Here is a 102,500-nt window from a genome sequence, read left to right on the forward strand (position 1 = left end):
GTGTGTGTGAGTGTACACAGATATAACTTTTGATATTGTATTAATAACTTCTACCTGTATGTATGTATGTATGTATGTATGTATATGTATGTATGTATGTATGTATGTATGTATGTATGTATGTATGTGTGTGTGTGTGTGTGTGTGTGTGTATGTATGTATGTATGCGTGTATATATGTAGGACTGTATGTATGCATACATGCATGCATACGCATGCAGACGGTTGTCTGTCGGTCAGGCACGGTAGAAAAACAACTCACCCGAAGGAGAGCTATAGAAAAGAAGGAAGATACTACCATTTCATATAATGAGGAATGAGAACGAAAATTGAAGAACATCTGTCTTCCTCGAAAATTTGAATAGAAAGGACAAACTGGAAGAATTATGGGCTTGACCTGTAGTGGTGGTAGTAGTGAGTAGAGGAATTGTCAGAGGGGGAAAAGAAAGAGAAGAGTAAGTGTGAAAGCGAGTAAGTAAAGAACCAAGAGAGAGATAGAAAGGAACGTAGAGAGAGGGAAAAAAATTATAAGCCGCATGAAGTAAAAGATAGAAGTATTACATGCTAGTGAAAACAAGGGAGAAAGAAAGAGGGGAGGAGAAACAGATAGACTGGTCACAATTAGAGAGAGTGACATCGATAGTTGGGAGAAAATTTTAGGAGGCTGTGTGCGCTACAAATATTTTTGCTGATAGCCTCTAGAGTCAAAGAAATACGATTCTGCAATTTCTTGCTGAATAACTTCTACAGACGATTTGTTCATAGCGCCCAACCGTTTGTGTTGTACATAAGCTCATTCTCACCATCAAATCGACATTGCTTGTACAGATGCACGGTGTGCCATACGTCAGATAATGAAGTGATCGCAGAACAACGTAAAATGAAGTGTTTTACCCAAGAACATAACGCACTGCCCGGTCCGGGAATGAAAACCACGATATGACAATCAAGAGTGCTACGCTCTAACCTCTAAGTCATGCGTCCTATGAATATTAGTGAAAAATCAAAATGGATCATGGAAACGATTAACAGACAAGAATAATACATGTATGCTTCTTAGAGTAGGTCAACGTGTAGGTAAAACACTGAACGAAGTGCATTGCATTGCTTAACTTCGTCAAAGCGGCAAGCCGGCAGAATTGTTAGCACACCGGGCAAAATGCTTAGCGGCATTTCATCCATATTTACGTTCTAAGTTCAAATTCCGTCGAGGTCGATTTTACCTTCCATCCTTTCAGGGTCGATAAATTAAGTAATTGTGAAACACTGGGGTCGATGTAATCAATAATTCCCCTCCCCCAAAGTTTTAGGCAATGTACCTATAGTAAAAGGGATTATATAACTTCGTATCTTAATGCTTTAAGTTCAAATCTTATTTCGAATTATATTTCAGAATATATAAAACAGTTAACAGGTAGCAGTGATATATTGAGATCGACTTAACTTACCTACCGCCACCCCTCCATCTTCCCTATACAAAACGGTTACCTTCTACCTACTCGAATGAAATCTGCAAATTTCTTGGAATGGTTCTATTCTTTAAAGCTAGGATACTTTAATTTGGCTGTAGTATTGTGTTGAGTCAAGAGTTTTGCAATATTTTGTTAACTTAATTTCTTTTATTTGTCGAGTTACAACAAAAGCAGGCAAGCCTTCAAAGTAGAAGCACTGTTTTACACTATCTGAAGCCAAAGTTCTGCCAGTTCTTTGCTCCCATGTTGATACCAGTTCTTATCCTTCGAGGAGAAGAACTCCTTTACTGAAGCTTCTACTGCTTCTTACTTGATGAAGAGTCGCGAGCGCAGGAAGTGAACCACAGAACGGAAGAAGTAATAATCCGAGGGATCTAGATCCAGACTATATGCTGAGTGTGGCATCAGTTAGATTCCCTCAATTTCCTAGAGTTTATTCTAGGTCGATCGAGGGGTATGAGGTATTCTGTGATCTTGCTGCAGAAGATCTCGCTTTCTGTTAATCAATACCATATATTTTTTCCGCACGGTGACACTCCGCTCCAGCCGTTTGGTGTACAGACTAGTATCGATGGTTCGGCCGTCTGGACCGAACTCGTAGTGAATCATCCCCTCATAATTCCACCAGACACAGAGCGTCACCTTGTCTTCGAAACGCTCATGTTTGGCGATAGGTTCTGGGTGTTGGCCCTTGCTGAACCACTGCTTATGCACGTTAGGATGGCAAAAGAATATCTCCCTCAGATTACTTGTTCCGATCCATAGCTCACTTCCTGAGCTCGCAACGGTTCATCAACCAAGAGGAGGTAGACGCTTCAGTGAAGTTCTTCGCCTCGAAGGACAAAAGCTATTATCAGCGTGGGATCAAAGAACTGGCAGAAAGGTGGCTTCAAACGGAGCGACACGACGGCCTCTTTGAATGATTGGCTGCTTTTGTTGTAACTTTACAAGTAAAATAAATAAGCTACCAAAATATTGCAAGAAAACAATATTTTAGACCGCAATAATTTTTTTAATATAAAACTGATTTTCAGAGGTGTACCTGCCAGGTAAGTGATTTGATTTGAAACTGTGTGTTGAAAGTAAAACAATTGCAGCGTGGAAAACACATTATCTATTCAAAAACACACAAAGACTGCTAACTTCGCTTAAACGTTTTTTATTTGTTACAACGTATCAAGCGTTTCGTCGCGCGAACTGCTACATGGTTATTGACAAGAGTACAGATTTGCTAATGTTACATGTAGTGTCACAAGTTAGACTGGACATAATTTGCTAGACATAAACTGAAGTTATCGTTTCTCTCTCTCTCACTCCCACTCTCTTTCTAGCTATGCTAACAGGGTAGTGAAACGAAACATTTTCATTTTGCCATATATATTTATTTTGCTTACCTGGCTCTATAAGCTTAGTCAAATCATATTGAAACCTCAATTAAATATTGAACTATGCGTGAGTGAGAGAGAGGAGAGAGAAAGCGACACACAGACATTCAGACAGAACAAAAGAAAGAGGTGGAGACAGCGATGCTTTAATTCAGAAGTTTAATGAAAGAACTTGAAAGCAGTCGTAATATATCACAATGTTAACATTTTGTGACTTGTAGAAATGTATAAAGCTTACATCATTAATGATGTAACCGTTTGCTTATGAATACATAAGTAGGCGCAGGTTGTCTAGAATGCTTATTATATTCAAGAATTCACGCAGTCACTTTACTGCTTGTTGAATCAGAGCGTTGGTTTACAACAGCATTTTACTCATGGGTTTGATGACATAATCAACATTGGCATTCTTTCAGTAATTCAAAATCTTTTAAACGTGCCTGTTACCTGCAGACATTACCAGACTGCCTTCTCAATATCTCTTGCTACCTACCCATCCCAAAACTCAAATTTTATCTAGTTACATTCTAAGACTTCGATGTTTATCATGCCCGAGTGACATCACGTACCAAATATCCACACCTTTCTTTTCTCCAATCCCACCTCGTACACTTCCAGCATTCCACATTTGTTTGGGTCAATTTATTACTATTTTTGTCCCTTAAACTCTTCTTAAGTCACTGGGTATTCGCCGTAGCTTAGCAAAATTTATCACTCACCCACCTTATTTTTAGTTTATTGCATAGCGATAAAGGTAGCAAATACGTCTCGGTTGTAACTGTAACATTTGTAGAGCAGAATATTCAAACTCGGTGATTGTCTTATCGTATAACCGCTCAAAGCATTGCATATTTCAGTTCCAGGTCTCGGTCTTTTGTCAGCATAAACACTGAAATTTACCGTTTACAACGAACATTCAACTAACCACCCAAAGGGTTGCTGAAAAAAATTCAAACACCCGCCTGAAATCAGATACCATGCACCTATTGTGACCTGTCAATACATCGAATGAAGTTTTGTTGCCTGTCGCACTTCTTACATCTAGGTGCATCAAACAGTTTTCTCTCCCGCATTTCTACAAGCATGCACCTTAACTCAAACAATGACACAATGCGGCCCTCGTGTTAAACTTAAATAAACCGATCTTTTTCTTTATTTTTTTTTTTTTTTTTTTTTTTTGCTTTTAGTCTGGTGCTACTTTTCTTAAGCAGGCTTATCCTCCAATATGCTGCTTTCCATTGTTGCATCCTTGCAGAACCGTATCTACTCTTCTTTAAACGTTCTCTTTAAAGAGATATACTACCAGATGCTGACGACTGACGACTGCAATTCTTGCCTAACTCGCTTGTAAGTTTCCGTGCCAGGAACAACGAGTTCAGTTTTCACTAACCGGGCTCCTTTCTATCTCTTATCTAAATTTATCGTGCAAATCATAAATTTGATGCATGTATAACCAACTACTGGAAACTATGAACAACCTACACTATCCGTATTTGCGGTAACAAAACACTATACACACACGTTCTGGACGACTCGCTGCAGTTTGTCCAAGAACACGTGAACATATTTGGAAAACCTTGATGGAACTGTCAAATAGAATTATCTAAGCATATATACAAGATTTTTGTACCCTTCAATAAGATGCCATTGCCATTTAGCTATTAACACTAGTTAGTAGAATGTTCAAGATGTTTCTAGATGCCTGTAGAAGTCTGTGCATCCGGCCCCAGTTGGAGTATCACTGGTCACTAATCTGAAAGGACTACCTTCACTTCTGCTCACTTCCATGAAAATCAATCTATAATTCTGGATTCAGAAATAGTCCTAATCTCAGTACCCAAGCATTTCTGAAAACCCCGCTCATTTTGGAGTAAATCTTGTAGATGATGATGACCAGATAGCGTGTGAGTGCGTATAAACCTTAAAAACTTGTTTCACTGATAGATCCTATGAGGTGTAACACACAGCAATGTTCAAAATCGTGCGTGTGTACAAACTGATCACATTTTAAAGATCTTGACAACCGATTTCATTTGGTGAATAAATTGTGTGTATTGAACATGTTCTGAAGTAATTATAGCGATTTAAAACCATTTTATTTTTTCAGAATTCTACAAAACCTGCAATGAAATGGCATTTTAATTTTTTTTTTCTTCTTTTTGTTGATAAGGGAAAGATTTCAAATCCCTGAATTTTAAAAGCTTGGTACTTAAATTGATTTAAAAACATATCAGGTATCACACATATCACAAGATTTTTCTTGGGCTTTTTTTTTTTTAATCCAGGTTATAAAATAAATCAAATGTGTAATCTGTATTGTACCACAAAATCTTGAAAATGCAGTTTTCAGCAAAAATTTCATCTGCAAATGTAGAGATAGTCGAAAAATTATTAAGTTCAGCGAATTAATAAGCGTAAATGAAACATCTCAAGTTCAGTGAATAGCAGCTGATTAAACTTGGCATGTTAGTTACTTGTTCTAAGTCATAATTCAATATCTAATTACATATGCAAATTAGTTAGCTATGTTTTCAAAATTTAAATATGCAAATTAGTTTCAATAATTTTTCAAATTCTCCACTGAATTACATTCACCACATTTGAGAAGAACTGTATTGTTCTATCTGTCGATAGTAAACCTAAGTAAAATATACACCCAGGTACTGCAACTAAAATTTCTCATTCCAGAAAATCTGATTATACTAGTAGAAATCCCGATACAATAAACAAGCTTAAAACAAGACACCTGAAGACGGCTGCAACGTACAACAGCCGAAACGTAGTGAAAGTAACAATCAAGATAAGGACACCAGTCCGACTAATATTTTGCCTTTGCTTCAATTTGTACAGGTTGCACCCAAGTCTCAAAATAAGAGACGTCAAGGGACAAGGCTTTGCATCTACAGATACAAACAAGTGAAGCGCTATGCAATTCAAGAAACAAAAAAAAACTCATCTCAGCAATATAGAATTGCATACTAGTAGAAGAAAGCCTAGATTTTGTAAATTTAAACATTTTTTTCACCTTTTCATTGCGAAATTAAATTTCATAGCTATTCCAGTAACGTTAAATATCTATCAAAAAGTAGAATTATTTCCTGCAAGTCACGTTGTTCTCAATAAACTTGACGTACCTGGAAAGAAAAAAAAATCATTTCAAACATTGACTTTCCTCAATGAAAGTTAGATTGGAGTAATAAATTTTTAAAAATTCATTTGCATTGTTCACTACTTTCTAACTCCCATTTGTCCCATTTGACCAAATTCCCTATCAGTTTTTCTAGCGGAGCTTCATATTCAATATATCTTCTTCCACTACCACTCCTAACTACAGCTATCGGATGTTTACTTCGGATAGTACATTTCTCAATGTCTCCTGATCACACAGCGAACTACGTAGATGAGCATGCGAATCAATTCTACATTTCTGCTCGGGAGCAGTGGAATGTCTCCTTGCGTTTCTATGTGGAATTTTAGCGCCACTGACCAGTAGTGTCTGGTGCAAGTAACGTAGTCTATGCCTTCCCATGTATGCCATTTTATGCAGTTTTCTGTCTTGCATCATATACATCACCCAAAAGTAGACAGAGATCGAATGTACTTTCCCAAAAAAGGAGGCAGTCGGAGTTTAATACAATCTTGATTCTCATTGAAAACTGCAACAAACAAATGACTGGATGTTGAAGATGATTCTACAACACGAAGATACCAAAAAGTTGCACGGATTATGCAATAGAATACCTTCGGGAAATGCAGCTAAATGAACCAGTACTCGAAGAAAATGGGTCCCCAACTAAAAAAGCAAAACAAATAATACATATATATAGCCAAACAAACCAGCCTCCACTATACTAGGAGAAATGGAAACAAAAACTACTGTATGGCAAATACCTAATTAGAGCCAAGAATCCTGATGGAGACCAAATCATAACCATCAGGGGCTGGCATGCTCTCATTTCAAACCAGAAACTAAGGGATATATCAATACTGCTGAGGATCAGTCCATTCCAACTAGGAATTACTAGAGTAATGTTCTGAAACCTGAAAGAAGCCCATCGTTCTGCATTTGTGGAGAACATCCAGAGACAATCGACCACATAATCTCTGGATGCAGCCAACTGGCACCAAGAGTAGTTGCTAAGACGTGGCAGGGCAACTCAGTACGTACACTGGTCAATATGTCACACATGCAACCTCCCTCACAAAGAGAATTGTTGGGAACATAAACCACCACAAATTGTCCAGAACGCTGAAGTTACCAACCTTTGGAATTTAAGGGTTCAAACTGATTGGGAAATTCAGTACAACCGACCAGATATCAATACGAAAAAAATCATATTAAAAAGACATGATTTTTTTTTTAAGGAAGGGCATCTTTGGTGTTAGGAAGGGCATTCTTGGTGTTAGAAAAGGCATCCAGTTATAAAAACCATACTAAAACAAACACAATAGCCTGGTGTATTCTTCTACCTGGCCGGCTCCTCTCAAACCGGCCAACGCATGCCAGCATGGAAAGCGGACGTTAAACGATGATGATGTCGCAATCCCACTTGTCAAAGAAACACGTCTCTGGAGAACGTTGAGAAATTGAATTAATATAAGGACGTGAAGACAGAAATTAGAAGAATGTGGCATTTTGAAGTACAAAACTACCTATTGTTATTAGATAGCAAACGAAAACACCGCATATCCAAACCAAATACCTGGCAACTCCAAAATAAATGAATGGCAAAAAATCATACTTATTAAGTACCTCACGTATTGTAGTTTCCTCTCCATGTAAACGCAATCTTATTCATTCAGGGTATAAAGAGGTTCTTTTTTTTTTCTTTTTACACAGCAGACATCGGTTTTTGTTTTGCCTTTTTTTTTTTTCAATAGCATAACACCTCTCATGCTTGCAGCGTCAAATCCCTTGGTGTCTCTGAGATTAGGTTGCAGCTTGTACAAACTAAAGCAAAGACAAAACAGCAACAACAATAATAATCCTTTCTACTAAAAGCACAAAGCCTGGAATTTGGGGGAAAGGGGATAGTCGATTACATCGACCCGAGTCCACAACTGGTACTTATTTTATCGAATCCCAAAAGATGAAAAGCAAAGTAAAGTCGATCCCGGTGGAATTTGAACTCAGAACGTAAAGGCGGACGAAATGCTGCTTGATGGGGTTACGATTCTGCCAGCTTACCGTCTTCTAAATAATAATAACCCAATAATAATAATATTGGGTTGTCCGGAAAGTTCGTGCCGATTTATAGTAGCTTACCTTTCAACTTATTTTAGAACATGTTTGAGTCTATAAAATAGGATTTGACTACACCTCTATTTAGAGCACAATTTAAGCTATCTTTTCGTGGAAGAAAGTTTATGTTCCTATAACCTGTGTTAATTCTGTAATCCATTAAAATGGAAGATAAGAAAGTTCATTTTTGCCACTTAATGCTTTGGGAACCAGACAAAAATTGCTGCAGCACGGCTGGGATGTGTTACCCTACCCTCTATATTCACCAGATATTGCTCCTTCGGATTTCCACTTATTCAGGTCTCTGCAGAATAGTCTTAATCGTAAAAATTTCAATTCCTTGGATGATGTAAAAAGATACCTTGATAAATTCTTTGCCATGAAACCACCTCAATTCTGGGAAGAGGGTATTTTCAAGTTAAATGAAAGATGGAGACGCATTGTGCAACAAAATAGTTCATATTTGGTTGATTAAAAATGTAATGGCAAGTATTTATTGACCTTTTTCTTTCCATTAAAAATCAGCACGAACTTTCCGGACAACCCAATAGTTTCAAATTTTTCCACAAAGGCAGCCATTTTGGAGAGAGGATAAGTGAATTACATCAAGCCCAGTGTTCAGCTTGCACTTATTTTATCGACCCCGAAAGGATGATAGGCAAAGTCGACCTTGTGGAATTTGAGCTCAGAACGTAAAAACGGGCGAAAGATTTTGCCCGGCGTGCTAATGGTTCTGCCAGCTCACCACCTAACAATAATAACATTCTTCCTACTAAAGGTACAAGCCTGAAATTTTGTGGGAGGGGGCTAGTCGAGTACATCGACGCCATTGTTTCACTTGTACTTAATTTATCGACCCCGAAAGTATGAGAAGCAAAATCGACCTCAGAGGAATTTGAACTCAGAATGTACGAACGAGCGAAATGACGCTAAGCATTTTGCCCAGCGTGCTAACGATTCTGCCACCGCCTTTTCTAATAATAATAATAAACTTCAAAGACAGGAAATTTTTGTGAAATAATTTCTTTATTGAACAAAATTTTTTGGCATTTATACAAAATGTAATATTTAACTTTTAATAAATGAAATAAACACACTAACTCACATAATATATATACATATATATATATATATACAGAGAGAGAGAGAGAGAGAGGAGAGAGTGAAAGGGGGATTACTGAGAAAAAGTAGAAAATGCGTCCAAATTTTTATATATACATATAGGAATAAATGTGTGGTAAGTAGCTTGCTTCCCAACCACATGGTTCCGGGTTCAGCCCCACAGGGTGACACCTTGGGCAAGAGTCTTCTACTACAGCCTCGGGCTGACCAAAGCCATGAGTGAGTTCGGTAGACGGAAACTGAAAGAAGCTCGTCGTATAGATGTGTGTGTGTGTGTGTGTGACTGTTCCCCCACCATCGCTTGACAACCGATGTTGGTGTGTTTACGTCCCTGGAGCCAAGCGGTTCGGCGAAAGAGACCAATAGAATACGTACAACGCTTACAAAGAATAAGTCCTGGGGACGATTTGTTCAACTAAAGGCGGTGCTCCAGCATGCCTGCAGTCAAATGACAAGTAAAATAATTATATATATATATATTATTGATGTACCTATGGGAGCGCCAGATTCAGCACAGGTAACCGACCTAGTTGGGATCTACCTACTTTCCGAATCAAAATTAGAAAATTTAAATATAGAAGGGGGCTTATATAGGGATGATTTGCTATTGATAACAAAAAACTGTACAAATAGAACTCTAGAAAATTATAAAAAGAAATTATACAGGCTTTTTTTTTTTGTAATTACGGGTTAGAAACTACTATCTATAATGAACATTATAATGTAAATTTTGTAGATGCAAATTTGAATATTGCTACAGAGTTGATACAACCTTTCCATAAACTTAATGAAAACTTAAAATACATAAATGCATATAGTAACCACCCCACCTCGATAAAAAAAAACGTTAATAGATAACATTGGGAAAAGATTATCAATGCTCTCTTCTAATTATAAGAGCTTCCTAAAACGCTGACTACAACAATGAAGCATTAAGGAAGGCTGAATATAAGGAAGAAATTAAATTCTATAATAAGAATATAAATAGTAATCGACCTATATACAACAGGAAAAAAACTTGCACACTTTGGCATTGGTAAGGATTCAATGGCACTAGACGTGCTAGGATCGAGCTGAAAATTGGCAAGGATACTAAATGCGTGGTGAGGATGCGACCCGCGATGGTTAAAATTTGCAAGCTATAAAGATGTGGTTGCTATGGCAAAAAGAGTAATTTTATTAATATTTCAGTATTCAGAAATAGATACGTTGTAAGGTGAACAACTCAGTAGTTTCAATGATTACATTTACAAGTAACGACTGTACATAAATATCAAGATCACTTATTTGTTGCGAAATAATGTGTGTGCGTGTGTGTGTGTGTGTGTGTGTGTGTGTGTGTGTGTGTGTGTGTGTGTGTGTGCGTGCGTGCGCGCGCATACGAGCGCGAGAGTTGGCTGTTAATTCAATCGAACATAAAGAAATCAATAAAGTAGTTAAAAAAGCAATTAATAATTTTAAGAATAATTTCACCAAACCTGATAGTATAAAAGGTAGCAAAGCATGATAAAAGATAATCTATATATATATATATATATATATAAAGCTGAAGGTAGGTAGGTAGGGGTGTGGGGGGGCAGGTTTGGTAGCCTTCAACTAACACTATCTCCTCCGAGACCCTGCAGTGCAAGTTGACCAAAATTGAGAGTATGATAGAAGCCTTGCTCTTCCTTCAGTAAAAGAAAAAACTTCAAATCGGACCATGTTAACACCAAAAATTATTTTACATCACAAAGGTGCTTTTTTTTTCCATGAAAATCCCTATTTTTAACGATTTTTTTTACTGCTGTATCGCCATTTTTCGGTGTATTTCAGCCAGAAAAATGTTCACTTAAAGAGAATAACAAGCTACATAATGCAAAATTTTAACTTTTAAAAAATTCCTATTCTAAAGGGTCGAAAAGAAAACAAACCCGAGCAACGCCGGACTATACTGCTAGTCTACCTATATAAAAGAGGAAAAAACTTGACACTTTGGCTTTGGTAAAGGTTCAATGGCACTAGACGTAACTGGACTGTACTTTCAATATGATACATTACCAAATGTTGTCGAGTTTGATGACTTGACAGATTACATGCGGGATATGTCTGGACATGTATAAAAGACTGAGGAAATTATGGTTAATTAGAACAGTAAAATGGAACTGCTGCTTTGGGGGACAGTAAGCCATTTAATTTTTTCACTATTATTCATTATATTCACATTTCATACGTTACGTTCTATGTACCCCACGGTTTGTGTTGTCAGTCCGTGTGGGGTCCCTTCTTTTTTCAGGCTTTATGCCTATAATAAAGAAATAGAAGGTATGCCGTCCGAACATGAGATATAACAGTCTGGCATATATAATTTACATAAACACGTGTAACAAAAGTTATAAGGAGAGAACAAGGTAAAATAAGACGTCACGTGTTGCTTCAAGTCATTTGCATAGAAAAAGGTTTTAGAATATATAGTTTTCAGTTTTGCAGCTAAAGGTTTTTTTGTTTTGTTTTTTTTTTTTTCTGGTAGTAAAGGAAAAAAACTTGTGTGTGTCGCCGAAATGCTCTGAAAATGTGAGCCCAAACCAACAGAAATAGACATCTGCTGGTTGGTGGCAGCTGTCCTCCAGGACAGAGGACAAAAAAAAATCCTACAAATGAGGAAACTGCATAAAGAAAACTAGTTAGGGCAAGGTTTAGAGCTGGAGGTGCAAATGGATAAAATTTAATGTATTTTTTTTTCACATGGTTATACCAAGGAGCTAAGTTGACAATAGAAGACAGAGTAGAGCTACTGTTCATGCCCGCAAGACATGTGGCAAGGAGTTCACTTGAATCATTACAAAACAAAAAAAGTTTCACTGGAAGTAAGTGTATCAAGGAGTTCTATTTGTTGTATTAACTCCACTAACAAATTTCACACTACATATTGATGCTATTTTAGTTAAGGTGATTTTCTGCCTCAACTGCTATATATAAAAACATGCTTTTAATGTTGACAAAGAACAAAGAAGGAATATTTAAACAAATATTTAAACAAATAATCCAACTTAAAATTTGTAGGAAACTTTTATATGTCATAGTGAACTCTCTAAATATATTAAACAAGGGCCATACATACATACACCACAAATGTGTGTGTATATGCCTTAGATGAGGGATGAGGGTTCGTCCCTGGTCGGCACAGAATAGGGAAACATCGGAGGAGTGGGATCGGCGGCCGGTATTTTCTATCTTTCTCGCGTACGGCGTCACTCACCGCCATGTCCTGCTCATATCGGACGATAACGTCAACGATGACGACCTCGCTAGAACTGCGAAACACTAAATCGGGGATGTATCTGGACCCCGATATTCAATAAACCGGCTCCCAGCCGGTCATCCAACCATACCGCTCGGCCTCCCTAGCCAACATTCGAGTGTGCCTGGCCAGTCTCTTCGCTTTGAGGCGTGAGCACTGGCCACTGATGTGGGAGATCGTTTCAGACGCACTTCCACACCTTTTGCAGGTGCTATCGCCACGACCTCCATGGGTGAGGCATTCACGTGTGGGAAACGTGTTGGTCCGCATCTTGAGTATCCCCAAGTAGCATCCCTCCGAGATCCCACCCGGTCGCGTCAGCCAACTGTTTCCGATCAGGTCCGATTTGAAGGCGGCAGTGCACACCCCCTGGACTGGTTGCGAAGCCCATCTCTTGGCATGGACGAGGCGGAGGTCAGGGGCGTATGGATTGCCATCATTTCAGGCAGATGGTAGATCGAACAGGGCGGATAGCTCCTCGTTTTGATGGGCGAGATCGGCAGCCTGAGCTATCATGCGAACAGCGTCGTATTCGGAGCCCAGTAAACGCAGATTCCTACGAATCACGTTCTTCAGTATAGCGCGCGCCAACTGACAGAGGCTCAACCCTTCGTCCCTTCTTACACTGTACAGGAAGCTTTTCGAGGTCGAGTCCGGGAGATGGAGCATTCTTCGCGCCCCACCTCGTACAATCATATTGTACGGTGCTTGGAGTTCTACCAAGCGGTGTGGCTCTCCATTAACGTTTCCAAGTGTGCGTGGTTCTCCATTCGAAATTGGGGAAAGTCTTTTCTAGTCAATGTCATCGTCGCCGACGCTCTATGGTTGTCCGGTACCACAAGTCGAGCCGGATGAAAGCGTGCCGTACTTAGGGATGAGGGTTCGTCCCTAGTCGGCACAGAATAGGGAAACATCAGATGAGAACGTAACGCGATGCATAAACGAACTATGCCGGGCACTGCTAAAGCCCCGTCAGAAGTTTTTGATGCTACAACAGTATTACCCGCCTAGTCTGTTTTACAGGCTGACACAGGCGATACCCGCTAAGGTGGCCACACCAGAGCACCACCTTAAAGAGTTTTAGTTGAAGAAATCAGCCCCAGAACTTATTCTTTGAAAGCCTAATACTGATTTTATCAGTATCTTTTACTGAACCGCTAAGTTACAGGTACATAAACACACCAGCATCGGTTATCAAGTGACGGTAGGGAGACAGACACTCACGCACACACACACACACTTATATGAGTGGTCTAGTACACAGGAAGTAATCAGCTGGTTCAATAGAATCAATAATAATGATAGACACATTTATCCAGGTTGATATAAATGATTACTACTCCTCAATATGTGGCATAATACAGTGCTACTCAAAGCGGTGGTCTGTGAACCATCAGCTGCCAGTATGCAGCAAGTTTCCAGAAAAGAAAGTAACATTATAAAATGCTTATGTAATATTGTATTATTTGTTTACCACAGCTACAAGACAATATATATGGAACTGTATTAATGGCTGTTCTGAACTTGAATAAAAAGTTAAAACTTAACAATTTTTCATTCTAAGTAAATTACCAGTCATTAACAGTCATGTACTGGGACAAATAATAATGAGTAGCATCAAACAAAATTTCCTGCTCTTGACATTCCAAATTCAAATTCTTCTGTGGCCACCTTTGCATTACAATTATTTTTGGAATCAACAGGATAAATTACCAGTCATCACTATTCTACTTACAAACACTAACTACAAATACTGTTTATTAATAATTCTTTATCTTTTACTGGTTTGCACTCAATGGACTGCGACCATGAAGGGTTTTAGTCAAACAAATCTAAGTCTTATCCTATATTTTATCAGTCTTTTTTTGCCAGATTGCTAAGTTAGAGGACATACGTAAACAAACCCCAACACCTGTTGTGAAGTGGAGAGAGACAAAAACAAAAAAAATACACACTTAACAAGCTTCCACATAGTTTTCATCTACCAAATTCACACACAGTGAATTGGCCACCCAGAGCTATAGCAGAAGACACACTAGCCCAAGATGTCACACAGTGGGACTGAACCCAAAATCACGTAGTTGCAAATAATTTTTTTTAAATGACAAGACTTCTTTTAGAAAGTAGACCTCAGAAACTGAAGTTAAATACAAGTGATATTTTTGGCAATACTTTCTCTCAAAGTGGTAGTTTATCTTCCAACAGACGTACTTACACAAGAGACACCATACCATTTTGGTAAAATTTTCTCACAAAAAGTTAGTTTATCTTCCCACAAACATATTCAAACAGGATTTCTCTCCAAGTGGCCATTTATGTGCTGATAGACATATACTCCCAAAGCAACAATATCACTATTCTTTTATTCATTTAATTATTTGACTGCAGTCACACCAGAGCACCACCTTAAAGAGTTTTAGTTGAAGAAATCAGCCCCAGAACTTATTCTTTGAAAGATTAATACTGATTTTATCGGTATCTTTTACTGAACCGCTAAGTTACAGGTACATAAACACACCAGCATCGGTTGTCAAGTGATGGTGGGGAAACAGACACCCACGCACACACACACTTATATGAGTGGTCTAGTACACAGGAAGTAATCAGCTGGTTCAATAGAATCAATAATAATGATAGACACATTTATCCAGGTTGATATAAATGATTACTACTCCTCAATATGTGGTATAATACAGTGCTACTCAAAGTGGTGGTCTGTGGACTGGCACCGGTCTGTGAACCATCAGCTGCCAGTATGCAGCAAGCTTCCAGAAAAGAAAGTAACATTATAAAATGCTTATGTAATATTGTATTATTTGTTTACAAAATAAATATAAGATTAAAAAATCACCAACTTTTATTATATTCATTTTATAGTTTCCAGTATAAATCAATATTACTAAGAAATATTACTGGTCCCTGGAAAAAAAACAAATGCCAGTACGCCACATCAGATAGTTTGACAAGCACTGGTCTAATACACAGGAAGTAATCAGCTGGTTAAATAGAATCAATAATAAGGATAGACATAGTTTTATCCAGGTTGATATAAATGATTACTACTCTTCAATAAACCCCATAGCACTATATAGTGTCCTTATATTTGCTAAGCGTCATACTAACTTGTCTCGCCAGGAAATTAATAATATACTTACAGCTCGTAAATCATTAATCAAATTTGACAATAAATACTGGGCTAGGAAGGACACATCTGATTGCTTCGACATTGCTATGGGCTCAACTGATTCAGCACAAGTCACCGATATAGTAGGAACATATATACTGCATAAGTTTAATAGTAAATTCCCAGAAATAGGTGGCAGCCTATATCAGTGATGCATTATTTATTACTAAAACTAATAATAATACTTGTGTCTGGGGGGAGTCGTTCTCTTTTAATGCCTTATTACTCACTAGTAAAGTTTCCACTCATTTATTTATTTTTCCTAAAATTTCCGTTGTGTCTTGCAACCTTTTCAATAGTTGTTACAACAAAATATGCTTCAACACACGAACTCACATAAAGAATTTTGAAAACCCAATCCAAAAACGAAATAATAGAAAATTAGAAAATAATTTTTAAAATTTCATAGGTTGTCTTAAAATTTCTGTTGAAAATGAGCATAGCTTAGTAAACTTCCTAGATGTTAATCTTAATCCATTATGTCCTCCTGTCCTATATATATATATAGGTCAGTAAATAATATTAAGTGTATCAGATATATTTGTAATGCATTGAGAAAATGAGAAACCTGAGAAAATTTACAGGAAAAATGGCAGAAATAATGTATGGTCGGTGACCTACAAATAATAACTCAAAGCGTTAAGTTGAATCGTTATGTTCATTTGACACAGAAACTCAGTTTATAAAGAGTTATTTTACAATACTTAGGATATAGTTTGTTCACAAATACCATTTTATGCATATAACTGAATGTTACTGTCCTATATATATGACGCTGGGTCAATGTGTACATAACTGAACTGGTCTGTGCATCTGTTTCATGTCTGAGACGTGTATCAACATGTACATTGCTTTGACGCATTCCGATGTGATTGGAAAATATTGATGGCACAGACAAAAGTGACTAATACTTTCAGTAGTGTTTCAGGGTGAAGACTGAAGGCAGTGCAGATAAATATCTTATCAAGGTAATTAGTCTCGTTTTATAGGAGTGTTGTGCATTTTATATTTACTGACACAGTCCATGAAGTATGTTAGGTGTACTCATCAAATGTATTATTCTTTACCAATTAAATCTTCTGAGTCATTTTAAATACTGTAATGATTCTTATAATTATTGAACACTTAATTTTTTTTATCCCCATGTTGAAAAAGCTTTGACCATGGATGAAGTTAGGAATTTGCTAGATGAACTGTCAGACAAAGAAACTGTATTTGAATCAACAGATTTAGTTGTTATTCCCCCTGATGTGCATTAGATCACAGATGAAGATGAAGCTAATGATGATGAAACTGGTGAGGTTTTGATCAATGATGCTCTACAACCACTTGAATTGCATCTTACAAAAAAAACAAATTGAAAATGAAAAGTTTTGGGAGTTTAGTTTTTCTCAAGAAAAGGCTTATAAGACGATAAAAAAAAAGGAAATCATGTAGTTCAGAACTGGTCTGGAGAAAAAAGCAGCCTGAGTATATAAATTATTCTAACAGAACTGATAATTATGATATGAGCTTCAGAAAAATGAGACGCTTTGCAATATTATGGTCCACTTGAAATATTTGAAACAATAATCACTCCAGAAACATATGCCCACATCATAAAGGAAAGTGTGCGGTATTCTACAACAAGTAAAATTAATACTGACACGCAATCAGTAGACAAACACAAGGCATTTATTGGCATTCTCATGTTGTCCAGTTACCACAAGTTGCCATCCACTAGACAATACTGGTCAAATGAAGAGGATTTGGGTGTGTCTCTGATCAAAAAAGCTATAACAAGGAATCGTTTTCAGAAACTGAAAAGCATAATTCATTTTTGTATTGATGAGAACTGGGAGGAAAATAAAACTGATAAAGGTTTCAAAGTTCACTTTCTAATTGAAATGATCCAAAACTCTTTCAAAAAATAAGAAATTTTTGAAAAAGATCTTTCGGTTGATGACATGATAATCAAGACAATGTTCATAGACCTGGAGGGTAAACTGGTCATCCTAGATGTCAATGGCAGCAATGGATGCACTTTTCATCTCATATCAGTCTAGGCACCGCCTTTAACAAATCCACCAGATTTCTATCGTTCCTAGGAAGGTCTCATCCTTTACTTTTAGTGGAGGATTGGAATGCTACCTTGGACACACATTTAGACTACGTGGGCAGATATAGGAATATACGGGGATGCAAATGCCTAGGAGACCTACTCAGACGCTTTCGGCTGTCTCACAGGTGTACTAACTCGACCACCCGAATGCATTGACATTTCTGTGATACATGATCCCTATTGATCGTCCCCACTTTTTTTTTCCTTTTCTTCCCAAAAAGAATAGCTCTACTTTGTATTTTGTCCCTTCTGTGTTCAACCCTGCGTGGCCGATAAAGAAATCTATATATATATATATACCTACCTGCCTATCTATCTATCTATCGACTGACGTGATATCGTATTGGCTCCGCAGGTAATCCCTTTTTGCGAGCTTTTATTGCACACATTTTGTTCCAGTTTTCGCACACAAGGTACGTAAAGCATCCAGCTTTCCTTTGAGTGTTTTCAAGGGAGGAATTGACCCCCAGGGGCAGTTTCAAGCTTATTTACATTTCTCTTTTCTTCGATTTCCTTGCTCTCTACCCTGATGCAGTTGGGAGATTTCAAAAATATTTGTCCAAAAAACTGTATAAAAACCTTTTGGGAGAAGACTGTAAGTTGAAGAACAAAGAACTTTTGGACAGTAAGTGACTCTCTCTCTCTCTCTCGCTCTCTTTCTTTTTCATCTTCTTTCATGTGTAAAACACAACTTTCAATAGGAACATGCTCAAAATAGGTAGTATAAATGTACGTGGCTTGAGGTCGCCTTGGAAACAAGGCTACCTGTTAAACGACATCAAGTCACAAAATCCGCATATCATAGCTATCAGTGAGACCAGACTCCACAGCCATGAAGTCATCGGTGAAAAGGTCACTGGTCTCCTTGACAACGCTTACGATGTTGATTCCCCTATACTGCCTTCACCACAATTTCATGAAGGAGCGGAGAAGGGGAAGAGCAACACAGGCACAAGTGTGAGCATGAACGCTAACACTGCCACCGCCAAACAAAAACTTGTAAACAACCAGACGACAGCTTCACAGTCATCTACTACTACAAACAACTCTGCCACAAACATCACCACCAACACCACCACCACCACCTCCACAAAAAACAAGACAAATTTCGCGGAAGCAATAAGACCAAAAAGGAGAATTTTAAAATTCACTGCTCAACAAATACAAGACACAAAATCTTTACTCATCAAAGAAGGCGACACAATACACCTAAACATTCCACATAACATTTTGGAAGAAGCACAAAAGAAGACGATCATCTATAAAATCCTAAACACAAAAATAAAGAGACCAGAAAGCCCAGCTACAGAAAAGATTGAGAAGTGCCTTGCTTCTGTTTGGCACTTTCAAAATTATGTGAATTGGTGGTATAAATTTACTACCGTGCAAGTTCGCTTCCATACGGAAGAATTAGCAAAGAAGTTTTCGACGCTTACTCTGCACACAGACCAGGTAACAATGGTACCTAGCTATCTTGGGTGCAGAGTAACGAAAATAATTAAAAAATGTGCCTCCAGAAGTGGATACCCAGTGGTTGGTATCGGCTATCTGCTTCAATATAGAAGAAGCAGATATTTTAGAAATCGTCGACATTCCAGAGAAAAGCTGGACTGGTAAAAAGCTTGAAATATTGCTTCAAATCCAATCAAGAAGTAATAAATAATTTACCAACCAGTGTTCAACTAACAAACGACCACAAATTTTATGTAGTGGTGAAGGGCAGGAGGCCAAGATGTTATTTGCGCAACAGTGAGGCACACTTCAGATATGATTGCAAAACTGCTGCCAGAAATAGGCAACAGCAACCACGCCCAAAACCTGGAAGAAAACCCCTGCTACCCATACCACCTTCAACGCAAAAGACAAGAAAAACAGCAGACGATGCAAAAACTGTTTCCCCCTCACCAATCACATCACCAAGAAGAGAAACAACACCATCACTATTACCTTCGACATCGCAACCAACTACAGAAACAACATCACCACCAACATCAAAAGACAAACCAACACCAACAACAACAACCAAGAAAACAAATAACAATGACGCAAAGACAAATTCTGCCCCTAATACCCCAACAACACACACCACACAAAACAACAACACTTTCTACAAACACACATATAGAAGTAAATGCAAGTAAAGCAGGGAGATATTTAACTCCTGACAGCACCCTCTTAGACAATCAAAACATCAATGACCCCGCAAAACCACATACACATCTAACAGCAATAGACATGGACAATAAAAAACTAATGGAATACATTACATCCAACACAAATATCTGTGAAGATGACTTTAAAGTAAATAGTACACATCACACAAACACAGCACCACACACCCAAAACCATCTTTCCAAATGCGGTCGGGGGGTTTCAAAAGTACTTGTCTAAAAAACTTTACAAACACCTCCTCAAAGACATTTCAAAAGAGGCGGAAACTACTCAAACTTTCGAAGTGAGTAACCTTCCCTCTCATCTATTTCACTGTTGTGTGTGAAACACAAATTTTCGACCATCAATTATGCTTAAATTATGTTGTGTGAATGTGCGTGGCTTGGCGTCAGCTTGGAAGTAAGGTTATCTTCTAAATGACATCAAGTCACTGAACGTTGATATAGTAGCAATCAGTAAAATCAGACTCAGTAACCCGTGGGACTTCGCGTCCATGTTTGGCAATCAATTCGACATTTATTTTTCTCCCTGTCTGCCAAACATGGGTGGTGGTACTGCGCTGCTTTTTCAAAAGAGTCTAAACATAAAAGTAAGATCAATATTCCAAGACCCAGAAGGTAAGCTAGTTGTCTTGGACATGGATGGCAGAAATAAAATTCACCGCACAAGAAATAAACAACACAAAGGCACTTCTCACCAAAGAATGCATTTCTACATTCCACAATACATCGTAGAAAACACACAAAAAAAGACAATAATATACAAAGTTATCAACAAGAAGACAAGACAACCAGAAAGTGCACCGCAGCAAAAACTCAAAAAATGCCTTCGCCCTGTTTGGGATTCAAAGGAATACGTTAGTTGGTGGCATAAATTTGACACAGCCCAAGTACATGTTCACAATGAAAATCTAGCGAAACGATTTTCCACATTTGATCCGCATACAGATGACTTGGTGATGATACCAACTTATTTAGGCCAGAGGGTGACAAAAGTCACAATAACAAATGTACCACCTGAAGTAGAAATACAATTGTTAGTCTCTGCCATCTGCTTTGAAATGGCAGACAAACATTCTTGAAATCGCTGTTCTAGAACAGCAAAACTGGGTGAGAAAATCAATTCAATTACTCCTTCAATTCGATGAAACAACAGCAGAAAAGATACCCAACACTATAGAACTGCCAGAAGGCTACAAACTCTATGCAGTGGTAGAGGGCAGGCGACCACGTTGCTATCTGTGCGGAAGCGAAACACATTTGAAAAAGAAGTATCCAACCACAACACAACAAGAGCAACAACAACAACCACTACCACAACACTCCAAGGAAAAAGCACTACTACCCACACCACCATCAACACAGAAGACGACAAGAGAAGCACACCAACAAATCCATCAACAACCAAAAATTATACAACACCTGAGAGAATACCAACAACAGCGAGAACTAAAGGAACAGAAAAACAAAAAAATATACAAAAACTGATTCCCCATCCCCTATACCACACACCACACACAAACACTCAACAACCAACAGCAACGAAAACAAAAACACAACCACTTACACAGACATACATAGAAGCCTACAACATACCCCTACCCACTTCTGATTCCTCAGAAATTTCGTCGGAAGATGAAACCAGTGAGGAATGGCAAATAGCCAAAAAAGGAAGGGAAAAAAAAAGCAGAAAAATAACCAAACCAAATGAAAAACACAAACAAAGCAGGGAGATATACATCTCCCAAATACATTTCGAAAGCCACCACAAACAACAGCAACACCAACACTACAAAAATATATACAGCAAACATGCTCACAGCTATAGACACCAAAAAAACAAATTTGATGGAATACATCAAATCAAAACAAACATAACAGAAGATGACAAAAACAAACAATCACCTATACACAACACCACTGGATCACATCAAAATACTACATATCTCCAGAAGTCTGCACCACACACTAAAAGGCATTTTCCCCAGTGCGGTTGGTAAATGCCAAAAATACTTCATGAAGAAACTTTACTGGGATCTCGAGGACAAACCAAAGGAGGAGAAAGTAAAAACTTTTGAGCAGTAAGTAACCCTCTGTTCCTTTCGCTTGTATTTTAATTCACTAGGATTATGATCAAACTTGATTCTGTAAATGCGCGTGGCTTGGGGTCACCTTGGAAACAAGGGGACTTGTTAAATGACAAAGTCACACAAGTTAGAAATCATAGCCATAAGTGAGACCAGACTCCACAAGACCATGTTTGGCGGACAGTTTAACATTTATTTTTCTCCCTGTCTGCCAAGAATGGGCAGTAGTGGCACCACGGTACTTTTTTGCAAGAGTCTGGATCTCAAAGTAAAGACAATATTCATAGATCGGGACGGTAGACTGGGCGTCCTGGATGTCGACGGCAGCAATGGGTGCGCTTTTTGACTTGTATCAGTCTACGCACCGCCTTTAACAGGTCGGGTGGATTTCTTTCGACGTCTAGAAGTATTCCTGGGAACGTCTTGCCCTTTACTCTTAGTGGGGGATGAGCAGTATTCTGCGATTTTTTCTGAGAAGGATTTTCCTACTTTGGGAAAGACAGAAGAAAGAATTGCCATAAAAGACAACAAAGACGCTACTACAAAAAATGATAAGCCTGTTATCAACACCACCACCAACATCATCAAAACTACCACATCTAACAATACAATATCAAGTATGGCTATGCGAAACCAGGAAACCGACTTCCTGCCTCTACCAATGCCAGAGGTGAAGGAAGCTGAAAACAAAGCCGTTCCGTGTGAACGCACACAGCCCTTAGAAAGCACTTCAGCTACTACTGTTTCTGCCACTAGCACTACCTCTGCTACCACCACCACCACTGCCATCACCACCACAATCAACACAAATGCCGAAAAAAATTTTGCTGCAGCTTTAAAGCTGAAAAATTTTTAAGGCCTGTATGGGCCTTTAAAGACTACATCACGAGGGGAAACAGATTTGCCACGATCGGTTTGACTTCACAGTGAAGGACCTCTCCACAATGTCCTTCCAATTTGAAAATTTACTGATGATCCCTACATACTTTGGTCGTAGAGTCACAAAAATTAAAATAAAGAATGTGCCTCCTGAAATAGAAATAAAATGGCTCAAGTTCATCATTTGCTATGACATCGAGGACGAAATCCATAACTTGGAAATCGCTGTCGTGGACCAGCAAAACTGGATTGGCCAAGAAATCAAAATTCTTGCTCAAATTAATCCAATGATTTTCAAAAAAATTCCACATCAAATCCAATTGAGAGAGGATTCAAGTTTACATGTGGCCATCAAAGGCAGAAAGATACGTTGCTACGTTTGTGGCAGCAAAGCACACTTAAAATTACATGCCCACTAGCACAGAAACAACAACGACAATAAGATCATGAAATACAACAACCACAGGTAAACCAAAAACCTGTGCAAAAAAAAAACAGTAATGCTACCCACACTACCATAAGCACAACTAATTAAACAGCTCTACAAACAAATGAAGGAAAATCAGCAACCAAGATGTCAGCCAAACCAAACAACACCACCAAGAACAGAAACACCACCAACAATAACTTCAAAGGAGAAAGAGAAAACTAAAAAGATTCATACTCCACCCACCAACACCAACAACAAGGTCAACACATTTAGAAATAGACCCCAATACACTTCCCCTCCTATCTTCTGATTCCTCTGACATGTCATCAGATGAAGAAGACACAGAGGATTGGCAAGTAGCCACAGGGGAAAAAAAAGAATTGAGAAGCAGACAAATAAAGCAGGGAAGTTTACCACTCCGGAAACCATAACAGCTGCAGAAAACTAGCTGCATCTATCCCCTTTACAGAATATCTTCTTTTTAAAGGCTTAGAAGATGAAGTGGGAAGGTTATATATCTTTAGAGCAGAGATCTTAACCAAAGTCTAGCAGCAATGTATTAAAGGCACAGGACATAAAAACAAGCATATGTAGCTGAAACATCTGATGTATTAAACTATTTAGAACTGCCAACAGTTTTGCATTATGTTACAAAAAAGTATGTTGCTAAAGAACAATTAAACAGCTTTAACTATGTTAGTGCAGACCATTCAGCAAATGCTTTAACAGAACATGCTTTTAAATGCATTGAAACAAGAAAGTGTGAAAATAAATTCATCTGCATAAACAAACCAATAACAATGCTGATCCATGGTAGTACAATTAAGTGGGTTACAGTTAGAGATAAGACAGAAATGTGAATCTGTGGTCTTTGTTCTTTAGTTAAGCCCTACAGAATTTAGTTCTTTCACAAAGATGCTCTGCTGCTAAAACAAAAAAAAAAACCTGCAAGATACTTTTTGAGTACATTTTAACAAAATCACCCAAAAAAATGCCAATGCATTAGGAAATATTATTAAAAGAAAATTCCCAAAGCAGTAGCAGCAACTAGATGGAATTATTTGTCTCATTATCAATACAAAATAAAATTGTGATTTCCTAATCAACATCTGTGAATACATCATTGAAAATTCTGAATCACAAGAAGAGACACGTATCAATTCTGCAACTGGATTCCATCATAATCAAATAGATCCGAATTTCTCATTTTTATTTTAAGTATCAAACGATATATTTTCTTTCACTGATAGCTTATTTAATATCCTTCAGGCTAAAAGTCTTGACAGAGTCTATTGTAAAGAGCAAATAGATAAAACAAGAACTATGTTTGTAAAAAAAACTGGAGGGAAACCATGATAAAAGTGCAGATAAATCTATTGACACACAAGAAGCTTTTGTACCGACTTGACCAGTTCCTGAGAACTGCTCCTAAACCGCTACAAAGAACAATATCATTCCTTTCATACAAGAATGGGGAAAAAGATTTGTACACTACTTTATTCTTTTACATAAGAACTTTTGAACTGTATTATATCTCTAATAACTGTATTAAATACATAAGAACTTTTGAATTGTAACACTTGCATAATAACTTGCCAAATATGACTAGGAACTTTTGATTGTATTTATACACTTAACAGTAAATCATCAGCATGCAACACTATATGTTCTTTCATTACACATATCAAAGTGTTGAAGTCACCTAGCAATACTAACGTGTTCGATGTGCCAAGAAAATTCTCTAGGCTTTTGAAGTAATCTTTCTGCCCGGCTTTTCCTTCGCAGGGAGCATAGACAGTGACCAGCCTGAACACTTTACCACTGCTGTGTGTCACATTCTCGTAGCTGTTTAGAAGGGGCAAAAAAGCCTGCAGCCCACTCAGTCTGGATTCAGTAATTACAGCTACATCCAAACGATGCAACCTAAGGTCGTTAAGGAATTAGCCTTGCTTCCAATACGACCCCAGGTCGCAATATTTATACAACTGAGTTTAAACGAGAATGTGAAAAATTAGTTGAATGTTTAAAACTTACTGTTTTAACGGAAGAGAAGTTGAATTTACACCTTCCTCTTTTCTGTCTGTGAATGTTGTGTTTTGCGAGGTCATTTTTTTCGCGAATTGCCTGTACAGATGGCTTGAAAAGTTCATCTGTAATGGGCCGACATCCTCCGCAAAAGATTTTTTTAGTTCAAAATAGTCAGAGTTATCTATAGTATAAAATTCAACATTTTCAGAAATAGTATTATTTACATCTGTTGTGATATATTTTTTCGCCAATTTCATTAAAATAATTTTGTGTCTTAATAGTTTATTATTTTTATTTATCGCCATGAAGGTGTTTCTTTGTTTTATGTTAGGCGATTGTGGAGGGGTGTGTGTGTGTGTGCTTGTAGAAGCGCAGGTGTTTGTAGGTGTGTGTGCTTTTTCCAGTGTGTTTTTTTTGGCTACATGTGTGTTTCCGACTATTTGTGGGTGTGGGTAGGAGGGAGCAACTTCACATTATCACCTTTTTTTAATAAACTTTGGTACTTCTTTAAATCTTCCTTGTTTATAATGATGTTTTCACAGGGGCGAGTTGATGCACTCGCAAAATTTATTTTTGATTTTTCCTGTTGTGTAGTAGCCTCGCTAGACATCTTGTCGTCTGCTTTTGTAACGCGCGCGTGAGACGCCTCTTTACTTTTATCTTCCTCCTCCCACATATTCGCCTTCATGCCTTCAAACAAATTTTCAAAGTTTTCCTCCGACTCAGAAGAAATTGGTGGCAAATTCATGTTTTTCGTCACTTCCCCCTTGTTTCAAGGGGGAAATAACAGCAAAACTCTGCTGCAACAGCAGAAGAGAAGTGGTCTCGACGACCAAAACAGCAAATTTTCACAATTTTTAGCAAAAAAATAATCTTTCACTGCGGAGCAAAGAATAACACGACCGATCAGAGAGAGAGAGAGTGTGTGATAGCACTTTGCCCGTAGACATTGCTACTGGAAGGTTAACATCAGCAAGTAGAGTGAAAAGACCAACATTATCACTGCCATCATCAACAAAACCACCACCACAAGCAGCAACAACCAGGACAACAGCAATGGAAGCAACCACAACACTAATACCATTTTTCTGGAGAAACGGGATAAGTTTTTGACAAGGAAAATGAAACCATGTCCTCCACTATGAACAGCACCAATAAGAAATTCAATGCTTCTTTCACCCAAGTTTCTCAACAGATGGTGGAGCACTCCTTCAACAGTGATTTTGGTAAAAATTTCAGGAAATTACTGGTTAAACTTAATCTAACCCATGCTGCCACCATGCAAAAAAGATCAGATCACAGTATTATCAGGTACTTCAGGAGGCTGTCCAGGATTACAAACAACTGGAGAATGGACAAACCTTTCCAGGACCAGTATTATGAAGCAAATGCACTTTTTTTATTATGGACTTCGGGAGGCTGCCCAGGATTACAAATGACTGGAAAATGCACAACCTTTTTCAGGACCAGTAAAATTCTTCCAACAATTGCACTTTTTTGATCATGGGCTTCAGGAGGCTGCTCACAATTACAAACGACTGGAGAATAGACAAACCTTTCCGGGACCAGTATATTTCCTCCAGTATTATGAAGCAAATGCACTTTTTTTATCATGAACTTTCAGAAGGCTGCCCACGATTACAAACAACTGTTGAATGGACAAATCTTTCCAGGAGCAGTATATAAACTCCAGTATTATGAAGCAAATGCACTTTTTATCATGGACTTCAGGAGGTTGCCCAGGATTATAAACCGGAGAATAGTCAAACCCGTTTTGTAACCAGTATATTTCTTCCAGTATTACAATACAAATGCACTTTTTTGCAGTTGTCTGCACTTGCATATACAAAGCACTAACAATACCTGTTATGTGAGGGAGAAGATTATCATCCCTGATTTTAAATTAGCCCCTTCCTCAAAAATATTTCAAGCACCTATAAAACAGATAACAAATAAGGGAGATGTACAGCTCTTGATGAAGGTGTTCTTCTCAGATAGAACCCTTATCAACTTTTTCAAGTTTCACTTAGAAAAGAAAGGTGGAGATAGAGAGGGAAGTGTATACAAGTAGCAAAAGTGGTAAGAGTGGATGGCACCACTCCAACTGCAGACCTATGTGTCAGAACACATTCTAGAAAACATACTTGCCTTTGATTATCACAATGGTCTTGGACGCTGGGGTGCATTGATTGGCTCATATCTCATCATTTTTTTTTTCTTTTGATGTATACAATGTATACTTCTGTTCTTTTGTTTATAATGTATATCATAAACACTATTTAATTTCATTTTTTTTTCTATCTTATACCATTCATTGTAAATCCCCATGCTTTATGTCTTTGATTCATCCCCTTTCACCTGTTGCCCTGGTAGCAAATAAAAACAGTGTTGTCATCATTATTTTTATTATTATGGCCATCAGCCAGGTAAGCCAAATGACCCCAGAAATTAGCTGTACACTCCACTCATTCTGGACCAGTGTTGAAAATAAAAGAACCTGCTACTGCTGCTGAATTCCCTTTTTGTTTTCCTCTCTCTAAAGTTCTATTTCTTTGGAACTTAGAGAAATTTATTGCCACATGGAAAAAGTTTTAAATTCTTAATTAATGACAGCAATAATAATGTTTTGAGAGAGGGGCCATTTGTCAATGAGAGATGGGGAGGACAGAGGAGAGTCATGCAATAATGAAGAGAGAGAGACAGCGATAGCACTTTGCCTGTCGACGTTGCTACTGGAAGTAGCAAGTGGACAGAGTGAAAAGATCAACATCATCACTGCCATGAACAACAAAACCACCACGAGTAGCAACAGCAACAACAACCAGGACAACAACAACAGCAGTGGAAGCGACTGCAACATTAATACCATTTTTCTGGAGAAAAAAGTTAAAGTTTTTGACAAGAAAAATGAAACCATGTCCTCCACTATGAACAGCACCAATAAGCAATCCAATGCTTCTTTCACCAAAATTTCTCAACAGATGGAGCACTCCAACTGATTTTGGTAAAAATTTCAGGAAATGCCTGGTAAATCTTAATCTACCCATGCTGCCACCAGGAGAAAAAGATCAGATCACAAAAAGAACCATGATCTATAGGTGTCTTAAGACCAGATGGATCAAGAATCAGACAATCTTCTTGGATCCAGATATCAAGCTGTTGGTCCTGGATGTGAGCAACAACAATTGTTGTGCTTTTAGACTAGCTGCTGTGTACACCCCAACTGTGGCAGGGAGCCAGATTTCTTCATTTGTGTAGTATGTCCTACTCTTTAGTACTAGTGGAAAACTGGAGGTCTGCCAGTTAGAGACAACCTCTACAGTGCAATAAAACCATTTTGCATACACTTGTCCAGTGTCTCGACATTGTTGATTTGTGGAGCTGTCAAACTGCTGTTGACCCATGTAGAATGGATTCGATTATTGGTTAAGTCTATCATGAGGATAACCCTGCCTTCTTTTGGCTGGGAAGGATAAGCAGTTTTCCTCTGTCTGATGACTATGGCAAAAGAGGTAGTGTGGAGGACAAGGTTGAGATGACTGAAGACAGCTACTTTCCTCTTTGGCGAAGACTTCTTCAGCTTTCTCAAGTTTCAATTGAAAAGGAAAGTGAAGGTGGAGAGGGAAGTGCTTCCCAGCAATATTTTTGTTGAAGGGTGGATGAATGTGACAATGATGGACAGTGTGAAAGGGCCTACTCTGAATGTACGCCAGTAGGCCAGTGAAGATGAGGAGAGAGGTGCCTTCCTGGGGTGCCCTTGATGGTTGGGGTAACAAGATGGGTGGGGGTTCATCAGTTGGCACTGGGTGAAACTCCCCGCTTTTAGGGAATTTTAGTGTTTAAATTTTGTTGTTATTGTTTTTATTGTATACATGTTTTTGTGCTAAGCCCCACTTGTCCTTTACAAATCAGTAAAAACAATGGTTCAAACAATATATCTCAGTATAAAAATATTTCTTTTGCAAATGAAGAAGCTAAGGACCTGGCCAAAAGTAAAAGGTGAAGTGATATCAAGTGAAAAAAAGAGGTAAGTTAAAGAGACCTTCTTAGACAGATTGGGTCAACTAGAATGAACACATGGTTGATGCCTGCATATACTAGCTCCTCATTAGTAGATGGGATAGTGAAAGTCTGGATTGCATACTAAGTTCAAATTCACAATTTAGGAGTTCCCTTTAAGTCATTCCCAAGGATTATGGATTTGTCTTCTGTACTACAAAAATAAATATAAAAAATTTATATATTTGTTTTGCAAGATTTCTTTGCAAAACAAGTACATAAATGTAACAACGTGATTTGTCCTCTGGACAAAAATAAATATGTAAACGTAACAATCTGAGCCATAGCCAGGCTAACAAGAAGTTGAAGGACACTGTATTCAATTGCCTACGGAAAACCGTGACGACTCAACAGCTTCAGTTTATTAAACAATGTGTCTCCTCCAAAATATGCATTAACAGAGTCACATCTAATGTTAAACAGCTTGATCTCACCAAAGGCCAAGCTGAAATGCTAAAATAGTGCTGATGGTGAATATTAAAAACAAAATATACAAAGAACTAAGTGAGCAAGAAAAATGCAAACGAATATTATTAAGAGACATTAAAAACATCACCAAAGTCTGGATTGCATGCTAAGTTCAAATTCACAATTTAGGAGTTCCCTTTAAGTCATTTGCAAGGATTATGGATTTGTCCTCCGGACAAAAATAAATATGTAAACATAACAATGTGAGCCATAGCCAGGCTAGCAAGAAGTTGAAGGACACTGTATTCAGTTGCCTACGGAAAACCATGACGACTCAACAGCTTCAGTTTATTAAACAATGTGTCTCCTCTAAAATATGCATTAACAGAGTCACATCCCATGTTGAACAGCTTGATCTCACCAAAGGGCAAGCTGAAAAGCTAAAAAGAACGCTGATGGTGTATATTAAAAACAAAATATACATGATTATGTTAGAAATTAATTGAAACACAGAAGGGGTGTATTTTGGTCAGAAATATAGTAACGAAAGGGTTAACAGAGTCACATCCAAAGTTAAACAGCTTGATCTCACCAAAGGCCAAGCTGAAATGCTAAAATAACGCTGATGGTGAATATTAAAAACAAAATATACAAAGAACTAAGCGAGCAAGAAAAATGCAAACGAATATCATTAAGATACATTAGTAACATAACCAAAGTCTGGATTGCATGCTAAGTTCAAATTCACAATTTAGGAGTTCCCTTTAAGTCATTTCCAAGAATTATGGTTTTGTCCTCTGGACAAAAATAAATATGTAAACGTAACAATCTGAGCCATAGCCAGGCTAGCAAGAAGTTGAAGGACACTGTATTCAGTTGCCTACGGAAAACCGTGACGACTCAACAGCTTCAGTTTATTAAACAATGTGTCTCCTCCAAAATATGCATTAACAGAATCACATCCAATGTTGAACAACTTGATCTCACCAAAGGCCAAGCTGAAATGCTAAAATAACGCTGATGGTGAATATTAAAAACAAAATATACAAAGAACTAAGCGAGCAAGAAAAACGCAAACGAATATCATTAAGAGACATTAAAAACATCACCAAAGTCTGGATTGCATGCTAAGTTCAAATTCACAATTTAGGAGTTCCCTTTAAGTCATTTGCAAGGATTATGGATTTGTCCACTGGACAAAAATAAATATGTAAACCTAACAATGTGAGCCATAGCCAGGCTAGCAAGAAGTTGAAGGACACTGTATTCAGTTGCCTACGGAAAACCGTGACAACTGAACAGCTTCAGTTTATTAAACAATGTGTCTCCTCTAAAATATGCATTAACCCTTTCGTTACCAAACCGCCCAAAGCCGCCCGAAAAAAATTTTGGTTAATGTGACCAAGCCGCCCGTATTTACCTATTCATATTTAAATGAGAATATCAGAGCAAATCTTGTTAGTACATTCGTGAAAACACGTGATTATACTTCGTAAACAGTTCATCTACAGTTTTGTACAACGATCGACATGTTATTTTGATTCCGTGAATTTTTGGAGATTTTTTTTCCAAATTTGTTCCTTTTATATTTTTAAAATTTGTAATTCTGACAAAAAATGGATACAAATTTTGTTCTGTCAAGCAGCGAGTCAGAATTCGAAGGATTTTCTACAGAAGACCTTGATAAATTTCATGCTATGACTGAAAAAAAAAAAAGCACGTGGTATTTGAAAATGAATCCGATGTTTCATTTTCCGATAGTGAGACCAGTGATTCCGAGAGCTCCGACAGCGATGAAGAAAATGTATTGGCTCCTGAATGGAGTGAAAATTTAAAAACTGTTTCTTCTAGTGATTTTTCTGAAGAAACTGGACCAAGCCACAATCTTTCTCAGGAGAGTCAAGCGATAGACTATTTTTTTTACTATTTCCAATGAGTCTGTTTGAACTCATTACGGCGGAAACGAACCGTTACGCTAAATATAAACAAAGTGAAAGAAAAGATAGTTTGTGGTTTCCCACAACATTAAATGAAATGAAGGCCTATTTTGCCATTAATATTATTATGGGTATCAGGAAGTTACCCAGAATAACAAATTACTGGAGTAGCGATGAGCCCTTTGGAGACAAGTATGTCTCGAGTATAATGACGAGGACACGATTTTTAAAATTGACACAATATTTGCATGTAAGAGACACGTGTAGTACACCAGTACGTGGAGAACCAGGCTTTGATCCCTTATTTAAAATAAGACCCATTATTGACTGTGTTCTAAACACATATAAACTGTTTATAAACCGGGGAGATGCTTATCAATTGATGAGGGCATGGTGGGCTATAAAGCCCGGGTACGTTTCCGACAGTACATGCCCGGAAAGCCCACAAAATGGGGGATCAAAGTTTGGAAGATTTGCGAATCAAATACTGGGTACTGCTCAGGATTTGAATTTTATACAGGCAAAAGAGACAATCATGTAAGTCAGCATGGCCTAGGGTACGATGTGGTCTGGAATTTATCACTTCCATACCATAACCAGGGCCGTATATTATTTTTTGACCGATTTTTCAGTTCGGTCAAACTTGCGGAGAATTTAGATACCGTGGCAACACATACATGTGCTACAGTGATCGCTAGTAGAAAAGGACTGCCGTTGGATATAAAAAAAGCAAAATTAAAAAAAAAAAGGTGAAATAATTCAATGGCAGAAAGGAAATTTGCTAGCGACCGCATACAGAGATAAGAGGCAGATCAATTTTCTGTCTACCTGTGCACGGCCACATGTGGATGAAAATGGCACGCCGTTTGTGAACCTCAATTATAACAGGTACATGGGTGGTGTAGATCGGCTGAATCAGATGATGTCTTACTATCCAGTCGGCAGACCAGGGAATAAATGGTGGCGATACCTGGTTTGGTATATAGTAAACATGAGTATTACTAATGCGTTTATACTATATACCAAATTGGGACCGGCTCGGAAGCGATGCGACCATCTGCAGTTCCGAGCAGATGTAGCAACGCAACTAAGAGCTGGTTATTCCTCAAAAAAAATAACTGTAGGGAGAAAAAGCAAAGCCTGCCAGAGGGATATCCCTCTGAATTCAGCCGATCTCCATAACTTAGAAAAAATCAAGGGTCCCAAAAAGCAGTGTCGCGAATGCCTTCATCAAAAAAGAAAGCACCTAGTGGAAGGGCTGTTGAAACAACTTTCCAATGTGCATTCTGCAAGGTTGCATTATGTAGAGCAAGGTGCTTTACAAGTTTTCACGATAGGAATATTGTTTGATTTGTATATATGATTTGATTTTATAAATATTTTCAAATTTACTTCATTTTTATTTTTCTGTGTAATTTTAATTTACTTGTTATTTTAATTTACCTGTAAGGTGAGTGACAAATTTTGATTAATTTCTTTTGTAAATCATTATTTTATCTATGTATGTATCTATGCATTATTGCATCTGTGTATCTATGTATGTGAGAGAGCTTATTTAATCTAGTTGATGGTGTGTGTCTATTTTGTTTTCTAGTTTTCTTCACAGACAAATTCCAGTCTTTCGTTTTACTTATACCTTCTTGGTACACCTGTCTTTTGTGTGTTTAAATTCACCTGATGAATCCAGTAATGTGCACAACTCTTCTATAGTAAAATTTTGTTGTATACCCAATTGAATATTAGCTAATAACCCATTTTCTATAGCGATGTTTGAACAAAAATTTTAATAATTTTATATTTTGTTGAATTTACCGGTATTTACCTGTATCTACCTGCAATTAGAGTCACTTTGTGACAAAAGTTATGGTATAGAATTGGGTGAGAACCTTTCATTAACTTATCTTCCAAAAATCACATTAATATATTGATAAATAAAAAAGTTATAGTTGTTTAATGAAACTAGACTAAATTTATGATTATGTTAGAAATTAATTGAAACACAGAAGGGGTGTATTTTGGTCAGAAATATAGTAACGAAAGGGTTAACAGAGTCACATCCAAAGTTAAACAGCTTGATCTCACCAAAGGCCAAGCTGAAATGCTAAAATAACGCTGATGGTGAATATTAAAAACAAAATATACAAAGAACTAAGCGAGCAAGAAAAATGCAAACGAATATCATTAAGATACATTAGTAACATAACCAAAGTCTGGATTGCATGCTAAGTTCAAATTCACAATTTAGGAGTTCCCTTTAAGTCATTTCCAAGAATTATGGTTTTGTCCTCTGGACAAAAATAAATATGTAAACCTAACAATGTGAGCCATAGCCAGGCTAGCAAGAAGTTTAAGGACACTGTATTCAGTTGCCTACGGAAAACCATGACGACTCAACAGCTTCAGTTTATTAAACAATGTGTCTCCTCCAAAATATGCATTAACAGAGTCACATCCAATGTTGAACAGCTTGATCTCACCAAAGGGTAAGCTGAAAAGCTAAAAAGAACGCTGATGGTGTATATTAAAAACAAAATATACAAAGAACTAAGCGAGCAAGAAAAACGCAAACGAATATCATTAAGATACATTAGTAACATAACCAAAGTCTGGATTGCATGCTAAGTTCAATTCACAATTTAGGAGTTCCCTTTAAGTCATTCCCAAGGATTATGGATTTGTCTTCTGTACTACAAAAATAAATATAAAAAATTTATATATTTGTTTTGCAAGATTTCTTTGCAAAACAAGTACATAAATGTAACAACGTGATTTGTCCTCCGTACAAAAATAAATATGTAAACGTAACAATGTGAGCCATAGCCAGGCTAACAAGAAGTTGAAGGACACTGTATTCAATTGCCTACGGAAAACCGTGACGACTCAACAGCTTCAGTTTATTAAACAATGTGTCTCCTCCAAAATATGCATTAACAGAGTCACATCTAATGTTAAACAGCTTGATCTCACCAAAGGCCAAGCTGAAATGCTAAAATAACGCTGATGGTGAATATTAAAAACAAAATATACAAAGAACTAAGCGAGCAAGAAAAATGCAAACGAATATTATTAAGAGACATTAAAAACATCACCAAAGTCTGGATTGCATGCTAAGTTCAAATTCACAATTTAGGAGTTCCCTTTAAGTCATTTGCAAGGATTATGGTTTTGTCCTCCGGACAAAAATAAATATGTAAACGTAACAATGTGAGCCATAGCCAGGCTAGCAAGAAGTTGAAGGACACTGTATTCAGTTGCCTACAGAAAACCATGACGACTCAACAGCTTCAGTTTATTAAACAATGTGTCTCCTCCAAAATATGCATTAACAGAGTCACATCCAATGTTGAACAACTTGATCTCACCAAAGGGCAAGCTGAAAAGCTAAAAAGAACGCTGATGGTGTATATTAAAAACAAAATATACAAAGAACTAAGCGAGCAAGAAAAACGCAAACGAATATCATTAAGATACATTAGTAACATAACCAAAGTCTGGATTGCATGCTAAGTTCAAATTCACAATTTAGGAGTTCCCTTTAAGTCATTCCAAGGATTATGGTTTTGTCCTCCAGACAAAAATAAATATGTAAACGTAACAATGTGAGCCATAGCCAGGCTAGCAAGAAGTTGAAGGACACTGTATTCAGTTGCCTACAGAAAACCATGACGACTCAACAGCTTCAGTTTATTAAACAATGTGTCTCCTCCAAAATATGCATTAACAGAATCACATCCAATGTTGAACAGCTTGATCTCACCAAAGGCCAAGCTGAAAAGCTAAAAGAACGCTGATGGCGAATATTAAAAACAAAATATACAAAGAACTAAGCGAGCAAGAAAAATGCAAACGAATATTATTAAGAGAAATTAAAAACATCACCACACAAACAGAGAGAACCACACTTATGGATATAATATATGCAGAGAACAAACATATTATACACCAGTGCAATAGACACTTTAAAAAGAAATTGTTGTGGTTAAAACAAACAATATTATTAACTTGCAAAAGAGAAACAGAGGTAGCCAGATAAAATATTAAAAAATATTAGACTAAAGAAGCCTTAAAATTCATACGACCCTCAAGTCAATATGGATTTCAAGGTTTCTGGCTTAAAAACCCTCACAGGCAAGCCTTCACACTTGGAAAATATCTTGCTCAATACCTAGCAAAGAAGTTCCCCCAGAGAATACAAAACAAAAAATATCTTTAAGCAAGACAATAAAACAAAAAGGACTGAAATCATTAGAGCTGTGGTAACTAGAGCTACTACATGTTTAACACAAAAAACTACCAACAGAATTAGTAGCTGATTAAAAATATCTCTTTACATTAAAACCTTACTTCATGAAGAAGAGAAATAATGTTGAAGATCATGAAGGTGAGGTAACTTAATGCACAGTATATAAACAAAATGGTGTGTCCAAAGCTGAATACAGGAAGACACTAGCAATGTGGTAGCATATGGCAAGATCTTTCGCTCCAGGAATCTTAAAATGCTTATTTGATTAACATCAAGAATGGAATACAATTTCTAACATTGCATCATGGGTAAACATGTTTAAAAATGAATACAGTTCCAACAGCACATTCAAGACCTATATCATCACCACTGAAACTTAACTGCGGTAAACATTAACTGTGGTTACATTTCATAAAGAAAATATCCCAGAAGAAACATTTCTTTACTGATGCATGATGTTTTACAGGACACCCACCAACACAATCTGAATACATCAAAAAATTGTTAACAGTGAAATAGTTATACCTAAATGATTTGCTCCAGCATGGACAAAACTTTCTGCTGAGAATTAAAAACAACGAAAAATAAAAACACTTAGCCAACAGTCTGAATATAACAAAGGAGCAGCACTATACAATATTTAAACCAATTCTTCCATGATAATTGCTAATCCAACAAAGTAGCCGTTGATAATTAAATAAGTTGAAAGGAATAGAAGTATGTGCCAAAAACACTTAATTAAAATAAAGCTGTACTGTCTGAAGGAGAAGAAAAAAAGCAACAGGCACTTAACAAAAGGTTGCTCAACTTTAGACATTACCTATAACTGCAAAAACCACTAAATTAGACAAAAATGCATACAACCTTCTTTGCTGCCACTGAGAAGGCCACATAATCCTGGTTAAACATTCACACACTTGAAACTAAGAGCACAGTAATTCTGATGTTTGTAATTCATTCAAAGATGATATTTAATAGAGACAATATAACTTGGATTTTTCTGTTTCGGCATTCTATATTATTATTTTTATGATAATCAAGTACTATTTACAAACTGGGAGAAGAGGGAGTCTTCAAAAGCAAGAAATACAAATTATAAACCCATAATTTCTTTGACAGCCTGAAGATCTACACCAGATAAATGCTAAGAAATGGACTGATTTGACATTTTCAGTTAATATAGGAAAGAGATTAGGTCAAAAATGTTAATTACTAACAGAAAAACATGGAAAACAGGCTTTCAAAGCAGTAAATATATAAGTCCACATCCATTTCATTAAGGCAACGAAATACCCTAAATTCCTTGGTATTGATGAAAATACATAAATTTACTGTGAACACAAAGTTTGCCAGGATGTTATGCCAAACTTCAGAAAACACAAAAGTCAAAGCTCCTTTTACAATAAAACAATTTTTCATAATCCATTGACAGTAGAGCTACAGGCACCAATATTTGGCATACTAATCCATGTTGTTTCCTATTTTAACATAGGACAGAAGAAAAAATAAAATCTTAGGATAAAAAATGAGAACACAATGTATTTAGTTTCTGTATATGCACTGACAAAAGAAAATCAGGAACTTGTACACTTACTTTCTTTACACACCAGAAATATCAGAAATTCTTATACTTTTTGACTGTTCAGAAACCCATTATTTGGAGTTGCTTACAGACTCCTTTTGCTCTTCAGAAATATGTTCAGATTCCTGACCAATACAGAGTCACTAACTTTTACTGTACATTTGAACAGTATACTAAGTATGTTAGATGATGTATAAGATTAGATGTACCACTGCAATGTAGTATATTCCAAAACCAACACCACAGATAAGGCTATCTGTTGGATTGGAGCTCGATGCAGGGTAGTAAACTTTAACAGAACCCATATCAGCCTACTAAATCTAAAACTATTTAGTTGACATATATGTGGATGAGAGAATATCCAAAAGCTGAGACCATGTTCAAATTGGAAGTGAACAAGGTTAGTGTGGTCAATTGATGCAACTTTCTCAAGGATGTATGTTAGCAGCATCTGGAAGAACATCCTTGGCAACTAATAGATACAATGATGAAAGCTTGCTCATTACAACTGAGATTGACAAACTGAAGAATATGTATCAGGAGTATCAAAGTGGAGTCTGGCATGAGTAACCCTGGGTACTTGACAGCTGACCAGAGGATAAGGCAAATACTGCCTTATCAATGTCACATATCACTGACATGAAAGCTTGACCCATTCTTAGACAGTAGTTTCGATTCCACAGTCAAGTGATATCTGATGAATGGGTTTTGTAATTTAGATTGGAGGCCCAGAGGAATGGAATGTATATGCATGATGCATGAAGTTGTGAACAATTTACATAACTGCATTAATCCAAAAGGTTCAAATGCCATATGCAAACAAGTGAAAGACAACTGCTAACCAAGCACAGACAGAGCAGAATGGACAATATTTTATTCACTTTGTACCTGCATGAACACTGATGGAGAGCTAAATTTAGCAACAACAGATTTTCGTAAATCTTGTTTCTTGTATAAAGAATTATACATCTTCATTGGAAGAAATTCTATATACAATTTCCAATGTACCCAACTGTGTCTGTTTTTGCAGTTTAAGTAAAATTTTCTGAAAAACATTCTTGTACTAGCATATATACAGAAACAAAGTACATTTTGTTTACTTTTTAGCATTTTCAGGTTAGAATCTAAAATTTTACTTTCATTTCAATCCAATACTAAAATAGAAACAATCCTAAAGTGACCTACAGGAGATATTTTTCTACTGAGATGAAAACTACCCTGTAAGATTTTTTTAACATTAATGCAAAACTGCTTTGAATGAGATAAAGATATCACCAGACCTACACATCTTAACAATGTCTTAAGAGACCATTTCAGAAAGTTCTCAGCCGTCACTCACACACCACTTAAACAACAAAACAAAATTTTAAAAAACACATTTAACAAAGGTTCAAAAGTGAAGAAAGAGATCAACATTTTATTAGTCAGTAAAGTACTCCTCAAATATGTTTGTGCCCTTTTTGTGTATTCAAATGTCATTTGCAGAAATTATGAACTGGGTGTATGGTTTTATTCCTGTTATGGAGGTCTGCATCATGGTTTGGGTTCCTTCCTGCCTTGTTAGAGTGTAATTTGAAGGATGATGTAATGACTTTGTAGATTTAATTTTATCATTAGAATAAGAAAGTCACAATGATGATGATCTTGTTTTTCGATCCATCAAAATGGGATTTTGATGATTAGTGTTATATTCCAAGTGTTTTTTTTTGTCTTTTTTTTTGCTTTTCTTTTTATGCTGTGATTACATGAAGTATATTAGCTACCTTGATTATAACTGTAGATGCCAGAGATGCATTTGAGCACAAACCACTAGGTTAAAAAAAAGAGTTTCTTTTGTGTGATTGTTGAACAGATGAACTCTACCCTTTTTAGAACTGATTTGTATGAATATCTGGTTATTAGGTGTAACAACGGGTTTCAAAATTTGGTACGCACTACAATTATTATGCTTCATTTGTGGTACTGTAGTTACAGATGGCAGAATCAGTGGAGAGATGGACTAAATGTTGCACAGCATTTAGATTAAGCAATTGCATTCATGTCCTGAGTTGAAATCCAACAAGAATCAGTAAACCAATATGTAGAGTTAGGTCAATTGACTACAACCACCCCTACAAATTTTTGGTTGTATATGTATATGTGAGAAATTATTACGTATTATTTCTATTATACTACCATTTTATATGAATCATCATCATTATTATTGTTGCCTTAAGATGTATAAATTATTGCTGCTAAAATATTTCCAATGTAAATATAATGAAAATGAATAATTGATTTAATTTAACAAAAAATTATATGAAGCCTATTTTTACAACACTGAAACTATGGTTTTCTAGAGAAAATTAGATGACTTTGGAATGTTAGACAATCAGAAATCAATATAAACCCAAACATATTTGAACATATTCTTGAAAGCTAATTAACTTCTATCACTATAACCTTCAATTCAAAACAGAACTATTTTTTCTTGTATATACGAGGTGAAGTCAAAAATTATCCAAACTTTTGCCATAACACATCTTTATTATTGTCACACTACCTTCTGTGCATGCGTGCTTATAGTTGGTAGTATTGTGGTCACATAATCGAAGTTTGAGACTGATCACACCAATTTTTCTTTGTGGCTTTAACAGTGTAAACATGGCCACTCCATTAGCAATGTGCACCAAAGAAGAACAAAGAGCAGTGATCCGAGAGATGGTAACAATGAACTGAGCTTGCTGAATCTCTCATCTTGTCGAATCTCTTGAGCTTGCTGAATCTTCTCATCAGTGATGGAGGTTGACAGGCATCCAGCTCCCTCTTCATGCATCACCTTTGGCCACTTTTAAACTTCTCAGTCCACTCATACACACTTCTACACAGTAGAGCACTGTCCCTGTATTGTACAAGAAGCCTCCGATGAATTTCAGCAACTGACACACCTTCCAACCAGAGAAATCAAATCACTGCTCTTTGTTCTTCTTTGGTGTACATTGCTAGTGGAGCAGCCATGTAAAACCAGAAATGGCATGATCAAGCTCAAACTTCCATCACATGACCACAATAGTACCAACTATAAGCATGCATGCGCAGATGGCAGTGTGAGAATAATAAAGATATGGCGAAAATGCAGATAATTTTTGACTTCTCCTCGTATATCAAATAAACACACCAAAACAGTGAACAAGCTGCTTCTTCCATATCAAGACATATATAGACCAACTTAGCAAAAGAAAATACCACTATGAATGACTACGTTCTTGTAAGAAATGGTACAGGCCTTTAATGAAGGCGTTACACTTGAAATAAATATGTGAAACAGCAAAAATTCAACTGAAATTTTGTATAGCCATTAAAAAATAGACAAAAGAAACATTTGGCACTACAAGGTTTGAAAGAAAAAATACAATCAGCAGCTCTTTAGCTAACAGTGTAAAACTATATCAAGCACTAAAACCAAAAACACTTTTATCTGATTTACTAATGAGAAGTTAATCTATGTAAGGCTACTTGCATGGGGAGTTAACATAAAGAAACATAATACTAATTGATAGTGTCTGATTTTCTAGATGAATTGCATCTTTGTCATAGTGGTTACATTGTACCATTTAAAATATGCACTAGACAAGCACACAGCCTAACAAGTTACGTTGACCATATCCTTTTATGTAACTTGTTTCAGTCACTGAATCGTTGCTAGGCTGAGGTACAGCTCTGAATGGTTTAGTCAAACAAATCGAGCCCCATATGTATTTTTTAAGTCTGGTACTTATTTTATCACTCTCTTTTGCCTAACTGCTAAGTTAAGGGGACATCAAGTAAACAAACCAACACTGGTTCTCAAGTGGTGAGAGGAGGGTACAAAAACACACATATATATATATTTTTTTCTTTCCTTGTTTCTGTGTTCCTTTCTGTGGAAGAGCATAGGCTCAAAACGTTAAAGACTTTTTCACTTCCTGAGCGTTATACTAATACATCTGTTTGTTGTCTACACCACCTGTCTTCATCTTTTGTTTTTTTGTGAATTCTCCCTATATATATATATACATACACACATACAGGGTGGGGAAGCAAAATTTACTATGAACGTTAAGTTGTTTTTTTTTCTCACCAGGCACTAAGTCAATTGTTTTGAAACCTAACATATATGGGTGTCATAATCATACCTAACACTATTATCATTACCTTTTCAGAAACTTTTGCTCATATGAGTAATCAGGAAAGCAAAAGTCAAAGAGTGTGTGATTTTCTGAATGCACTCGTCATACCAAATGAGATTTCAAGAATAGTTGGAGTGTCCATAAAGACTGTTTATAATGTAAAGAATAGAATGACTATGAGCAAAACTATTACAAGGAAGTCTGGAAGTGGAGGAATCAACAAAAAATGTATCAAAGCTTTTATTAAAGCTCTCAAATCCAAAATCCTAAAGGATTCAACCAAATCTATGAGAAAAATGGCAATTGAACTTGAGGTAGACAACAAGACAATTAGAAATGCAATAAAATATGATTTGAGGTTATAATCTTACACAAGAACACCAAAACACTTGTTGACAACAGCTATGAAGGAAAAGAGATTGGAAAGGTGCAAGAAAATTATTACATGGTTCAAGAAAAAGTCCTCCATTGTAACGATCTTTTCAGATGAAAAGATCTTCACTGTCGATGCTGTTCTGAACTGCAGAAATGACAGGTTTATCGCAAAATCGACAGCTGAAGTTAAGGGGACATTCAAAACAAAACATCCTGCTAAGTTATGGCTTTTGGTGTTGTGGCTTCCGATGGAAAGAAAATGCTTATAAAATTCTACAAAGCCGATGAAAAAATCAATGTTAATATTTACTACAAGACTCTGAGATACCAGGTATTGCCATGGCTTAAAGCAAACTACCCAGATGGCAATTATGTATGGACACAGGATGGTGCTCCAGCCCACATAGCTTGAAAAATACAAGATTTCTGCAAATTCAACTTTAGCAATTTTTTGGAATCATGTTTATGGCTGCCTTCTAGCCCTCTGGATTTCGCTATTTGGGGCGTTTTAGAACATGCTACCAATAGAACATCACACAGCAATGTCGACTCTCTTAAAGATACTATTAAAGAAGAATAGGAGAAGTTGTCTCCCAAATATTTGAGGAACACTCGTGCAAGTTTCAGGAAGCGTGTGAAGGCAGTTATTGAGAAAGAAGGGGGACACATAGAATAAAAACATTTTCTATTATGTAAATTTTCTTGTGGCAAATAAATTCTCATGACTTTCAATAAACAAATTGGTCATACACTGTCTTTCAATCCCTGCCTCAAAATATTGTAAATTTTGCTTCCCCACCCTGTACATACATGACAGGCTTCCATTCAGTTTTCAACTATCAAGTTCACTCACAAAGCATTGGTCAGCTTGGAGCTATAGCAAAAGACACTTGCCCAAAATGTCATGCAGTAGGACTGAACCCAAAACCATATGATTGCAAAGCAAGCTTCTTAACCACACAGTTATGCCATGTGCTTAGAAAGTTATAGAAGAAACAAGTACAAAATCTGACTCTCAAATTCCAAATTTAGGCTTTCAGAAATAGGGAGAAGTAGATTAGCAGAAATAATTGAGGATGATGAGAAATGTAAGATTCATTTTCTGTTGTCAGAAAGGCTTAACAGATACAAAATAATAAACTTTTACAATACAATTTATAACAGTAACTTCATTTAAGCATTCAGGACAGGCCTCCTGTCTTAAGGACCTGAAAAGGATCATTGATGCTGTTTCTTCCTTATCTTCACTAAGCAATAACAAAAAAAAAAAAAAATAGAACAATGAGAGAGACACAGAGTGTGGGTGTGTGTGTATGTGCGCGCGCACGCATGCTTATTTGAGTGATGGTAACTTGTATTACTTTCAAATTTTGAAAATTAATTGTCTTCTATGTGTTGTCATCTGAATTAAATATCTCCACTATACTACATGTCACTGAGTATTTTACACTAAATTGTAGTTCTCCCAGTTTTTTAAATAGATAACAATTTATATTGTGTGTGTGTGTGTGTGTGCATATTAGATCTAACTCCAATGAGTTACAAAAAAAAATTCTACTTTAATGTAACTAACAACTAAGAAATACCATATATTTAGTAATTTTTTTTTTATCAAATAAGAAGTAAAATTAAAGACGGGACATCAAGAAAGAGTACTTGTTATGAGAACAATTTTGACTGAGTCATCAAATTCTATGTGTACGAGCTTCATTAAGCTGACTGACAGGAGAAAGCCTTAAAAAAAAAAAAAAATGAAAAGATGGTTGTATTAGAAAAAGAAGTAACTGGTACAGAATTCAGCAAGCTCTGTAAGACCTGCAATCAGGAAATAACTTGCAGCCTGTTCCGGGTGATGAAGTACCAACAGGATAAAGTCAGTGTTGATAAAAGCTGGAGTACAAAGAATAGAGATACAAACTGAAAGATTGGTCATTCTGCTTCTGAATGCTCTAGGACTGATGATCATTTGTCCCCCCCAGTGACTTCAATGTAACTAACAACTACTTTGTTTTCACATATTTTATAAGTAGTTAAAAACTACTGGAAGCAAATAAATCATAATATTAATTAAAATGGATATATCTGTAAGAATTATCTATTTCAATTAAATTATTGTCTAATTTTCCCCCTTTTGAATAAAAAAAAAATGTGAAAAAAAAGTATAACTTTCAGTTTCATTATCTGAGTTAATCTTTTCCTATAGAGTTGGGTTGATGCGCACACACACATCATATATTTATATATATATATGAATTTGAGTTAGAGACGTTTAGGGATTTTTACAGCAGTTTGGAAAACTAACTTTGTACATGAAAGAGCAACTCTTTAGTCTTTATCACAGCGTATTTGAGAGAATTTGATTTCTGAACTATTTACACCAGTAAAAAAATAATAATGTTTCAAAATGGACAATGGACAGGATTATAAACTTGCCATCATGGCTTCCACTATTTCATTTTTCTCTCCTTTTGACTTCCAATTCCTTCTAGGAATATCATATGCCCTGCTGCCGCCAGAGCTGATTTCCTTATCACAGTCATTAAAAAGAGAGAACTCATCAATTGAAAGAATTGTCCTATCTTCAGCATCGTTGACATCTTGTGGTAAAAAGTCGTCATCATCATCATCAATATGATTCTGAAATTAAAAAAGAAATTCAAATCTTTTTTTTAAAAAAATCAAATATTTCCTTCAAATTTCTTTTTTTGAAAAGTATCTTCATTTCACATGTTCACAGTAACTGCCAGGTTTTTACAATTACAGTTGAAAATTTTTTGAAGTGTCTCAAAACTAGGGAGCTTTTTAGGCTGAAGAACTGGGTTCTATGGCTTATAAGTAAATAAGAGTATGTGACTAGTGACTACCTCCCCTGGCTGGAATTCTCAACCCAATCTCTCATTTACACTTTTATATCATCATCATCATCATTTAACGTCCATTTTCCATGCTGGCATGGGTTGGATGGTTTGACTGAGGTCTGGAGAGCCAGAGGCTGCACCAGGCTCCAATCTGGTCCGGCAATGTTTCTACAGCTGGATGCCCTTCCTAACACCACCGCAGTGAAGATAGTTCACAACACCTTTGAGCAAACAGCCTTGGAGCAAACAAAATGGTATAAGAGACTTTGTTCCAACCAGCATTAACAGGCTTAGGGGTGCATGGCAGAGTAGAAAAGTCGTTACAAATATACTGTCTGCACTGACCCATAATCCTCATATTTGCAACGTCTGTGGGCTTCTTTGCAAATTGTTGGCAAGATTCAAATGTCACATTCAGGAAAGAGAGTGGAGGTTGTCGGATCTTCATATGCCAAAACCAATGGGAAAGTCCATTATATATATATAAAATCATCGTTTGACAACCACTTTCCATGCTGACATGGGTTGAACGGTTTGGATGAAGATTGGTGAGCAGGGGGGGGGGGGGGCTGCTGCACCAGGTTCCAGTCTGATTTGGCAAGGTTTCTACGGCTGGATACCCTGCCTAACACCAACCACTCTGAGAGTGTAGAGGGAGATTTTTATGTGCCAATGGCATGGGTGGTATTGACTTGACACCAGCATCAGCCACGACTATAGTCTCACTTGGCTTGACAGGTCAACACAAGCACGATATATCGCCAAGGGTCTTGGTCACCTGTCACTGCCTCCATGAGGTCCAATGCTTGAATGGTGCTTTTTAAGTGCCACCGACTTAGGTGCCTGTCAGATAGCACTGGCTTCGGCCATGACTACTATTTCACTCGGTTCAACAGGTCTTAACAAGTACAGTATATCACCCAATGATTGAAGGGTGATATATATATATTGTGAAGGCACGTGGCTAAGTGGTTAGAGGCATTTGGCTCATGATCGTAAGGCCGTGAGTTCAATTCCTGGCGGTATGTTGTGTCCTTGAGCAAGATACACTTTATTTCACGTTGCTCCAGTTCACTCAGCTGGCAAAAATGAGTAGTACCTGTATTTCAAAGGGCCAGACCTGTCACACTCCGTGTCATGCTGAATCTACCCGAGAACTACGTTAAGGGTACACGTGTTTGTGGAGTGCTCAGCCACTTGCACATTAATTTCACAAGCAAGCTGTTCCGTTGATCATATCAGCTAGGACCCTCGTTGTCGCAACCGACGGAGTGCTCCTCTATATATATATATATATATATATATATATATATATATATATATATATAGGAGAGTATTGTAGTTCGCTTGAAGCACTGTGTATTGTTTGTAAAGAATAAAATGTTTTGAATGGTACAACAATGCACTATAATACAGACAATGGGCTATATACCTGTTGTAATTTAGTCATCCATAGTCTGATATGATATTTCGGGATAATATTCCTTCTTCAGATATTCTTAAATGGAGTCGCTGCTGCCTCCATCTAAGAATGTCTGAAGAAGGAATATTATTCTGAAATATCATATCAGACTATGGATGACTAAATTACAACAGGTATATAGCCCATTGTCTGTATTATAGTGCATTGTTGTACCATTCAAAACTTTTATTCTTTATATATATATATATATATATATATAAGGCTTCTTTCAGTTTCTATCTACCAAATCCATTCACAAGATATTAGTCAGCCTGAGGCTATAGTAGAAGACATTTCCCCAAGGTGCCGCACAGTGAGACTGAACCCCAAACTGTATCATTGGGAAGCTAACTTCTTACCACACAGCCGGACTCTCTCACTCAAGTCAATTTCAAGTTGTTCCACCAACAAATCTTGCTCCTCATTGAGCTATATATTAAGAGTGATTGTACTCTTAATGATGGAGATATCCATTATTCACTTCCAATGTCTTTTCCAATATCTTGTTGCTAGTAATCATCTGCAGCATTTAGCAAAGTGGGTCAAAGTACTAAAACTGTTCAGAATCATAAATTAAAATATTCTGAAATGTCATATTTTTATTAGCCTCTCCAGCTACACATAAAAATATTCTTCTGACAGCAGGTAATCTGATAAAATTATTTTGATGTCTAAATATTAGGAAGAAATAAAATGAAAAAAAGAGGGAAAAAAATTCTTTTTATTATTATTTATTTTCTATAACTTGTTTTGTTTAGTTTTAAACTCTCATAAGTTCACAGATGTTGAAAATAATGCAAGTGTTTTCTATTACAACCTTAGGTCGACCAAAGCCTTGTGGATAGATTTGGTAGACAGAAACTGAAAGCTTGTATATATTTGTGTGTGTGTCCTTACCATCGCTTGACAAACGATGTTGGTGTGTTTATGTCTGTAACTTAGAGGTTCAACAAAAGAGATCAATAGAATAAGCACTAAGGATTATAAAGAACAAACCATGGGGTTGATTTCTTCAACTGAAAAACCCCTTTAAGGTGATGCTCCAGCATAGCCACAGTCAAATAACTGAAACAAGTAAAAGAATAAAAGAATTCTTCCACTTGGATTGCTTGGTACATTATTTGTCCTAGGCTTCATGACTGTTCCAACACAACCATCTATTTCTTTTGCATTGCACATTGTGTCACTGTTAAAGCCAATTTTCACTTTCATCCTTTGTTTTCCATCATTCATAGACACTAACATTGCACAACCAGTGGTGCATGCTTGCTTCAGTTCTTTCCAGCCTTGGTAAGGAATTGACATTCATTAAAGCAGCAGACAGAAGACTTGGAAATGTTTGTTATTTCTGAACCTCTCTGCACTCTCGAGTTCAAACCCTGCCTTTGTCAAATTTGCCCATCATCATTTCAGGTGTTGTTAGGAAATTAGCAATCCAAGATGGTAAATTGGCAAAACTGTAAGAACATTGGATTAGAAGCCTTGCAATATTTGTTCAAACTCCTTGTGTTTTTAGTTCAAATCCCACAGTGTCTACTTTGGTGGTAAACTTAACCTGTCATCCAGTTTAACAAAACTTCCTGACACCTTTAACAGAGTCCCAGCCAGGTTCCCAATTTGAAGATACTTTTCCTCCCTCCCACCAGTCCTGGGGGCCCTTTAACTAGTCATAGGCACTGACTTGCCTCAAGACTAAAGACAAACAGCAAAAAAAAACCCTCTACATTTAGTTGCCATGTTTCACTGTCATACAATAACACACTTCATATACAAGCATCAGACGACCTGTCCTTTACTCAGACACAGAATTTACTTATTTTCAACAGAAGTAAGAGCTTTCCCTACCCATCTCCTTATTCTGGCAGCTACACATTCAGAATGCTTACCTCTGCTGTAATGAAAGCTATCAACAATCTCTAGGAAGCTTCCCAAGTATTTGAAAGGATATATTTCACAGATGCCTTCCTCCTGCTACTGTCCATTGGCTATATTTTAGATTTTTATTCTCTGTCAATATCAAACCATTTTTTATCACTTTCGTCTTATAGTTTGTTGAATTTCTTTTTGAACTGAACATTCACCTTCAGATTTTTCAAAAGATATTGGATTTAATCTCTCTCCATGGTCACTACTAGAGTATAACTGGCCTTCCATCGGTTACAACAATGAGGGTGCCAGCCGATCTGATCAATGGAACAGCCTGCTCATGAAATTAACGTGCAAGTGGCTGAGCACTCCAGAGACATGTGTACCCTTAACATAGTTCTCAGGGAGATTGTGTGGCACAGAGTGCGACAAGGCTGGCCTTTTAAATACAAGTACTACTCATGTTTGCCAGCTGAATGAACTGGATAAGCATGAAATAAAGTGTCTTGCTCAAGGACACTTGTTGCCAGAATTGAACTCACAACCATATGATTGTAAGCCAAATACCCTAACCACAGAGCTATATGTCTTCCCTACAATATAACAGCAGTCTGAAACAGGCAGTTTAAAATTTCAAAAACAAAAAAATCTTTTTTTCAGTGAAAATCGAAATAGATTTGATTTTAAGGCAAAATTCTTCTAACAGCTGGGTTTTTTTTTCATTAACTCTTAATAAAATAAAAAAACAATGAAACTAAATTTCATGAACAAAAATAATAAAGTAGTGTACAAACCTTTAGATATGTAGTTTGATTGTTAGGAACTGTTGTGTCATATTCTCTGTATATTGGTTGGATAAAAAGACTAGACCTATATTCACAAAACAAATAGAAAAGAAAAAGATTGAGGGTGAAACAATACAATTTTCAAAGATTTAACATTCATTTTCTCTCACATATGTAAAGGTTGGCCCAGAACAGAGGTATATAAGCCCTTGAGTGTTCAGATTACTCTGTCAAATGTAATACTGCTTTATTCAAGTAGTTTTGAATTAATCTTGCATTATCTTATAGCTTTGAGGTTTCGAGGATTTGATTATTTTTAAAATATTAGCGTAGGTTAGGTGTGAGAGGTTAGATATGGCCAATTTGAGTGTAAAACGTGTAGAATATTTGAGCTGGATTTGGCCGGTTTAAAAGCTAAAGGGTTTCGGTACCAGCGGCTATGGGTAAGGCTTACAAATATAGAATCAAGAACATAAAACTTCAGGAAGCAGAGAGCATTACATATTATAAAGAGTTGATTCCGTTTTGATCCTAATATAATCTGATCACAACTGAGAAATAGCTAATGAAATGTGGAATATATTCTAGTAATCTGAAGGAGAGGGAGAATATGTAGAAGATAAGAGGTACTAAGTTCAGAGCAAGTGTTTAATGTGAGAAGCGGATGGGTGTTCAGATTCACAGCTAATGCTGCTATGGATCATACTGCTGAAATGTGTGAAGCAGTCAACAACTTCAACATTCTCGCCCACAACAGAGGCAGAGGAGATGGAAACCCCACAAGACAATATTAATACTTTTACTTGTTTCAATCATTTGACTGCACCCATGGAGCACCAGGAGTTTCCTGTTTTTTTGTTTTTAGTCAAACAAATCAACCCCAGGACTTATTGTTTGTAATCCTAGTACTTATTCTATTCATCTCTTTTGCTCAACTGCTAAGTTACAGGAACATAAACACACCAACACTGGTTGTCAAGCAGTAGTGGGAGGGACAAGCAAACACAAAGATACACATATATATATATATACATATACACACACACACATATACATACACACACACACACACATATATATATACATACACACACATATATATATACATACACACACATATATATATACATACACACACACATATATATGACAAGCTTCTTTCAGTTTCCATCTACCAAATCCACTCAAGGCTTTGGTTGGTCTGAGACTACAGTAGAAGACACTTGCCCAAATGCCATGCAGTGGGACTGAACCCAGAACCATGTGGTTGGGAAGCATGCTTCTTATCATACAGCCACTCATGTACCTATGCCACACAAAATATTTTTATATATATTCAAAGCTTAAGAGAAGTTCATGAGAAAATGAAAGGAGAGTGAGGGGAGAGGAATGCAATGAGTGGTTAACATGGCTTGAGGGAGAGAATAATCTATTGTACAAGTTCAAAGACTCCTGATTCTGTTTTGTAAAAGTTCCTTCCAAACAACAAAAACAATAAAGCTTACCTTGATAATAAATACGGATCAAAAGGAAAGAAAGAGTTTAGAATACAATCTCTGTCCACATAAGCAATCTGAAATGATTCTTCTTTGAGAATTTCACGTCGGTTTTTCTCAATAATAGTGTCACACATTGCCAACTGGTAGAGTCTGAAAAGATAAAGAAAAATACCATTCATTGATTCCTTTCCATGCTACAACTTGGACAGCATCAACATTATAGTCATAATCCTCATCATTTAACATTCACTTTTCCCTGCCTGCATGGGTTCAGCAGAGTTTTTGTCATGGCAGATTTTCTATGGCCGGTGGGCCTTCCTCTCACCAACCATAACCAGTTTCCAAGCATATGTGTATGCATGTACGTATGTATATGTACATGCAAATGTAAGTGAATATTGATATTTTCACCAAATTCATGTGAGTGGATTTGGTAAACGTTAAATACTGATGATGATAATCATATTCATTTTCATATTAGTTACACAGCTCTTACACAAGCCAAGAACAATCAATATGGCAACAAAAAACAAAAAAAAAAGGATTAATTCATTAAGCTTGTTCTCGAAATTAATCAAATATCCTCATATACTGAAAGAGTTAAAATACTTTTACTTCTTATCATCATCATCATTGTTTAATGCCCAACTTCCATGGTAGCATGGGCATCTTACCAAAGATGAAATTTTACATGTAAATATTTCATTTACAAGTCCAAAAACAATTGTTTTCTTCATATTTACAAAAACTTAAATATTTTATTTCAAAATCAACACAATGTTTTTGTTGTTCTTCAGTTGCTTTTGTTGTGAATATTTATTCTATTGACATGTAACCAAGAAACTAACAAAATAGTTTGTCAGGCATTTTTTTTAATTGTTAAAGCAAAATATATTTATTTCATACTTTCCTTGTATGACAGCATTATTTTTTTTCTTTAGCCAACTTATATTATTTATTCCAATAAAGCTTAAAAATATATTATCCACTTCTTTAAAATTTATTTAAACCATATAGTTATAGTCAAACAACAATATACTATCAAAATGTAAATAAAAACAGATGAATGAACTAAACCGAAATTGAAGATACTCTCATCATGTACTGTGTTAACATTCATCACATATCTTTTGTCTGTAACTCATTTAGGCTAATGGACTGTGGCTATGCATTGAAACCCCCTTCACAGGTTTAGCTGTCAAATTTTCCCAGTACTTATTTCTGTAGAAGTCTGGTACTTATTATATCCCTTTTTACCTAACTGCTTCATTATGGGGACATAAATAAAGCAACATTTGCTGTAGGATGGGGAAGTAACCACAAACGCACACACATATACATGAGATTTCCAGTTTCACCAAATTCACTCACAATACAAGGATATAGAAGACACTTGACCAAGGTGCCAAACAGTGGGACTGAACTGGAAACCACATAGTTGCAAAGCAAGTTTGTTAACCACACAGTCAAACCTGATAGTTTTTGATTTTTAATTCTTATGCCATGCTTTACATTATTTCATTTTGCCTAATATTTAATACAATATACCATTTTGTTTAAGTTTTTAAAAATGCCTGTATCATATTACTGAGCAACACTTTAAACCCTCTCAAGAAATTAAATTCTTAAAGTATTTGTTTTTAACATGACTTCAAATCTTCAAGACAATTTTTAATAAAAAAAAAAAAAAACCTTATCAAAACATCAAGCACATTCATTGTGACAGTTTCAAACCTACATGACTTATAAATAAATCCAAACCGTTATGAAACCCAACATTTGCTTTACTACAGATATTTATTAAGAAAAATGAAACAATGTAGTGCAAAGCCAAATGCACAAAATACACCCATTTCTTAGCATAAGACATCCAGAATTCTAATCTAAAATTTTCTCTTACTGCATAATTTTTTTACTGTGTCTTGGGAGGGTCATTATGCTAATAAAAACACACACACACACACAGGCTCTATTTCGCTTCTTTTATTATTAGTCAGTCGGTTATGGCAATGAACAGGCAGAATCATTAGCACACCAGACATATTGCTTAGCAGTATTTTGTTCCATCTTTCTAAGTTCAATTTTCCAAGGTCAACTTTCAGGGTCGATAAAATAAATACCAGCTGAGCACCAGAATCATAATCAACCAGCCCCTTAGCCCCTTGTACCTATAGCAGAAAGGATTATTATTCAGTTTGTTAATCATTGAACCAATTAATTCAACTGTTTGATTAATTGATCAGTCTGAAACAGAGCAGGAGAAGAGAAGACATAGCATTGATGAGGTTGAAACAGCAATGCAAGGAAAGGACTTCTATTTTTATCTTATATGCTATCTCATCCTTTATATACTGAGCTGACACATTTTGTGGTATACAAAAAAAAATTATTTTAGTTTTCCTTCTCTTCAAATGCACCTCCTATTATGCAATTTTGATAATTCATAAGATAAAATTGCAGTAAATTGTAATCTTGAAAGGTCTCTAACTTAAATTAAATTCTTTATATCAATGTGTATTATGTGTGTGCATACTCATGCATGCATAATATTTTTATTTCATTAACACTGCTACATCACAAAAGGCTAAGACATGGTATTCACTTGTACTACATTCCTAACAATAACATCTGTTAATCCTCCCTAAATTTTACTTTTTGTTGGTTTTTTTGGTTTTTTTTTTCATTCTGAATTCCTTCATATTGCAATCTGGCCTTCTAAGAGGATAAAAAGAATTTTTTCTTTTATCCAAGTTTTATTTTTTTCATGGTAAGAATATGAAAACATTGTGAGTGATAAGAGTTAACCAGCTTCTTCAGCCAACTGAAACTAATTGTATAAATTGAGATAAAATAAATAAACGTAATTAACAAGAAAAGAAGTAAGCTAATAATATTCCACAGACAATATCAATAGAAATAGACATATAACATGAAAAACTTACATCTATCTGAGATAATAGAGAATTAATATTTAGCAATTTTGGCACCTAGACAAGAAAATAAATAACCTTGACACCGTTCCCAAACACTGAAAACTAGCAGACACTACAGCAGAGAATTATAGCAAGAAATGCAGTCAGCTCGATAAAATTCCAACCTGTACAAAGTGTTCTTTTACGAAGAAGAATCTAGAAGTTCTTTAATGTCAGCACCATTCTACACAGATGAATAAGACTTTATTGCCAGTGGGAGGTTGTAGCCTTAAATAATATATTAAATAAAACAACTAAATGAAGAATTAAAAATTCAGCTAAAATATCTAAATTTAAACTTTTGACATCTGCTCAAGTAAACATTTAAAATGTGGAATAAAGAAATAAACTTTTATTGCTATAATTATTTAGCAAAAAAATATATATATACATATATACATAGGCACAGGAGTGGCTGTGTGGTAAGTAGCTTGTTTACCAACCACATAGTTCCGGGTTTAGTCCCACTGCGTGGCATCTTGGGCAAGTGTCTTCTGCTATAGCCCCGGGCCGACCAATGCCTTGTGAGTGGATTTGGTAGATGGAAACTGAAAGAAGCCTGTTATATATATATATATATATATATATACATGTGTGTGTGTGTGTGTGTGTGTGTGTATGTTTGTGTGTCTGTATTTGTCCCTCTAGCATTGTTTGAGTACTGATGCTGGCGTGTTTACGTCCCCGTCACTTAGCGGTTCAGCTAGAATAAGTACTGGGCTTACAAAGAATAAGTCCCGGGGTCGATTTGCTCGACTAAAGGTGGTGCTCTAGCATGGCCCCAGTCAAATGACTGAAAAGAGTAAAAGAGTATATACATATTTTACCCACCACCATAAATATTAATTTCCATATGTGTAGAGCTTTCAAAATATGCTAAAAATCTAAGTCAGACTTGAAAGGACAGTGCCTTATGACCGTTTGCAGGAGATACATGGGGGGAAAGGGAGGAAGAAAACAAAGCACAGTTGCTGCATCAGGTTGCTCACCAGGATATCACGTTTTCCACAAAGAGATTTGAATGATTTTTGCAATAGAGTGAGCTCCACTAAAAGTACGCAACAAAAATGTGTGGTTTTAAACAAGGCAACACATTAAGACTGCCCTCCATCAACAGCTACACTTCATCCATCAGGTTTCCAGCTACCTCATATCACTTAAAAGGCATGAGACAAATCATATCTATGATAGAACGATAGACACTTGTACAAAGTACCACACAGTAAGATTGAACCTGGATCTATGTGGTTATGAAGTAAACTTCTTCAACATATGGCCATGCCAGCACCTATATCTTTATATATAAAATTGAAGTTGTGTGTGTGAGACTCTGTCTCCTCCGATTTAGATTCCTAACTACTCCCACATTTTGCGGTGCAGCTTAACCAAAAGCAGGTATCTTATAGTCGTCATTCATATCGAGCCCTTCTGGGTATTAGCGCGTGTCTACGATGAGTCTACGATTTAAAAAAAATTTACCATCATTTTTCCGCATTTTTAATGATTTTTGCTCGGGTTATACAAGGGAAGTAACTCTCTAAAAATGCTTATATAGTTATTTCCCTTACAAACCCGAGCAATACTGCTAGTTAAGTATAATTACTAGCCAAATGAACAAGAATATTATTACTTTTTATATTTAGAAATAATAATTTTTAGTTTCAATCTAGTCTAGTCCTATGAATACATCCAGGACTAAGACACTTTATATACAATCCTAGATCAAACCAACTGAAATGTAGCATTGAAATAAATATCAGGAAAAGAGTCTTCTCTTAGGACAGCCACAGGTAAACTGTAGCATGTGGGACTTTCTGAAAGGTCAATGAAAAATCACCTTGAATTATTTAAGTAGTATGGCCTGCATGAGGATGAACAATGCCTTGTGCAACCCACTTGTCAAAAGGGATTGGCTATGTCTGTCTTAAAAGATTGTCTGAAAACTTGTAATCTCAGCAACTCATTTCAAACAACATTTAGATATATTTCACTCTTTAAGATATTAATTATATATTTGAATCGATATAGGATTTTTTTTTTATCAAAATGTATCTGTATATGGGCTGAGAGGTGTACAGATTGGCTAGCTGATAGAAATGCAGTCAAATAATTAGTTATATGGGTTTGGCAGTACATATATCACTGGCACCATATTGTGTCTACAGATAAGTCCATCTAGCTCAGGGTAAATTACATAGCATCATGGTAGATTTCTTGAAGAAAACAGTAGCATTACTGTAAAGTCAATAAGTGTCTTGTTAACCCTTCCGTTACTGTTTTAATTTTGAAATGCTGTTTCTTTCAATTACTTTAAATATTACAAAGAATTTAGTAAAATAACTTGGTTATCATTAAGCTAGTGTTAGGAACATAAATTGTGACTAAGGTTTGGTGGAAGGTTTTAATTTTAAACTTATGGAAACAAGACATTTGTACTCAGAGCCAGAGCCAGTTTCAGCCGGGTTGGTAACGAAGGGTTAAAGTTAGCCTGACTGTGTCTCATTCAGCAAGCACAATATTAATCTCTTCTCCCCATCCTTCTTCCCCCAAACACTAACCTTCTGAAATACTCTCCATGCAGCCCACTTTTTTTTTTTTTTTTTTTATCTCAGATGTTCATGGTAAGCATAAACCTTAGAGATTTCCTCAATCTTGGAAGCCCTGCAATAAGTCATGTGCAACTGCCCTTCCTAAACTATGCCATAAAAATAGAAAAAAAAAAGAATGGGTACTAAGTGAGCAATCCACTCCTGAACAAAACTCCTGAAATGCTCTTATGTGGCTGTTGCTTTGCTAGAAATAGCAACCAAGTTAAGCCCTACCATCTTACCCCTTTTGATATCAATCTGCTTTTACTACCCTTGTTTTATCTTAATAATACAAACATTTATCTTAAAAGTGATCAAAACTAAAACCATTCAAATCAAAATTTCATGTTAATTTATGTTTCAAACATCCAATTAATGACATCAAAGTTTTACTAAATCCTTTCATCATCATTTTAATGTCCACTTTTCCATGCTCATATGGATCAGATAGAATTTGTTGAGATAGATTTTCCATAGCCTGATGCCCTTCCTGTTACCAACCCTCACCGGTTTCAAAGTATGAGATATATTTCCCCACAATCAGACAAGTTTTCATGGAAGACTGGAAATGAAGAACACTGCTTCTATGATGGTGACACTTGCTTATAACTACCATGCAGTGTCAAGTCAAAGAGACAGTAACTAACACACACACAGATATGATGGGTTTCTTTCAAATTTACTGTCTTTTAGTTGACCCAAGGCTATATAGAAGATATTTTGCCGAAGGTGCCATATTGCAGGACTAAATTCAAAACCATGTGGTTGAGAAGCAAACTTCTTGCCACACAAAACCAAACCTGTGACTTCATGATATTCAGAATCTATTTCGAATATTACTTGTGAAGACCTGCTGAGGCAAGTGAAATCAAAATCGATCAAAATCAATGGAAATTGTAATTGTGATACCAGTGCCGGTGGCATGTAAGAGAACCATCTGAATGTGGCCGTTGCCAGCACTGCCCTGACTGGCCTCCGTGCCGGTGGCACGTAAAAAACACCATCCGATCATGGCTGTTGCCAGCCTCGCTTGGCACGTAAAAAGCACCCACTACACTTACGGAGTGGTTGGCGTTAGGAAGGGCACCCAGCTGTAGAAACACTGCTAGATCAGACTGAGCCTGGTGCAGCCTCCCGGCTTCCCAGACCCCAGTTGAACCGTCCAACCCATGCCAGCATGGAAAGCGGACGTTAAACGATGACGATTTCAACAAAGGTAGTGTTTTTCAACAGAAATATGGTAACAAAAGGTTAAATAAGGTTGAACACAATGTGGATAACAATCTCAGATACATTGAAAAAACAGAAAGAAAAAAAAAGAAAAAAAAACAGAAAAAAAAAGATATGGTAATGGTTGGAATATTTTGCTCAAATGTTTGCTGAGTCAAGGCTGACCCGGGTTAAACAACCACCAACATAATGCCATAGACATCAATAAAATAAGAATTTCTATCTCAGCTGTATGTGGCACAAAACATCTAAAAGGATGGAACGGAATCTATGAGCAACAAGTAATCATTTTCTTAAATTCTATTTTGTCTTTTCTCTTATGATTTATAGCAGAATCACAACAGATTATAAGTAATATGAAGTCAATGTTTTCTACTCAACAAACTCATGTTATCTGAATCCAAGAATAACTAGCAAAGGCTTTGGGAGTTGTTTTTTTTTTTTTTAACTGATAGTATGTACTCATGACAACAAACCAATAACAACAAAAAGCCTATGCTGCTTCATTCTTATCACTGCACCCCTTAAGCAAGATAAAAAAGTTCTAAGGAAAGAAAAATAAGTATTTGGTAGAACAGGGGAAGACATAACAACCAAAAATTTATTATAATTTTCGAAGATAAAACACACATGCACACACAGACAGAGAGATCAGAAACAGTCTACAAAACGCCATTTTATATCAGAATTTAAAAAAGAAATTTTTCTTAATAAAAAAAACAAAGAAAGAAAATAAAGTAACGAAAAAAGAAAAGAAAGATAAGCAGCCAAAATGTTCCAATAAATAATAAACTGACAAGATGTGGAGCTCTTGGTAAATAAGACTAAGTGAGTATAAAACTAGAGAGAGACAACACTAGCAAAAACCAACAGTTAAATCTCTTGTGTTTTGAATAATAAATCTTTGTCCATTCTTTATCATCTCTGAAACTGTTTTTTTTAATTTTATGTGTTCATTCATCATGTGCTATCATAGCTGTTTTTCCTCATGTTTCTTTTTTTTGCATTGGGTTCAACAGGGTTGTTCCACAAATACACATATTTCACATCAACTATTTTTACAAGAGAAAAGATTTTTACAGTCAAATACCATTTGTAATATATCAACTAACCTATCTTGAAATGGATGATGTTATGCCTGGTTTCAGTTAGGTACTAAAAGGCAGAAATTGCTAAGTTAGATCCAAGAGACAGGAAGTGCTGAGTAAGAGTAATGATGTAAGGAGTTTGGGGTGAGAGCAACTTCTTTTTACAATAATTACTTAAGGCCACTTGAACCCTATAGAATTCAGATTACACTGTCAAATGTAATTACTTATTTATTCATACTGCTGTGTTAATTATACATTATCTCATAGCTTTAAGATTTAAATGGTATGATTGTTTACTTTTAGAATATTGTATGTGGATATGACAAGTTTAAATATGAAAGGATTAAGTCAATAAGTTCCCAAACTAACAGACACCTTAAATAACCTTGGCTAAGTGCAAGCATACAATGCCAAAACATTAACATAACAATGATACCTATTTCTTTACTACCCACAAGGGGCTAAATACAGAGAGGACAAACAAGGACAGACAAACGGATTAAGTCGATTATATCGACCCCAATGTGTAACTGGTACTTATTTAATCGACCCCGAAAGGATGAAAGGCAAAGTCAACCTCGGCGGAATTTGAACTCAGAACGTAGTGGCAGACGAAATACCGCTAAGCATTTCACACAGAGTGCTAACGCTTCTGCCAGCTCGACCACAGCTAGGGTAGATAGCTATAGTGTGCAGAACTTAATAAACTACGAAACAAAACAACCAACTATCTAGAATATCATTGTCTTTTAACATCTGCTTTCCATGCTGGCATGGGTTGGACTATACATATATTATTCCAACTACGAAACAAACATCTTGCAAGTCATTATACCTTTGTGGCCTTCAAATTCCCTTTGTGAGTATGGAACTCCTATATTGACGCAAGGATTAGTAATGATTTAGTAGTGTTTGCTGTGGTGGGGTGTTGTAGGTTGAATATTAGAATAGAAGGTAGAGAATTTGATGATGATGACTTGCTAGATACATTATTGGAGATCACATTATCATTCAGTAGCTCTGCAGGAGATAAAAAAAGCTGGTGATGTTGGCCTAATGATAACATTATCGTGATTAGCAAACGTGCTTGGGGAACGATATTTAAGAGCTATTTGTTTAACTGACACTATCTGAGTCCTTTCATCTCGTTTAATCCAGGCTGTGTTTCTGCCAGCACATATCAGATAATGTGTATCTGTAAGAAATTTCATTATATTGTTCTTATAATGAACCATTTGTCCAATCTAGTGAAAACAAATTACTGCTACTCTTAACCGTCTGCCAAGTAATTTCTCATCTCGTAACTTGCATGCAATTGAGGCATTAATAAGTTGGTTGAACAAAATCTTAAGTAAATAATCATCAAACTTTCCAATTAATAACTGTAACCTTTTAATGCAGATTTGATTGTTAGCACAGCTCTATCTACTGCGCCATTAGAGTTTGAATTTTGAGTAAGACTTCCAATTATCTTACAATTATGTTTAACCAGTATTTTAATGACTTCTCATCCACTGTCTGGTACTACTCTAGTTGGGAAGTCAAATTTAGAGAAAATGGAAAACAGGTATTCCCTTGTTCTCCAAGCTCCTACTGGAAATTAATAAAAGTGACTGTGAGACTATGATCAACACATTTCCAAATATTTATTCTTTTATCCTTTTACTTGTTTGTCAATTGATTGTAGCCATGCTGGAGCACCACCTTGAAGGATTTTAGTCAAAACAAATCAACCCCAGGACTTTTTTTAAAGCCTAGTACTTATCCTGTCAGCCTCTTGCCAAACTGCTAAGTTACGGGGACATAAACACAGATTGTCAAGCAGTGATTTTTAGAGAAGGGGGGGCAAACACAGAAAGAAAGACTCACACACAGGTATATACAAAGAAACATGCTTTATACATACATATACATACATACATACATACATATATATATATAATGACATGTTTCTTTCAGTTTCCATCTACCAAATTCACTAACAAAGCCTTGGTCAGCCTGAAGCTATAGTAGAAGACACTTACCCAAGGTGCCACGTAATAGGACTGAACCCAGAACCATGTGGCTGGGAAGCAAGCTTCTTACCACACAGCCATGCATGTACCTATTTGTATGTAAACCCAAGAAAAAACAATCATTTAAACTGCAAGAAGATGCTCAACGTCCGAAAATTTTGGAATAAACTGTTGGTAACAATAGTTTGCCAGCCTTCAAATATCTAAAATTTTTCTCTTTCAAGTAATTGTTTCAATTCATCCATTAGTACTCATTCTTTCTGGCCAAAACAGGAGTTCCTCCAAAAGATCTCTGAAGTAACATTACTTGACAGGATGCACAGCTTGGAGATCAGGGAGTCTCTCCAGGTCAAATTGCTACTTCTCCGCATTGAGAGATCACAGCCCATGTACTACATATGCATGATTAGAATGTTGCAGGAAAGAAACACAAAACAGATTCTTCAAGTTGAGCCGACCAGCACAAAACTTGAGGGTAGGCCAAGAACAGGATGGTTGGATAATATCCATAGTCTCACTTTGTCCTGCTCAAAACTCCAGCCAGAAAGTCTAACAGTCGATTCTAATAGAACCCAATAAAAGAGGTGCCTGAGGCTTCTACTCCAACAAACCTCTCAGGAAGAGTGATTGGAGAAGATGGCTGGACAGATCTTGTCTATTAGACTATATGGTGGCTTGATCCCATCATTTGAAATAGTCATTCCTAGAAAATCTTTGGAAGATGCCTGATTAATGCATTCATTTGGAGTAATCAATATATTGGATACTTTTAAGGCAAGCAGTGACTACACTTTCTTTCATTTTTCTTTTGTTTTTTAGATGGGGAGGGTGCAAAGATGAGTAAGTTACCCAGATGTCTAATTATGAACTCCATACAAAGTTGGAGAATGGGGCTGCAACTTTTGAGGCCCAGCTACAATCTAATGACTAAATACTGCATGCAATTTCTTACAGAACAAATCAGAACCAATCTGCCAAAATCCTTTTGAAAATCAACTGAGGAAAGAAACATTAGTCCTTGCCTATTATCAACAGTGAAACTTATATTTACTAAAGGATTAGTAATTATTACACTCATGAGGTGGGAGGTAATAGTTGATTGGCAGACTTTCGGAAACAAAAAGCAAGGAATTGGGTGATTGTTTCCTTCTTCAAAAACATCCTACTTTTTTGATATTTTTGCATGCCAACTTTGTGCCTTTTTCTACTCTTTTACTTGTTTCAGTCATTTGACTGCAGCCATGCTGGAGCACCACCTTTAGTCGAGCAAATCGACCCCAGGATTTATTCTTTGTAAGCCTAGTACTTATTCTATCGGTCCCTTTTGCCGAACCACTAAGTTACGGGGACGTAGACACACCAGCATCGGTTGTCAAGCGATGTTGGGGGGACAAACACAGACACACAAGCATATACACACACATACATATATATATATGTATATATATACATATACGACGGGCTTCTTTCAGTTACCATCTACCAAATCCACTCACAAGGCTTTGGTCAGCCCAAGGCTATAATAGAAGACACTTGCCCAAGGTGCCATGCAGTGGGAATGAACCCGGAACCATGTGGTTGGTAAGCAAGCTACTTACCACACAGCCACTCCTACGCCTATAATTCTGATCAATTTTTACACATACTTTTCTCCATAAGGTAGTGATAGCAGTTCTGAAAATTTGCTTATCAACTATTACACCCACCTCACAAGTGTGAATGGAGAGGCACTAAAACTTGCTCCTTAAATATCAGGGAACATTTACATTATTTACATTCAACAGATATTTGTCCTAATCTTGTTTGATATCCGTTGAATGTAAATAATGCACATAATTCCTCATCTCTTAAATATAGAACTGTATCAGGGAACATTGTTTCAAAATCTCTCTATATATAAACGGCAGTTTGTCTGTGTGTGTTTCTGTGTGTCTGTTAGGTTGTACCCTCACCCTGACCACGGCTTTCAACCGATTCTGATGAAACTTGACACACACACAGCCCAATGTCATAATTCAAAACTAACGCAGAGAAAATTTTGAAAAGTACCCCAGTTCTGAAAAAAATCGATAAATTCGACATGGGGTCGAGAATCAGAAACACAAACCACAGGCTGTCTAGGGGACGCAACTCGACCTTTCTAACTCTCAAAAATTTTTACCATAATTCTTTCCCCATTTTTTTTGCTATTTTTTGGCTATAACTCTCTAAAAATGCTTTATAGTTATTTCCCTTACAAACCCGAGCAACGCCGGGCGATACTGCTAGTCAGGAATAAGATGAAAATAGCTTGAATTCTTATTTACATATACTTTGTAATCAGCACACATTCTTAATTTTAGCATCTTTCTTTGGCATCCAAACAAGTAGTGATGCACTGTTCACATCTTCATATAAACATGGAATTAGTTAGTTAGTTAGTTAATTTGGCTCAAAAGCAAATAGCAAGGCCATGTAGGGGGACATAGAGTTAAGTACAGGGTGGTGTTCATGTAAAGAGTTCAGGCCACTTGAGGTCAAGGGAGACTTTGAACAAAGCGGTCGTCGGCATCTTCACCATCTCGTCTGGCAGCTTGTTCCACGGATGCGCAACCCGGACGGAGAAAGCTCCTCTCCTTCGATTGAGATGAAATCGTCGCAGGTAGAGCTTTTCGGAATGACCCCGCAGCCGACGCTCTGGAGCAGGAGTGAAGAACAGCTCTTTCGAGAGGTTACACTTTCCGCTTATGATGTTGTGGGCGAGAATGAGATCACCACGGCGGCGGCGTTTTTCAAGAGAATAAAGGTCGAGCGTCCTCAGCCTTTCTTCGTAGGACAAATTTTTGAGACCATGAACCATGCGGGTAGCCAGCTTCTGGACTCTTTCGAGATGCTGTATGTCTTTGAGGAGATAAGGAGAAGAGGCTTGAATCCCGTACTCCAATATGGGTCTCACCTGCGTGACATGGAGTGGTAGGAATATGGCTGCTGTGAGCATTCCGAATGGCCGTCGAATCAAGAACAGAATTCCGCGTGCTTTGTTGGCAGCATGAACGCACTGGGCCGAAGGCGAAAAGGAGGAATCCACCAAGATACCCAGGTCCTTTACCTGATCGGTCCTCTCCAGCAGCAGACGACCCGGCTCGAAATCAAGTTGAGTTGCACATAAACTGCCTATTCCCATCATCTTCATCATCATTTAAACATTCTAAACTACGAAGTTTATTTTCAGCCACCTTTTTTATATTTTATATCTACTGGAACAACTGACAACACTCTTTTACTCGTTTCAGTCATTTTGACTGTGGCCATGCTGGAGCACCGCCTTTAGTCAAGCAAATCAACCCCAGGACTTATCCTTTATAAGCCTAGTACTTATTCTATAGGTCTCTTTTGCCGAACCGCTAATTTTACGGGGACATAAACACACCAGCATTGGTTGTCAAGCGAAGTTAGGGGGACAAGCACAGACACACAAACATATATATATATATATATATATATATATATATATATATATATATATATATATGTGTGTGTGTGTGCGACGGGCTTCTTTCAGTTTCCGTCTACCAAATCCACTCACAAGACTTTGGTCGGCCCAAAGCTATAGTAGAAGACACTTGCTCAAGGAGCCACGCAGTGGGACTGAACCCGGAACTATGTGGTTCATAAGCAAGCTACTTACCACACAGTCACTCCTATACTGAAAAAATTACATATTTAACTTATTCTGATATTGAAATTTTAGTGTTATAGCTTTTATCAATGGCATATACTGAAAAATATACTAACATGACTTTCCAAATATCAGTGTCAATTAATCCCAATTGTAGCACTGGTTATTTTGTTTTTTACCTCCAAGATCAAGAAAAGCTGCTTAATGCCAACTACTGATTTTAAACCATAAATTAAATGTCTATCTTCTTTTATCTTCCTGTACTTGTTCCAGACATTTGAATGCAGCCAAATCAACCTCGAGGCCTTTTTTTTTCTTTTTAAGCCTTGTACTCATTCTATTAGTCTCTTTTGCTGACCACTTTAGATTTATCATTGCGTCTGATTTGGCTTTTTAGACGACGTTTTGAAAAGACATCCACATTAATTGTATATCTGCTTTGGCCCACCAAGAGCTGCAATTCTGACTTTTGTAGATCTTAAAATATATTTTGAGGTCTCATACTTGCAGAGCTCACGGCATTGACAAGTATGCAAAGATAGATAGGTGAAGTAGTTGGTAGAGCTTAGTTTTTCATAGGTCCACAAATGAGATTTGAGCCCAGCAAAAGAGAGGCATGGTGTATCACAAATATAAATAATTATATATAATGTTGCACATAGGTATAAACTCTTCTGGGAAGGTAATAGTGATGAATAGGGAGTGAGGGCAAATAAGGTCATAGAGGTAGTGAGGGTGTGCGATAGAGTACTTAAACTCAGGTTAGTCTTGCAGAATGGTATAGCTATAATTATCTCTGCCTATACCCCACAAGCAGGACTATCACATGAACAGAAGGATCACTTTTATGATATTCTTCTGCAGGCTACTTCAAAGATGAGTGACAATGATCTCATCTGTGTGACTGAAGATTTTAATGGGCATGTCAAACAGCAACCCGGTATCTTCCATGGTGTACATGGGGGTGGCCATGGAGTTGATACCAGAAATGAAGAGGGAACTACGCTCCTGGAATTCTGAGTGTAGCTGCTAGAATAAGAATAGCCTGGACAAAGTTCAGGGAGACCCTACCTCTGCAAGCAACTATGGCCCTCTTGCTCAGGATGAAGGGTAGACTGCATGATGCATGTGTGCGAACTACCATGCTACACAGCAGTGAAACAAAGCCATGACTGCTGAGGACATGCATAGGCTTCAAAGAAATGAAGCTAGTATGATCTGCTGGACGTGTAATGTCAGCGTGCATACACGACAGTGTAAGCACCCTGGGAGAAAAGTTGAGCATAAGAAGCCTCAAATTTGGTATGCAAGAGAGACAACTGCACTGGTATGGTCATGTGTTACGTATGGATGAGTACAATTGTGTGAGGAAGTGCCACTCTCTGTGGAAGAGGTAGACCCATGAAGACATAGGATGAGGTGGTGAAGCATGACTTTTGAACATTGGGCCTCACAGAGGAAATGACAGAAGACCAAGACCTTTGGTGGAAAGATGCCGTGACTGAGAAGACCTGGCAACTAAAGTGAGATCGCAGCCATGGCTGATGCCAGTGTTGCAATGCCAGCCCATTTAAGAGTACCCCTGATACATCAGGCAATATGATATGCTTGAGAAAACCTGCTGAGTCAAGAAAAACCAAATCATAGCTGTGGCCAGTGCACCCTGACTGGCTCCTGTTCTGGTGGCACGTAAAAAGCAATATCCGAACGTGATCAATGCCAGGACTGCCTGACTGGCCCCCATGCAGGTCGCATGTAAAAAGCGCCATCCGAACAAGGCCAATGCCAGTACCTCCTAACTGGTCGCAGTGCCAGTGGCACGTAAAATGCACTATCAAACATGATCGATGCCAGGCCCGCTTGACTGGCTACTGTGCTGGTGGCACGTAAAAAGCGGAGTGGTTGACGTTAGAAAGGGCATCCAGCTGTAGAAACATTGCCAGATCAGATTGGAGCCTGGTGCAACCATCTGGTTCTCCAGACCTCAGTCAAACTGTCCAATCCATGCCAGCATGGAAAACAGACGTTAAACGATGATGATGATGATATATATGTATACACACAGTCTAGCTGAAGCATAACAATCTAGTGACATCACATCCCTTGTATGAATAACAGAATGAGAGAAATCTACGTTTTAATGAAGGATTCAAAATTCTGAAAATAGTAATGACTATGACGAGCACTTCTCCAAATATATCAGTGTATAATAATGTTACGGGTTTGTTTATTTGAGATGCGCAATGGCCAAGCTTTGGTGCAGTTGAATAAGATTAAGTTAGGTCCTTATTGCAGAAAGTTTTTAACCCTTTAGCATTAAAACCAGCCATATCCAGCCCAAATGTTCTACTCATCTTGTGCTCAAACTAGCCACATCTGCCTCTCACCATACCATTCTAAAAATAACTAATCGCATCATACTTCGGTAATCTGAATGCTAAAGGCTTAAAGTATTCTTTTTAAAAGAATGTGCAGACATGTCAGGAATCATTATGCTTCCATACCGTTTAGCCATTAAGTTATCTCTGATCAAGCAGATCAAAAAAAGGCATCTAAGCCATGACCATCTTGTCTTTTTATAAATGAGGCACTACATTAGCCAATGTAACTTTTTCTTCAGATGGAAAGGAAGGGGAAGATCATCATCATCATCATCCTTCATGCATGCATGGGTAGGACGATTAACAGGAGCTGGCCAGGTAGAAAAACTACCCTAGCTACTGTGTCTGTTTCAGCAAGATTTCCTAACACCAACCACTCCACAGAGTGGACTTGGTACTTTTTACATGGCACTAGCACAGGCAAGATTAGCTTCACCATGATTTTTATAGATGGATGCCGTTTCAAACACCAACCACATAAGTGTAGCCTTTTAACATGGTACCAGCACTGGCAGGGTAACCAAGTAACTCACAAGACAAGGAATTATGAGAGGAACAGGGCATTTGAGGAGGGAAACTTGTGTCAGAGGATGAAAGGTTAGAGTGTGACATAGACAGAAGTAGGTGTCTGACCACAACAGAGAGGCATCAGATGATGAAAGGTTAGAGTGAAACAGAAATAGCTAGGCAGAAATAAATGTCTTGCTATAGAGGAGGTACATGGTTACCCAGTAAGAGAGAGAGAGAAAAGAGACAGGGAGTGAAAGAGATGTACAAGAAAGAGGCCAGAAACAAGTGTGATGTAAAGGAGACAGTTACCTAGTCAGAGGAAAAACAAGAGGAGAGAGAGAGTGATCAAAGGCAAGAGAGAGAGAGTAGGAAACAACATAAGTGGAAAAGAGAGCAGAAGAGAGACGGTGTAGTGGTAGGGTATACTCACAAGTAACAAGAATATGAGTGTAGAACCTGGGTAGAAAAATAGGGTGTGGGTGTTGATTACTATTTCAAGCAGGTCAAGCTATCATATATTCCCTCTTTAGCTCATGGCTGCATATGGATAAAGCCTGGACAAAATGAGGAGGAACATACAGTGCTTTTATGGGTTGGGTATATTTTGAAGTGACATTAGTATATTAGGCAGGTTAAGAGTTAAAACCCTTGATGCTTTAGCACAAATGTCAGAAAACTTCTGAGCCAGCTGACTAGTACCAAGGAGTTGAGCAACAGCAAATAGTTCTACCAGAAGGTTCTATAGCTAGATGCAACCAAGAGCTTTGCTGATATCAAGAATAACAACTTTCTTTGCAAAAGAGAGAGATAGGTGGAGTGTTGCTCTAACATACATGTAATCCTGTGTGATTGATGAAGGGAGAAGGAAATGGTAAGAAGTATTATAAGGGGTAATTATATGATGATATAAAGTCAATAGCATACGTTCAATACACTACTAGTTGTTTTGTTTTTGATATGCATCATTAGTAGGTTGTCTGAGACATGGGAAATTGTAATAACCAATATTCATTTTTGAAGTAAGGACAACAGCAATAAATTTAGGGCTTTAAAAAGTTTTTCACTCTGGGAGAATTGGGGTGACAAAATTTTCTGTACCTCAGTTTATATACTGAGAGAAATGAAAAAAAAAAAAAAATGAGAGAATTTAAGAATCTGGTATGGACAGGGTCCAATTTCAAAGCAATGCTTCTGGATGACTGGGAAGAAATTACTGCAGTATGTACTGAATAATGGACATGAAAAGATGATTCAAATTCTTATTTCTGTAACAATCTAGTTGAGTATCAAAGCAAGCTCAGCCAATGATAACATTCCTATTGATGGGTCCAACTCATGCAAGCATGGAAAAGTGGATGTTAAAACAATGATAATGAGGTGTAGTTAAGTTTTTGAATTGTTTGTCCTCACCAAAATGGATAACAAAGCATAATGAATTATAATAAAAAAAAACAATTATAATAACAATTTTGCTTGCTTTTCTCAAAGGAAAGAAATGGAAACATTCTACAATAAAAAAAAAGATTATACATAAAAAAAAAAAAAGTTTACATACTCAGTTATTGAAGCAAACTTGTTCACTAGCTGAGGCATACAAAATTTCAAAGGATTTAAATAGCAGGTGATGATACGTTGAAAATTCCAACTAAGAGCTCTTCTAATGGCTGAAAGATAATAAAACAAAATTATTAGAACAGGGACAAAAATATATAAAAAAATAAGCACACAAAACCACTTCTTTGTTTCACATGCAAGACTTTCAGTAATAGAAAAATAAGATAAACATCATAAAAAACAATACAGAAACAACAATTTATTTTATATAAATTGGGGTGATTGTATAGTTAGGAACTTTGATTTCCAATCACATGTCCTGAATTCAGTTCCCAGCAAGTGTCTTCTACTAAAGCCTTGGGCAGATCAAAGCTCTGTGAGTTGTCTTAGAAGATGGAAACTGCAAGAAACCTGTGTGAGTGTGTGTGTATCTCCAGATGGAAAGCTCAAATAAGCAAGCTTCTATAGCCCTCCTTCCTGTGCCAGTCTGCAGTTCTGCAAAACCTCTGACACTAGTTCTTTGATTTTATCGCTAAATCTGGTTTTAGGTCTTCCTCATACTTCCTACTGACACTACACCAGAAGTTCTCAACATGAGCAATGCTACCCTCAAGGGGGCACTGGACATATCAAAGGGATCATTAAGACTTTATGGGGCAGTGAGGTAACACAATTAACATACTAAATTTTACCTATAGTAGTAATTATATAATACACGATAAAAAAACTAATAATGGTTATTAAAATAAAATGGGATCTCATTAGGCTCAAGGAAGTCATTAACTTATAATGTATAAAGTAAATTTACAACTTTTGTCTTTATTAATTTTTTATCATTTCACTGTTAAAAGCTTATACAATCCATTTTTAGAGTAGAATTTATAAATTATCATCATTGTTAAGTTAATTTAGTCATGATACTTCATTTGCCACTGAGGTGTGTACTAGACATAACAACTACTTAAAGAGTAGGAGCTACAAAGAAAGTTTAAGGGCCACTGCCCTATGCAAACCCATTTTTACCTCTGGGAAGGAGTGATCCTTATTAATCTGCCCTCTATATTTGACCTGTCCAGCACAGCCAGCCCTACCAGGAACTTGCATTCTGCTGACATAGTTCTCAGCCACTCAGGCATATAAACCACCACATCACAAGGACTGGGTCATGTTGTTGTGGCACTGATTAACTTTGTAAGCATAAAATGAAATCAAACAAAAATATAAAACTTAACCAATCTTTTGAACATATTTCTCTGCTCTGCTTAATGAGCCAGGCACCAGAGGAATGGGAAATGGTTTTCTAACCTGTCTAGGAGAGCAGTAATTCAGATTAAGAACTAACTCAAACTTTAATGACCTGCTTGATCTCTACTAACATGGAAAACATGTAAAATGAGGACAATGATCATTCTTTCATTTGTTTTACAGCCATTTTACCATGCTAGCATGGGTTAGGTGGAATATATTAAGGTACTGTTTTACAGATGAATGTCTTCTTCATGTTGCTAACCCATACCAGTTTTTCAAATAAAGGATCTCTTATTCCAAATCTTCAGTCAGTCTCACACAGACACACACATACATCACATATATGTGAAGGGGGATGTACTGTAGTTTCCTTCAGTTTCCACTTACCACATCCACTCACATAGCTTCGGTTGACCCAGGAGGACTGAACCCAAAACCCAGTAATTGTGAAGTAAACTTCACAAATCACACAAGCCAACCTCTACCTAAATATCACCACTTTACAAATTCACTATGTCTAATTGGCATTATAGTCAATGATGATAAAGAGATAGATATATATGTATAATATCATACTTATGTACATATATATCATACACTAAACACATAATCAACATACGTGAACAATTTCTTTTTTGTTTTTGGCAGTGCCAAATGTGTTTCGTATTATACAGACAAGAAAGTAATATTTCAAATGTAGTATGGCTGTGAAAGCAGCAAAAAGACTGGTTATTTTACCCTTATAAGACAGAAAAGGTTTTGTCTGTATAATATGAAACAAGCTCAATGCTTCCCAAAACACAAAAAAAGTTTGTTTACATATGTTGTTGCATTCCAAAAATGCTATATTTATAATTTAATTTGATGGAGATTGCTGTCGGTGGACAGTTCAGTTTAATGGTAGAGTACTCAGCCAGCATCTGAAGGGTGCAGGCTCAAGTCCCATGGCTGCCTGCTGGCAGCTTTTGACATCTTATAAGGGTACAATACCCAATTTTTCTGCTGTTTTCACAGTATACTGCATTCAAAATATTACTTTGTCTGTATTATACATTTATAATTATACTATGACACATAAAGTGGTAATAGAAATAATAGATATAATAGAAAAGCAGTTCATTACTCTTACCTTTTTCAGAATCGAGAATGTCACGAACTCGGAAGACAAATACATAAAATACAGCTTGGCATAAATAATAAAATGGTTCGTGGTTTTTAAGAAATGCTGGTTTCTTGTCTTTATTGTTACTAGCCATATCAATGTAGTCGTGAATCCACTGACAGAATACCTCAAGGCATACTAATAAAGAACTGAAATAGAAGATAAAGAAAATACTGAAAATAATAATAATACTTTTTCATTATCAGAATCTGGTTGACTAATGGTTTATGAATGAAATTTTGTGCACGGAAACTGAACAGAAATCAACTGAGTGTGTGTGTGTGTGTGTGTGTGTGTACATGTGTATAGGCATGGCTGGATGTGTGGTTAAGGAGCTCACTTTACAGGCACATGCTTCTGGGTTTCGTCCCACCTTGTGGCTCCTAGAGCAAGTGTGGGGGAGGGGGGTCTGTATTTGTAAAAATGAAACCTATTATATATGAAAAAGTCCCATTCTATGCTCCTTCTTTATGAGGTTTTGGTTCCTAAAATACAGTTATAAATAAATCAGTGATAAATGAATCAATTCCATGCACTTTCAAAATGGAATGACTGGTAGGTAGATTCATTTGACACCAACCACTTCCACTATCACATATTTTTGATCATCTCTACATTTTCTTCTAGGTAGAATACACTTATTAGTATCATTTGTTAGGAGCAGGTATCTTTCATCTATGTACTTGTACCCATGTTGATGGGTGCAATTATGTAAATCTTTATGAAAGATACACAACCTTGCAGAACAGTCATCTAAATACAAGCAAAAGTTTGTGCATTCTGAATGGTCTCTGGAGTATGGTTCTTGCAGTACAAGTATAACCTTTGACAACTTGCCAACCTGTGTTATGACAGATCAATCTATGACAAGCAAAACATAGTTCACAATTGGAGCATACTATGTTATCCCAAATCAGTGATGAAGGAATTACTGATAAACAAGGCTATATGTATAAAATATTGTAGTAAGAATTTTGTGTAATGTCAGCAATGACTAACAAATTTAGATTTCATTCACACCATTTGGGTGAAGGAACAAAGTGGCCTTTCTCTCAATGAGACAGCGTGAACAATGTAATTTAGAAAGAAAATTACCAACAATGTAAGATGCAGCACTGCTATAGTCACGTATGTCAGTTCTCTGAAGGACAATGTTCACCACTTTTAAAATAGTGGTTCATTTTTCACTTGACATCACTTACACTCACATCAATTTTATAAATTGTGTTTGTCTTTCTTGCCTCGCCAATAAAATGGTCACTTTGGTCTAAAACATGAACGATTTGAATAAGTCGAACTTTATCAGTCACTATAGTCACTGCATGAAATTCCGGATGCAGGACAGATATGATCATTTAGGTAATTAATATCAAACAGAAGATATAGTTATCATCTTGCAATATAAGTTGTCTCCCTTGCATCATTTGTGAGAGTTTAACATCACCTTTGTACAGTTTTAATCAGTAACATGCCACAGGGATCGATTTTGTCTTTTATCCTTTCAGATCAATAAAATAAGTACCAGTAATCGACTAAACCCCCGCCCCCGAAATTGCTGGCCTTGTGACAAAATTTGAGACCATTATTAGCAATAACTTTCGATTTTTTTTTGTTATGCACTTTTGCAAAGTTCATTTTTACAGTTGCACAAAAATAAAACAGGACATTAATATTTTCAAACTTTTTTTTTTCATAGGTGCAAACCCAACCACATGGTGTCAGGTTCAGTCCCCCTGTGACACTTTGATCCAGTGTCTTCTATTATAACTACAGGCCAACAAAAACTTTGTAAATGAATTTGGTAGACAGAAACTGAAAGAATCCTGTCAGGTGAATATATTTGTTTGTATATGAGTGAATCTGTGTGCATGTGTGTGTCCCATTCATTGGTTTCTCTTTTATTTGTTTGTCATTTGACTGCAGCCATGCTGGAGTACCACCTTTAGTCAAACAAATTGACCCCAGAACATATTCTTTGTAAACCTGACATTTATTCTATCAGTCTCTTTGCCAAACAGCTAAGTTACAGGGATGTAAACACACCAGCATTGGTTGTCAAGCTATGGTGAGGGGACAAACACATACATAGATACACAAACATATACATATATACACACACGACGGGCGTCTTTTAGATTTTGTTTACCAAATCCACCCTCAAGGCTGTTGTTGGCCCAAGGCTATAGCAGAAGACACTTGCCCAAGTTACCACACAGTGAGACTGAACCCAGAACCATGTGGTTGGTTAGCAAGCTACGTACCACACACCCACTCCTGCGCCTATGAACACAAATGCTTCTTGGTGGTGTCATTTGTTTGTAGTCCAAAACAAAAGCATGTCTGAGCTGTTTGTAGCTCAATAGAACAAGAAATTTATTACCTCACTTGCAAACAAGTGGTAGCTGGTAACAGGAACTGTCCAGTTGTAGGAAAAACTGTCCAAACATTCTTTCCCAATTCATACAAGCAGGGAAAAATAGAATAAAATGATAATTATATATGAGTGTATGTGCATACACACACACACACACACATATATGCATGTGTGTGTGTGTGTGCGTGTGTTTGCATATCATCCACTTTTCCATGCTTGTATAGGTTGGACAGAGTTTATAGAGGTAGATATTTTTTATGGTCAAATTGCCTTCCTGTCACCAACCATCTGTTTCCAGACGAGGTAATATCTCCCCATGGCCTGTCATATCTTTGCAGAATATTGGAAATGACAGCTTGTATGACAGTGACACTCAATCATGACAATCATGCAATGCCAAGACAAGGCAACAAATACACACACACATAACGAGCTTTTTACAGTTTCCATCTCTCAAATCTACTCACAAATTTCAGAAATGTAATAAACAAATATATACAAAATATCAAAATGAAATGATAACAATTGTAAGAAATAGTTATTGATGGGGTGTAGTTTGGGTTAATCACTCAATTATGTTATTAAACATACAAGTTCGGAAGACAGAATTAACAATGACAGCTTTTGATCATAGTTACTACTGAAAGTTGCTTAGTTTTGTACTGTCTTTCGTGTCACTTAATTCTCCGCTGTAAAGTAAGGATTCCTCACAGAGGTTAACGGTCATAGATATGTAAAGGAAGGGTAATTCAATCTGGAGAGGAATGTGAAGTAGACTCAACACTGGAAGAATTTGGCCTCAGCTTACATGCATTGGGTCCTTTCATTTCTGGCAAATATGCCATGAACAAGGATAAAATATGCTTAGCCATAAATGCAAATAGTTGGCATTTTATCTTTAGTCTATTAACTAGAATGTGTTTCGAGTTTCAAACCTCCTAAAAATTGATAGATGATAGCACTTCAAATTCGGGGAGCTAATTCATAATAGTCAAAAATGTTACACTCAGGCTATTACCTCCCCTACATTTGTCTTTTAATAAATTAATATATTAGACGTCAATTGATATTAACGCTTTAACATTCATTACATAGCTTGTATGGGTGGGGGAGAGTTCGATCATGAAGTATATTGCCGTCATTTGACCTCACCACTTTTTCTCACGTCCCTCTTCCATAAGCAGCTTCTAACGTCAGCACATAATACATTTTAACCCGCATCCATCACCCTTTCACATTAAATATTCTTACTAATAATCAAATTTCAACTCACTCTCAGCTCCATTTCTCCAGCTAATCATACACAACTTATTTCCCACTAGCCTTCATAATTCTTCCAGTGAATGTCTCATAGTCTGACTTTTACAAAGATAGAAGGCATTTCTTCCCAACCATTTTCTTCACCTAACTACATTTTCTTATCCTTCATACTGTTGCTAATTTGGAAAAAGTATGGTAATAGCACCAATACAACAGAAATTAATCTTATCAAAAAGCAGTAGCATTTATTTTACCACATCCAACCAATACAAGTTTAGTACGTAGTTGTAGAGAGCCCTTTGTTTTTTGAAGTTATTTAAAGAAAGCATTCAACTAGCATGGAAAGCGGACGTTAAATGATGATGATGATTCAACATATGGCGAAGTAGAAGATTTGACAATGAAGGGTTAGATATTGTTACATAAACACAGCACCAATGACAAGAATAGAATGTGAAACAGATGTTCAGAGTGCAACGAGCAAGCTTCTAGAAGAGATAGAGGGGCATAGATTGAAAACAAAAACTAAGGATTCTTATTCTAACTAGATTTTCACCCACAGAATCTATAAAGAAAAAAATTTTCAGGTGGAGATCCAAATAAGTAGAATAATGCATTAGGTCAAAAGGATCACTACAAAGCCAAATATAGGGTTCAACCATAGATTCTTTGAATTATTCCTGGCATTTAAAGCCCATTGATAATTGCACCTCATCATCATTTAATGTGCATTTCCCATGATGGCATGGTTTAGACGGTTTGGCTGGGACTGGTAAGCCAGAGTTGTGCATCAGACTCCAATCTGTTTGGCTTGGTTTCTATAGAATGGATACCCTTCCTAATGCTGACCACTTTACAGAGTGTACTGGGTGCTGTTTACATGTCACCAGCATGGGTGCCTTTTACAGATCACCTCTAATGAGCAAAAGAGAGAAAGTAAATGAGAGCAAAGTGTTTGTAGTGAAAATTGCACACAAAATATAGAGATGTAAGAAACTGAAACAAACCTGACAGGTAAGTATTTTGACCTAGCAAGGAAACTTCCCAAATAAGAACTGCAAGTTACTCGGAAAATTGGTTCTGTATTTGGATTGCTGAATTTTTTCCAGAGATAATCCAAGAATCCATCACACAATAACTGAAAACATTAAAATTGAAAACCATATTAAAATACAATTCCATACATATAAATCAACATTTTTTTTGCAAGCATATACAGTACATTTTTGATACACTAGCACCTACTGAAGAAACACTGGTGCCATTGAGCAGTCAGCATATTAAGATACTTACTAAAGTTTACAGATGGATGTAGGTTTGAACTGCTCCAAAGTGTGTGCAATAATCTTAATGTCTCAAGCAATAAGTGTGTTGATATTTTCCAAATAACTATAGCCACCTTTCACAATTTTAAACAGCTTGTGGTACATGTAGTTGTGGGGTGAAATGTTTGAAAGTTGGGGGGGCTTTTATAGATTCCAGCCATACTCAGAAATAGTTTCAACTCTGTACACATATCTGGAGAGATGACAAACTAGTATATCTATTAAATATACAACCACCAGATCAAGAAAAATTTAAATGAGAGCCTTCTAGAAACATTTATGAAATTTAACCTAAAACACCCCATTAAAATTAATATAAATACCATTAACTTAGCAGATATCTCATAGAAAATAATTCTTGAGTATTATACTTACACTAGCTCACCATATGCCCTCAATAATGACAGCTAATTGTAGTATTTTATATATAAATAAGGTACATAATCACACATACAAATATTCACATACTTCCCTTGTACACGTACACACATACATACTCAGAGTTGAAATACTGATTTTTTTCACCCCTTCTTTTCTCTCATTGCTATTACTTTCTCTCACTCCCTCTCTGTCAGGGCTATTACTCTCACTACTTCACTAAATTACTATTTTCTCTCATTTTCCACATCCAGTGTGATCCTGGACAAATATATAAAAACACTACGCTCATTATTATATTAGGAGATAATGTCAAACAAAGACCTATACTATTAACAGAAAATTCTAAATAATCCACCTACAAAATTATAAAAAAATTTAATAATATCAACAAGAACATAACTTATTGATTCTGACAAAAAGGTATTTAATTGCGCTCCACATATTTAGAATATGATAAAAAGCAGATTTGAAGAGAAACAGGTTATGTGAGTTAATGGATGGATGTATAGGTACATAAGAAAACCTGCCAAATAAGAAAACCAAGGAAAGAAAAATTTTCTGGTTCAATCTATCCTTTAACTGGAATGCATCTTAAAGTATAATCAAAAATTTACCATTCATCATTTTTATGTCTGCTTTTTCCATACTGATATGTACTAGACATAACCTTGTTCATGAGAAAAAATTTCTCCACTGGTAAAAAGTTGCTATAGTTGTATGGAAAACAAAGTCAACCTGATAGCTTAATGAAACAGGATTGAACATAGAAATAACATAAATCCAGCACCAAAATGCAACTGCATGTCCAGACCATTCAGTAGCATGTCTTACAAAAGTACTAATATACAAAGACCAAAGGGACTCGCAACATAGCAGCCAATCTCCCTCAAATTACACTATACTGTCTTAAAGATATCAAACAATGTAGCCTTAGGTATACAAAATGATGGGATGGTAACAGAACACCTTTGATCAGAGGTCTGTTAAATAAGGACTGACTAGGTAGGAACTGGAGAAATTTCTGAAACTACCATATAAATTCTAAGGCTGACTCCAAACTATTCATGTTCATCATCAATTTGCAGAATTATGACAAGATTATAAAAAACGTCTAAGATTAAATATGTGATTTGGTTCAGAAAGAATTTAAGAGTGGGTGGTGAAAAACTCGTGGATCTGGCAATCAGATCATTTCATTTATTTTCGTAGTTCAGGCTAACAAACTTACACTCCAATCCACACCAGACAAACTGTAAATAATATATTTAATGCAGTGAGCATAAAAAAACCTATTTAGAAATATTTATGCAGGCTTGATTGGTTGGTTAAGAAGCTTGCTTCACAACTATGTGGTATTTCAAGTTCAGTTTCACTGTGTGGCATCTAGGGCAAATGTCTTCTACTACAGTATTTCAACTCTGACTATGTATGTGTGTACGTGTACAAGGGAAGTATGTGAATATTTGTATGTGTGATTATGTACCTTGCAAATGGATTTGGTAGGTGGAAACAGAAAGAAGCTTAACATGTATGTGTGTGTGCATGAATGGATATGTGCATATGTGTTTGTGCTCATGTGCACACTTGTCATGATATCGCATACATGTAAGTAAGTGTCACCATCATGCAAATGCTGATGTTTGTTTCAAGTCTTCTATGACAAACATGTCTGGCCAAGGGGGAAAATTCCCTTGCTTAGAAACAGGTGAGGGTTGGTGACAGGAAGGGCATCCAGTTGTAGGAAATCAAAGAATTCCATCTGATCCATGCAAGCATGGAAAAGCAGACATTAGAATGATGTTGATGCATTGATTAGACAGCATTAGTTCAGATTAGACAGATTAATACTATAATCCTATTTACAAATACAGAAAACAACTCCAATTTAGACCTCCTTAGCAAAACTAAAGCTTTGGTATTCTCACTGAAGCATTAATGAAAGAATCATTAAATAGACATAGGACACTGCTCACAGGTAAGCATGGAAAATAACAATATTTAACAAAATAAATTTTTGCACTTAATTACAGACATAATATACAGAAATAATTATGCAAAAAATAAAAAAGGAGGAAACAAAATAGAAAAAAAAACTACTTACTATATGATATTTACATACATAAAACATGAAAAACTGCACATGACAAGTTTTATGAGTTGGTAAGATGACATTTTCAAATATAAGTAATAGTTCACGATACAGTTTCTTACAACTAGGCAAATCAATTTTAGTTTGTATACTACCATCCGGTAATGAGGTTTTCTCAAAATCTAATAATGAAACAAAAAAGACAATGGTTTAAAAATTTATGGGTCACTTGTAGCATCTTAAGTTTAAGTTTACAGCCTCAGCATTTTTAATTCTAACACCTCTCCACTGACGACAAAATATAGATGAAATTGTATACAGAGAAAAATTAAATTACATCAATTCTGATTACAATGTATTTTGTCACAGATACACCCACAAAATATCTACTGATGTGTATTTCGTATTTTTCAGATAACATATATGTACAATGTAGTAACAGGCCTTCCATTTATAGAGCCACACTCAAGAACAGTGTGAAACTTTTCTGTTCTGTGAGTTGTCTACAGTATTACCTCATGTTACAGAAAAGGATCAAAACATAATGTTAAACCCAACAAGGACAGCAGAGTGACAGACTCATTTGAGCCTGAAGCTTAAAATACTGTGATATTTCTTCCAACTCTTTATGTTGTCAATTCAAATCATAGAGAGGTCAATAAATTAAAGTATCAGTCAAGTATTGCAGTCTACCATCCTGCCTCAAATTTCTGGCCCAGAAGCTATGTTAGAAATGATTATTAATTAAATTTTAAAAAAACAATGAGGTAGTTAAAATTGGTAGTGCTGAGCAAAATATTGGCATTTATTTTGAGTTTAAATTTGCTTTGCCTGTCATCTCTCAAAATAGGAGGCAGAAATCAGATCTTGCAATCATGGATTTGTGGTAAAGCTAAAAATCATTGATACACACAATGCCAAACATTTGTTTAAGTCTATATATAACTCATTCATACACAAGGTGGCCTGTATAACTTGAATAACATTTAAATGCTTATATGAACAACACAAAAATATACATTATTTACATTTGACGGATATTTGTCTTCATTTTGTTTGTTGTTAACACGTTTCAGCTGATATACTATCCAGCCTTCATCAGGTGTCATGGGGAAATTTCAAACCTGGGTTCTCATTTCTAAGGTATTTTTTGATATTATTATTATTCAGGTGACTGCCTGGAATCGAACTCGGAATCTTGGGGTTAGTAGCCCACGCTCTTAACCACTATGCCATATACCCATGGACATATGGCAGAGTCGTTAAGGGCGCGAGATACTAACCTGAAGATTCTGAGTTCAATTCCAGGCAATGATGATGATGATGATAGCAACAACATTATCAAAAAATACTTTAGGAATGAGAACTCAAGTTCAAAATTTCCCCAAGACACCTGAGGAAGGCTGGAGGGTATAGTAGCCAAAATGTTGTGTTAACAACAAACAAAATGAGGACAAATATCCATCAAATGTAAATAATGTACATAATTCCTCATCTCTTAAATATAGAACTGTAACACAAAAATATGTATAGGACCCTGGTCAGAGGAGAAAGAGAGATACACAGCTCAGTTTTTGAAGGTGCTGCAAGAGTGGAGGAAACAGGAAGAAACCAATGCCCCTGGGTTGCTGCAGCAGGACACAGCAGATCAAGATAAGAAACCAAATTGGAGTGCTCTTACCTAAGGTACCAAACAACCATGGGTGTCAGCACTAAACCAGGTGATAGATTAAGTCTACCACCCATGAACAGGTAAAGTCCATTCAATGAGCTTCAATACCATGTCTATAAGGCTTGGAACAAAGGAAGACATTTGCCAAAGGTATCATACAGCTGGATCAAATCCCAAAATGTGACTGGAAAGTGAACCTCTTCAGCATACTGGCACAACTTATGCTAGATATGTTCAGAATTATACATAATCATTTATATATTTGAGTGTTTTATGTCCATCATTCTATGCCAGGATGATTTGGATAGAACTTATTTGAGGCAGTAATTTACAGCCACGTACCCTTCATGTCATGAACCTTCACCTGCTTCTCCACTGGTCCACAAAAGCACATGGCAATATAAAAACAAGGTCTGATCAATAATTATCCAGACTGTTGCAATAGTAACAAAGCTAGAGCATGCAGAGTGAAGCTGATTGGCACAGACTGACCTTGGACTCTACTGTGCATGCACATTAAGCTTTAACATCCTAGCTCACTTCCGCTGTTTACAGCAGTGTTTGGAGGGAAAGTGTATAGTGTGTGATCGTCACATTGACCATGACAGAGAAAGTTGCCATGGCTAAAGCTGCTCAGAGGCCTACATTAAGTTGCAGAAAGTGTATGGAGAGGAGTATATGAACCACATGCAAGTGTACGGTGGTTCAGACGTTTCCAAGATATCTGATAAAATGTCGATAGTGACAAACATTCTAGGAGACCCGCAACCAGCAGGACTGAGAAAAACACCGCAGATGTGCATGCAGCTGGGAAAATGTCGAATCACCATCTGTGAGTTATCAGAGGATGTGCAGATTAATTACAGTTCATTTCAGTCCATTATCACTAAAGATTTAGGTATGAGACAGGTCTACCAGATTTGTGCCAAAACTGCTTTCAGATTACCAAAATGACACTCGTTTCAGTTGCACAAGATCTCCTTAATTGTGTTGAGAACAATGAAAACTTTTTGAAAATTTTGTGTAGGCCTCTGAGCAGGTATCACCAAGCTTTTGGCAAAATTTTAAGATTCTCTGCTCAACTTTCTCTGTGATGATCAATGCAATGATCACAGACTACATACATTTCTTCCAAGCAGGCACTGCTGTAAACAGCAGAAGTGAGCTACAACTTTAAAAATTAGTGCACATGCACAACAGAGTTCAAGGTCAATCTGTGCCAAACAGCTTCACTCTGCATGCTTTAGTTTCATTACTATGACAACAGTCCGGATACTTACTGATCAGACCACGCATGATGTTTGCAAGGAATATAACACCAACATCACAGTTTGCTCATAGCATAACACATAGCATAAAGACATGCAATATCAGCATTCACTCATACACACAGGAACAAACATATGCAAGTGCATGTGAGCATGTATGTATTTATACAGCTCCCAGAGGCAATGACAATTGATCAAACTTATGGAGAATTGCTGTGCTCAAGAAGACACATCAAGCTAAGTGAAAGTGCGGTCGTGGCCAGTGCCAGTGACATGTGAAAGGCACCTACGCCGGTGACACATAGAGGAGACACCCAGTACACACTGTAGAATGGTTGGCATTAAGAAGGGTATCCAGCTGTGGAAAATAAACCAAAACAGACAACTGGTGCCTGGCACAGCTCCCTGGCTTACCATCAAACCCATGGCAGCATGGAAAACAAATACTGATCACACACACATACTCACACAATTATCAATTCAACTCACAGAGCACTGGACAGTCCAAGAGTATCAGAACCTGTCCAAGGTACCAGGCAGTGAGATAGAACCCAAGACTACATTTTAGCAATTCCATATCCACACAGCTACGCCCTGAGCCTAGGCGTAACATTTAACCATTCACACATTGTAAACAACAAAAGTTATACAATGCACTTACTATTATAGGCTACATTCTGTATGTGAGATAACAGTATGTGCATGAGAACATCTAACATTTCAGCTTGTGGATGTTTCATCAACTGGCCAGTATTAAGATTAAATTCAGTTTTAGCAACCTACAAAAAAAAACAAAAAACAATGATACATTGGGTTAACAAAAGCCTTTTAAGTGGATTTAGTAGATGGAAACTGAATGGAAGCCTGCTATGTGTGTGTGTGTGTGCATATGTGTATAATTTAGTAAAATTGTTAAAAAGAATGCTGTGAACATGTGGGGAATGGAAAACAACATTTTGGAGAGAATCTTACTTCAGGGAAAAGTTGAAAGGTGAGATGCAGACCAACACCAGTCTCTTGGAAGTGTCTGATCATATATATATATATATATATATATATATATATATATATATATATATATATCATCATCATCATCATTAGCGTCCGTTTTCCATGCTAGCATGGGTTGGACGGTTCAACTGGGGTCTGGGGAGCCCGAAGGCTGCACCAGGCCAGTCAGATCTGGCAGTGTTTCTACAGCTGGATGCCCTTCCTAACGCCAACCACTCCGAGAGTGTAGTGGGTGATTTTATGTGCCACCGACACAGGTGCCAGACGAGGCTGGCGAACGGCCACGCTCGGATGGTGTTTTTATGTGCCACCGACACAGGTGCCAGATGAGGCTGGCAGATGGCCACGATCGGATGGTGTTTGTTACGTCCCCAAAGCACGGAGGCCAGTCTATGCGGTACTGGCTACGGCCACGTTCGGATGATTTTCTTGTGTGCCACCGGCACTGGTACCACAAGGATACAAATTCCATTGATGTTCATCTATTTTGATTTGTTTTGATTTGATTTTCACTTGCCTCAACAGATCTTCACAAGTGTCACAAGAAGGAAGGTATGCACAGGTGGACTGACTACGTCCCAGGTAGGGGCCACGGGTTATGGCCTGACTAGTCTTGCCGGGTCTTCGGATGGTGTTTTTATGTGCCACCGACACAGGTGCCAGATGAGGCTGGCGAACGGCCACGATCGGATGGTGTTTGTTACGTGCCCACAGCACGGAGGCCAGTCGATGCGGTACTGGCTACGGCCACGTTCGGATGGTTTTCTTGTGTGCCACCGGCACTGGTACCACAAAGATACAAATTCCATTGATGTTCATCTATTTTGATTTGATTTGATTTGATTTTCACTTGCCTCAACAGGTCTTCACAGGTCTTCACAAGTGTCACAGGAAGGAAGGAAGGTATGCACAGGTGGACTGACTACGTCCCAAGTAGGGGCCACGGGTTATGGCCTGACTAGTCTTGCCGGGTCTTCGGTTGGTGTTTTTATGTGCCACCGACACAGGTGCCAGATGAGGCTGGCGAACGCCACGATCGGATGGTGTTTGTTATGTGCCCACGTCACAGAGGCCAGTCGATGCGGTACTGGCTACGGCCACGTTCGGATGGTTTTCTTGTGTGCCAACGGTACTGGTACCACAAAGATACAAATTCCATTGATGTTCATCTATTTTGATTTGGTTTGATTTGATTTGATTTGATTTTCACTTGCCTCAACAGGTCTACACAAGTGTCACACACTTGCCTCAACAGGTCTTCACAAGTGTCATAAGTAGGAAGGTATGCACAGGTGGACTGACTACGTCGCCGGGTCTTCGGATGGTGTTTTTATGTGCCACCGACACAGGTGCCAGATGAGGCTGGCAAACGGCCACGATCAGATGGTGTTTGTTGTGCCCACAGCACGGAGGCCAGTCGATGCGGTACTGGCTACGGCCACGTTCGGATGGTTTTCTTGTGTGCCACCGGTACTGGAACCACAAAGATACAAATTCCATTGATGTTCATCTATTTTGATTTGGTTTGATTTTGATTTTCACTTGCCTCAACAGGTCTTCACAAGTGTCACACACTTGCCTCAACAGGTCTCCACAAGTGTCACACACTTGCCTCTGCCTCAACAGGTCTTCACAAGTGTCATAAGAGGGAAGGTATGCACAGGTGGACTGACTACGTCGCCGGGTCTTCGGATGGTGTCTTTATGTGCCACCGACACAGGTGCCAGATGAGGCTGGCGAACGGCCACGATCGGAGGTGTTTGTTGTGCCCACAGCACGGAGGCCAGTCGATGCGGTACTGGCTACGGCCACGTTTGGGTGGTTTTCTTGTGTGCCACCGGCACTGGTACCACAAAGAATACAATTCCACTGATGTTCATCTATTTTGATTTGTTTTGATTTGATTTTCACTTGCCTCAACAGGTCTTCATAAGTGTCACAAGAAGGAATGTATGCACAGGAGGACTGACTATGTCCCATGTAGGGTCCACGGGTTATGGCCTGACTAGTCTTGCCGGGTCTTCTCACGCACAGCATACTTCCATAGGTCTCGGTCTCTAGACATTTCCTTAGTGAGACCTAAAGTACGAAGGTCGTGCTTCACCACCTCGTCCCAGGTTTTCCTGGGTCTACCTCTTCCACAGGTTCCCTCAACTGCTAGGGTGTAGCACTTTTGCACACAACTATCTTCAGCCATTCTCATCACATGACCATATCAGCGCAAACGTCTCTCTTGCACACCACAACTGACGCTTCTTAGGTTCAACTATTCTCTCAAGGAACTTACACTCTGACGATTATGAACACTGACATTACACATCCATCGGAGCATACTGGCTTCATTTCTTGCGAGCTTACGCATATCCTCAGCAGTCACGGCCCATGTTTCACTACCATGTAGCATGGCTGTACGTACACATGCATCATACAGTCTGCCTTTTACTCTGAGCGAGAGGCCTTTTGTCACCAGCAGGGGTAAGAGCTCTCTAAACTTTGCCCAGGCTATTCTTACCCTAGCAGTTACACTTTCAGCACACCCGCCCCCGCTACTGACTTGGTCTCCTAGGTAGCGGAAGCTATCAACTACTTCTAGTTTGTCTCCCTGGAACGTGGCAGAAGTTGGTCTCTGCACATTTCCAGTGTTTATTGCTCCTGAGCATTTGCCACAGACAAAAACTATTTTCCTAGTTAGCCTTCCTTTGACATTGCTGCACCTCTTATGTGTCCATAGCTTACACTTGGTGCATCTTATAGAGTTTCTACCTACACCTTTTTTACAGATCGAGCAGGGCCATCTACCTGAAGGCGTATGTGATTGATCTACCTTCCTACTTATTAGGACTTTGGTTTTGGCTAGGTTGATTCTAAGGCCCTTCGATTCTAATCCTTGTTTCCACACCTGAAACTTCTCCTCCAGTTCTGATAGTGACTCAGCAATTAGAGCAAGGTCATCAGCATAGAGGAGCTCCCAGGGGCAACCTGTCTTGAATTCCTCCGTTATTGCCTGGAGGACTATGATAAATAGGAGGGGACTGAGGACTGAACCTGGTGGACCCCAACCTCTACCCGGAATTCTTCACATACACACACACACATATATACATATATATATATTAAATGACAGCTGCATAAAGAAGTGCTAAACTCTAATTGTGGACTGAAGCTGTGGAAGGAGTAGATCCAGGAAGATGTGGGACAGAGTGGCAAGAAGAGATCTTCAGATGCTGGGTTTCACTGAGGAAATGACAGAGGACCAGGAGATGTGGCAATTTGCTGCACTTGAAAAGACACATCAAGCTAAGTAAAACCACTGTCATCCAAACATTACAGGCTTCTCCTTTACAGGTGCCGATGCCACATAAAATGCACTCATGCCAGTGCTGTGTGAGAGCAGCCAAGCTAATGGCACATAAGAAACACCCAGCACACTCTGAGAAGTGGTTTGTATTAGGAAGGGCATCCAGCCATAGAAATTAAATAACTGGAGTCTGGACAGCTCCTGTCAAACCGTCCAACCTATACTAGCATGGAAAACGGATGTTAAACGATAATGATGATGATGGTGGTGGTGGTGTGGTGTGTGTGTTTGGCCCCCAATTGATAGCTAGCGTTGGTTTGTTTGCTTAGTGATTTGGTGAAAGAGACCCATAGAATAAGTGCCAGATTTTAAAGATAAGCACTGGAAGCCAATTTGTTTGACTAAACCCTCCAAGGAGGGTGTGCCAGCTTGGCCGCACTTCAATGACTGCAACAAATAGAAGATAAAAGAAGAAAGAACCGATAAATTCTGGTTACCAAACTTACCACATCAATCATCTCAGTCAGATCGTCACTTTCATTCTCAGGAAATATTTCATGGCGAGGACTCAGCACCTACAATGAAAAGTGGTCAATTCATATCAAACAAGCAGAAAAATGAAACTGAATCTAGAAGCAAATTTAAAGCTACAAACAAAAGCATATAATGGGTTGAAAACCCCTTTTGAATAGAAAATAAGTCAAAGGCTGCTGTAGCCATGCGCTTCACATAAATACATATATATAATGTATAAATTCTGAGTTTAATAATGTGCAAAACAGATAAGAATAAATAAAAATGAAGGAAGAGCTCAACCCATGTCAAACTCTTAAAAAAAAAGTGGCATGGCTGTGTGATAAGAAGCTTGCTTCACAACCACATGGTTCAGGGTTCAGTCTCACTGCAAGTGTTTTCAACTATGCAAGTGTTTTCAACTATAGCCTTGGATCAACTTGCGAGTGGATTTAGTAGAAAGAAACTAAAACCCATCATATAAGTGTGTGTGTGTACATGAATGGATATGTGCATGTGTATGAGTTCTCCACCACTGCCACCACACCCCTTGACAACTGTAACTCAGCAGTTCAACAAAACGAACCAACAGAATAAGTACCAGGCTTTGATAAATTAAGTAATAGGGTTTGAAACACTCAAAAAATTTTCTTCAAGGCACAGGCGTGGCTGTGTGGTAAGAAGCTTGCTTCCCAACCACATGCTTCCAGGTTCAGTCCCATTGCATAGCACTTTGGGCAAGTGTCTTCTACTATAGCTTCAGGCCAACCAAAGCCTTGTAAGTGGATTTGGTAGACGGAAACTGAAAGAAGCCTGTTGTGTGTGTGTATATATATATATACGTTTGCGTGTCTGTGTTTGTCCCCCAACCATCGGTTCACATCAGAGTTGGTATATTTACATCCCCTAACTTAGCCGTTAGGCAAAAGAGACCGATAGAATAAGTCCTGGAGTCAATTTGTTTGACTAAAGGCAGTGCTCCAACATGGCTACAGTCAAATGACAAAGAATAAAAGAATAAAGGTGATGCCCCAGCATAGCCACAGCCTAATGACTGAAACAAATAAAAAAAAATGGACACAAATTGAAACTTTTTCCTAAGTGACTAGACTAGAAATTAAATACTTCTTACTTACATCAAAATTAACCATTTTTGTTATGGTAAGTTCCAAGATTTTGTACCGATGATCAGGCATGAACATTGAAATCTGTAGTAAATTTCGAGTATAGCATTCTACTGTGAAAACATTGCCTTTGAAATAAGGAAATTCTTTCTGAAGAAGACTCATTAAGACATTCGGCATCCTGTAAAGGAGAAAAGGAAAAGCTAGAAAAGCCAAGCTTACAGTTTCCAGGTGTTATCAAGACAGAGGCAGACAGGTGAAAGAAGGAAATTATACAAGAGAAAAAGTAAACAAAATGGGATAACTTACATAGGCATATTGTCATAGATAGATTTCAGAGCAAGCTGAATGTGACCACATAATATCCAATGTTCTTTTTGTTGAATATCCACAGGAAGAGAAGAATTTAACGCTAAAAAAAAAATACAATAAAAGTTATGCAAACCAGGCCTGCAGATTTATTCTGCAATATTTACAAAAGAATAACTTAACAATTAAAAGAAAAGTTTGAAATTCTAATGAGCATTTTTCAACTCTAAAAGATAGATAGCATGATTTAGTGTTTAGGGTGATCGGCTCACAACCGTAAGATCAGGAGTTCAATTCCAGGCAGCATGTGTCCTTGAGCAAGTCAATTTCTTTTACGTTGCTCCAGTCCACTCAACAGACAAAAATGAATTATACATGTAATTCAAAAGGCTGACTTTGTCACATTCTGTGTCATGCTGAATCTCTCTGAGAATTGCATTATGGGTACATGTGTCTGTGGAATGCTCACCAACTTGCACATTAATTTCCCAAACAGGCTGTTCCATTGATCAGATCAACTGGAACCCTTGTCATAATCAACATTTTTCATGCTGGCAAGGGTTGGATGGTTTGACTGGAGTTTGTGAGGCAAGGAGTCACACCAAGTCCCATGCTCTGTTCAATGGCTGGAGGCACTTCCTAATGTCAAGTTCTCCACTGAGTATACAAGGTGCTTTTTATGTGACACCAGCACTGGCATCAATTCAGCTGTGTCAGACAGGTCTTCTTGAGTACAGCAAGGCATTAGATATCTCGATCCTTAGTCATCTCCTTTGTAAGGTTCAATGTCTTGAGATTGGCCTTCAATACTTGGTCCCATGTCTTCCCGGGTCTCCCTCTTCCACAAGTTCCAACCACTTTAAGTGATCAGCACTTTTATATGCAACTGTCAACATCCATATGCATCATATGACCAAACCAGTACAAACTTCTCTCTTGCACACTGCATCTAATTCCTCTTATGTCCAACTTTTCCCTCAATACACTAATGATCTGCCACAAATGTACAGACATTGTTAATATACATGTATCATACAATCTTCCTTTCATTCGGAGAGAGAGAGACCTTTGGTTGCCAACAGAGATTGGCTTCCGTGCCGGTGGCACATAAAATACACCAATCCGACCGTGGCCGTTGCCAGCCTCGCCTGGCACCTGTGCAGGTGGCACGTAAAAAGCACCCACTACACTCACGGAGTGGTTGGCGTTAGGAAGGGCATCCAGCTGTAGAAACATTGCCAGATAAGACTGGAGCCTGGTGCAGCCTTCTGGCTTCCCAGATCCCCGGTCGAACCGTCCAACCCATGCAAGCATGGAGAACGGACGTTAAACGATGATGATGATGATGATGATGATGATATTGTCCCAGCATGTCCACAAACTAGTTACTATTAACTATTTAAAAAATTAAAAGGTTGCCACAACTCCATTGAGTTTATCAAATACAACACCCATAGTAAACCATGCTGCTCTACTGATTTTATGGTTCTAAGTTCAATCTCATAACTGCAATTTTTTTTTTTTTTGTTTTGTTTTTGCTTTGATAGTGTTAATGAGGACACACAGAATCAACATTCACACATAAGCAGGTTTCTGTCAGTTTCTGTCTAGCAGATCCATTTATAAAGCATTGGTCACCCCAAGGTGACCAGTGCTTTATAAATAGCAGAAGTATAGTAGAAGAAACTTGCACAAAGTGCCATGCATTGAATATGAAATCACATGATTGCAAAACTAACTTTCTAATCATACATCTATGCCTGCACCTCTAGGTACGTTTGTGCCTATTACATGTCATCAAAATCACAAGGTGAAATGACAGACAAAAATAAACACATACTTAGGCACAGGCATGGCTGAGTGGTTAAGAAGTGTAACCCATGCAATTTCAGGTTTAGTCCCATTGCACAGCACCTTGATCAAGTATTTTCTACTATATCTCTAAGTCAACCAATGCTTTATGAATGAATACAGTAGATGGAAACTGTGGAAGCCATTCATATGTATGTGTGTGCTTCTGTGCATATATGTATATACATACATATAAACAAAAATAAGAACTCCATCCATTATGATGACAAGGGTTCCTGTTCAACAGAAAAGCTTGCTTGTGAAATTAACATGCAAGTAGCTGAGCACTCCACAAACACATGTACCCTTTACGTAGTTCTCAGGGAGATTCAGCATGACACAGAATGTGCCAAGGCTGGTCCTTTGAAAAGTAGGTACTACACATTTTTGCCAGCTGAGTGGACTGGAGCAACGTGAAATGAAGAGACTTGCTCAAGGACACAATGCGTCCCCAGGAATTGAACTCTTACGATCATGAGCCGAATACCCTAACCCACATGCCTATATACAAGATATATATATATATATATATATATATATATATTATATATATATATATATATATATATATATATATATATATATACATACAGACGACGAAAGGCGGCGAGCTGGCAGAAACGTTAGCGCGCCGGGCGAAATGCTTATCGGTATTTCGTCTGTCGTTACGTTCTGAGTTCAAATTCCGCCGAGGTCGACTTTGCCTTTCATACTTTCGGGGTCAATAAATAAAGTACCAGTTTCGCACTGGGGTCGATGTAATCGACAATCCCTTTGTCTGTCCTTGTTTGTTCCCTCTATGTTTAGCCCCTTGTGGGTAGTAAAGAAATATATATACAGACATACATATACATACATTTTGTAGCCCTCCACTGCTTGATAACTAGTGTTAGTTTATGTCCTTGTAACATAGCAGTGAGGGAAAAAAGACCAACAGAATAAGTATCAGACTTAAAAGTAACAACTGGGGTCAATTTATTTGACTATATCGTTCAAGACGGTGCCCCACCATGGCTGCAATCCAATGAGTGAAACAAGCAAAAGATAAATCTATAAATTTAAAAATCATCATTACTTACCAGGTTTAAAATGTTGCAACAACTTCTGAAGAATGAATTTTAAGTGAACAGGTTGGGCCACGACCAATCTTTTAAGAAATGATAGATAGTGTTTGCTCAGAGCTTCATTTACAAACCAATTTACAACCTGAAAAAAATGCAGAAGAAAGTGTTATGACGTGGGTATACAAGTTTGGTGTAAAATGGTATTACACAAATAAATAGTCAGTTGTGGTTATCTAAAAATAACCTGTCGCAGAAATATTAACACAGAACGCACTCTGTACTACTTGAACAATACTCGATATTCACTGTTCAACTACTGACTGTTAAACCAACACACGACGAACTAGCACAGTCAAACTAACACCATCAACTATCCTCCCTAACAGTTCAATCAGTTCTTATTTATTGCAATCGGTTACTCCACCTTCGGTCATGTGGGGGTTTAGAGTTCTCCCATAACTGAGAAAAAAGAACATTATTATTTTGGCTGAATAAAAGAAAAAACACCTCAGTTATGAAGAAAGGAAAAAGTTGGTTTGAGGAGGATCTGAACATAGACACTGAACAGATGACAACAGAGTAATACAGGACTTTATAAGGCAAAATGCAGGAAATTTTAACAAACACATATGCAGTGAGCAAGAGGGCATACTGTGCCGGTATGGTCATATCATCATCATCACCATTTAATATCCACTTTCCATCCTGGCATGGGTTGGACGATTTGACTGAGGGCTGGCAAGCCAGAAGGCTGCACCAGGCTCCAATCTGAACTGGTAAAGTTTCTACAGCTGGATGCCATTCCTAACGTCAACCACTCTGAGAGTGTAGTGGGTGCTTTTTACGTGCTACCGGAACGAGGGCCAGTCAGGCAGTACTGGCATCAACCACGCTCAAATGGTGCTTTTTACGTGTCACCAGCACAGGAGCCAGTTAGGCGGCACTAGCAACAATCACACTCAAATGGTGTTTTTTACATGCCACCAGCACCAGAGTCAATCAGGCGGCACTGGCAATGATCACGCTCAAATGGTGCTTTTAATGTGCCACAGGTATGGGTACCAATCAGGCAGTACTGTCATCGGCCACGACAACGATTTCACCTACCTCAACAGGTCTTCGTAAGCACAGTTTATTGAACAATGATTGAAGGGTACTCTTAAATGGTCTGGTTATAGGCCACAGTTAGGGTCTCACTTAGTTTGCTGGGTCTTCTCAATCACAGCATATTTCCAAAGGTCTCAGTCAGTTGTCATTGCCTCGGTGAGGCCCAATGTTCAAAGGCCGTGCTTCACCACCTCATCCCAGGCTTTCCTAGGTCTAACTCTTCCACAGGTTCCCTCTACTGCTAGGGTGTGACACTTTTACACAGAGCTGCCCTCATCTATTCGCAACACATGACCATACCAGTGCAGTTGTCTCTCTTGAACACCATATCTGATGCTTCTGAAGTCCAACTTTCCTCTCAGGGTGCTTACACTCTGTCGTGTATGCACACTGGCATTACACATCCAGCGGAGCATACTGACTTCATTCCCTGCAAGCTTACACATGTCCTCAGCAGTCACTGCCCATGTTTCACTGCCATGTAGCATGGCTGTTTACACACATGCGTCATACAGTCTACCTTTTACTCTAAGAGGCCCTTCCTCTCCGCAGAGGTAGGAGCTCTCTTAACTTTGCCCAGGCTATTCTTATTCTAGCAGCTACACTTTCAGAGCATCCACCCCAACTACTGACTTGGTCACCTAAGTAACAGAAGCTATCAACTACTTGTAGTTTTTCCCCATTCTCTGCACATTTTCAGTGTTTATTGCTCCTGAGCATTTGCCACACACAAAAACTATCTTCCCAGTTAGCCTTCTTTTGATATTGGAGTGCTTCTTATGTGTCCATAGCTTACACTGGGTCTTATAGAGTTTCTACCTACGCCTTTTCTACAGATCGAGTTTGTCTGCCTTCTTACTTATTAAGACTTTGGTTTTTGCTAGGTTGACTCTAAGTCCCTTCAATTCTAAACCTTGCTTCCACACCTGAAACTTCTCTAGTTCTGTGGTTACAAAAAGTTTTACAAAGTTAGAACCTAAAAGTAAGGCAACACATCCCATGCTGTCACCATATCACAGAGAAACACATCCCATAACTAATTTTTTAGAGATGTCAAGCAACTAATCAAACAGAAAAAAAAAACAGCATTACTCACAGATACATCTCGCACAAAATCATAGTAACGTCCATCAAGGAGACTAACACAATCCTGGAAGTCAGTCAGGTAGGCTTTTAATAACTTCACCTGAGAAAAAGAAATGTAACAATACATTCATTTTGATAGAATTTCTATTTACAAGGAAGCTTATTAATCCTTTTAATACCAACCCACTCAGAACCACCCCTGGTTCTGTGATATGAAATTCTTGTTTTAAAATGATAAAACATTCCATCAAACTATCATGTTATGTTCTGAACACCAGCTTAATAACGATAAATTTATTTTAATATATTCTTCATTATATTTTTTAATTAACTGAAATAAAGGCAGTGTTATTCAAAAGAATTATGGTAATTAAAGGGTTAATGAACAGCTCAAAAAAGGCATGCTGATAATAATAAGAAATGTAACTTCACAAAACAATATATAGATGCACTTCTTCTGGTCAAATATTGTATTATTTAGTTTTAGTTAATTTTTTTGCTCAAAAAGCAAAAAGCAAGGCCATGTAGGGGGACATGGAGTTATGTACAGGGTGAAGTTCATGTAAAGAGTTCAGGCCAGTTGAGGTCAAGGGAGACTTTGAACCAAGTGGTCGTCAGCATCTTCACCATCTCGTCTGGCAGTTTATTCCACGGATCTGCAACCTGGACGGAGAAAGCCCCTCTCCTTCGATTGAGATGAAATCGTCGCAGATAGAGCTTTTTGGAATGACCCCGCAGCCGACGCTCTGGAGCAGGAGTGAAGAACAGCTCTTTCGAGAGGTTACACTTTCCGCATATGATGTTGTGAGCAAAAATGAGATCTCCACGGTGTTGTCGTTTTTCTAGAGAATAAAGGTCAAGCGTCTTCAGCCTTTCTTCATAAGACAAATTCTTGAGACCAAGAACCATGAGGGTAGCCAGCTTCTGGACTCTTTCGAGATGCTGTATGTCTTTGAGGAGATAAGGAGAAGAGGCTTGAATCCTGTACTCCAATATGGGTCTCACCAGTGTGACATAGAGCGGTAAGAATATGGCTGCTGTGAGCATTCCGAATGACCGTCGAATCAAGTACAGAATTCCGCATGCTTTGTTGGCAGCATGGATGCACTGGGCCGAAGGCGAAAAGGAGGAATCCACCAAGATACCCAGGTCCTTTACCTGATCGGTCCTCTCCAGCAGCAGACGACCCGGCTCGAAATCAAGTTGATTTGCAGGAGGAGAGCCAACACGCAGATGACAGCACTTTGACACATTCAGACACAGGTCCCATTCGTTAGACCATCTCCAAATTTGGTGGAGGCATCGACGAAGATCCTCTATATCACCGCGAGGAGCGACCAGTTTGACATCGTCGGCAATTGTCGATCAATATAGCATAATATTCATGAATATGAGAAGCTACTACTTACCTGATTAAGGGGTGGGGTGGGGGGTTGATTGATGAAATCTAAAAAGGTTTTAAACTACTAACATGATAAATAACATACTTTACAGGAAGCTATCCAAATTTTAACAAATTTCAAACTGTTTTTTCAACAACTTTGGCTCTTTAAACACAGAAATCAACTTCCATAATTATATGATGAACCTAAATTCTAACTCAGTATCTCCCCAAAACAAACAGGATTTCATTGATAAAAAAATCAGGTATCTTAGTTTGGGTGGTCTTCTCTGGTTTATTGGTTAACTTTTTAGCATTTAAACTAACCACATCCAGTCTAAATATTCTACTTGATATATGCTCAAATTGGCTAGATCCAGCTTCTCACACCTACCCTACAATGTCATTCTAGAAATATACAATCACATCATTGAAATTTCTAAGCTATAAGATAATGCATGATTAATTCAAAACAATATGAATAAATATCACATTTAAAAAAAAGTAATCTGAATGCTAAAGGGTTAAACATAACACAAGAATTAAAAAATTTAAGAGAAAAACTGAAAATAATTTTAGCCATTCAAACAATCACATTTTACAATGATCTACAATTGTACAATCTCTTACTTACATCTTGATACTTTTTTAACTGGGTCATAAGATCCAGGTAGAGGTCATTTTTCCCCTGAAATAAAAAATATAGAAAAACAACTGAATGACAATATTCATCACTATCAAACTATTATTTTCTTGAAAACTCTTTCACTGGATTGAACAGAAAATAGAAAATAATAAAAATGTGAGCAGAAGAAAATTCAAACGAGAAACATTCCAAGGTTTAAATTGTTATTATAGCTCCCAGTTATTCAAAGCAAAGGCCTTAATCAAAAAGTGAAATTTAAAAAGAAAAACCTTTTTGTGTTGTTCCAATGCCACAGTAACATCAAACTTTTTCTGAATATAGGGTTTCTTCTTAGCAGTTTTCTTACTCATCGTTGAAGTTTATCAAGAAAAACCTGCAATTTGAAATAAAAACTAGTTTATTATTACTGAATCTCACAAATATTTTTTTGTTATTATAATGCATAAGGATGAGGACAGCTGCATAAAGAAGTGCTGAGCTCTAATTGTGGAGGGTACCTGTGCAAGGGGTACACCTAGGAAGAAGTGGGATGATGTGGTGAGAAAGGATCTTTGGATGCTGGGCTTCACTGGGGAAAAGATAAGGGATCAGGAGATGTGATGATTCGCTGCACTAGATAAGACATGTTAAGCTAAGTAAAATCACTGTCTTCCACATACACAGGTTTGTCCCTTCAGGTGCTGGTTCCACATAAAAAGCACTTGTGCTGATGCTGCATAATCACATCCAGTACACTCTGTCCAGTGGTTGGCATTAGGAAGGGCATCCATCCATAGAAATCATATCACAACAAACAGTTGGAGTCTGAACAGCTCCCTGCAAGTCAGCTCCATGTCAGACTGTCCAACCCATGCCAGCATGGAAAGCCAACATTAAATGGTGATGATGAAGAATTGATGGCATGTAAGACTCACTTTTTCTAAAAATAAAAAAAAGCCTCAAAAAATTACTCCAGGTCCTTTATGCTTAGTTGGGCATCCCATAAGCTAATTTTGTGCTTGATGTTGTAAATCATAAAGGATATTTTCACTGCCATATTTTTTACTATCATCATCATCATTGTTTAACGTCCGTTTTTCCATGCTAGCATGAGTTATGTTCAGCTTTACTGCTAACTTACATTTTATAGACTGCAATGTTTTCTGCTATAGCTAAGGTACTTTTATAATGTTTTGTAATGTATGCTACATTATTTTAAATATTACAAGCTATCAAAACATGCTATTTTATGTACCAAAACACTGAAAACACTCAATATTCACTGTAAAGTGGTTGGTGTTAGAAAGGGTATCCAGCTGTAGAAACCAAGCCAAAATCAGACTGAAACCTGGTGCAGCTCTCCAGCTTACCAGCTCCAGTTAAACCATCTAACTTATGCCAGCATGGAAAATAGATGTTAAATGATGATGATTAAAGCATATAATACCTAAAGTAATCAACTAAAAACGTTTTTCCTGAATATGCACTGCAGAAACTGGGGTCCATCTTAATATCCCTATGTATCTTTTATGCCATCAAATATGCTAATTCAATTAAAACATTATTACCATCATCATCATCCACCTTCCAAACTGGCATGAGTTGGACAGTTTGTTAGGACCTGGCCAGGCAGAAGCTTGCACCATACATCGGTGTCTGTTTTGGCATGGTATTTTACGGCTGGATGTCCTTCCTAACACCAACCACTTCAGAGACTGGGCTGAGTGCTTTTTACGTGGCACCAGCACAGGTGAGGTCAGCTTTGACATGGTTTTTACAGCTGAATGCTCTTCCAAATGCCAAACACTTTACTGTGTGGACCGGATGCTTTTTAAGTGGCACCTGCACTGGCAGGGTCACCAAGTAACTTTGCAAGACAAGGAATCTTTGAGAGGAGGAATTGGAGGAGGTGATCTTGTGCCAAGTGATGAAAAGTTAGTGTAACAGAGAGAAAGAAACAGATATCTTGCTGTAGAAGAAGTACATGGCTACCCAGAGAGAGAAAGAGAGTAGAAATAAAGGATCCTAGTTTGAGCTAGGTCTGGCACTAAACAATATCAAGAAAGATAAAATTGTCAGAAACAACCTTGACAAACTAATAAAAATTCATAAAACTGAACCAATGGCAAAAACTACTATATCGTCATTCCATCTGCTAAAAATAGAGTTATGTGGCTTAGAGTATGACACTAAATTTGTAATATCTATCAAACCTAATTGTCATGCTAGTAAAAACAATACCCCAAAGCTTAGCAATGTGTAACAAGTGCAGTTATTCATAGTGAAGCCAGCCTAGTAATTCATGTCAAAGCAAATACAACATGGTTACCCAGAGAGAGAGAGTAGAAATAAAGGATCCTAGTTTGAGCTAGGTCTGGTACTATGTACAGACAAGAATAGATACCCTGATGACGCAGCGAACAAATGTTAGACTAGCGGTTGGAATTTTTTTTTTTCTATCTTCTTTTTTCCCCTTCCTCTTCTAAACATTAAGATAATGATGTTAATAATATACATGTAAGAAACAAACAACATCAAGAAAGATAGACTTGTCAGAAACAACCTTGACAAACTTGAACACAGATTCAAGTTAACACATCACTACATCATTGTAATGCTGAAGCTATTAGGAAGGAAGGCATTCATATCAATCAACATGGAAGAAAAGAGAGCATGCTCAGCTTCCAGCATTCATATTCAGTCAACAGTAACTGTTCATCATCATCGTTTAACGTCCGTTCTCCATGCTAGCATGGGTTGGACAGTTTGACCGGGGATCTGGGAAGCCAGAAGGCTGCACCAGGCTCCAGTCTGATCTGGCAGTGTTTCTACAGCTGGATGCCCTTCCTAACGCCAACCACTCCGTGAGTGTAGTGGGTGCTTTTTACGTGCCACCTGCACAGGTGCCAGGCAAGGCTGGCAACGGCCACGATCGGATTGGTGCATTTTACGTGACATCGGCACGGAAGCCAGTCAAGGTGGCGCTGGCAACGGCCACGATCGGATTGGTGCATTTTACGTGCCACCGGCACGGAAGCCAGTCAAGGCAGCGCTGGCATCGGCCACGATCGGATTGGTGCATTTTACATGCCACCGGCACGGAAGCCAGTCATCTGAACGTGAGATATTGAACATGATCTCAACACAAACTCGAGTAAGCTGTCCAACTTGTACATACACACAACATATTAAGACAATGTGTTTGTTTGCATTATGTTTCATCAGCTTTTTGGACACGTAATTCATTCCTAGCTCACTAAGAACTGTTCGTTCTTGTATTTAAACAGTAAACAGAGAATTTGTTGATGGGCACACATCAAGGGGCTACAACATGGGGTCAGGGACAGCAAGAACTCTACTCGATTCATACAAGAGAGATTTGTGTGGTGATCTGCCTTTCACGAAGATCGTTTTAAATAACCATTATAAGATATCAGTCTTCATTATCCATGTAATCAACATGTGAATACATAAAGAACTGGAATCCTAATTACTGCTTTTGTTTGTCTGTTCAAGTGGTTACTTATAGCCATTCCAGGATCACTGTACTCTTTATATTTTGCAGATTGTGAACATTTGATGTTCAAAATAAAAATCAGAAGGGGGATTTTCGAAATGCAAAAGAAGTTTGAGGTTATGGTCTAAACCAGTGATTCCCAAACCGTTTCAGTCTTCACGTTTAAGCACCCCATATAAGCCCTCGTATCATTTTTCTTTTTTTTAATCTTTTTTTACGCATTTTCCTTGTACACACAGGAATTCATACGATTGTGCAAAAACCAAAAAAAAAAAAAAATTCTTTTAGTGCGTATTTTAAAAGTTATTTAGCTACATTTTAATCTGTAATTTTACCGTTATTTTTAGCACATCTCAACTTGATACCCTCCTCATTTGTTTGTCACTGACGTACTATTTAAGCCAAAAATTCGGACTGTCGAGAACATCGCCAAACAGTTTCCTAAAAGTTATGAGGGAAAAACTCGGATCTTGTGAATTTTCCGAGGTCCTCTCCCCACCTCCCGTTGCTTTGTGCGCATTTTTTTTTTCTCTCATATTCGTTTCTAACACATTTGTTTACACTCGTTGCAGTATTTTTTTCTGATTTTCGCTTCCGGATCAAGTCGTAACAACCGAAACTATGCCGTAAACATTAAACAAAATGGCTTTACATAAGTGAAAAAAAATGGTTTTTTTTTTTTTTTTTCACTTATGTAAAGCCATTTTAGTTAATGTTTAATTTCTGAAGTAAATTTAAGACGAAACAATAAATTTAAGTCAGTCATTTATTGACAATACATGTGTACAGTCTGAAAACAACTCACATAGTATGTTTTCCTGCGACTTCTTAACCAAGATTCTAACACCCAAAGCAATGAATTGTAATCATATTATTAAACGCCGATAAATTGTCATGTATTCATTAGAAACGTAAATTAATGCTTAACATATATATATATATATATATATATATATATATATATATGTGTGTGTGTGTGTGTGTGTGTACCGATATCATAAGAAGACTGCATGCAGTAAAATCGCTGTAGTGAACCAGAATCACATTTCCATCTGTTTCATTGCAAATGTTCAAGCTGTTCATTGTCTGCACTAATTTCACTAATCTAAAGTATTTGCAAAGGACCTCCTCTGATAAATTTATAAATAAGCTAATAAGGGAACTTAACAGCCAAAAAACCGTCTTTAAATCAGACCCCCAAATGTCTTCCAATAAGAACAGAGTTACCTTGTTACAGATATACAAAAAAAAAAAAAAAAGGCGAGATGGTCACGGCTGAAGAACATTTTGTCACAGATATGCTACATAAGTGATAACCTGAAGGCTAAGCAACAACTTTTAAGAAATATTTGTAAGAGAATATGCATACATAGGAAATATAGTGAGGAAAGATAATTCCAGCCATATACATTACGACCACGTGTTACAATGTTTAAATAAAATATGGTATAAGAAAATAAGAAAAAAAAGCAGACATTTTTGCAAGTACAATTGGAGTTTTAGGGGTGAAAATTTATTTTTAAAACTATAAAAATTACCAAAACAGTAAATTAGAGTAAAAGTTTTCAACAAGCCATCCTTTTAGATTTTGACGAAGTTCATTTCAGGCAGAAATATGTTCTCAAAGTATAAGCAATTAATGATGTCTATTTAGAAATAGTTAATGGCTTGTAAAATAGAATAGGTTCCTTATAAGTTAATGTCTTAGTTTCTATTCACAAAATGTAACAAAAAATAACAACTTACTTCAAAATTTAAAGAATATGTAGATGATATTACCATGAGCAACGATTTTCAGAAGGAACGTTAAGTTAGAGATGTTTGTCAATTTTATATACGCAGTTTCGTATTTTCAAATGCAAAGTCAGTTTACACTTATCGATATTATTAATTTTTATTATCCTGAGTGTTTCATTATAAGGTTAAGTATCATTATACATTATTTTAATATTATTGTTATTATTAAAGCGAACAGCAGGCAGAAGCGTTAATGCGTCGGACAAAATGCGTTGCGGTATTTCTTCCGACTACTTATGTTCTGAGTCCAAATTTCACTGAGGTCGACTTTACCTTTCCGCCTCGCAGTCGCCGTCGTGGTGCTGGGAAGACACGGAAATTTGGAGCTCCTTAAGACCGTTCAGTCAATTATTTTGTAATAACTATTTTGCTGACACTGTGTGGGGTGTAACTCAGTGATATTTATTTTACATTTGTGTGAAAACGAAGATTTTGCATATTTTTTCCACTTTATAAAAAATGTCCGAATACGTCAAAATAATTGACGGTGAACAGCGTTCTGTCGACCCAATTTCAATTCCAAATGTAGCCATGCTTGCCTTTTTTCTTATTTGCTTATGCCATATTTTATTTAAACATTGTAACACGTGGTCGAAAATTATATGGCTGGAATTATTTTTCCTCACGAAATTTTCTATGTATGCATGGCCGGAGTTAAATTATCTACACAAAGCAATGGAATTTCGTCTTGTTGCTATGACAACAGCAAAGACTGATAGCAACAACAGCAACGTGGAGACGCAATGGCCCAGTGGTTAGGGTAGCAGACTCGCGATCGTAAGAACGCGGTTTCGATTCCCAGATCGGGCATTGTGAGTGTTTATTGAGCAAAAACACATAAGCTTCACGAGGCTCTGGCTGGGGTAGTGGTGAACCACGCTGTATTCTTTCACCGCAACTTTTTCTCACTCTTTCTTCCTACTTCTGCCACAAAGCAGAGAAACGATGGTGTAACCCACTATGGTGTGGTAAACTTATGACACCGCAAATAAGTGTTGTTGACACACTCCGGCAGAAATTGAATTCACCTCAATAGACATCATTAATTGGTTGAAATTGCCGAAATGCAAGAAATTAAAGAACAAATAGCTTACAAACTACAGAATTTTCTCAAGAAAGCCAAGAGAAAAATATGCTTTATAAACACATTCTACCAGTATGCGAAGTTTAAAAGTGTTTAGAAATTATTTAAAAATCTGCTGGTCAAAGCGAAAAGACCCCAGCTCTCCACCTGTTAAAAGCCACCGTTTACGGAATGAGGATAACAACGTAGCTTTCGCGCCCGTGCAACCGCCAGTCTATCGCGTGTGGTGGGTGGATCTTCAAGTTGCCGCACGCATTCTTTGTAGCTTAGAGTAGGCTCGAATTAGAAATTATTCTTTGTGGCTAATGGCCTGAGTCCTGACTGGAAGAAGAAGAAGAAATCTTGCCTGTGAAACCTTGTATCCTTGCCGTAAGGCTTTATTTCCACACACGCCAGCTTAATTTAATTCGTCCTTAGTCGAAAGAAACCTATTGTTATGTCTTGTTATTTGTATTTGTGTAACATTCTCCGTTTTTTTCCGTCCTTGTTTTCGTATACATTCGCTGCTTTCTTCCAAGGAATTTAATGCTTAGTTTGTCCTTGCAGCTCTCCAGATTGGAGCAATCTCAAGTATAACCAGCCGAAATTTCAAAGATAATCTGGAACTCGGCTGAGGAAAGAAAACTCCGAATGACCCGTCCTTGTTTTCTTTGTATCGTCTATGTGGATGTTTTGCGTTCTTATCCCATTTTGTATTATATTTATATATATATATATATAATATATATATATATATATATATAGCGGCGTACGTACATTTTGCTCTCTCTCTCTCTCTCTCTCTCTCTCTCTTTCAATAGAGGCAATACCAGCAGAAAACTAGAGGAACATGGCCTATCATGCAATAGAATTTTCAATATATATGTGCACTTTCATTGGACATTAATAAATCTATCTATATATATATAAAAGTGAGGTTGTGTGGTGTCTGTCTCCTTCGATTTAGATTCCTAACTACTCCCACATTTTGCGGTGCAGTTTAACCAAAAGCGGGTTATAGTCGTGATTCATATCGAGCCCTTCTGGGTATTAGCGCGCGTCTACGATTTAAAAAAAAATTACCATCATTTTTTCCCATTTTTAATGCATTTTTGGCATATATAAGGGAAGTAACTCTCTAAAAATGTATTATTAAATCTCAGAACTTAAAAAGCTACAGTAACACCCCCCTTTGTGGTTAGCCGTATTGAGATGGCTATTATACTTTGCATCTCTAAAAATGCTTATATAGTTATTTCCCTTAAAACCCGAGCAACGCCGGGCGATACTGCTAGTCTATATATATAAAACTGTAGTTGTGTGAGTGTCTGTCCCCTTCGATTTAGATTCCTAACTACTTCCACATTTTGTGGT

The 102,500-nt window shown here is 37.3% G+C and overlaps 1 protein-coding gene across 3 annotated transcripts; it reads right to left on the reverse strand.

Annotated features, from left to right (window-relative positions):
* Nucleotides 1–11,065: 11,065 nt before the first annotated feature.
* On the reverse strand, nucleotides 11,066–100,112 carry LOC115213097 (RNA polymerase I-specific transcription initiation factor RRN3-like). Of its 3 annotated transcripts, XM_036503840.1 has the most exons (17): nucleotides 100,013–100,112; nucleotides 95,040–95,143; nucleotides 94,759–94,812; nucleotides 92,754–92,843; nucleotides 90,566–90,692; nucleotides 87,636–87,738; nucleotides 87,339–87,507; nucleotides 86,196–86,264; nucleotides 82,042–82,159; nucleotides 78,453–78,622; nucleotides 75,653–75,783; nucleotides 70,979–71,160; nucleotides 68,603–68,711; nucleotides 50,609–50,752; nucleotides 49,113–49,188; nucleotides 44,566–44,769; nucleotides 11,066–11,504 (listed from the first exon to the last, which is right to left on the reverse strand). In XM_036503840.1, exons 2-17 carry the CDS (start codon nucleotides 95,118–95,120, stop codon nucleotides 11,499–11,501), a joined length of 1,833 nt encoding a protein of 610 aa, XP_036359733.1. In that variant the 5' UTR covers nucleotides 95,121–95,143; nucleotides 100,013–100,112; the 3' UTR covers nucleotides 11,066–11,498. The 3 variants fall into 3 exon arrangements, with proteins under 3 accessions (XP_036359733.1, XP_029637879.1, XP_036359732.1); XM_029782019.2 differs by lacking the exon at nucleotides 11,066–11,504 and having other exon boundaries at nucleotides 44,468–44,769; XM_036503839.1 differs by lacking the exon at nucleotides 11,066–11,504 and having other exon boundaries at nucleotides 44,468–44,769; nucleotides 100,046–100,064.
* Nucleotides 100,113–102,500: the final 2,388 nt, after the last annotated feature.

This window comes from Octopus sinensis, linkage group LG6 (genome assembly GCF_006345805.1).
Source record: "Octopus sinensis linkage group LG6, ASM634580v1, whole genome shotgun sequence".
In the NCBI taxonomy this organism is placed as follows: Eukaryota; Metazoa; Mollusca; class Cephalopoda; order Octopoda; family Octopodidae; genus Octopus; species Octopus sinensis.

Bases quoted from the DNA above. Each gene is read 5' to 3' on its own strand.
- LOC115213097 (XM_029782019.2), bottom strand. From the start codon at position 95,120: ATGAGTAAGAAAACTGCTAAGAAGAAACCCTATATTCAGAAAAAGTTT. The intron at 92,844-94,758 runs GTAAGTAAGAGA...TCTTTTTCTCAG, and splicing joins AGTTAAAAAAGTATCAAGAT to GTGAAGTTATTAAAAGCCTA. The intron at 87,739-90,565 runs GTAAGTAATGAT...TTTTTTTTTTAG, and splicing joins GTTGCAACATTTTAAACCTG to CGTTAAATTCTTCTCTTCCT.